Genomic DNA, 144,179 nt, shown 5'->3' with positions numbered 1-144,179 from the left:
CTAATTATATTTCCAATATATTCTTGGGCTGAAGAACATATTTCTCAGAAGATTACAATGTACTTCATTTCCGTATAGGGAAATATGCATAGTTGTACAATGTCCACGTGTCCACATCGTCTTGTATGAATACGAATCCCTGAAGTCACTTCCAGCAAATTCAGTACCCCCCTTCTAAGGAGGCGGTGTCGAGCTGCGCTGTGAGATCCATTACCCCGGCGTTTTCCTTCCCTGTCCTCTCTAGCGCTTGGTCCGTAGCTCTGTTCTGAAGAGGGCACGAAGGCTGTTTTTTTGACGTTTCTGGGCTTGCCTCCAGTATTAGACGCAAAGGAGAGGAGAGACTCGTCACTTTCCTGAGATTTCCTTCGCTCTGGAGACTAATATCATCTCTCACCTCCAGGAAGAGTAGGAGAAAACTCCGCTTTCTGGTCAAAGAAAATAGTTTGCACTCCGCGAGTTAATTTCCTGATGCATTTCGTTTGGACAGATAAACCTTGTGAGTAGACAAAAAAAAGGTTTTTGGAATGTAGTCATGATGTGACTGAAACATTTCCTGTCGATTCGACAGTGAACTCAGGAGAAAATGCAATTTCATTTGGCAAGCATGGACTGGATTTTCTACTGCCATGGATATGTGCAGATTTGTGATACTTTTTAAAAAGTGTAATACTGTTTTTAAACAGAGACTTGTTTTTAATGTATCGTGTGTCAAAGCTACAACGGCTGTTTTATTTGTGTAATTATTTACGTGCTTGAAGAACTCCGTTTTTGGAAAGTAACTGAAAACCCGCTTTTATTGTCGTTGTATAGACTAGCCATAAAGTTTCCAATTTAGATCCTCGCTGTCTGTGTCATTACTATAATTCTATGTTTGCAGCGGGTTGTCATCTTGTAAGTGGTTACAGAAGAATATTCTGCGGTAAAACCCATTCTCCTATGTTTTGAAGCGCAACATTTCGGAAGTAACGTAATCATTTATACGTGGACACTCTCCGTCTTTTTAAAGCCCAAACCTATGTTCCACGTTCAAGTTCTCATTTTTTTCTCAGTGGCTTTTTCTTTGACTGTATGTTGAAAATGAAACAGACGCTGGCGTTTGGGGTAGCACTACTCTTGCTGGCTTGGGCAGGAGATGCTGCAGAGGACGGTCCGGCCGATGCACGCGCAAAACTCAGACGGCCAGCCCTGCGTCGCGCCAGAGTAAACAAAGCGCAGTCGCATTCTGACACCCCGATTCTAAAGGAAAGCGCTGGCGTCGATTCGCTCCCTGTGCCCGCCTCTTCCACCTCAGGGAACCCTGGACGAGGCAGGGAAATGCAGCAGGATCAGAGCGAAGGGTCTGTCAGGACTGGGCAGGCAAGACGCGTGCTGGCAGGCAGGAGGCGAGCTCAGCCAAGCAGCCCGAACCAGCCTGGTATGATCCAGGATGATGGAGGCGCGCAGCCCAGGCAAGCCCGTTTGCCAGGTAGCGCCGCCTCTCCTAACCTGCTGGCGAGCTTTGCGGGGAAAAACCGTGTGCTGGTCATCACCGCCCCGCACGACTCAGAAGGCTACTACCGGCTGATGATGACCCTGCTGAAGCCGGACGTGTACTGCGAGCTGGCGGAGCGGCACGTGCAGCAGATTGTCATGTTCCACCAGGAGGGGGAGTTGGGCGGAAAGGTGCGGCGCATCACGGATGAGGGGAAGATCATCGAGGAGCCCCTGGACACGGCGGTCATCCCCAGGCTGATGAACTTCCTCAAGATGGAGAAAGGGAAGTTTGGGATGGTGCTGCTGCGGAAGACGCTGCAGGTGGAGGAGCGATACCCCTACCCTGTCCGGCTGGAGGCCGTGTACGAGGCCATCGATCAGACGCCCATGCGCAAGCTGGAGAAGACCAGGCAAAAGGGCTTTGTGCAGAAGTGCAAGGGGGCTGGGGTGGAGGGGCAGGTGGTGGAAGGAGCTGGGGCGGGCACCAGGGCAGGCACTGGGGTGGGCACCGGGGCGGGCACCAGCACAGGCACTGGGGTGGGCACCAGGGTAGGCACTGGGGTGGGCACTGGGGCAGGCACCGGCGCGGGCACTGGGGCGGGCACCAGGACAGGCATTGGGGTGGGCACTGGGGCAGGCACCGGCACGGGCACTGGGGCAGGCACCAGGACAGGCACCAGCATGGGCACCAGGGTGAACACCGGGGTGAGCATGGGCACTGGGGTGGGCACTGGTGCAGGCACCAGAGTGGGCACCGAGGCCACCATCTCAAGCCCTCAGGGGGAGACGCCCCCAGAGAGGAGGCCAGAAAGGAAAGTGATACGCAAACCCATTCGAAGACCTATCCAGACAACTCCTACCTCTACAACCACCACAACAACTAGAGCCACCACAACGACAAGGCCCACGACCACCACAACGACAAGACCCACAACTACCACAACAACAACTACAACCACCACAACTACAAGGCCTACGACCACCACCACCACCACATGGCCACCCACGACCACGCGGCCAACAACTACCACACGCAGCACAACCACCACTGCTCCTCCAACCACACCCTACTGGGTGCCCGCCCCCAAAACCACAACCAGAGGGCTGCCTTACCACTACCCTCATACTAGGGACCATCGTAAAGGCAGACACCGACTCAAAACAACCCCCCACCCTACTCCTGCCTCTGACCACCACACCAAAGACTACACTGGGAGATATGAAGAAAACCAAACAGACAAAGATGCTGAGGAAGACAAGCCAGCTGGCAGCACCCTAGCCCAACCCAAACCCACCAGAGAGAAGCCACCCAAGAAGAGTGGCGGGAAAGTTCTGAGCAACGAGTATGAGGAGAGGTACGAAGAGCCGCGCCCCACGGAGGAGACCCTGGAGGACTTCGAGGTGGAGGTCAACCCAACACGGAGGGGTAAGGGCAAGCACGACAAGACCGAGAAGAAGAAGAAGAAGTCCGAAAAGCTGGACAAGCCAGCCAAGAGGGAGAAAGCAGAGAAGAAGGTGAAAGAAGGGAAGGGAGACAGTCGTAGCAAAAAGCCTGCCAAGAAGAACCCAGAAAAAGAGGACTTCCAGGACCCCACAGAGAGCCTGCCAACCTCCAAGGGGTCTTTGGCCTCCTTTTTAGACTACTTTGAAAGTAGAAGAAGACTTCTTGTAAGTATAGTTTCCTTACATTTCTTCAGCCTAACAGGGAACATGAGAGGCCTGCAACTTTTTGTTGCAAATACATCATAACATAGTCATTGGTAGCATCTGTGAAGTTGGACATTTTACGTTGCAATGGTAATGTTATAATTTGGCCTTTGGCTATAAATATCCAGGGCAATGCATCTTTTATAGATTCGTTCACATTCTCCATCCCCCTTCTCACAGTACGTGGCGGTCACTCCAGACCCATGCCTGTCCTCACCACATACATCTTTGTTGAGTCACTCTAGACTCTTTCCAGCACGTTCATACTATGAGTCACCTCCCGATGAAGTACTCTGCAGAACACCTCTGTACATACCATTCACATATTTATACTCTCCCTTCATCTTTTATCCTGCACTGCATTACTTGCAATTTTTTTACGTTTCGTACTATGTAAGAAATGATGTTCTACAGCAACACAGGTATACTGATTGCTCGACTGAACTCCTTGTCCAGTTCTTGGATCATTTCTCAACTTGATTACTGTAATTCTCTTTTTACGCTCCACCTTATCTTCAGCCCATGCAGGCTTTTCCTTGGCTTGTCTTCTCACTTCCTCTGTATAATGATACACTTTTTGTTCACTTCTCTTTATTGGACACCTGCTGCAGATAAAGTTTATGATGAAATCTTAGTTCTGTGTTGCGGCGTTTGCTGATGTGAGACTTTTTACCTCATTTCTTCCTACAAATGATGTCACCTGAGATACCTACTGTCTCCATCACTTCCCTACTTCTTGTCAGTGTTTATTTTTTTTCTTGTATGTCAATCCCAAATTAGTTTCCCCCTTACCACAGTTCTTCATCTACATGTAGTGTTTCTCAGCTTGCATTTGGACCTGCTCCCTGGTTATGAATCAAACTAGGTATGCATGTAGGTCCTATTGTTAACATGCCGTAATTCAAATTCATTTCTTTATTTGAGACATCTACCAGCTAGCTTGTACCTTGTCTGGCCAACTATTGAAATTTGGTCATGCAACACTTCTAATATTGTGACTCTATGTATGACTTCTGCTTGTGTTGTATTCTTCCTCAAGTCGCTTTGGATCAAATGAATGTAAATGTAAATATCTTGGTATTGCAAATTCTATTGAAATTAGTGTCATGCATTTTTATTCACACAATCTTATCTTATGTATTGGTGAATAGTAATGCATCCCTTTTATTTATATGTGTGCCTGGCTGGGATTGGTAGAAACCGTATTTTCATTTTAATAATTACAAATAAAAGCCACATTTTGTCCTAAAATGATTTCAGGAGAGTCTGCAATGTTGTGCAATCTAAGCAGAGTAATACTGAGACAGGGGAGATCATGGAAAGTATGCACACAAGTAATGCACTGGAAAACATTTCTAGAGTGCGTGATAGGAGGAATGTGTGGGATGGAGTGTGAGCAGGAATCCACGCTGTTCATGGCCATGGTCATGTTAATGTTCAGTGTTGCCCTCCTCCCCCCAGCTGATCACTGCCCCTCAGGAGGAAAATGGAATGTACACCCAACAGAGGGACGAGTACCTCGAGCAGGTCTGCGAGATGGCCATCAGGAAAGTGTCCATCATCACCATCTTTGGCAGCATGACCAACAGCACCATGAAAATCGACCACTACCAGCTGGGTAAGCAAGCTCTGGCGGTTTAGTTTCTCTTTCAAGATGGTTTGTTGTTTATTTGTTTGTGCCTCCTCATACCTCATTCTGGAACCCTAGTCCTCGGCTGAACTTTGACCGGAGCAACTCAGGTAAAGAGTGTCGCTTAAGAGCCGCGTTTTGCAGGAGGTTTTAACCTTTAGCCCCCAGGTAAATAGTCTGGTGATATACAGCAGAAACACCTTGCAGCACCCTTCCAGCCCACTGGAAGATCCTCATGTCACTGTATCACCCCCTCCACTCCTCTCTGAGACACAGAAAGTCTACTGAGAGTAAATGAAGTACTATAAAAACATTACCTTCCAGCATTAAGGCCTAAATTCATAATTTGACCAAGCAGATAAATTCAAGTGTCCCCTTTTGCCATAAAAACACTATTTCTTTTCATTAATTTTGGTGACCACTGAATAGGTGTGCTGTTTACAGAAATTTCAGCCATTAACTCACAAATAAGTGATAGACATGAAAATTCACTATAGTACATCTTTGACAAAAAAAAACATTGATTTAAGTTATATTTACATGTCCTCATTTGGTAGATGCTGTTATCCAGAGTGACTTACAAAGCAAAGGTGGATGTAAGATGTAAAGTATATAAGGACACATGAACAACAGCACATACAGAAAATTTCAGACCACATCAGGAACGTGTGTCTTTCCAGCACACGGTGCTGTGATAACCACTGCCATGATGAAAGCAGACCACAGGTGGAATACACTAATAAATCATCTAATTAACGAATACAGGCCAAATGCATTGATGAATGAATTAATTGCACAATTGTATCATTACCTCCCAATGCTGTTTAACTAACCTGAGATTGCAACACATTTATTTTATTTTCCAAGACTCAGGCGTTCACCAGATTAGTAGAAGATATACAATAGAACCTGGCTGGTTTTTTTCTCTGGTTTTCTCTGGTTTTCAAATCAGCAATTTCATTATCATCCACTGATTAAAGTAAGCCTCTCTTGTGTGAAAATTGGCACAAGCCCCTGGAATTAAACCTGGTGAAAGATATACCTTGCTGCAGGTGCATTCCTAGTTCACCATCCCAGACTGAAATACTGTAGAGTAGCAGTACAGTACAGTACAATAGTACAGTACTGGTAAGGCAGGTAAAGTAGAAATTGCTCTCTGTGTGGTTGGCAGACAAAAATAGAGATACTTTGCACTCCAAACAAGGTTCATAATAAGGGCCTATTTAGGGGTGAGGGGGGTCAGAACCACAAACACAATACTCCTCTCTGAATCATAAGCGCTTTTCTTTTAACATGGAAATGCTGTTTTTATGAGGAGTCATGCCTCTCTTACACTATGTAATTAAATCCAGACATTGTTTAAAAGTATTGGAAAAGCATACTCAAGTGATGGATTTTATCGTTTTGTTGGGTCATTCATTCAAGACCCAGAATAAATCACTCTGATTATGCATAGAGATCCATATATCAAAATACCTCATGCTCTATATGAGGAATGCAGGGGAGTGTTATGAGTAGTGATAGCTGCTGAACTGCTGGCTGTACCGAAAGCGTAGACTGTTTACATTTTTCTTCCAAAGATACACACACACACACACACACACACACACATACACACACAGAGTCACACAGATTGTGAGAAGGAGAGGTTCTGCCTTGCAGTAATGGAAAGAGTGGAACTGTTTAGTCTCGGGAGACCTCACCACCCATGAGCACTGTGTGACGTGATTGGTTGAGAAATTAGCCAGAGCCTCTGGTCATCCAATGAGCACCATCTCTGGCACTCTGGCCAGTTGTGGAAGCTTAAATATGACATGTCTCGTCAGAAAGAATCCACTGCCAGAGGGGTGGCCCTTGTTTGGAATGTCAGCTTCAGATCCAGGGTAATTATTGGATAAAGATGCCTCTCCTGTCCCAGCCTCCTTTGCCTCCAATGTTCTGTGGTTTTCAGAAATTCCCCCTTCGTCTTACATCTAAATAGCTGCAAGGGATCATGGCTGCAAAGTTTGTACATTTTTTCAGCTTATCTTTGAGCTGCATGTTTTTGCAGGAGATGAGACTGATATAAATATTGTAATTTAAAGATCCAGGCAAAGCTGGATGACCCTGTCTAAGCAGTAATCCTTAAAGGTTTCCATTCACAGCTGGAGACAGCGGAAGGGGCTCTGGTATGCTGCGAGAGAGACAGTCCAGACAGACAAGCCTTCAAATTGAATTAAGAAAGGGAACGATAGTGTTGAAGTGGTCTGTTTTTCTTATTTTCTGTTTGCATCAGGAATGTACATTAGGAACTACAGTGCAACATTCCTTGAATTTTAAGGGAAGGAAAAAAAGCACTCTTCTGATTGGCTGCGGTCCCCCTACATTGACTGTAGCAGTTTAAGAAAAGCTCCACGTGAGAGAGCATTTTTAAGAATAGCCCCATGGGTCAACACCCAACGATAAACACAGCTGCAATCCACAAGAGGCGAGATAAAGGTCCCTCACGTGGCGCGAGTGCTTAGCAGAGGCCTCGACTGACGAAACGCTCTTCTCTTTGTCTCTTCCCAGAGCAAGACAAGCCAATGCAAGGGCTGAGGCAGGAGGACCTGGTGAACCAGGACCTCATGATTGAGCTGAGGAAGGAGCTCGGGATGACGTACGACGAGTTCTTCATGGTGCTGACCGACTTCGACATGAAAGTGAAGGTCGGTGGTTCCTCACTACAAGCCGTGAAAAAACGGAGACAGAAAAAACCTTCACTTTATCCAAGTGAACAGACAGCGTCTTCGTCTCATCTGAAGACTGAACTGTCCTCAGCCCCTTCGGTGTCTGTACTGTATCTTAGCCAGTAGAGATATTTTTTGAAGTGGGTGTCAAGTTGACCTGTCACTGCAAACCGACCAGACTAACAACCTGAAAATTATCTTGATTATACTGCATAACATTTTTGCAACAGCATATCTTTCACTCACAGCAAAGTTCCGTGTCATTTAATCTGTCCCAGTGTAAAGCAAAACCACATCTACAGACAGATGAGGTCAATGAAGAGGCCACTCTGTAATACGACTCTTCAGTGCAGTGGACACATACTCTGGTTGCTGTAGCTTGTGGCTACTGATCCTGGGTTGTACTGTAAATGTATACCCTTCACAGTAAAGACCTGGGTCATGACTGAGAATCAAAAAATGATATGTCCACCAAATGTTTATGTATATATGCTAGTCCCCTGAATCATACCTGTGTCTTTATGTGCTCTTCTCAGCAATACTATGAAGTGCCCATTGCCATGAAGGCTGTGTTCGACTACATCGACACATTCCCATCGCGCATCCGGGAGATGGAGCAGCAGAAGAGGGATGGTGTGTCGTGCAAGAAAGAAGACAAGCCCAGATCCCTGGAGAACTTCCTCTCGAGGTAGCGTAACACCAGATGAGGTCAGATCTGTGATGGAGTCAAATGCTTTTGTTTCATGGACGACAGTCTGACATCGCAAATCGCGAAATAGGTCGTGTCAACATCATGCATCAGACAGTCACATCAGCATGGAGGATTCCGCTCTCGTTCTGCCTTCTCATTTCTCCTTTGAAATGGAATATTTTTTAAAATTAACGCAATGTAAACAGGTTAAATTTAAATACAACGTAACACAATTAAACATACTCCTAACACTCTTAACATAAATGGTAACATTTAACACCATTTAAATGAGTGGAGTTTAAGCACCATCACAAACGGTTAATCAAGCAGTGAAATTTAAAGAGGAGTCCCTCCCAGCGGCTCTTGCGGTGTCCGACGCCGCAGCCCCGGGATTGGCCCGTTTTCCCTCGCCGGTTTCTCTGGCTCGCATCACAGTATCGCAGCAGCTGGAGACCGTAAACCGTCACCGGGCCAGAGCCAGCTGGCACCCCGGCCCCCAGCATAAATCTCAGTACAACGAGAGAGAGCGAGGAGCTTCCGGAGGTCAGCGGGAAGAGGACGGAGATGAGACAGCGCGTTGCGGGGTCAGGCGCAGCTCGCGGCGGACCAGTTTGATGTTGACGTGTATAATGCAGGGCCGTTTGACCCGGGGGGAGAGCAAAACCAGATGCTGTGGTCCATCACCGGTCAAAGAGACACCAGAGGAGAGAGCAAAACAGGGATGCACAGGATATGATCTCTGACGCTGTTCTGGCCATACTTGGGTTGCTTTCACTGGCAGATCCTAATTTGCGTTCATCAAGTGAACATGTGTAATCAGTCACCTTATCAGGCTCAGCCTCCCAGTGCTTTCTGTGGTATTAGGGCTGTATCCACATCCGAACCCACCAAGAGCACGATGACTAATACCAGACTCAGTGCACAGCTTGAATATATGACCTTTGCTTCAGAAGCAGCTCTTCTGAACATTCCTCAGAAGTAGTTCTTCTTCTAATTCTTCTGCTTGTGAGATTTCTCCAGAAGTATGGGGAGGCAGTGTAGCACAGTGGTTAAGGAACAGGACTTGTAACCAAAAGGTTGCCGGTTTGATCCCCGCTGGGACACTGCCGCTGTGCCCTTGGGCAAGGTACTTAACCCACTGGTGCCTCAGTAAATATCCAGCTGTATAAATGGATAACATTGTAAAGAACTGTAACCTATGTAAGTCGCTTTGGATAAAAGCGTCTGCTAAATGAATAAATGTAAATGTAATGTATTTGTGTATCTGAGTCATCTTACAGTATGTCTTACTTGCAAGATCTTAAATTTTATTCTCACCTGACTACTGCTGAATGCATCCAGCTAGACAGTTGCAAGCAGGTGATAACATAGCTTATGCCCACTGTGATTGGCTGTGATGGTGTGCTGCTTCTTGCTAATTGGATCATGTTATTTCAGGTTCCGCTGGAGGCGTAGGCTGTTTGTAATCTCCACCCCCAGTGATGAAGAATACGCCTACCAGCAGCAGCTCTATGCCCTGAACAGCCAGGCCTGCAATCTGGGTGAGTTCGTGTGACCATTGAAGGTACCTGTGTAATTTAACACCATCTTGCATGCTTGGAATTAAATTGACTTATGACTAATAATAAGTGATCACATTTTTATGAACTGGTAGCATTCTAAATCACTAGTTAAGTCTTCAAAGATGGATAGTGAACCTGGACACAAAATCGTGCAGCTTGCAATTGCATTCCAACTCTGTTTTGCCTAAAATGCCTTCATTTTACAAATGTGTGCATACACACACACACACACACACTATACATACACACACTGTTGATTCAAGGAGGTTGATAGAAGCAGAGAATATTGAATATTAACTAACTGCTTCCTTAGCTGAATACTGCATATTCCTCTCCAGGAGAATATAACATCAACTCTTCAGCACAGATTTACACAGTAATAGCAGCCAGTAAAGACACCTGCCAATCTTTAACCTACATCCTAGAGACAACCACAAAACCCCAGGTTTCAATGCCCTTACACAAGAAAGACTACTATTCATTTTCACAGTGCAGATAAAACTAAACTAATTTTAGAACATTACAATTAGCATAGAACTGGCACCCAATCTCTGTCGCACCCTTGCATTGAGTCAAATACATGATGTCCTCTATTCATTTCTAACCTGCAGTATCTAATTTAAAACAGTAGACAAATGCCTTTGTCCATCTGTCTTTGGCCTTCAGCGTAAGCGGGCGTTTTGCAGTGATTTCACGGCGGCCTTCGTGCAGCGCTCGCCTCTCATGTACCACAGCCGTTAGCAGCGGTTCTGGCCCCAGCTCTGACCTCCAGTGAATGCGTGCCACACCTAGGCCAGGGCCCTTGCATTCATGGCCACAGATCCGGAGCCAAGAAGAAAGGCATTCCGCAAATACTTTCCCCTTCTGTAAAGAAAGGGGGATCTCTCCAGCCAAATACCACTCCTTATACAATGCGGCTTTTGCTCCGGTTTTGTGTTTAGCTCAGGCTGTCACTGTGAAAGGGTGGAATCCCCTTCATCACAGTGCACCTCTTTCCCACAGATACTCTAAGGGATCTGTTCATTTCAGCTTGATTCATTTATTTCACAAACCATTTTAAGAGTATCGGCTCTGTTCAGTCAAGGAGTGGCGAATTGCATTGTCCAAATATTTATTCCTGTTCTTTAAAATTTATGGAGCAAACCTCGATGGAGCTGTAGTCCATACTCTGAGGCACAGCTGGACTGAAATGAGTGATGCTCTTTGTAGTCTGCTAGACTTCAGACTCATTTAAACCAACTTGCATGTTTGTTTTGATTGAGCGAGCTCACAGGGATTTGCCATGTTTGCCGTTTAGCTTTCAACAGTTAAATGTTTTCATGTAATTGCATTCCGTTTTCCTAATTAAAAACAGGTGCCTCAGCATGGGCTCAGGTATTCCACATTCTGCTCATATTATAATCAGCAGAGCTCCACTGGGGCAGTTTTAATGAGAGGAAGGAAGGGAGAAAACGTGTGATATTACATTTTTCACTGTCCTCCAGCCTGACTGGAGTATATACAGAAAACAGCAGAAAGCTGTAGAGATGGACTCACCTCACCTTAGTGGCTGTTCTGGGATCAGTCCATGCTACAGTGTCGCTGTCGTGTCACCTGCGCTAACAGCAAGCTAACGGCCTGTCTGGCTGTCCCTTAGGCCTGCGCCACGTGTCGATTCTGAAGCTGGTCGGGGTGGAAGCGGTGGACATGGGCGGCGTGCTGGAGCTGTACCCAATCAACGGTAAGCATCCTGCTGGAGCCTTGGGTTTGGTGCATCTTTGATGAAGTACGGGGGTCAATAGGGTCGTGAGCAGCTGACTCGCCCAAAGGCAGGTAGACAGCCACATTCTCACTCGACTCAGTTTGAGATTCATTTTTTTTTCAGCAAAATTGGCCAAGTGTTCAAGGAAAACACCTGGTAACAGATGCAGAAATAATATTTCACCAAAGCAGTAAAATGAAAGGAGAGTTTACATATTTCTCAAAATGCCAGAGCTACAGGCATCTTCTCTGCTTGTCCAGCTGTGGTCCATGCTTAGAAAAAAGACTTCAGCAACACTGAGGGTCGAGTATGACTATAACAGCGAGGATTCTGAGTGAATGAACAGCTATGCCGATTCTGAAGCCGAATTCTGAAGCAGAATGAGAAGTAATTTTGCTGTTTAAAAAACCTGTACTGTAGAATCCCCTATCACCTGTCTGTCATCTCTGTCGATAAGCCCTACTGTGCAGTCCTAGTTTTAAACAGCATCAAAACCCTCCACAGGATTTTAGCCTCCGTAGGATTTTAGGATTTTAGTAAAGTTCTTCCTGTGTGCCCGCTCCTCTCGCTCCCACAGGAAGCTCAACAGTGGAGCGGGAAGGCCTGTCCGCCTCCCTGGTGCGGGACATCCGGAACTACTTCCAGATCAGCCCCGAGTACTTCTCCATGCTGCTGGTGGGCAAGGATGGCAACGTCAAGTCCTGGTACCCGTCGCCCATGTGGTCCATGGCCATCATCTACGACCTGGTGGACTCCATGCAGCTGCGTAGGCAGGAGATGGCCATCCAGCAGTCGCTGGGCATGCGCTGTCCCGAGGACGAGTACGGCGGCTATGGTTACCATCACCATGGCTACCAGGAAGGCTATCACCAAGGATATGGTTACTGAGGGGCTTGGGGCAGTGTAACCTTTTGACCCCTGTGTTTTGTTCGTGTTGTAGTTGAGATGTGGACCAACCTGAAGTGCCAGAGCCCCTTCCCCCTCAGAGCCACTCTCTCTTCTGTCCCCTGTAGTAATCAGTGCTGCCTGACAGCCAAATGTTTGAACTCCTTACATGTTTTAAAGGATTATTTGTTTCATTCCTAACCCTGAAAAGTGGGTACTTTGACAGGTATGGACATTTGTATTGTAGATAAAGAGACTTGTATAGACATCTTACTTTTTTTACACTACATTTGTATTTATTGGATGGCTGCTTCTTTTGAGGCTATTTCATTTGGGAATTGCAACCAGCTTTGTCACTGGGCAGATATTGTTGGAACCAAATTTTTACATGAGAAACAGTTTCTGTTTATTTTAAGATCACTGTTTTTGCATATGTTCTTATTTATATACAGGTGCGTTATATGACAAATAAACTAAAATAAACCAAAGTCTGTTTTTGAATTCCTTAAATATGTTTACAAGCTGAATCAATATTTGTATACATAAATAAAAGGTAAGTTTATTGGAAATAAAATATACTATTCTGAGTATAGATTTCCATGATTACTATTTGTTTGAGTAATCTTGTCCAGGACAAACTCAAGCATGGCACTATGTTCTAACTCCCAAAAGTCTCTTCAGAAAGAGACTGTCTGCTCCAATGCTACAGCGCCCTCTGTTGGGAATATCATGTAACATCTAAAAGTTTCAGTTCAGCATAAAGTCAATCAGGAGCCAGCTTACTGCTAACAAATTTATGGACAGACAGTGTCCATAACGTGTTAATTTCCACCCCAATTCCATTTAAAAAAAGGGTTCACTTTGAATTCCTTAGTACCTTTCCCTGCCTGATGTGCTGTTGGCCCTCGTTTCAATCATCTCCTATAAAGGCGACAACGGACCGCAGTAAGGTGACAGAATGTGGCGGTGCTGACTCAGCTCTCAGTTAGCCTAAGGTGTCCAAGGGGATCTGAGATCTCTTGAGTGAACCGGCCTTCTTTATAAGTGAACACAGGACACCACTCTGTAAGTGCTGTTTAACCGAAAACATCTCGCTTGCTTGTAACTTTGTCATGGCACACACACACACTGTCTTCTTTTCAAGTAAGTGCATCTGTGCTCTGATCATTCAAGCATGTTAGTTAGAGAATGTTCTCTGAGCTGTCTCCTGCTGAAGCATCTAGCATGTCTTTCGGTAATGTGTCGTTTTGTAATTGCACGGTCTGCAGAGCTTCCTGGTTTCCTGGTTCCTGTTTTGACTGTGAACTTTACACTGTCTCACCCAGGCGTAGGAAGCCGTCAGCCAGAACCTTGTGAAGAACACGTTCTCCAGGGAAACCTGCCCTCACGTGTAATGTATGCATGTGCAGGTGAGTGACAGTTCACCGACTTTGTGGTTGGTTTTTGCAGAGGTGTATGTTTCCAGGGTGTCCTTTCTTCTCCTGCACCCCACATTTAAACAACACTGAAATGGGGAGCAGGAGGAGGAGCACCCACCGATCCTTATGATGTCAGCACTCAGGGAAACAGATGTCAATGTAATCCTGGGACTTTGCCCATTTTTATACCATCCATGCACTGTGGTCTGCAGAAAACAATCCATCAATGCTTGATTTAGAAGTGTGAATACACTGAAAATACAACTTGAAAGATAATACATGAAAAATAATTGCACATTAAATCAGTGATGTTTATTTTGTACATGAATGGTATTTAAAATTTCATGTATGTAAAGACTTTTGCTAGCCAAGTTTGAAACTATAGATATAAACCATATCCATCCATGAAAATCAGGACTGTAAATTTGTATACACTAGCTATAAATGAACTATTGAGTAGTATACTGATCTATAGTATCCTTACTGACTTGCCTGGTCTCTGATTGGTGAGCTTGTTGTGATGCATGAAATGGCCTTTTGATTTGATCGTGAAGATGATCACATGTTTAAATTTATAGCAAACTTCCTTTTCTGTACGACTCTATCTTTGTAAAGGCATCCTGGTTGAACTGTACACCAAGACTGATACACCAATCACAAGTATATTATAAAATACAGTTACTAAGACAGAAAAGGCATTGGAGTGTGAGAACATCTGTACATTTGAGGGGGTGGAAAAGAGGTGAATGAGTCACTGTCTGATTCATTGTGTTTGTATTGTAAATATCCCTAGCTTTTCATCATCTTAACAAAAGCCCAAGCAAAACAAATTCTTTTGACTTGAATCAGTTCTTCAGGGAAATAATCAGCCCGGGAGATGTAGTAAGATGAAAAAATAGATATTAAAATTGCTCAGTCTAAAAGTATTGTTTTTATTTAATCACATTTACAGAGATTACAATTTTTCCACAGAAAATCTCCAAAATCTTAAATGTATGTAGCTTTGCAAAACACTGCTGTAATTATTAGAAGCATTTGAATCTCACCCCATGGCATCTCTCTGATCCAAAAAAATCCACAAATTTAAAAAAAGTGAGGAAATGAAGGTAAACTATACATGTTTGCATTCTTGCCTCTGGACAAATCTGATCTGATAATGCCATTGCCTTAAAATGAATCTACAAGCTTAAATCAGAGGTTAACTCGAGAAATGGGGACTGCTATTATTCCTCACACTGTGAGGCCCTCAGGCAAAATGCTTATTGGTAATTTGCACATTTGTAATTGATTTATTTTGTCATTCCCGTCAGTACATTGAAGTGAAACATTGGTGAAATGTTTTTTAACCGGAGATTTCGGGTATGTATCTTCTAATTTTCTTGAAATGTGTTTAAGATGTTACTCACGTCACAGAATAGGACTGCACGAGGCACATCACCATGCCAACCAGCAGAGCTGTTTGACTTTGAGTCAGCATGGGTTTGGGGTTCATGTGATGCGCAGGCAGGCAGCATTAGTGATACTTCCCAGCGGTGCCCGATAGGACTCTTTTTTCTGGCATTGTGTCAGGAATATTTTCCCCTGTTAGAGGTTCTGAGAAAGGCTATGCGTGTGGGAGTTGGATTATTCTGAGGGTAGATTTACACCTGTTCCAACTCATCTCCTCACAAAGGTATCTATTTATTTTGATGAGTAATCCTTCAGCATAGGCATTCCTAACCATGTAGGGTGAATGCATTTGTGTGCTCTGTTCAATTCAAATGAGTTTTCTTTTTTAACGTACATTATGATGGTTAAACAGCCTATCTTAGCAATAATGCATACAAAATCATTTTTGGTCATTTTCAGTAATCTCTATTTTTTACTCATCTGTCTCATTTCCCCTTTCCATATAAAATCTCTACTGGAGAGTAGTCACTGTTTCATCAAAAGAACTTCTTCACTGAGCTGTTTCTGTGCATACACAGGTATACAGATTTTGGATTTTGCCAAGATAGAAACTGTTGTTTTTCAACATTCCACTCAAGCCTGTTGAAAGCACAATGCATTGTTCTCTTGATAAGTGCACCATGTTGATTCCTTTCTGTTCTCTTAATAAGTGAGGCATATCAGTTACTTTCTGCACTATTAATGAGTAAAGCATGTTGGTTCTTCTCTGGTCTCTTGATAGGTGAGGTGTGTGGGTTCCTTCCTGTTCTCTTAATAAGTGATCATTTCTTTTCTGTGTTTTCTGTCTTGTTTTTCACCAGGCTTATTTTTTCCTGTACCCTTTCACCTCTAACTATTGAGGTGATGTTGTGAAACTTATGATACACCCAGCCAATCAGTCAGGCCAAACCACAGCATGTCATGAATTAATCAAACTGACACCTAAAAGATTAAATCAACTCCAAAGAGTCTATACTATTTTATGAAAGCGTGCTTGCATAATTAGAGTGGTATGTTTCTTCTGATGCTCAGTATACAGCGAATGTACAGTAAAGTTACTATTTTTACTCATGGCTATTTATCTAAATGCCTTATTCTTATATTGTGGGACCAGGCTCCTGGTCCCAGTACCAAAGAGGTGTTTAAAAGTGAATCTCACATTGTAGCTTTCGCAAGCACACAAACTACAGACAATCTGCGATGTTTTGTGAGAATAATTTATTTTATTTCATTTTATTTTATTTTATTCATTTACTCTATTTACGTGACTAGTGTCGACTATTCTGTGAATTATTTGTTTTATTGTTAATCAAGAAGGATAAAGGGGAACAGGTTGAAAGTAATGACAGATTTGGACTTCCCCTGTTTCCAGCTCACCAGCCACCACTGATTGCTTGGCGCTAGTGGGAAAATTCAATTCAATTCAATTTTATTTGTATAGCGCTTTTTACAACACAAGTTGTCACAAAGCAGCTTTACACTGATCCCAGGCCTGAGACCCCCTGAGAGCAAGCCTAAGGCAAAGGTGGCAAGGAAAAACTCCCCAATTAACAGGAAGAAACCTTGAGCAGAACCCAGCTCAGAGGGGGAGCCTGTCTGCTTCTGGCCGGCACTGGGCAGATAGAATTAGAGAGTCTTAAAGTTGTACAATGTACTTTAAGACATTTGGGTTAGATAGACAGCAGTAATTAAACGACACGGTAATTATGAAATCTATCCTATAATGTCTGGTTCTTGGCACGCAGTTGGCTTGATGGGCAGGGCAGCGAGGTAGCAGGACTGTTTGGTTCTTAGCAAGCAGTTGGCTCGACGGGCAGGGTAGTGAGCTAGCAGGACTGGAAGTCAGGGTGTGACGCTTGAAAATGGAGACATATACAGACGTATACAGTGACATAATGACGTGGCTCTCTAGCCCATGGAAAAGCAAACCCATTCTTAGAAGGTTTGCAAGTTGAAGCCACTCTGAACCAGCACTAGCTAGCACGTAGTTCGCGTTGGTGGAAAAGGGGTATAAGAGGTCAGTGTGGGTCAACTTTATGTGTCACTTCATTGTCTGCCACCATTTCAGCAACGAGGAACCGCTGCTCCACTTCCTCCCCAGTGTTCCATCCTCCCTTCCGTCACTCTGAGACACTGCTGCCCGCAGTGATCGCAGCGCTCTTTTCAATGCTGACCGTTTGACCTCTGTGTCATTCATGGTGTCAAGACAATGTAAAGCCATGCCACCCTAACTAGAGTGTTGATTGGAAGGCACTCCATGCCTTACTCCAAATATGATCAGGATGATTTTTAAATGTATGTATGTGTGTGTGTGTGTGTGTGTGTGGTGTCCATTAAATGAGCATGAGAGGATGCACATTGTGTTTGGTTAAAACTTTGGCAGAGGTGTGTCCCTGGTGTTAGGAACAGCTGAAAATCTGCCATCAAACACAAAAAGCAATACCAAAAATCATAATTCTGCCTTCCCAAGCTAGTTTCTCTCAGGCCGCTACAAACTCATGTGTGAACCATTTGGGAACACCCTGAAAGGACCTCATGGAAAATTGTGCTAAGAGAATTCAATTATTGCTCTTCATATTTAGGCATAATTGAAAGTAGTGGTGAGTTTTACCTAACAGAAGTTCTCCTTTTAAGACCCCATATTCCTACAGTCTTCTGTAGAGAAGTCATGTAACTGCCCAGAACAAGCACATTAATATTTTCCTGAAGGTGTGTGGTGCAGGAAAGAAAAACTAATGTGTATTCATTAGGAGTTTTTTTCTGACCACGGTAATGGGCTGTTTTACTATTAAGTTGAGAGCAGTAATAAATCCAAATGTTTAAAACTGGATTACAACATTAAGACCTTTATTTCTTAATGTAGGCAATTCACAAGTTTATAAAAAAAAAAAAAACATTAAAAACTCTCTCTGGCAGTAAGGTAATGTAGAGAATTCAGTAGCTATATAAATTCACACTAAAGATACACACAAGCACAGACACATCTTATTGATGATCTGAAATACACCCCTTCATCCCCTACTGCCAGCTTCCATTCTTGTCCTGCTGCCATGAGCTAAATCATTTGTATATTAATGGAAAAGGTAAGGGAGTAGTTTGCATTTCTCCTATTCTGAAGTACACCCCTTTGATTTTTATACAGGTTCAGGGTCATGCAGACCCTCTCCAAGTTCACTTTTACTCAGTTAATTTTGTTCTGGCTTTAGTTATGAGGCTTGAAGCGACTTCCTTCTTAAATAGACATATGATTTCTTACCACGATCCCACTTACAGAATGCTATACATCTGTATATCTATATATCTATACCATACCGACATATCTATATATCTATACCATACCGACATGGATACAAGTAGTTCTCACTTGCATGTGGTATATTTACTTTATTTTTAGAAACATGAAGATACTAATATTTATTGTTTACCGTAATTCAGAGCCTCTGTTCAAGTTCCTTGTCTAACGTCCACTTGAAACAAATCTAACCGATGAGACTCTGTTTGTATGATGTTAGTCTAAAAACAAAAATCTTTCTTCCACTGTGTTGAAGAAGTATACAGAGCCTTTTCCTTTAAATAATTTGCGGGCTACAATTGTTTGCTTCCCTCTTCGTACACGACGCGCACTCATCTTTGATTGGCCTCCTTGCATACAGTTGAGAAAGTGCGCCAATCAGCCACAAGGGTGCGTTGTGAGCGAGGAAAAAAGCAATCCCCGCTCTAATACCTGATAGGCTAAAACCAGTTCACGTGACGATGGGGACGTTTACTGCGGGAATGTTTGATCTACCTTGGTGGTCCAGAGTGCTGAAACTACAACTGGCTAACTAACCAGTAACTTCTATTTTCACTTTATTAAAGCCGAGCAGTCACACACGCACATAAATGTAAAGTTAAATCATGTACGAAGCAAATAAAATTGCAATGGCCAACCCATCTCTTATAGTTGAACAAAACGATGAGTATATAAAAGTAAAGCAGTGAGCTAACGAACGCAATCTAACGCCTTGCATCAATTTCATATCTACCTCCCTCTAATGAGACAACAATCTGAAAGAGGGGGGATTTCAGAACACGCTTCGGTTGCAGTGGCCTGCGTTTGTCTTGGTACCCCAAGGCAAATCAGAGAGCTACAGCCATACCAGACCACCCACTGGCAGCGTCGTTGAGATGGGGGAACTCGCCAGTTGGGAGGGAGAACTGAGAGGGAGACGCAGTTAGAGTCGGACGCCATTGTTGCCAGGAACTGCCTGTCTTGATTTAAATCAGCTGATTAAAACAAAGAGGTTTAGGGGACGAGAATCAAAATAGGTGTGCATTCTGATATCACCAAACCGTCAAGGAATTAGCCTGCTTGTCTGAATCTTATTCTGGAGGGGATGCAAGTTCGCAACGGAACGTACGAGGTGAGAACTGGGGAAAGGGGAAGCACTGGATGGATAATGTGCGGACAAAGAAGGAAAAGTTGCAACGAGCTAGACTTACTTACCGTGAATTACGAAGGGGAACTGGGTCACTGTGGAATTAATGCAGGATAAAGTAGGATACAGAAGTATACATAAATAATTTTATTGTTTTTGCAAGCGGCATTGAACACACTCGGATTGCTTAAATAACGTGTATTTTATTGTGAAAGTCCGACGAAAACTTTATGAAGACCTTTATGTTCGTAAGAAAATTAGCCTGAAATCGGATTGAATTCATGTGTTCACAAACTAGTTCAGAGTCTAAAATGAATGCATCAAGCCTTTTTACTGCAAGCTGTTTTTTTCTGAAACGATACGTTTTTCAATTTTAAGCGGATCTAATCTAATAGTATAACTATGCATTGTTGGCTGTAAAACATTGCTCTTTGGGTTTACTTAGATACTATATTTAAGTCAATTAAGTTTATTTCCTTTTTAAACCCTTCAGTACTTACATGTGCACGAACTTATAGCTAACTTTCTGGAAAATAGACTGATTTGTATGGGGCAAGGGCAGTCCCAGTTCAGTTTATTTGTTTCTGCTGCAAGGGAAGCGGTTGGCTAGACTTCAGGAAATCCCCGGGCCATTAAAAACATGAGGCCCAGCAGTTTTTAGGGAGATCTGTTGGAGAAAATAGAGAATCGACCTCCAAATATAGCGCCTGCTAATTTTGAAAATCGTTAGTACGAGTATGGCAGTCGCGATACACCACGAATATCAACACGCGGATTCCAAAAAGAAGTGTTCTTACACTTACTTGACGCCCGGCTTTCAGCAACCGGTATGGAAATAAACGGTAACTAAAAGTAGACAGGAATCTTTGTGCAAGATTACAATATTTATATGTGTTATGAGTGGTACAAATGATTATTTTTGGAAAATCATCAGGCGAGAGACAAGAAGTAGCCTACTTAAAATGCAGGTTTTGGGCAGATACGGGCTTGTGGGGTTGCAACGAACATTTAAGAAAAAGAAAAAAAAAACGTTAAGATGATCAATTTATTGATCTTATATCTTATTATCTTATTTACTCAAATCCGGTCGATGATAGCCTGTAGTATGTCCTGTCGTCTGTAGTCTTTTAATTTCATCTAATTTGATAACTGCACTACCGCAGAAGGAATGGTCCCAACTGAAGTGATTACCATCATAATGACATTTAATTCACTAATAAAAGTAACAAGGAATGCAGTGGCCCAGTAAGGGCCCCTACACAGGGCATGCTTTTCTCCAGCCCGACCCTTGACCTCAGAGTGTGCATGACCAGGGTCAGGAGGCCTTGATAAGGTCTAAAAGCTGTGTTGTCAGCTGATTCTGTAGTCTCTGCAGCACACCCAAAGCATGATAACTTAGCCTACCTGATTTCTTGAACTGAATTCCCCGTTCTTGAATGGGCAAAATAAAACTTGAACTAGCAAAATGACTGGTAGTTCATGTTTTATTTTTTGGGGGAACTCTGTAATAGAGTGCATTAGTGTATTATTAGCAACTGGACATATACAGCACCCACAATACAACACAGAGTCACATGGCTCTACATTCGGTTTTTCTCCTGCATGTTTGTATTGCTCACAGCAGGTGGGAAGGAGCCCCCTTGCTAGGTGTAGATTGGGTGTGACCTTCTTGAGTTATAGCTTGAGTGACAGTGGGTTTGTTCTTGCTCTCACCCCGCAGCTGTCTCCCAGCATGGCCCCCCCGCGCCGACTCCCCGGTCTCCCACAATGAACGGCAGCGGCAATGGCACGGCGGCGGGGAACGCTTCGGCGGGCGGGGCGGGCGGCAGCGCGGCCGTGGTGGAGTCCGTCTTCATCGTGGCCATCGCCTTGCTCGTCTGCCTGGGCAACCTGCTGATCGTGGTGACGCTCTACAAGAAGCCCTACCTGCTGACGCCCAGCAACAAGTTCGTCTTCAGCCTCACCCTGTCCAACCTGCTGCTGTCCGTGCTGGTGCTGCCCTTCGTGGCCGCCAGCTCGGTGTGGCGCGAGTGGATGTTCGGCGTGGTGTGGTGCAACTTCACCGCCCTGCTCTACCTGCTCATCAGCTCCGCCAGCATGCTGACGCTCGGGGCCATCGCCATCGACAGGTGAGGTGCAGGCATGGCACCGCGCTGTGTCTGTCTGCCACCCCCCCCCGCCCCGCGTTCCCGCGGTGTTCACAGCAGTCACTGGCCTGCGGTAGCCTCAGAATGCTTGGGCATTAACTTGCGGGAAGACAGTTTGAATATAATTTGAACAGCGAATGTAGTGTTTGTTTTGTTTTGTTTTTACAGAGTAAAAACTTTACATTAAATACCCAGCCGAATAAATGGATAACATTGTAATTGATGTAAGTCGCTCAAGGTAAGAGCTAAATGCCAATAATGTAATGTAATGTACAGAGCATTTTTAAAAGTGCAAGTTTATTTCAAACCATTAACTGCGTCTAAACAGAGTTTTATTAAAAGGCTGTGAACAAGCACTGTTGAATTTAAGTATTCATTTACTTAAGTTTTACCTCCCTGTATTTTTTAAGAGGGCTCAAAGCAAAGCATGTTGTAAGTGAGCAAACAGAAAGCCCAGCTTTAAAAGCGTGGGTATGCCTCTCTGTGTTCAGAGTGATGGTCGTTGGTTTGGCTAGCGGTTGGCAGAGAACTCTGGTAGACCGCATGTCCCCCCCAGGAGGCTAAAGCTATCGCTAGATGGAGGGTCAGAGTGTGTCCACAGTGTGTGCCGGGTGTTAGGGGGGCTCTTGTCTCCTGCCCTAATGAACACACCGCTGACTCTGCGTTCTTAACACACAGGTAAAATGTGGCACATAATAAACATTGATTCAGTTACTGCAGCACTGTGTCGTGTCATTGGCTGTTTCTATAAACATTACTGTGGCTAATGAAGCGCCAGGTATCACTTGATAGCTTGTATAAACATTACTGCAGTTAACGGAGCACTGCATTGTATCACTCACCGGTTGTAGTTTTTAGATGGTTACTTTCTCTCTACTTCTCTCTACTTCTCTACTGTACTGTACAGTTTTACATTCATAATAAACTGTGCTTGCTTTTTTTTGTCTCACCTTAGTACTTTTTTCGTCAGATTTAGAACTTAGAACTCATGTTGAACTCAGGTGCCTTGAATGAGGCTTTTTACTTGTACACCAGACCAGTGGAAAAATAAACTCGGTGTCAGCAACTAACTGGGAGTTTCTTCCAACTGCCATGGTATAAACAGGCTTTCAGTTGTAGCTGCAGTTCTCTGTCTGTGCACTGTATTTTACAAAACGTCTGAATCGCTATCTAGCATTTTTGAAGCTCTTTCTGGGGTACTTTCAAAAGTAGCAGTGTACTCATTAAAGGAATGCACACAGGACTAGTGTCCAGGCCTGTGGGCTCTTGGCCCTAGGTCATGCAATGTGGTGTTTTGGGCAGAAAGGGAGGCCGTTTGCTCTACAAGTTGTGTAAATTTTATTTTTAGCCTGGATGTAATGATGAAAGCCCCCATTGTTTCTGCGTTTGGCAGAGAGAGGGGCCGGTAGGAGTCTAAGCACAGCCGTTTTAAAGCCCTTGCATTGGCTTTGTCCCCCGTAGGTACTATGCGGTGCTGTACCCCATGGTGTACCCCATGAAGATCACGGGCAACCGCGCAGTGGTGGCTATCGCCTACGTGTGGCTACACTCGCTGGTTGGCTGCCTGCCGCCGCTCTTCGGCTGGTCGGCCTTCGAGTTCGACCGCTTCAAGTGGACGTGCACGGCGGCCTGGCACCGCGAGCTCAGCTACACAGCCTTCTGGATCGCCTGGTGCAGCCTGCTGCCCTTCGCCGCCATGCTGGTCTGCTACGGCGTCATCTTCCGGGTGGCGCGGGTCAAGGCGCGCAAGGTGCACTGCGGCACCGTGGTGGTGGCCCAGGACGAGCCGGGGGCGGGCGCGGGGAGGGGCGGCCGGGAGGCGGGGGGCGCGGCGGCGGGGGCGCAGAGGAACGGCCGCAAGAACTCCAACACCTCCACCTCCTCCAACAGCAGCAGGAGGAGCCTGATCTACTCGGGCAGCCAGTGCAAGGCCTTCGTCACCATCCTGGTGGTGCTGGGGACCTTCCTGGTGACGTGGGGCCCCTACGTGGCCGTGATCAGCACCGAGGCGCTGTGGGGGAAGGGCAGCGTGTCCCCAGGGCTGGAGACCCTGGTCACCTGGCTGTCCTTCACCAGCGCCATCTGTCACCCGCTCATCTACGGGCTCTGGAACAAGACGGTGCGCAAGGAACTGCTGGGCATGTGCTTCGGGGACCGCTACTACAGGGAGTCCTTTGTCACCCGGCACAGGACCTCCCGCCTGTTCAGCATATCCAACCGCATCACAGGTGAGCGCTGCGCAGGAAGCCGGACACGTCTGCAGCGTGTCCTTGTGCTGCAGTTAGTGCGTCTGCATTGCGGGGGGGGGGGGGGGGGGATCTCTGCATTGTGCTTAGTTGATTCTGCATTGCAGTCAGGGTGTCCTTGCTTTGGGCTTAGTGTGTCTGTATTGCAGTGAGGGTGTCTCTGCATTGTGCTTAATGCGTCTGCACTGCAGTCAGGGTGTCTGCCTTGAGCTTAAGGTGCAGTTTTTGACTTGGAAAAAATGTTCACATCAGCAATCAAGTTGCGAATACTCAGGGAATTATCTATGCACCCTCACTTTCTCTTACGTTATAACCTTTGACATCGATGTCATCTAATGGCAAGAAATGGCAAAAAGCACACACGCTCATTTCGCATTAGAATTTATGCGCAAACATATATCTAACCATACTCCTGTTACCATGAGGTTTATGTTGCTATTTACAGACTGACTGAAATGAGTAATTTGAAAGCTAACAGACTAACTGTATCACACAAAATAGCATGGCTTGCCAGCCAGACTAACACTGATTGCAATTAACTGACAGTTATCCTTCAGTTATAAGGTAATATCTATTAATCAGCATCAGCCACAATTTACAATATCCATTTTGCTGTTCTGGGCATTCCTAACGAGTTAAAATCATGTGGCCACTTAAGTCATTAGTTGATGAGTTGTTGCTAAGATTACTCCAGTATGACGTGAATGTAGGATTAGTGGATCTGCATTGCAGTCAGGGTGTCTGTGCATTGCAGTCAAGGTATATGCATTGCAGTCAGGGTGTCTGTGCATTGCAGTCAAGGTATATGCATTGCAGTCAGGGTGTCTGTGCATTGCGTTCAGTGGGTCTGCATTGCAGTCAGGGTGTCTGTGCATTGCATTCAGTGGGTCTGCATTGCAGTCAGGGTATCTGCATTGCAGTCAGGGTGTCTGTGCATTGCGTTCAGTGGGTCTGCATTGCAGTCAGGGTATCTGCATTGCAGTCAGTGGGTCTGCATTGCAGTCAGGGTATCTGCATTGCAGTCAGGGTGTCTGTGCATTGCGTTCAGTGGGTCTGCATTGCAGTCAGGGTATCTGCATTGCAGTCAGGGTGTCTGTGCATTGCGTTCAGCGGGTCTGCATTGCAGTCAGGGTATCTGCATTGCAGTCAGGGTGTCTGTGCATTGCGTTCAGTGGGTCTGCATTGCAGTCAGGGTGTCTGTGCATTGCGTTCAGTGGGTCTGCATTGCAGTCAGGGTGTCTGTGCATTGCGTTCAGTGGGTCTGCATTGCAGTCAGGGTGTCTGTGCATTGCTTTCAGTGGGTCTGCATTGCAGTCAGGGTATCTGCATTGCAGTCAGGGTGTCTGTGCATTGCGTTCAGTGGGTCTGCATTGCAGTCAGGGTGTCTGTGCATTGCTTTCAGTGGGTCTGCATTGCAGTCAGGGTGTCTGTGCATTGCGTTCAGTGGGTCTGCATTGCAGTCAGGGTGTCTGTGCATTGCTTTCAGTGGGTCTGCATTGCAGTCAGGGTATCTGCATTGCAGTCAGGGTGTCTGTTCATTGCGTTCAGCGGGTCTGCATTGCAGTCACCTTGTGCATCACATTTAGCCTGCCTGCAGCTCTCTTAAGTGTCTCTGCAGTCAGATTTGGGTAATAATTCCAGCATGGTGCTCTGGTCATGCTCACTAAATTACCGCGGGCCGGCTTGTTTGTACATCACACAGATTTTGTGTGAAACGGTCTTGCTTCAGGCGTAATGGCTGGATAATTACAGACTGAAGGGCAGGATGAGAAGGCTCTCAGATGGGGACGTTTCTGGGCAGGCGCTAACCTAAATGCTGCAGAAGACAGTGTTCTGCTTGCTTGTCAGTCATTAGATGCTCCACCTGCAACATTAAAATACGCGCTTTGGAGAAGCTTGCGAAAGTGATGTTTGCATTTTCCTATCGACTGATTTGCAGTTTGTGACAAGGCCTTGAGGCCTTTCTTTTCAGCCTGTCATTATTCTGAAGTCACTTGGGAATCCTGTTCCTCTGAAGTCTTTGATTTCCAGGCTGGGCCACACAGGAATGTGGATGAATAGTTTTTCTGTGCCTTTGAGAACCAGTGCAGACCCAACGAATTGAAGCTCCCCAAGTGACACCCATGTAATATTCTTCAGAAAGTAATGAGACAGATCTCATCATCCCATCGTCTCATTTTTCTGGTGTGTGCGGAAAGAGCAGTTGTCAGGTCTGGAGAATCGACAGCCCTCTGCATCGGGGTGGGAACACTGCGTGTTGACCCAGTTTTCCTCATCCAGACATTCACGCGTTTAACTCCCGCCATTGTTCTGAGAGGATTTAGGCAGCTCCGCTGTTGTTCCTGAGCCCCATTGAATCGGTTTTGCTGAACGGGTTCTCTTGCTAATGCTGACAGTGTCAAATGGAGACAGGAAAAACACTCGAAAAAAAGCATTCGAAACGCGTCCGGTCATACTAAAATAACCTGTGCTGTGGGGTACGTGGGAAAATAATGTGTCTAAATGTTTTATAGTTAGTACTATATATTTTTTAATAAATGTGGAACAGAAATTAATATACACGAGCGCTGCTCCACTGCTTCCAAATGAAAGCAGTACATTGGACCCTATTGTACTTGGGAGTACAGTGAGCAGGTGTACACATTTATGTTGCAAGTTATTCTTACTAACCAGTACCTGTGAAAACCTATAGATATAATTTTCTTTTAATGACCAAACCAGACCAACACCTTTCAGCATAGCTGATGTTGTGTACTCCAGTGTGCTATAGCTGATGGGTGGTGTACTGCAGTCTACAGTAGCTGGTAGGTAGTGACAGTGCCCTCCAGCTGATATGTAATATACTGTAAATTAGTGTACTGTGGCTGAAATGTATTACACTGTGGTGTCCTGTAGCTGAAATGGGTATATTGCTATATGAATGCTTACAGGTTTGTACAGGTAGTTATGATTTTCCTGTCATATTGGCCTTTGGACATATTTTAATGTCTGATTTTAAAAATATATATGTTTTAATTATTGTTTAACCTTTTTTCAAAATAAACACAGTAGCCATCACTGTTTTCCAGTATGGTCGCTGTAGCCTGTATTGCCATATTGACAGGTGCACACAGGTAGAGCTCAGGTAATGAACGTGTGTGTGTGTGTGTGTGTGTGTGTGTGTTCCCGCAGACCTGGGCATGTCTCCACACCTGACAGCCATGCTGGCCGGGGGAGGCGCGCTGATGGGACCCAGCAGCAGTACGGGCGACACCGGCTTCAGCTTCTCACAGGACTCAGGTCAGTTCACACTCACAAACGCCTGCGGGCTTCACTGGCTTTCGTGGGTCAGGTCTGTGCAGATTCACTGATCTGTATGTCATCTGGATAGCACATTCCTCTGTCAGCCCACTGTGTCAGCCAATCCACATGCTGTACGGATCGGTATACCATAAAGAGCAGTGAATCTATGCAAACTCTACCAAGCATTCGGCCTCTGTGGTAAGTGATTGTGCGAGACAGGAGCACCTGTGAGCGCGACAGGTTTCAGCCTGTCCGATGCAACCCATCCTGACCCCTGTGTCTCAGCCTGTGGCATAGCCTACTTACTGCTGAAACAGTGCAGAGAAGAGAGAGTTACACTGGGCACTGCTCTCCTTAAACGCGCTGTTTAATCCATGTAATGCCGCTGCCAAAACCCGTGCCGCTGTGGATAAAAGCATCAGCCAAACAAACGGGATGTGACCGACCGTCCCGCGGGGCAGTACGACAGGCACAGCCGCCCGCCGTGGCGGCGTCGGACCGCATTCCTCACACGCAGCTCACGGTTGGCAGCCCGCGCGGTGTGAGAGGAGCGCGGTGCCTCATCAGTGTGGCGGAAAGACCTCTCTGTCTCCCGGCAGCGTGGCCGTGTCACGCCTCCCTCAGGGCCTCACTGTTCGTCTGTGTTCATCCGCAGGCACGGACATCATGCTGCTGGACAATTTCTCCTCGGACAGCTGCCAAACCCCCTACCACGGGGGCTCGTCCAATAAGAGGAGGAGCTCCGTCACCTTTGAGGACCAGGTGGACCAGCATTCCAAAGGTACCGAACTGCTCGGGGGATTTGTGGTTTCACTTGAATGCAACTTCCAGGCGTGCAGCATAGCCTGTTTGCTCAGTGAAAACACATGAATTTTTACTCTGTTCCTGCTATTAGTGTGGCCATATTAGTTGCACCAAAAACAAATTACGAAAACAACTGACCTGGCTTTGCTCACAATCAGCTGTGACCAAGAAGAAAGAAGCAATCAATCAACAGATTGCGCATTGTGGTTAATAACTAAAAAAAACTGGATTAGAATCCAGAAATTAACATTTAAATGTGCATTTTTTTTTGTTTGTTTGCTTCAACAGAAAATTCCAGTTCCTCTACAATCCAAGTCAAGGCCGAGATCCATAAGTCTCTGGACAGCTACGCCTCCTGCCTGGCCAGGGCCATTGAGAGTGATGCCAAGCTGCAGCTCTTCGGCGAGGACGCCCTGCCCGGGGGACTGTTCTCCGTGCGCACCGCGCTGGGTGTCGCCGCGGCGGCGCTCAGGGGCCCCCGCTACCTGGACGGTCAGAGACTGAGACTGGAGAGCATCGATGAAGGAATAGTGAACGACGACAAGGACGATGACGAAGGGGAGGATGAGGAAGAGGAGGAGATTGAAGAAATATGTGCTTAGTCTTTCCTCTCGAATTTTATTTGTCTTGATGGGACCCCCGTGGGAGATGTGACACTGCTGTAAGGTTGGACCAGCTCGGTGCGCCAGGCACAGTTCTGTGCAGTCACAGTTAATGCCCTCCATTTGTATGGAGAGGAGCTTTGGCTTGACTGCATTCAAAGTTTCAGTTGTGTATTCAGACCCAATTCCTGAGGTCTGCTGCTGGAAAATACAAGGTGGTGGAAAAGATGAAAAGGTGCTGACAGGATGAAGCAAAGCGAGAAAGAGAAAGAAGCAGCCCTTGGACTGCAGAGAGTTGGTGTTTATTGGCTTTACAGCTGGTGCTGAGCGTAAGACGGCTTTTTCTGAGCGCTACATAAGCAAAAGGAACAGGGACACGGCTTTTGCCCGCGCTCGGTGTTCTGTGTGGTTTGATTTCTCTCGGCGCAACGTAAGCACTCATTGGCTTTGCACCAGTCATAAAATCAATAAATCTAACTCTTTGGAATACAAAGGCGCCATTTTCTCTTCTCTGTTTTTTTGTTAACCGTGATCATTTGGAATCTTAAGCAGTATGTTCCATACGACACACTTACCCACTACAGAGGTGCTGGCATGGTCGAGAGATGAAACGGATTGTGAATGTTATGGTACCGGGTCGCAGGACCCAAGCTTTACACAGTCGTTCATGTTAGTGGTTGTGAAAGGTTATCCCGGTGCACATTGTATGGGTGCGCTACAGTCTGCAGAAGCCAGTTTCCGGTCTTTAATGTATCCTCGAAGAAAACGAAGACAAACGGGGCATCGATAATGCCCACTTCCACAGATGTGTTACTGTACGGGCTGGAGAATCGGTTCTCCAGATCGAAACCCATGATTGTGGACGGTGTTGGCCAAAGCAATTGCCACGTGGCCAGTTGCGGCTGTTAACTATACTTGAGTGTTATTTGCTTTTATAAGAGCATGGTACTGCATCATATATGGAGGAACATAACGGCACTGCATGTCTACAGTAAGGTAGGTAGTGGAAACTGTACTCTAATTTTGTGTTACTGCTGTTAAGAGGAAAAAAAAAGGTTTTGATGTAAGGATTTTCACTGAAACGTTTTGTATTAAAACATTTTGGGTATTGGAGGCTTCTGGTGTGTATACATTTAAGATGATGCCAATGGAAACACTTCATAAAGTAAATTACACACGCACACACTTCAAGTAAATAGGCATCTGCTCACAGTCCTCAAACACCCAGAATTATCTCTGAACACCATAAATTACAGACCAGACCAGACGAAATGCTTATAAAATCCCATTTTCTCCTTTTCTGACTGCAGTCATCAACCTGAAATCAAACTGCACTTTGTTGAAAAATTACCAGGGTCTACACCTTCTTCTGTGATAAGACATTTGATGGGTAGTATTGACAGCTTCCATACACTGTCAAATGTACCATACCAGGATGTTAACAATACTACTTAGGGAAAAGTATGTACTGTAATTTTACCCCAAAGTCCACGCCAAAGAAATTGTAGTGTCTACAGTACAGTACAGTAGTTTGATTATGTAACTTGCTTTCTGGCATGTGAAAAAGAGCATTCGTTTTTAAAATGACAACGTTGTTTACTTATAGCACAGATTGTTCTGTACGCTTACATGCATAACCGCAAGTATACAAATGTTAGTGTGCTTCGAGTTAAGCTACATAAATGAAACTCACACCTTAACACTGGTGCAGGTTCAGAAAACAATATTGCACCTTAATACCTCAAGCCTAAACCAAATATATATTTTATTATATACACTGACTTGCATTTATACATTGTCCCAGATGATGTTTACCCATGAGTAAATGGTAATTGGGTTTTTTTTTTTAAAAGCTAAAAATTGCATTAGATCCACAGATTTGGAAAATATTCTACATTTTACTTATACAAATTTCAGTGTCCAAGTGCCTCATAGCAAAACAGTAATAAAAAAAAATGGATGACTACTGCTCGTCCTCGTTTTCCTGTCCGGAACCTTCTGAGCGGTCACCTTCCAAACGGTCTGAAAAGTAAAGAGGGTAAAAGAAGGTGACCTCTGAGCTAATGGAGAACACACAGCTGAATCATTCTTACTCAATGAATGGCAAGTTACAGGGAACTGGGCTGCTTTCACATTCAGAGGATTCTCTGAGGGGTCAGCATCGGGTTGTAACATGTTGCTTGTTAACAGGGTTACTGAACCGGTAAAGCTCAGGGCTTTGAGAAGCTTACATGGCTCCAGGGCCAGCCAAAGTACACTGAATTACACTGCAACCTCTCCTTTACCTGCTGAAAAAGCACCTATTCCTTCAAATGAACTTTGGAGTAAAAGCAGCTAATTCAGACTGAGGTAAGATGACCAAAGCAAGACCCTACCTGTCAGTAGAAGAGCTGACAGCAGAAACCTTGTTTAATCCATATGAGGTGGATTTTTGTAATTTTTTATGCACTGACCCTGTGTCTTGCAGTAACTGAAAGTTTTCTGTTTTTTTCTTTAAATGGTGGTGATGTGAGGTATTACTTTTTGGGATCATTTTTTTCATTCTACAAGTAATATACATGATACAATACAATACAAAAAAGACCCTCCCACCTACCCACCCCCACTCCTTAAGTTATAACTGAAGGTAGAGGTCACCTGTTCTGATGTGATTGAGGGAGGCCAGCATCCGGAGCATGAAGGACGCGGGGACTGTGATGGTATTTCTCGTCTCCTCAAGCATTAACTCGTTACGTGTGATCACCTTCAGGGAAACCACAGAAAGACAGAGAGAGAGAGCGAGGGAGGGAGTCAGGATCTGGGTACCTGCAACGGAAGTACTCCACTGCCACATTCTAGTGATTTGCTTCAGAACCCCTTCAGGCCGAAAGCAGGTTAACTGGCATCATTTGAGCATCATGGTGGTGATCTGTGGGAAGCAGTGCGTTATAGCGCGTCCCCACAGATGCCTTCGGCAGGCAGCACGTTCCAGCGAAACGCGGCGCCCTGTCTCTTTAAACGTCTCTGGGAACAGCTTCGCATGAGAAATTCAATTGGCTCTGGCTGGCAAGAGGACACTCCTGACTTTCATTAAGAGGATTGGGCTGAATAACAAACCAGCAGAGCGAGGGCCCGGAGGGAAGGGGCGGGGCATGGCGGGAACCTGCACGGGCGACTCGGCCGTCTAAAGCGCGGACACACACCAGGGACCTCCTTATAAGGGCCCCGTTAGGTCACCGACATTGAATCGGGACTGTCATAAACCGCCCAGTCATTGACATGTTTCCAGTTTCTAAATGTCAGAACCACAGACGCCCAATCCGAGTGTCCGCTGCTCCACAGCAGGGTTAGCCCAAAGCCTATGAGTGCTAGCTAGCTCCGCGGCGGCGCAGACGTCAGCTGTCAGCTGCAGGGCACGTGGAGCTGAGCAGACGGCCACGCCCAGGCCCCTGGGGAACAGCGTTTAAGTCCGCCCCCGCCGCAGCCTTGCACACAGATGAGGGCCAGGCACACCTCACGCCTCTGCCTGTAACAGCAGGAAACATGGCCGCCGTTCGGCAGGGGCGGGGTTAACTACCCGAGCAGCGGAGAAACTGGCACGGCTTCCCAAAACCTGCAGGCTCATTTTTCTGTGTGCTTTAGTCTGGCCCGACACTCTCATAATAATTTAAGCCCTGTAAAAACAGTCTGAATAAACTGACTAATGCATTAATTTGCAAGTGTTTCCACACAGAAAAGGAACAAATATTACTGAAAAAAAAGGAAGCTTAACAGCCAAAGAACTGCTCTTGAGCATGCAGTCACCCTTATGTCTGTCAGAAAAACAAATTAAAACTCATAAAACTAGGTCAAATTCAGGAAAAAGGACACAGACCTCTTCCGCCAGCGCCCTGTTGAAGGAGAGTGACTGTTCCAGCGGAGACCAGATCTTGATATCGTAGTCTATGCCAGATGAGGCCAGAACTGGAACGGATATATAATAACATCACCGTGACAATGAAACGACACTCACTGGCACTCACATCTTCACAGTCTGATTAATAGAAAACATTCCCTTGGACAGAATCAGTAATTCTGAGGAAATTTATGGGAGGAAGAGGCCATAACCCAGTTCAGTTCAAGTTAAGTGGACCAGCTTTTTGTCAGTGTTGGGGCGAACAGCCTGAGCAGTGCATTGTGGGAGCACTCACTGGGGTCGTACGGGTGAGGCTGCAGGCAGTTGACCACGTGGTTGTCGGCCTCCAGCAGCATCAGGTGCCTGGCCGTGTGGCGGTCCCAGATGAAGATGTGGCCGCAGTCTGACCCGCTCATGACAAAATTGTTCCCCCAGAAACAGGACTCCTTGATCTGCGGCACAGAGTGTCACCACAGAGGGTCTCATTAGTCCTCCTAAAGCTCTTCTACACTTTCTAAGACCACCACAAACAGAGATGTGAAACTGACCCAGAAATTAGATGCCATGATCCAGGAACAGGGAATATGTACAGGTTCAAGGAAGCTACACTTGCTCTACTTTTGAATTCTGATACTGTCCTTAGTAAAATGCCTATCCCCAGTTATGGAGTGGCACATACCGTTGCCCCAGGTAAAATGCCTGTCACCTCTTATGGACTGGAACGTACCATTGTCCGGGAGTTGCGGTGGCCTTTGTAGACCATTTTCACAGCAGGTCTCCTGATGTTCTGCGTCTCGCTCTCCTCCATCTCCCGCCTCTCCTTCCTCCGGCGGAAGAGCTCCTGGATTCGGGCAGCTGCCGAACGCCTGTGGGCGAGGCATGGTGGAATTTAGGGCCTTCTCTCTCAGCTGGGACATCAAAAGCCTCCCAGGATCCACTGCTCAGGAGAGGTCAAATCCAACCGACTGTGAATCACTTTAAGCTCTCACAAAGGCCACAGAGACAGAGACACTGTCGCCGGAAACGGTGCGATTGCTCTGAATGCAAATAAGTTAAACGCTTCAGGGACAGTGCAGCTTGGCAAATAAATAAAACCTGAATCATGATATACTGCAGTCATGAAATTCTCAGAGCTTAAATTCAATACAAAAATATTAAAAACACACAACCCATAGCTGAAAACAGCAAATGAAACTTGACTGGTGCTCATGGACTCAAGCCGACAAAAAGGAACATGCCCACGTGGAAGCTGAGATACAGTTTGTCTGTATGGAAGTAGGCCGACCCATAAAAGGAAGCCTGAATACACACAACACACAGATCCCCATCTGCCTTCATTCTCATTAAACCTGACCACCCTGTATCGTGAGCTGATCTCATCTCCACTGCATCACACTAGCCCCATCACAGCGCAAACCTCCCTGTGTGGGCTTGCGTAAACTCTCTGCCCTTCAAAGGTACTGAAAAACGTAATGAAAAAGAACACAGCTCTAACTTAACCAGGCCTGGAAAATGTTCCTAGTCCTTTATATTTACAGTATGATCAATACTGTGAACTGCAGACCTAGGAGTTACGAGCCAGCAAACTATTTTCTGATTCAGAGCCTGAGAAACTGCACTGCATTAGGAAGATGGCGTTCTTGTAGCTAGCCTGATCCCAGCTTTGCCAATGCTGAATGTCTGGGTTCTGTATCTGCACAATATTCACTGTAACCATTCTTTTCTGAAGTTTTCGTAAGTGCTGCATCAAACCTCTGACCCATGCGCATGCCACCGTGTAAGGGCCTCTTAACGGTGCACGTGGTTAATGTCCTGCTGACATGCCAGCACAACCCACACAAACACACGCCACTCACAAAACTGCGCACCGCTCCAGCACAGGAACGGCCCTGTGCATTTACCCCAATCAAATCCAAACAAATTACTGACCTGGAGCCAGTCTGATGGGGTTAATTATTCAATTCAGAACTCAGCCCTTGCAGTTAGAATTGTTTTAGTATTAAAGAAAGCACGTTTTACCTCATCAGTCTCTCACCCACTGCCGAACCTCTGAAATGAAATCTATCGGGAGAAACACACGTACTTACTAGGCGTCAGAAGATATTTTCCATAAAAAAAAAATGACTGGGCACAGATTATGAATAACAATGGAGAAAATATGCAAAAATATTCTCTGAACAGATGGCAAAGCTATTTGTTAATGAGCGGTCAATAATGAGGGGCCCTGGAGGACAGGGAGCAGGAATGCTAAACATTTAAACTGGTCACAATCATATCGTGGGCCGCCTGGGGGCACATTCCACCGCCAACCTCGATCTTCGATGCTCGAACCATTCTCCTCCTCCTCCTTTCGTAGGAGGAAACATGAAAGCTGTTAGCTGGGACACAGGCTATTCAAAAGTCTGTTCAAATCTTTTCACATAAAATTTGCACATCACTTAGTAGCACTACTTCCACTGGTCCTCTCTGTATCTCCTTAACTACTCAACGCCTGACTTAAATGAAGTGAAACATCCTCTTCCACTGTGCACGGTCTTAGGAGACTATATAATGAGCCACAATGACAGAGATGGAATAATGATAATAGTGATAGTGATAATAATAACGCTAAATAATATTGATACAGATGGCATGAATGAATGTGATAGTCACATAAATATTAATTTTAAGGCTTTCTCAGGAATATATCAAACAGCTTCTCCTGCTGAGCTGCATGACTGGCATAAAAAGCAGTGTGAAAGTCACTCACAGATTTTCTGGAGCAAATCAGAAGCTCAGTAGTGAACTTAGTATTTTTCATCTTTTAGGGTTGCTGTTATTGGCTTTGTTACCCAGGTGCTTGTGTTGAAGAAACACTTGTTGTTGGGTTTGAAGTTATTTTTATGGCTCTGTGATGTTATCAGTGTTTTGAAATTTAAATGCCAATCAGTGATCACCTATCTCTCTACACAAAACTTCCCTGTGTCCATCTCTAATGGTAAGCCACCCAAGGCAGTGCCATGATACTTGAACCAAGCCCAGAGCAGAACAAAAGATCAAACGAGATGTGCCGGCATGCAGACAGGTGCTGATTTTTCAGGAGAGACTGAACAGCCCTCGACAGACTGTGAGCCGGCTGGAAGATTAGTGTTTACTCTGGGGAACACAACGCACGCTATGACAATCTGCACTTCAGTGGAGTCAAAAGCTGCTCATTCCCACAATTCACCTCAAACAAATTACAGAGACCTACCATGAGGACATAACCACCTCACCGTCTCTAATACTGGCTGAGCATGTCTATGTACTTATTTGAAGTATACTATTTATTTTAAAAAGCCAGCAATCGGTGCTATGTCTTGGGGATGCAGATAACAGAAGCTTTCAAAGAGAAGAAAGAGATCACTAACTACTGAGTCTTCAGAACTGACATGTATCATAGCAGTGCGTATCACAGCACTGTGTGATGGATGGACACACGCTCAGGGGTGGACAGCTGAGATTTTATCAGGTGCACTTTAGTACTCTAGATCTGCACGTCGCTCTGAACAAAAGTGTCTGCAAAATGACTAAATGTAAGCGTGAGTATGCTTTTCCTTTCAAATTGTAATCATTGGCACTATGCTTTGGCGGGGACAGGAAACAGAAGCTTTTAAAGTGGGCGATGACTTCATATCAAGACTGTAGAACTGCAGCACCTCAATCCTTGTTACTCTGATGGAGGATGAGGTCATCAATGAGGTCATCGTCTACTGAGGGCAGATGGATGGGGGTTGGGTGGTAGGACATGTCTCAGAAGGGAAGGAGCCGTGGGGCTCACCTCTGCCCCTGCCCTGCCGGATATCTCGCAGCAGGTACTAGGATGGGGTCGTCATCGCTATCGTCTGAGTCCTGGTTGCCGCGGGAGCCCTGCGCAGGGCTCCCCTCCCCTGCGGGCTCCGTGGGGGTCTCCGCCGTGTGTAGGATGGCCGAGCTGTGCTCTGCGAGAGGAGCCTCGGCTGGGATGTGGCCCGAGGAACCGGAGGGTTCTTCTGGGCTGCGGGGGGCGCTCTCTCTCCCCCCCAGCCCCACTCCCCAACCTGTTTCTGGACTAGAACCGCTCTCAGCTGGATCTCCTGGGGGACACAGGGCCAGGTTTTCAGTTTGAAATCAGCCATTTGGAACGGAACCCCACCCCACACCCCTGCACTGATATCCCCTGCATCACCCCAATAACCGCTACACTAGCGCAACATTATTGTTCCAAGTCAAAGAGACTTGGCGTGTTCCTTTTTGCTGATTTGCTAAACTGGAATTTTAAGCACAATACTAGGCCATGAGTCAGACCCTTTGGAGACTCCTTTGAATTGGCTTTGGAGTGGACAGCCTAGCATGGGTTATTTATTGTACTGGGAGGAGAAGCCCTGTTCTCTAAGAGAACAGTGCACAGTGTGAGCTATTTTTACTGTAGTTACTGGGAGGAGAAGCCCTATTCCATGACAGTACAGTGTCCTGCATGTCATGCATGTGGGGTCTCACCATGCTCTGAGCTCTCTGGTGCCGGGTCCTCTCTGTCCTGGGGCAACTGGCTGTCCTCTGCTCCACCCAGCCTGGGGACACTGCTGGTCCTGGCACTGGGGGGTCTGCCACTCCTTTCCAAGAAGAGGGAACGATCAGAGTCAGGTAAGATAGGTAAAAAAGGGACACCGTCCCTCCCCCACGTAAACATAGTAAAAAAAAAAAACTCTCTCGGACGGAGGCTGAGGTGGATTACAAGACATGTGTAAAGCAGATCTGTACCTACTGTAATTCAAAATGTAATATTTCTCTTGATGTAAAAATAAGACATGACCATGAATGGAATGCTAGTGTAGGACATTTTTCTATTGTTAAAGATTAGGTCTGACTCACTCTTTGGTTTACTCTTTAATACAGGTTTAATACAGACTTATGGTGTTACACAAACTATAGCTTCAAAGCAAAAACCACCTGTATACCCTGTGTCTTGTTGAATGAAAGATAACAGCACACTCATTAAACAGATGCACCGAAGGAGAACCTGGCGAGTGTGCTGGTGACTGTGGGATACGACACTGCGCTGTTCAGTGGCTGCTCGTGGGTGAACAGATTAGGCAGCGTGCACACAAAACAATCTGATTTTATGCAGTACTGTTCATGCAGACAGCTACACAGCATGGTTTTAAATAAGACTGAAAAAAAAAAACAAACGCAAAGTAGCAAGTGAGACTAACTGCAAGCACCTGGTCTGTGTAGCAAGCTTCTCTGTAATCTTATTGGTGTAGAATTTCTACAGCAAGCTTCTCTGTAATCTTATTGGTGTAGAATTTCTACAGCAAGCCTCTCTGTGATCTTATTAGTCGAGCCTCAGTGCGACAAGCCTCTTATCTTATTGGTGAAGCCTATATGCAGTAAAACTCTCTGCAATCTTATTGGTAGAGCCTGTGTGCAGCATGCTTCTGTGTAGTCTTATTGGTGGAGCCTCTGTCTAACAAAGGCAGAGCCTCTCGAGTTGGCCATAGTGCATCAGTGTTTACCCTTACAGCGCAGCAGGTAAATTGGCCAAAATAGGGCCTGTGTCCCTTGGCACCACTGCCCCTCACCACTCGTCTGTGAAGTCCAGTTTGATGGTGCTGGTTGTGGTGCCCTCTGAGCTATAGTGCAGGCTCAGGACCGGTTCAGCCGTCCCCGGTTGCACATCAGCCACCGGAGGACCGACACAACTTCCCGCCCCAGGCTCTGAGCTCCCTGAAACAAGCATGAGAGGTCAAGAGGTCATCTCCGCCCGGCCGTCATAACTCCACGCTTCTCACTGACCTAGGAAACAGGCCCTCCGCATTCTACCTCTTTCAGAGGAACAACAAAAAGAGGTACAATTGAAATTTAGTGTGTATATGGCAGAGCTGGAGCAGAACTGAAGTTTTAGGGTACGTGCTTGGATCAAAGTTGTTCACTTCACTCTCCATGTCCAAAAAGGAATTAAAATGCTTATAAGCCAAGTCTTTTGAATAAAAAAATCAAACTATCCCTCCAAATGTCAACTGCCATAAACTTAAAATGGAAAAATGGCTGGCCAAAGTGAATTAGGCAGACATTTAATCACTGAAGTCCCTCAGAGTGATTGGTGATTTTCAAGGAAGTACTCCATCACAGCCAAATTCCACCTAATGTAGCAATTATTCCAAGCACATAAATTTCTCATTTCTAACTCTGGGTATTTGGGAGACAATGCAGAGAAGACATAAGGAGCCAGGCCCATGATCCAGAAGGTTGCTGGTTGAGCACCATACTGAACCCAACCTGCTTCAGCAAATATCCAGCTCCACAAATGGACAATATGGAAGTCAGACAGTTAAGCTAATATGCTAATATGCCAATACGCTAATATAATGCAATTGGTTGCACAGACCTTTTCTATGGACAAAAAGTTAAATACTGTTATTCTTGCCGCACAAGAACATACAGTACAAAACTGTTTAATTACACAAAGTCACGCTGAGCGAATTTTAAAGTGAAAGACTAAACTCCTCCTCCTGACAGTGATGCTAACTTTACAACAGCAGGGTTGGCATGCTGGCCACAGCCACAACAGCACGATCACCAGAGCCCACACGCACACACAGGCAGAGACACACAAACACAGGACAGAGAGCAGGGCTTACACAACACAGTGCATTACTGTAATCTAGTGGGAATGATGCCCCTGTCTATATTCTCTACACAAGTGCAGTCTGTATACCATATCACTGCTTTTAATATACTTATTTCTGTATGGATAGGGATTCATTTATATACGGTTTAATATAAACGCCAGGGAATGTTTGGTTGTGTGACATGAGACGATTACGGTGTAGTGTGGAGCTAGGATAGACCTGAGCAGCAGTGGTTGGGTAGCGAGGCAAAGCAGAACCACAGTGAAGTGCAGTTCTGAGAGGAGGGACATGACAGAGATGTGATGGGCGTGTGTGTAGACTCACGAATGCCAGCTGTGCGCTCCACAGACACTGACTGCGAAAGAAAGCCGAGGGACAGAGGGGAGATCCCTGTGCTGGACAGGAAGAACTCCCTGAATAGAGGATAACCTATAACATAATCTAAATCCCTCCCCTAGATCACTGTATGCAAAAGAAAAAGACTCGATGAGCATGGCGATTCTGAGGCAATAACACTTCATAAAATTAGGCCATTTTGATATCGGGGGAAAAGCTAACCAACGAGCAGATCTTCACTCTGCTGTAATTTCTCAAGCTCAGAGCCGGGGGGTAGTGGACACCTCTGACGAGATAACAACGCTGGTTATTATGGGTAACCAGCCACAGACTGGAGCTGCACAGATAAGACATGAATGGGACGAGAGAAGCATGCATTGCCCTTCGCCTGGGCGGGAGGAGGCGTTCAACAAGCAACGGATAAACGATATGCTCAAACAGACAGAGGGCAGGGGAGGCAGGGACGAGAGCGCAAGGGAGCAAGCGCAAGCGTGTGCGAGACAGTGCAGGAACAAGAGTGTGTGAGACAAAGAGACAGAGTGAGCAAGATAGGTGTAAGAATGAAAGAACGTGGGGAAAAGGAGAGAGGGCAGAGTGAGAGAGCGTTATGACGAGTGCAGAGATGAGAGCGTGTAGACAGACAAACTGGGCACGGGAGACAGAGAGGGAGAGAGAGTGAGTGTAAGAAAGAGGGAGAGTGAGGGGGGAGAGAGTGAGAGAGACAGAAAGAGACAGAGGGAGAGTGAGGGAGTGAGAGCGATACAGACAGAAGGAGAGTGAGGGAGTGAGAGAGATACAGACAGAAAGAGAGTGAGAAAGGGAGGGAGAGAGACAGTGTGACGCACCCTGCCGCTCATCCAGAGTCATGGATCCGAGCTGTTTGTTTACGGCGGACGAGGGGGAGTCTGGAACAAAAACCACGCCCACTAAAAAATAAGAAATATATATGTGTGATGCATGTGTATGACAGAGGGACACAGGAAAGGGAAGGGAGGAAAGGAAGCAGAGCTGAGGGCTGCTGAGGAGGCGGGGCTACAACAATTGAGGCAGGAGTCTGATTGGGTAAATCCTACGAAAGGAGGCGGGGCCCCAATAGCATCAGTTTCTCCTCCCTGCGGATGAACAGAGACGCCGCACAGCACGTGTAAACAGCACAGGAACAGTGTAACGCCCCATAATGACATCTGTGCCCACATGTGCCTCAGGAAGATAATACCCAGGCAGCCCTGCCCTGCGGCAGCAAGCCCAGGATTCACCAGGCTGACATCCACCTGCTCTGTACCGACCACATGAGAGGGAGGCCGGTCAAACCGCCACATGACCTCAGACTGGTTTCTCTGCATTAGGGTTCCTAATGGCCAAGTCATGATGGCAGCGCAAGGTGGGCGGAGCCACCACATGCTGGTGACCTGTACTTTGTACAAGTAAATCAAAAGATGTTTCCCTTCATAGCAAAACACTGATTCAGATTAGTGCACCATTGTTAGCTCCACCCGCTCTGGGATCTACAAAGCCTCCTATCACTACAAACAAACTGCCCTGGGAATAGATTCCCCCTCCGAGGTACCACACCAACAGCTTCAAACATTTGGTTTCTTGCTTTCTTCAAATGATTCACTTGTTCACGCTGTGAAAAGATGCTAACCCAAACATCACAGCGCACCTTTGGAATCGGGGAAAGCGTTCAGGAATGTAACACGTCCCGATCAAACTTGTGCCATGTCCCAGCATGCACCGTTACATGGGAGCCAGCACTGGATACAAACGTACACGGGCTGCTATGGTGGTGTGAGTGTAGATCAGCAGCCCAGCCAGGCAGCGGTGGGACGTGCATTCAGTTAGAAACACTGGATTCATCTCAGATGGATTCTAAGATGAGCAAGGTATCAGCACTGTGCAACACTGCAGGTGTATACAAATATAAAGTTACAAATGTGGTCCTTTCCATAAAATTTAAATAGTTGGATGATCTGAAAGGACATGAGGCATTCCCCCAGTAGATGGCACTATTACCGCATGTTTGCCGTCTTTACAACCGCTCTCATCCTGCTGTTCATATCATTGAAAAGGCTTGGACCTTCACACTGCACTTCAGCAAAACAATTCAAATTCCTGCCACGTTTCAAATGATCACAAGGGCATAGTCTGTTGCGCTCACGTATAACAGATAATCAGACGAGATGGCAGAATCATTTCCTTTTAAAACGAGCCGGGGCCAGGCTGTCTCGGCTGCCGTGCTGACATTAAGAGGCACGGAGAGGCAGAGCTGCCGGGTCTTTCGTCGACAGAGTGACACGACGCAGGCAGCTGTGCTAATACAGCAGTGTTTCCCGATCCTACTCGTGGAGGCACACTGTCCTGCATAACTTCTATCTGTCCTTGCTGCTTGATTAAATCAGGTGTGCTCAGCTAATCAAAAGTGCCACTGATGAGTTCAGTCAGGTAGGCAGAGCAAGGATAGAGAGAAGATGTGCAGGACAGTGTGCCTCCAGGAGCAGGATTGGGAAACACTGTAATACAGGGTGCCTCGGAACACAGGTGTCCCTGGGCTGTCCCACAAATTAGCTGGTGGTGCAGAAGCTGTTTTTCTGTACCAATGGCGCAGTACCCCAGGAAGCCACTAGGGCTTAGTTTATCGAGAAGCACTTATGTGTGATGTGTTAAGAGGCAGGGCGGGGCTGAGATGTGGTAACTTGGGGGTGGGGCCATTTTGGCAGCAGAACAAGGAGTGATTCCCTTGGGGTGGAGCTGTGGGATGTTAGCTCATCCTCTCTCAGGAGCCCAGCCAATAGGAGCAGCTGCTGCACACGCTTATAAACTACATTTACTGGCACCCCACGAAGGCCAAGCTCTGACAGGAATGAAAAAACAGAGGAGTGAAATGAAAAAAAGAGGGAAAAAGAAAAAAGAAGGGCTAAAGAGAAGAAAGGAAGAAAGAAAGACAGGGAAAAAAGGGAGATACTATTTTAATGGTTTTCCTACAGGACACTGCTACAACATGCTCACAGAGGGATCTCCAAACTGCTGCTGCAGCACTGGCCTGACCTGTCCTCTCATTAATGGCTCTGCAGTGGGCTAGCCATTACTCAGAGGTGAGCAGTGATTGGGCGTGTGCGATAGGTGGGTGATCTTTGGGTCTTACCAGACTGCGTGGGCTCCATCTGAGGGCTGGCAGTGGGCGTGGCTACAGGAGAGTCCTGGCTTTTCTGTGCATTGTTACAGGGCAGGGAGGAGAGGGGGCTCTCTGTGGATGATGATGTGGAAGGGGGAGGGGCAGTCACTCTGGAGGAGGACCCACAGGAGGGGGAGGAGGAAGCTACTTTGAGGAGGGGCTCTGCTGGAGTCTCCACCTCCATGGGCCTTTCATTGGGTGTGGGGTCTAAGGGGGCAGGGTCTACAGAAGAGGTACCCTCTTCTGGTCGAACTTCTGCTTCTAAGAAAGGAAAGAATTCTGAATTTAGTCCGAAACTGATTTAACCATCACAAACAAGGGTTTGGGGAACTAAAGGATATCCTCGCTGGAAAACGATACTCTGCTACTAAATCTGTACAACTGGATTTTATTAAGGCTGTGACCACTTTAATTTGATGTGCTTATACATTTCACTATTGCAAAGATGGGTTGGTGATCCAATGCAGTTGTCTGTAGTTAGGAAGTGACTGTAAGAAACGGGAAGTGGCATACCTCCAGGGCCTGGCTGAGGTCGACCCCTGCTGCTCTGGGTTTCGCTGGCCTCCTCGAACCAGCGGGAGAGTATGTCCGACATCCTCTGCATCAGGGACACATTGGGGCTCTGCTCTCCTGCAGGAAACATGAGGGCTCAGAGACACAGCCCACCTGTTTAGGTATCTATAGAGGCACAGCGCTGAGCGAAAAAGGCATTACAGCTGCACCGAGACGGCTGTTACTAAGGTGCTGAACGACATTACAGCTGCACCAAGACTGTCATCACTAAGGCCCTGAAAGTTACTACAGATGCACTGACACTCCCATCGTTACCAAAATCAGAGTGATTATTCCTGTGTTCAGCCCTTTCGCTCAGAGGGGTCAGCACTGCCGTCGGAGACACACAGCAGCCCTGCCTCCCCACACACACAGAGGGACACACGGAGCGCCTTACCGTCCCTCTCCCTCTCGCTCTCCGGCCGAGCTCGGGGTCCCGTGTCGGACCAGTCTCCTCGCAGGCGGAGGCGTTTCACAGGGGGCTGCCGCAGCTGTGGGGGGGGGGGTCAAACAGCAACATCCTGCCAATCAGCCGATCACAGTGGAGCAGGAGAGAGGGGGGACACACCTACATGCAACACTAACACCAGCCCAAAGCTGCTCTGCTCTCCCCTTATACACCAGCAGCACACAGATCACTTTCACCAGCCCAAAGCCTTAGAGCTGACACTGGAACAGACTGTCCTAAACCATTCAGTAACTCCACAGCACTGCATCTGCACGCACAGAGACACTTTCCAAAGGAGACCTGCATTTCACCTGCATATATTTTACACAAAAACTCTTACCTGAATGAAATGAAACACCTCACACATCGTTTTCTGATTTAATATTAAATACACAAACATGCTGTTCACATATATATCTGACATATTTACATGAAATGATTATTTCATCTGCGAGAGAAATGTAGTTATGCTTTTATGACTACTTTATATTTCTAGTTCTGATTTGAAGTAACTTTCAGTTCCACTTTTTCCTCTTTCTCCTCCAAAGCATGAAATTAAATGCTGTCTCTTTTCTCTGAGGCAGGCCGGTTTGGGGAGCCAATGCAATATTGCTCTGCATCAGAGCAAGTGCCACTCCCCACTGCTGTCACTGATCTGAGGTCAGCCACAGGACCTCATTAACAGCTCCACGCTCCGCTGAGACTGTACAGTGCACAGTCAGAGGAGATGGAGAGGCACTGGTGAGAGTTTCACTCAGGTACTCACAGCGAAATGAGCTCAGAGACACTCACACTATTAACTCTGTTAACTCCCACTATGGCCTGGAGATACAAGGACCTGAGACAATGAAAGAACAGCATCATTGGCTGCTTATCACAACGCTGATGCTGTCTTTAGCTTAGCCTGTGTCATGTCCTAGAGGAAAATAAGTTAAATGTACAGGTATTAATGTCACCACAAGTGAAACAATGATTTTCATAAACAGCTGTTAAATCTAGTATTCACAGGAAAGTCTATAGCAATTCAACTGCTCCAATACCATTGGCATACATACACAACTATGATTATAACCTTGAAATAATGAAATGTAGCTGGATGAAACTTGTCCTGATGGTTTTGGTGTCTCCACCTGAGGGACAGAGGAGAAAAGTGCACATGTGAAGTTGAGAGGTAAGTGTCTCTCTGTCTCACGCTGTGCTGCTTGTCCTAAGCTATTTCTGTCCTCAGAGGAGCGTGTGCCTGTCTCTGCATTTGGAAAGGAATCTGAGCAGGGTCCATCAAGACACAGTTGAACACACAGCGGGATGAGAGAACGGCTGGCCGATCCATCACAGCACACCCCCACAGATACACTGAGATACAACTACCCTTCACACTCACCAACACACACAGCCAAACAGACGGACAGAGCTACACACACAGTCACTTGACATGTGTCCCCTGCAGTTGGCCAAACAAAGGCCCACACAAAGATATACCCAACAACACACGCATCCATAATTACACGTGCCCAATTCAAAGATCCAGCGAGGGTCTGAGACTCAGAGCCTCAGATGCACCTGTGGACATGCTGTAAGTGTTGAGGGAATCAGAGCCGCAGTGGAGTCTCCATTTGCCCTGGGTTATGTAAGGCCCTGTGACTCATTTCTTGAAAGGGAACACTCCCCTTTACAATGTCTGTCTGTCTCTGGCCTCTGACCTTGGACCCTAGGGTCCTGCCCTAGTCATGTTTCACCATGTTTCTTACAGATAGTCTACATTATAGTCTATATTACAGCCAGACACTTGTATTCTTCCTTCCTCTGTATTTCCTCAAGGAGGATCTGATTCCAGTCCTCTCCATGCTGTTATGACAGCTATTTTAGACCATGGCCCGTGAACAATGTTCACAATAATCATAGAGCACGTCTAGCCTCAACAATGGCAGAGACAGAATGTTCAATGTGAAGCACACAGATCTGACAATCTGAACAGCACATAAAAGAATCTTTGCTGTCCTTTCTCAGCAGGACTGCTAATCTCCACCCCAGGGGTCCTACACTTATGCAAAGCTGTCTGTCAGACTGCCTGTCAGCCCTGGAGAAATCCTGACCGGCAGATATTAAGCAATGGCAGCAGGGATTGGAAAGGGGTGACTGAGAGGGTATAGCCCTGACACAAAGCAGAGAGCAGAGCTCTGACAGAAAGCAGAGGGGATAGCTCTGGCAGGAAACAGAGCTCCTTCTGTCTGCTCTTGGTCAGACATGAATCAAACGTGAGTGGCTGCTTTAAGGCCCATTTGGCAAAGAAGAATCAGACACAGTATAAACCTACAAATCTCCATCCTCTCTTGTCCATGTTAGGCCGGTCCTCTCCCTACAACATCCAGAAAGCACTTGGCGCATTACAAAACGAGCCTGGAGTACACCGAATGAAAGAAGTTGTAAACAGCACAAGTCTGGGCAACTTCTGTAGTATTAGAAAAGAAAAGCAGTAGCTTGAGAAAAGCGATATACCCATTAGAGCATCAGAAGTCATCTCTTTATGCTCTGATATGTCACACGACAAAGAGGCAAATCCCCATTATTGTGCGTAACCCTTATTGATGTACAGCGCTAACAACCCAAAAGAGGTACAAAGACACACACAGTACAATATACACTTGCACACTGTATGCGCTCTACAGGTAGCTTTAGAGTCCTGCTTAAAGTTCTTACAGCTCTTCATGGACAGAGAAAGGATCCTACCCTATGTATTGCCATAGAATGGCAAACTAATACTGTATTACAGATGTCCTGAAAACTACTTCAGGGAGCATTAAGCCTTTACACTTGCATGTTATTGCATTGTAACTTTGCCTCGCACTTGAGAATACCAGGAAAAAAGGAAGTATTTCAAAGGAAATGAATGCTATAAAGAGTCCTAACTAGCACTTTGAACAACGTCTGAACTGTAAGAGATTTAGAACCATACACTGCAGAATGTAGTCTTCACATATCCAAAACAAAATTCTAATTCCATTTAAAGGCCTCTCCCCTGGATAAAGCCAGGAGGCCAGAAGAGACACCTGAATCGGGCGCCCAGCGGCAGTATCGCTGACAGCAGTGCCATGTGGCCGGTGCAGGCGGGTCAGCGGGCCTCACCTCCTCCCTCCTCTCCTGGGACGGCCCCTTCAGCTCGCGCGCCTGGTCGTCGTTGGGGTTGAAAAGGTAGATGTAGTCGGAGGAGTAGCTGACCAGGACCTCCCGCCCGTCACTGCTGTAGCACAGCGAGGTCACGCGGCATGGCTTGTTGGACAGGTGCGCAGGGACGAAGCGCACGCACATCCCCGTCGTCCCCCGACCCGCGTAGTTACCTGGGTCAACGTGGGGTGGCGGGAGCAGAATTTAGAGCCAGGGAGTGAGTTTCACTCAATGTAAAGTATATACCCGCTCTTTAGTCTTAAATCACCTGGTATTGGAATCTCGCAAATGAAATAAAATGTGTAAAAATTCCTCGAATCAGATTAATTTCTTCATTTTTTGGAGGAAGAGCAACAACTGTTTGCTTTCCTCTGTTTTTATGGCCGTTTTGTCCTTCGACTTGCTACAAGGCCTTCTCTCGCAGCTTCACGACACTTCTGAGTTGTGTAGGAATACCTTCAGTGCAGCGTTCACAGTTTCTGCTGCATCGACCGAACAATTACAAACACCAACAGAGCAAAGCCATGCAATGAACTGAACAGGAACAGACAGCAACCTAGGGCTGGCTATTTAAATCTATTTGAGACTGCTCCAATCAGTTATCCTTACCTTGCCTTAATTTGCTGTCAGGCTAACTTTATGCAATAGATTCTTACGACTATTCAGACCGCCAAAACCATAGCCTGAAGCCATGTCGCTTCAATCTGTATTTGTACCACAAAGAACATGGACAGGGCTGAGTTCCTCTAAAAAGTACACTACGCGTGGTTACGCATTACAGGCTGGGGAGATCAAGGAGGACAATATTTTAAAGAAAGTGTGGTTTCTGATGTCGTGCTAATGTCTGCGGTTACGTGCCGCCGGACTCCCTCTCACCTGTCGCTCTCGTTCCCAGCATCCGTCGGTCGTAGATCCTCACCGAGCTGTCCGAGCAGCCGACAGCCAGGTAATACGGCAACAGGGGGCAGATTGATATTGAGGTGGCAGCCCGTCGGCAATTGATAAGAATGTCCTTTCAGAAGACAACAAAGCACAAAGAGTCACTGAAAATTATGGTGGCGGTGATGATAGCGAGATTGAGCAAACGGGACATTTAGTTCTCAAAACCGCAGCTTTGTAGCATTGAAGAGAGGTGAGGATCTGCCTTGCTGGAGGCAACACTTCAAACTGAGAACTTATGAACATAAGGGGGACTGGGCATTGAGCACCAGCTGAAAACACACGGCAGGCAAAAAGTTGAACGGAATCAATAATGCATGTGAGGAAGGCTGAAATCTCTCATCTTTGGAGGCTCAGGGAAAGCGACGAGCGGAAAGCGTGTGGAGAGCACAGGCTGCTCTGCACCATAAGGAAGAATGCACAGTGAGAAAGGCTGGCGCTCTCTGCAGCCGCACCCAGCAGCAGATCATCCTCCAGACAGATACACTACGGCTCATAAACACTCCATAAACACAGGGGCCAGCGTGGCTGTTTACGACGCTGAGGCATCGCTGACATAACCATCCGCGAACTCCTCAGGCCTGTATGTCTTCTGGGCAGGAGAGGGAGGGAAAGTAATGAGGGAAGCTTCCTAATCTAACAGGAAGTGGAACTGCTCAGAGTGTCCAGTCATAAACTCGAGATGAGAAAAGCATCGATTCCTTGCAGTAGCAATGACGAGGGAAAACACGTCTAGGCAGAACGCCCACAATAAAATTATTGCTCTTCTTATCAGAAGCCAGTCCCTTTTTGCTTGAGCTCAGATCAGCTCTTACAAGAATACCTAGTGAAGATCTAGCTAGTACACTTCTGCTTTGAATATGTGCAATTGCATAGGCAAATTCAAGTGAAAGCATTTACAGTAGGCAAGCGTATTAAGCATGCTACAGAAATGCTCGTGAAGCACATGTCTAAAAACAGGCTTGGATTCCTTCAGCAGGTTATCAGTGGATTTTGGATCACACGGACATGCATTTTTTGTTTCGTGAGCTTGTTCTCATTGGTCCTTAATACAGTCTACTTCAAAATGCTAACACAGCCTGCGCAGCTTAAGGCACTAACACTGGATCACCTCTGTGACTTACATCTTTACAGTCTTCTTTTGTGCAGCTGGTTTTGGTTCGGACGTCAAACCACCGGACAGTGCCGTCTTCCCCGCACGACAGGAAGGTGTACGGGTCATTCGGGACTGTCGTAATCTGCCAACAGGAGAGGTACAATCAGGTCGCTTGACTCAGCACCACCTCAGGAGGACGCAGACTGCAGTGGCGCTAAAGGGTGCACGCTGAACACTTCCGCTACACACTTTCAGTTAGTTACACACAATGCAGGCTGCCCACAGCAACATCACTGTTCACACATTCAACACTCATTTCCAAACTGCTTATTCAGCTTCCTGCACATGCATTAATTCCATCCAGGTCAGACCACTGTAATGCCCTGCTAGCACAGAACTGTGCTGCTCGAGTCCTATACCTCACCACCTGATCATATTACTCCAGCGCATAGCAGTAGCTCTCAGTACACGCTTGTCTGCATTTCAAATTGTTTGCGCTGACTTTTTGAGACATCCATGGCTCTGCTCCAGGCTGTTCGACCTGACCTGGCCCTGCAGACGAGCTCGTACCCTGTGCTCCAGCAAACCTGGCTCCATAAAGCAACCTTTCTGCTACGTTCAATCTATGGGAAACAGGGCAGTATATTGTGCTGCACCTAGGCTGTAGAATGCGCTGCCATATCCCATCAGAGACTCGTTAACCCCGGTCAGGCTTAAAATATAATTGGAAACATTTATTTGCAGCTTTTAAGGAGTGTTACTAATGCTGTAATCTGTCTGATGTATATTACTGCTTCAGTTTCTTTTTACAATGTTGAGTGTTGTAAATTGTATGCTCTCCTTGTTATGTGTGTTTTGAACTGTTTTATGTGCCTTTTTATGTCCCTTCCCCTTAGAAATGTACATCAGAAATAAAATTTATTAAATATAAAACTGGAAAAAAAAAAACAGGCACACATGTAAGGCACCTGCGGTGACCACGCCAGGCTGGCGTGCAGCGGAGCCTCAGGCGTCCGCGTACCTCGTAGGCCGTGCCGTAGTGGCAGGTGAACTGGCACTGTCTGTTCACCTCCGCGCTCTTCTCCGTGTTGGTGTAGTAGATGACCCCGTCTCCCGAGCAGGACACGATCTGCTGATCGCCGGTGCAGGGCATGAACTTGGCGCTGAAGATGTTCGCCCGGTGCCCTGAGCGGATGGCTGCCTTCACCTGGGCGGGAGGGGGGGGGGGGATATGACAGGGGCAGCCTAAGAGCAGTATCCTCTGATACAGCGGTCTTTGATATGATAGCAGACGATTTACCTTTGGGATCTTTAGCGATAAAAAATGTCCAGGCCATGTAATGCAAGATGTAATGTAATGCCAGATGTCCAGGGCAGCCAGAACACAATTTGATCTGGCTGCCCTGGACATCTGATTTAAGATGCACCCATTAAAAAAAACCTTCCTACAAGATGTAAATTCCTATACAGCTTCACCTGGTGTTGAGAGCCTTAGTAAACACAAGAAAAACCCAAAACAGCAACTGGTTCCCTTTGGCCCTCCTCCACGAAAAGGGGGTATCTCTCATAAGAGTCTCTCATTATCAAAGGGTGGGGGGCAGCCTGGGAAAGGGGTTACACAGAAAACTGATAATCATACAGTTAACTGATGAAAGAGGACGAGGAGAGAAAGTGTTTCATTCACAAAACGTCCTTCCCTGGATACACATACTTCAGATTCATTGTGTATTCATTCTATATGAAATGGCATTGGAGATTTGAAACCAGCAGCACACCAAAGACACAGCAGGAAAATGAAGCGACAAAACGTCTCCTGTGTTTCTGAGCTGTCACAGAACAAAACGTGCTGACTCATAACTGCTGACAGGGCCTTTGAAGGATAACTGGCAAGAAACACCTCGCTCATGTCCTAGAGGAAAAGTAACGATTGAGTAGACATTTTTCTGTTAGACGTGTGTGCAATCAGACTCTGTGCTGCTTTGAAAGTGATTCTCTTGTGTGAAAGGTTAAGTCTGGCTGATGAAGGAACTGCATATAGATTGTCAGCTGGATCCTCACCCTTTTGTTGTTTGGGTCTGACACAACTAAATATGTGCTGAATCCTTACCTTTCTGTTGTATGGGTATGAGATGGCCTAATTTAACTGGATCCTTACCTTTTTGTTGTATAGGTTTGAGATGACTAAATTAGTGCTGGACATTTAGTTTTCTGTTGTATGAATCTGAAATGATTATGTTACTGCTGGATGCTTACCTTTCTGTTGTATGGGTTTGAAATGACTAAATTCGTATCATCAGATCCTGAGAGGATGTACTCGCCGGTATCATTCCAGCATATGGTATTTACCTATGAAGAAACAGAACAGGGATCAATACATTCACTGTGTGTGTGTGTGTGTGTGTGTGTGTGTGTGTGTGTGTCTGTGTGTGTGTGTAGACATCTATGTGCGGATTTCTGTGTGTTTGTTTACATTTTTGTTTGTATGCATGTAGGTGCATTTGTTTACATATGTGTTTGTATGCATACGTGCGGCATGTGTGTGTGTGTGTGTGTGTGTGTGCGCCTGTGTGTGTGTATGCATATGTGTGTGTGCTTTGTATTCTGTGCTTGTGGATGTCTGTGAGAGAGGGAAGAGTGAGGGAGAGACTCTTCTCCTTCATCCCAGGTTGTGTAGAATGAAACACTTGCTGTAACTGGACAAACACGCTTGTTTAAATCACTTGCTTAGTCACTTTCCAACTATTTTCATAGATATGAATGGAGCCTTTTTAAGCAGTTTCAAGGGTAAACCCAGCATACATCCACTGCTGTGATTGGAGATGTAGTAGACTGTATTTCTGTATTTATGTGCTCAGATGTACATTGACTTCTTTTAGGGCTAAAATGAATACACAGCAGCGTTTGAGTCTCAGTCTCACTACACCTTAATAAGAGTGCGGGTGACACACGAGGCTGTCCCTCCAGAACAGCGGCTTCTAACTGCCATGCTGGGAATGTCCACTTGCCACCGGAGGTTAACAGCAAATGTCACCCGACACCTCAGCCTCCATTACATCACATTTGTGAGAGATGAGGGGTGACATGGAGCGTGGGCCCAAACGGGCCCTGGAGATGGCGTTCATGGCTGGAGTTCAGGGTTCACACGCACATGAGGCTCGGAGGGAAGTCGAGATCTGGCAGATGACTAATGATACAATGATGAAGGTGCTGAACTGAGGTACAGCTGCACAATGGCAGGTGAGGCTCAAAGACCACAAGTGGCACAAACAGGCTGTAATACCAACGCGCATACAAACCACAATGCCGGATTCCGCCTTTAAACAGAAGATCAAAAACCCTGTGTGTGAGAATCTGAGATGACCAGAATAAGATGACGAAAGGATACGCTTGGGTAGAGTATGCGATTGAATAACATTTCTCTGTGCTGGAGTACACAATTGGCAAGCATTTCTCTGTTGTAGAGTATGTGACTGGCTAAGGTTTCTCTGTGGTGCAGTATGTAATTGGCAAGCATTCCTCTATGACAGACTGCGGCAGGCGTGTATCTGATCACACGTGACGGCTCTGAAAACAAAAAGGTCTCAGTGAGGCTCTGGGTTTGAGCCACTGGCAGATGGAGAGATGGGGGAGGGAGGTCTGCATCTACAGAGGAAAAAGCCACAGACAATACAGAGTACAGGCACGGGCACGTTACACACACACACACACGTGCGCACACACACACACACACACACATACATATACATACACATACACATACTACACATACACGTACACATACAGACACACACACACACACAGTGCCCACAGACAAGGCCACATTTACACACATTACCAACACACAGACATGGTCACATTCACACACATTACCAACACACAGACACACTCACATTCAAAAACATTACCAACAGACACAGACATAGTCACATTCAAAAAAATTACTGACACAGACAACCTTGAGGTTTAAACACACTGACAGTGAAACACACAGATAAAGATTATGACACCCTTATTGTGTACCCTTTTGTAGATGAAGGTCATAACTTGGAATGTTCAATAAAGCACATTTACAAATTTTACTAAAAGTTAAAAAAATATATATCTGCCTAAATGGCAAGACTTAAATGACATATGCTATAACCTTCAGCACTACAGATGAGTTAACCTAACAATTCTGCATGGTGCTGTCCTAAAAGCAAGGGGCTCAACATTGCAAAGTTTCACTTCTGCAGTCCTAGCAATCTCTATGACAGATGACTTTGAGTAAGGTAGCCTTTCTGTTGGTGGAATCACAGCTGGTGGTTTCCTTTCTATTGGTGGAATCAGAGCTGGTGGTTTCCTTCTCATCGGTGGAATCACAGCTGGTACCTTGTGCTAGTCCCACCAAACACTTCCATTTAATACTCACACAGCCATCATGTACATTCAGCGTAGCTTCAAGTTTCAGCCTTTGAACAAATTCGCTTCTTCCTGAAAGAGACATGAAAGGGTGTTTCTCGTCAAAACAGAATTACAGCTTACTAATCATATTCAGTACTCCAAAAGATTTTCGGACGGTTTCATAGCAGTTAATCATGAGATTCACACTTAATGTGACGAACATGTTTCATTATTAAAGCACACATCAGTAAGGGACATATTGACAGGCAGCTGTAAACCATTATGGCATCACCTCACAGCATAAACCCCAGCGACTGTACTAAAAACACGTTCCAATCAGCTATCAGCCCAGTCACACAAAGGCTGCAGCGCACAGAGCTGGGAATCTATCCATGATGTACTAAGCCAGCTCCAGTGCTTCTAATCTCTCTTCAGATCCCGGGGAGCTTTCTACACACAGAGCAGAGGATTGACAGTGGAAAAAGAAAGATTACAACAGGAGTGGTATCGATTTCACTCTTCTTTTCTGGGTTCTCCGATGGCCAGCATGCATGATCTTTAATGAAGAAAATCTTATCTGATTTCCATGTTGCTCTGAGCAAAGGATCCTGCTTTTGAGGAGTGAGAAAGTTTGCAACAGTTGGTTTACCACCCAGTCCTGTATCACATCACAGCGCGTGAATCATTCTTTCAGCAACTTCCCTGCGTCTGTGGTAACCACTGAAGGCAAGGGCATGGGGGAAGCTATTAGAACACAGCATCCTTTATCACAACACCGGTGTGCCCTATGGCTGAGTTCACTCAGTGATCATGTATCTCGCAGTGCCAGCTGCAACTCTTTTTTTTACTTTGCACTCATTCCTTTCAAAACTTTTAAAATTATAACCAATTACCCTTGACTGCAAAGGCACAAGCACTTATAACCATGGGATCGTTTTTTGCAGATTAATGGAAATATATTTTCAGTATATACAACTTTTTCTTGATTTATGTACCCAAAATACTTTATTCATACAGGATGCCTTCATACCGCTATTCTTACTGCAGTCACCATAATGTGCACTGGCATGGATGGATATATTGACTAATAACACTACTGCTACAACCACCACCTCCATTACTTGCCACTTCACTCTTAAAACTACTACTATTCAAAGGACATTAACGATAGATGGCACCACTTAGACAATTAGCAGTGATTTCACTGCTAACCAAAGTTGACTTTCTTCACATTCTGCTACCTCTCTGGAGCTGAGTGAGACACACTGTGCACTAAATGCAGTCAGACTGCAGAAGTGAAATCAGTCAGGGACAGTTCCTCAGGCAGCACCGGGTCATCAGTAGGGGACAGTTCCTCAGGCAGCACCGGGTCATCAGTAGGGGACAGTTCCTCAGGCAGCACCGGGTCATCAGTAGGGGACAGTTCCTCAGGCAGCACCGGGTCATCAGTAGGGGACAGTCCCTCACACTGCACCGGGTCATCAGTAGGGGACAGTCCCTCATACTGCACCGGGTCATCAGTAGGGGACAGTCCCTCATACTGCACCGGGTCATCAGTAGGGCACGGTCATTCACATTGCACTGGGTCATCAATAGGGGTCAGTTCTATACACTGCACTAGCTCGCCTTGAGGCCCGTTAACAAGTAATAATACCACAGAAATACAGAGGATTCTGCAAACACAGACAGTGTGTGTAGGGTCACGCACTATGCGGAAATCGAACCCATTCAATCAGAGGAAGACAAACAAAATACAGAGGTGGCGTACAGAAAGAGGGGTTGGTAATCCCAGAAACTGCTTTGATCAAAATCAAAAGAACATGTCTGCAGTATTGAAAATGAGATCAATAATACATAAAGCACACACACACGCACACAAACACACACATACACACACACACAGTCCGTCCAGAGCGATGAGTCCATTGCCTATACAATCCATTTCCCACCATGGCTGAAAGAGCGCTTCATCAATAACACAGAACTAGGGGCAAAAAAGAAAGGCTCTAATCAGCAGCAACAGCAGACCTGTCTACAATTCCATATCACCATTTCTCCTGAACAAGGGCCCTTACCATTACTCTTACAACAGCGACCACGCTGGGCCGCCTCTGAGATCGGCCACCCCTCTACCTACAGGCCCCATGCTGAGAACGTGTCCAGTAATATAAACTAGCACACTATAGGCCCATACAGAGGGACATCAATCGCAGCCCCAGGTCATCAGTCCAAATGTTTCCTGAACATTCATACTGGCCAAAAGGCCCTCAGGTACTAGCCACACACAGTAAAAGTTGGACACAGTTATAAGAAATGAGAAAGTGTGAACACTTATTCCCTTTAATGCCTTTGGCCTGCAAAAATGAAACTCACTGACAGTGGCAATACTGCTCCAAAGTCAATCTGTGATGTTCTGTTGCATTCCATCTTAAAGAAGCCCAGGCCATGCAGACTTCCAGAGATAACTAAATACAAAGATACATGTCGTACTGGCAGACCAGCGTGAACAGATGCCAGTCTGATGTAGATTGTCCTGATGTTGTTTGATGTGCTGCTGGTCTCTGAGGGTGTTTAGTAGTTAGCATGTGATACGCAGTGTGACACCATTAGCTTCATCAAGTCTGCAGTGCAGACCAGTGTGGGAGCACTGCAGTCAATGAGACCAAAGGCTTGCTTATCCGAACACATCTTTTATATAACAATATGGTTTCTACCAGGTAAAACACTTTGGACCATGTGCTTCCCTTTAGATTTCCATAATATCCTCTTTTACTCTTGAGCATATAATTGTTCCTTACTTCAAAATGCACTACTAATGCTTCAGCAGCAATCAGCTCACAGGAGTGGCTTTGATGTGCATATGATGTTTTAAAAAGCCCACTGAAATGAATGAACAGAAAAGGCAGAAGTGATTAAATCAAGGCTTTCCAGAATTTTTTTATGTTTCATTTAAGCAGCAAATGAATAGGTAAATTAGCCCCCCTTTGAATTTCATCCAGCCACTGGAACAAAATCAGTAAGTTCAAAATGTAGCACTCGGGCCCATAAGTGCTTGATACGTTGTCTCATAAAAAGCCTGCAGTGAGAGGCCTCATCGGAGATGCCTTGGTTTTCCACCATTTCACATATCCAATGGCTTCTCATATGTATTTTCCCCCTTTTTAACCTGCTGCCTCCAGCCGCACTGGAAATGGAACGCTCTTCAATGAGGCTCCAGTGCACCTTGCGGATCGTGTGCCACAAAGTGAAAATCAAGAGCAGGCGGGCGCACCCACCATTTAACCTTTTAAACGAGTCCATGTCGAGGGCTGTGATGAGTGCCACGGGCCCTCCTGCTCCCCTCTGATTGGAGCAGGTTTGCCCTTTGTTGGAGTTCACACACCATGACCACGGACTTTCACAAAGGCCCGGCTCTAAACTTAGACTGCCCTGCAGACCTTCTCCCCGGTCTGACAACAGGCACTTTTGTGCGTTTTCATGCTCCATTAAGGCTGACAGCCTGAATATTATTCAGCAGAGAAAAACTAAAGAGAGCTGACAGAGCTGAACACGCCGCTTGTGGACTTTTTACTGCGTTTTCAGGACTCTGACATTTCCAAGCAGGCCAGATACAGCTCTCACCAGAAACAACCTGACAGCTCTGATGAAGCCTGGGTAGCCAAAATGTGTGAGCGTTTTAATTTAAATATGTGCATCAAAATAGACAGAAGTGCAATGTAAGTAATCCATTTCTTTCATCTTTTTTTGTGGGATGTGCTACCTTGTTCCCTATTGAGCTACCACTAGACATTACAGCTTCCAAAGTCTTTCATACCAAATCACTTAAACTAAAAGTATTAACCTAAAGTTGCATCAAAGAGAAAACAGGGTGTAGGATAAGTCCTCCAGACTGAGTGTAGTCCACAGTATAGGCCTACTGGCCTTTACATTGAAAGAATGTATTAACACAAACATCCCCTCATATAAACCCACTGTAAGCTGTGGAAATCGTGATGACTTTCACCACGACAGAGACTAATAGAAGACACAGATTCTATTACCATTCAGCATCATTGCTTAATTTCATACAGTACTGAACCTCTAATAACATGACTGGTTAGAGGCATCTGTGCATCTCAAAAGTAAAATATCATTACAGACTGGAATAGTCATATTAAATTAAAAACAATTTTGTTTTTTAACTAATTTAATTCATTTTCAAAGAATGAACTGACTATAATGGATAACACATAATTTTGCCAAGTTCAGCATATACCCAACCACACAATTTAAGGCACTATAACGTGACGGACAAATGAGTGCATATCAGTGACCAGTGCTGCAGAACACTTGTCAGTCACTGCTTGTCTTTAACAGCCTTGTATCCACACACACACTGATTCACAACACCCACAGTGCACACAATGAGGAAACTGCACCAGACAAAATGTTCCAGCAGTGAAAAGCACTTGAGCACTATGAGTTTATGTGACTGTAAAAAAAACATTAAAATATAGGTGACCCCATGCTCTGGCCCTGACAGGTTTAAAGGTGTCTGCGTCTAACCCAAGACAGCTACATAATCACCTTTCTCCCGTGGCAACCTTTTTTCCCCCTACATTGCTGAATGAAGCGGCATTTTGGTGAGCGCGGCTTCAACTTAAAATCATCTCTACCGAGGCATTACATCACCAGCGGCAGACTCCTCTCTCTCCTGCTTGCTTTAAAAGCACGGTGAGCAGTCTGTAAGTCCACGCAAGAACGCAACGATTTCACAAAGACAATGGTGTACTGTTCGGTGCCCAACTTTCAGGTTGCTTTACACTCATTTACGTACAGTATTGACATCACTCGCGCCTTGACACAACAGGTCCAAGATTCTTTACACGTACACCCCCCTTCCTGACGTTGGCATACATCCGCAGTCTTTTAGATCGGGACAACACCCATCTGTAGAGGTGTGCGAGTCTCTTTAGCGGTCCATTAATCCAGTGCTTTAACGCCTTTGGTCACAGTACTACTGCCAACGTAAGCTTTCACCGTGCCACAATGCATAAACTTAACGGAGAAACTGAAATAACACCATGCATGGAGAATCAATAAAGCCCAAACCCGAGGCGTAGAAGTGGACAGAGAAGAGGAGAACATCGTGACAGTATCCACGTACATGTGTGCGGATTATGACCTCACACAGAGCCAGATGCTGCCCCAGGGGCTGTTAAATTAGTGTGTACCGGGGAGTCTAAAAATCATAATACAGGATCAAGGTCTTCCGTTTGCTGGATTAGGAATGGATGTTCTGTAACTATTTCCACAACTAAGACAGGCCCCATAATGTTATACAGGGTCAGCGCTTTATTGTGCAAACTGTTAGCTCTTTTTGTTCCATTTCTTTTACCCAAGTATCCTCCAGATTTCTTAAGCCTCTTTCAACACGCAAATGGAATGTCACGGATGATGATCAATAGCTTACTGGCTGCGGATGTGAAGTTTGTCACGCACTTTGAGATACCGGGAATTCTAGCGGGGTATTGATTGGTAATGGACAGTTACGCATTTGTCGGCCTTGTACAACACTGAAAATTAACTTGCTTAGAACAAAAAGTTGGCTGTTTCCACAAGTCAATACTAAAATATAGTGCCAACGACAGGATTCTTTTTGGTACACGAGTAACTATCTAGATGGTAACCGTTTGCTATCTACAATAGTTTGAGCATGATCCTCAGTCGTCCTCCCGAAGTGCTATCTACAGGAAAAGCACATCGGGAGCAATACTGTGGATCATTTCAGCCTGTTCTCCGCCGATTGGTATAATTTGTTTATCACATTTCAAAGAACATTCTGAGCTAAAAATCCACTATAAAATATAAATTCGTGTCACTATATGATTGTCCAATCATAGCCTTTTCTCTAATTTTGTAGTCGACGGTGGTAATAGCTTTGATCGGAAACATCTGAAGTCAGTAAACTACAGGCAGTTGTGAAAACGTAGGTAGTTAGACATTTCAGCTGCATCGTGTGGGCATGGTGGGTTAATACGGTACGTAGGACTGTCTGCTTTGAGCACCTTTCTGGTGAGATACTGACATGCCGAGCCAGCATGCAGTACCATGTAAACACTTACTCGATCAACACTGCAACTCTGCATTTGGGCTGTCCAGCCTGCAGAAGCTACGAACACGTAAACGTGTTAAACGTGTTGCTTCACAGCTAAACAGAGCAGGTGGAGAAAAAAAGTAGCTAACATTTGCTAATTACCTTCGTAGTCAGTGAAGTAACACAACATAGGTAGACTAGCGATCCATTAACTCCGAACAGTCAAGACTGAAAACCTGACACGGCCGAGCTGAAAGGTAGCCAGTTACCTTCAATCCTTATTCAAACGTGCGTAGAAACAGGCGAAGTCTTAGCGCAGTGGTGAGCTAGCTAGCCTTTACCGTAAATTACATTTTACAAATACATTTTGAGAGCAAAGTCGCGCTCTAACTCAGCCATATAAATTGCGCCCAAAAACATTTGGGGAAAAAACATGCATCGGGTAGCAGTGGCTAGTTAATGCGTAACTTCAGTAAACACCTTAACTAAACTTAACTAAACAGGTACCAAACACCTGCTAGGTGTCTGAATTTCTGGTAAACGGTCGCGAGCTAGTTTGTCGACTACATTAAACAAACTGACAGCTGTCAGTTGGAGTGTTTTTCATATCCCAAAGGAACCAGAGGACAACCTAACACTTTCAAGATATAGTTCCTTACCCAGATAATTAATCCTGACGGCACTGGGTTCATAACACCCGATTGAGCGCTTCCTTAAATCCCAGACCAGGTTACCGGAGAAGGACATGGTGGTCGGTCCCCCTTCTTTTAAGAAAGCGCATTGGGAGAAGCTAGCTAGCTGTACAGCCAACTGCTCTGCATGCGATCCCTTGCTTTTTCCACAGGTCGACGTTATTTTCTTCCTGTGTTGTTGCTGGCACTGGCTTGTGGCACACGCTTGCCAGCTAGCTATCTAAATACGCTAGGTGTTTCCTAACTGCTATATCGCTGGTATGCAATACTAGCTAGCTATTTACTTCTCCCCCTCCGTTGACCCACCATCCTTCACAGCTAATAAATTCCAAGCTCAGCTAAACGCGGTAACAATAATGTTTTCAGACTTCTTAGTGACGTAGCTGCCAGCGGAGTGGGAACAGCCTAGTTACGCCAAAAGAGTACATTCCCTAATGTACGAGCATTACAAATCCTTTGACATATCCTACATATATACGTCTTACGTAAATACTTCCGTGAATATTGCCTGTAACGTGCCCCTGACCTAACAGTCCATTCTCCTGTTTGGGATTTAAGAAGAAGATAAGACTCGTGTTTGCATTGGTTATCGCACAGAACTCTCTGCTGTTTCATTGGTTCCCATCCTGATGAGGTGGGACTTCTGTATATTCCCAAACATGGCGGCAAATCCGTGTGGGATTTAAAAGTTTTCACATGCGTATAGCCTACTCCAGTGATAAAGACACACAGACACCAGACATAGCAATAACAATAACAAGCATAAATTCAATCTTGCCATGATGTCCTGTCATGTAAGTGGTTGGCATCCTGAGCAGGTCTGTGCGCGGCTTACTGAAATACGGTAATTCCCTGACCTCTTGCCTATCCACCTGAATGCATGGCAGTACTCTGTGCCATGGTGATTTGTTCTTATCCAAATCTTTCTGGTTTCTCCCGCCTTATATCAACTTATAGATAATTCTAGACATATGATACCGAAGACACATATCTTTCATAACACCTGGATCCTCAGGCAAGCAGAGACATGCGCAATTATCTAACACAGGCAGGTAGGCTATAGTAGCCTGCAGCACATACTCACCAAAATCAATACAGTGCTAGTTTAGCATCACACCACACGCAGTCTGTAACAATGTGTGTGTATGTGGCTATGATACCAAAAAAGGGTGTCCATATCCATAACTCTCCTACCTCCCACTGATGTCTTTCAAGGATTGCAAGGACTGTCAAAGTGTTAGGAATTAAAACATAAAACTTTCATTCCATGTACCTTTGTGTCCTTCAGTATTCCACCCTACAGTAAGCTAGTACAGAAAATTTCACTTCGAAGAGAAGCTCTGTTTTGTCAAGGTCTTAACCACAGATTATTGTCTGTAACAATAAGGATAAATTGTTCATTTCACAACACTTTTTAACAGACAGAGTGTGTGTGTAAGACGTGGCCTTGGAGCAGCACAGACATTCCAGTTGTTCTTAATGGGATGCGTCATCTGTATTTTATTCAAGAACAGCTTTCGTCTATATCTTTCATCTCGTTCGAATGTGGTTTCTTCTTCAGCAGCAGGCAAACATTAAAGCGCTTTTTGTTTGGTCCTTGTCATGACGAAGGATGACCAATGAAAACTCCAGATATTGTTGTAGAAAGACCAATTAAAACGCGAGTTTCTGTCTCTTCAGTCGCGACCCATTGCCGTGTCCAAATGAGTCTAGCGACTGAGCCTATGCCCTGTGCAGGAAATATAACCACACAATAATTAAGATCAACAGAATAACGTGTTATGTCTGAGGGTTAGACATAGGAAACGTCTTCTGTCTGTCCATGCAAGGGCATATTTTGCATTTTTCATCACAGCTGTTGACCAAAGAGTATATGCGAAATAGTCATCAGCATTGTCAGTGTTTGTAGCAATATTTGTCAATTAGCTGACAGACATGGCTTCGATGGGACTGAGAGCTTCGTATCACAGGATACTGGATAAAATCGAACGTATGCTGCCGGCTAAAATGAGACCTTTTTACAACCACCCAGCAGGTAATATAAATATCTAACTGACTGCAAATCATCTGCCACTAAAATGACGATAGGCGGCTGGGTAGCCACGTATGTTTTGTAATAGTAGCAGTGGACTCAGGATAACCAGTCTGCTATTACTGTGTGTGCATTGATATGAAGGCAGAGTTATGATCACAGTGTATTTTCGAAGAGTATTTTCATTGCTAGTAAGCATTGTGTGGAATATGTAGTGATCATTAACACAATAAACCGGGTTGGGATGGGAAAACGGGTGAAAATTAAAGTGGATAGCGAATTCACATGGCGGTGGGCGACTAGACAAAAACTAGACAAACCACTTCTTTGTTCACAAAATATATGATTGGCGAGCAAGCCTGTATTGGTACTTGGATGCTGCGGGTGATTTAACCAGCTTTAACTCTGATGTGCAAACATCTAGAGTTAACGTATGTACTGTGTGACTGTGATATCTACAAAAAAGACTACCACTGAAATTTATGAAAAACAGAATTCATTCTTCCATTTTGAGCGCATTCCATTTCCAGCGTGCGGTGTTGTTGCGGTTGGTTACACTCTACATGATTTATTTGTTATTCCTCTCTGAAACATATACTATCTTGCCAGTTGGCAAAAATCCGGCATCATTGCGATGATTTCTAAATGCGTTCTCTTGTAGGGCAACCAGATTTGATTACTGACAGACAGCGGACAGCAAAATATGGTGCTATGCACAAACACATTTTCCTAGCTCCTGACTCGGCCGGCGCAATGGAATACATTCACAAAGATGTTGTTCTAGAAGTCGAGATGTTGCCGTTAAAACGTAATATTGTTTGCTTGGACTACTTGGCAAGTATAATCTAATAACTCTGACATAATGTAATTATAAACTGAATTTATTTCTTTGAGCTAATGTGGATTATTACTAAACATGAAGCAGTCATCACATTCGAGACTCATGCAGAGCTCCAATAAATTGTCTGTTTGGGGAAACCAATATGAACAGTTAACCAAAAGCTAGTCATGACCACATTGTCTAAGAGTTATTGCTAAAACACTGTTTAAAATACAGTTCAAAGTGAGTTTTCCCTATGTGTGGGGCATGAATGTTTGACTGAATATCGACGTGATGCGTGATGTGACCTGTGGTGACAGGGCCAAACAGCCTCCTGCATGCTGGTTGGCTGACAGCCTTGCAAAGAGGCCTCATTCTCCTTTTCAGAAATAATCTCATTAAGGGAACTACCCCAAACCAAAGAGCATGGGCAACCAGCAGCCAGCCCCCAGTTTCCAGCAATTCTATACAGTGCAGAAATTCATTGTGTGAAGTAATCATATATAGACCTATAGTGAAATACCATTAGAGCAGAGAGAGCTTTTATTTCCTGTGGGAAGGAAGCAGGTGTAACAGGACCCATTCTGAAATTCTAGAAGGTAGGGTTAATCCATAATAGTAAGTATTGCAACCATTGTATGTAGCATTGGAAGCCTCTCAATAATTCATACCACTGCATGTAACTGGAAATGCAAGGGGCAAATGGTATGTAAATGATTTTTTAAAGGAAGAAATATACTGTATTTGGAACATGAGCAGGCAGGAGTATTTGTACAGTGATGACACTGTAGGATAAATGTCAAAGGCAGCAGTAAAAAGCACATAACTCTCATTACATTCAGAGACCCACAGTAAAAAAAAAAAAAATTCTCAAAGGTATTTACATTTATCATGACCACATTTCCTGGATTATCAAGTATGCTAAGACTTTGGATGGGGGGATCCCACCAAAGCATCACTATCTGTGAATTTGGCTATTTTATTATGAGCTCAGGTCAGAAGAGAGTGATCTCTTAGGGATATTTAGTTTGATCTCTTTGTTAACTGTGCTCGTCGTTTGTCTTTCTCGGTAGGTCCAAAGACGGTTTTCTTCTGGGCACCGATATTTAAGTGGGTAAGTGTTGCAATGTCACATTCCAATGTAGCATCGATGTGAACTTGTGGAGTTTTTATTTTGGAGGTGAAGTCTTCGATTAGGTAAGGATTTACATGTCATGTTAAAGTGGGTAAGGGTTTACACGTCTTGTTTCTGTGTTTCAGGGTGTAAGGTTTGCCATATTTGCTAGTGTTTAAGTGTATTAGGGTTGCCGTATCGTACTGTGTAAGTAGGAAAGGGCTGTCAGGTCATATTTCGGTGTTTAAGTAGGTGAGGGCTCCCAGGTCATCAGGTCATGTTCCTGTGTTAAAGTGGGTGAGGTTGCCAGGTTATGTTCCAGTGTTTCAGTAGCTCCATGTGAGATGAGATAATGGTATGAAAGTCTGAGGCTGTTCTGTTCATGGGCCCATGCCAGGGTGTATAATGATTTATCATGGTATATGTATCTACAGCAGTGTCTGTGTAGGCCAGTTGACAGGGTTGTGGCTCTGAGATAGCCCACTCTCCCTTTGCACACCCACAGGGCCTCGTAATGGCAGGTCTGGCAGACATGACCCGACCCGCAGAAAAGCTCAGCACTTCCCAGTCCGCAGTCCTGATGGCCACAGGTAAGCTGTCTATTGAGAAACTGGGTCATTACAAGCAAGATTTGCAAGACTGGTAGCCTGCCAGTCTTCGATATGAATAAAAATTAATTAGGGTTTTTCACGTGATGAGTTAATGGAATCCCAGTCTTTAATTTAGATAAAAAAATTCTCCATCCAAAAGTGAAATACTGACTTTGACTAGAGAAATCATGCTTGGCTCAATTTTATGGTACCTTAGCAGTCCCCAACTCAAATTTAAAAAGCATTTCTGAGGGCAGTATGTTTCTAACCCAAATGCATTTGGGAGGGCTGTGTGGTTCTGACCCAAATGCATTTCTGAGGGCAGTATGTTTCTAGCCCATATGTATTTCTGAGGGCAGTATGTTTCAAACCGAAACATATATCTGAGCGCAGTATGTTCCTAACACAGATCCATTTGGAGGGTTATGTGTTTCTATTGTCATTTCACAGGGGTAGCTGAAAGTCAGCTTTGGGAAACTTCTAAATTTCATAATCTCACAGGGCGTAGTGTGCTGAAATGATCTTGGCATGCATCCAGACACTGTTCTGTCACTCCCTGCTTGTCTCTGATGTTCACTATTATGCAAATGCACAGTGTATGCAGTTTTAAAGTGCGAGGGGTCTTCTCTCTGCAGCTGTTACCTGCTGGATGTACAGTGGGATGGTCTTTGGTCTGGATCATGGGGACCCAGTACTGGTGTTTGAGGTCTCCTGGCCTGGAGGGTCATGGTGCTTAGTACCAACCCAGTCTTACGGATATTTATGTTAATGAACCAATACAGCTGCCTGTCACAGTTCTTGCAGTATTGAGGCTGATATATATACTGAACACACATTAATTTGGTATAGTAAGCAACCAATGTAGAGGCTGGCAGTCATTAATCAGTGCTGTTCATACAAAAAGAACTTCAGCTTTCAAATGAAACTGAAGGACCTCCTTAAATAACAAAACTTTTCAACTTTACAGTTGGAAATCAGAAAAGTTCCACTGCCACCTAATGGAATGTTTGGTACTGCACCTACTATTCATATACAGCTGGACTATAATTACTCACTTACTGACACACTCAATCACCCACAAACTGGGTTAATGTCTCTCTCAAAGTAAAGTCTATACCTTTACTTTTCTAATAATACATGACACACCAACAAGGGAAATAATAAATACATTCGTTTCAGCCTCCGAATGGTGCATGGTGTTACATCTAAGTTGGTAGCAAATCTAATTTGGAATTTGGAAGTTGGACAGAAGGTAAATTCTGTCCACATAGACCTATTACCTTTTACCAACAGGTCCTCTATTGGGACTATGGGGTTGATCTTGAATGAAGAAATCATGGCTACATCCATTCATTATTAAATAGTAGATCAAGACACCTGTGATTACCACCAGTTCCTAGATGCCAAGCATTACACTTCTGTTCTGTTCAAACAATGTTTTTGCATTGTATTGTAAAACACTTTCACATGGGGCTTTCAAACCAGTCCACTAACCCCTGATCATTATCACCTAGCCAAACACTGGCCATTTTTTTCTGAAAACAAACACAGAGTGAAATTATGGACTTGGTGAAATGAATGCCTCAGTACACTGGTATGGCTTCCGCTTCCGCTTTTGCGATAGTCCAGTTTCACTCAGAGAGGATCATTGGTAGCCCGCATGTTCTTTACATCTACGACTGGCTCGAGGATGCCGGATGAGCCTGCAGGACTCTACATTAGAATCTTGGTGAGATGGATTGCATCATATCCTGCTCACTTCTTACCACCCTATTATGATGACCAGAGGCATCCCATTCTCCCGGACATCAAGGGCTGTTGGCTTGGAGCACTGGAACCCTCACCAGCACAGGCTGGATCCAGGTTATCATTTGACATCACCGCCAATGAAACTCTAATATGGGTTTCCAGTAGCTGATCTCGGGTCAGCGTGTCTGTGAAAACAGTGTCGCCATTCTGCTGCAGCGCTATGGAACAGCACAAATGAGAACACGTGTCTGATTAAATACACTCAGTTGTTAATTAGCGGAGATAATACAAAAGAGAAGGATGCCAGATGTGGAAATGGATCTGACTTTTTTGTGGTCGTTGCCACGGCTTGTCACTCTGGTTAGATCGACAGCCTTCTGCCTGTCAGTGCCTCCTCACATTCATTGCTACAGGTTAGGTTATGTGTTTGTAAGCACAGTTGTGCGCTGTCTGCTAAGCAGTTCGCTCTGTCTGTGTTGTGTGTGTATGAGGTAGGTGTTTTCAGTGCAAGGCCCACTGAAGCAGGTGCAGACCAAAGCATTTCTGTTATCTCTGGGTCAGTTTAAGCTCTGATTCTGATGGGTGCTGCAGTAGAGTGGAGGCACAGTTCTGGCTGTCCATGGACAGCAAGCTGGCTGCATCTCTTCGTGCTGGAGAGGGCTCTACTCCATCACTCCATCACTTCCTGAAGGGGGTATGGCGGTGGGAGGGGGCTGGGAAATGCAGTTTGAGGTTTTATTGCAATGTGTGGAAATGCAGGAATAATGTTTTTTTTTTTTTTTTGCTTTGGCATCTGCTTCGTCCAGGGCTGATTTGGTCCAGGTACTCCTTGGTGATCACCCCCAGGAACATGAACCTCTTTGCTGTCAACTTCTTTTTGGGCACTGCAGGTGGTACCCAGCTCTTCAGAATCTGGAGGTGTGTATGTGGATCTGTGTGTATGCCTGTGTGTGTGCCTGTGTTTGTGTGTGTGTGTGTGTGTGTGTCTGTGTGCCTGTGTATGCTTGTTTGTATTTGTCTGCTGAGACGTCATTGTTGGAATTATGCTAACTTCCACAGTCATTAAGCTGATTGATTTTAATTAAATGTGTCTGAGTTAACCAAGGTTGCAGGTCATCTCACCATTACATAACTATAGTCATTACAGCAGAAGGGTGTGCATATGGCAGAGATTGTGTTGAAATCATGACTTGCCAGCCCAGTAAAAATTAAACTGCAGTAATCTTTCTTTACACAGTGTGCAAAGTATAAATGTGATGTTCAGTGGTGATTTTCCACTTGAAAAAATAGTTTAAAAAATGTCAGAATAATGAAATGATTGATTAATTAGGACCATTTAGTGTTTGAACCCATACTCAGCATTCACGTTTACCCTTAGGAGTCCCACACCATTGGCCAGGCCATGTGTCACTCACAGATGTCAATCACTCTGCAGGTACAATCAGGAGCAGAAGGAGAAGGCAGCACAGTCATAAGCCATGCCCTTGCCAGTCCAGTCCCATGGGTACAGAGTGGGCCCCCACCCCCACCCCACCAGGCATCACACCCCTACCGCCCACCCTCTTAGCGAAATCTGGAAAAAGTACTGTGTTTTTAGAGAATCCGCCATTGTCAATGGTGCAAACCCAAGGATGGTACAGCCACAGACGCACAAAGGTGTTTAAGTGTCATTTTACATGACCCATACTGTTTATTGATTGTACATTTTTCAGTGGGTGAATAATAATTAGTAACATTAATAACAATAACAATAACATTTAATACGTAATTTATTTAAGCTGTCCATTGTTATGGCTTGTTAGCAGGAATGTTGCAATCCCATTTTCCGCCCTAAGAGTTCCTCATTTAGTATATTTAGGAGTGAAATGCCTGATGCCTGCCTTTGGCTTGATCACCCAGCACTTCTTACAGAGGTTTTGATTAGATTAGGTTTAGATTGAGATTATGAAGGTTGTTTGTTAATGTGTTGATTGTTTTTTGAATGATGGCAGTAGATGTATAGAGTGCATTCCTACACAGGAAGATGAAGAGTTTAGCATAAACAATGATCTTTCCTCAGATTTACTTTGTTTTATTGGCCTGTTTATCTTAAAAGTAGTTAAGAATATAGTTCAATATTAGTTAAGAGTTTCTGTGGTTAACAGGGTGTTGGGGCTAATGTGGTAATGCATTAGCGAGACAATAAGATGAATTTCAAAAGTTTTAGAATACCTAGATGTATCAGAATATTTACGGTACTTTTTATGTCTGTTGCTTTCTTAAATTAGTTATGTATTGATTTTTACAGTGGAATGCAGTCACTTTCTTACCAAAAAGGTAATCAGACAACCAGAATAGTAATTCAGGGTTATTATCTTTAGTGTAATTATTCAGGGTTATAATGTACTACCTCATTTATTTATCCACGTATGCATTTTCTAACTGTTGCATGAAAATCATGACTAATATTACTATATAATAGTGACATTTGCATAGAAAATAATGTAGGATAGAACCAAATAACATTTTTTCTAACACTATAAATAGGTCCTCAAAATAGACAGATTTTTACTCAATTTTACCACTCTTGTACTTTATGATACATAGTGCTGTATATTAGAATGTAAATGTGCTCAGAAAAAAAGAAAGTAAGCATACTCAGAAAGAAATGAGTATTGTATTTTTGGAGTAAGTCTTCCATCAGGAACATCTTGGTTCTAAGCAATAGAATGGCTTTCTATGTTGCAGTGTTATTGAGTTTGTGCTTTGATACTAATTTACCTAGTGTATGCAGTCCTGGACGCTCACATGTAATAATAACAATGAAACTAAGATAAACGAAAAACTCATGAAGGCATTTACCTCCATGCAATTTGCACAATGCTTTTGTGGGATCATCAAATGCAATTGCAATTCCATGCAATCACATGCAATTTCATGCAATCATGAATTAACCCAGGCAAAGTTCTGGTACCTTCTGCCAATATATGCGGCCAAGGAGATGCATGTATCATAAGCCATTAATTTAAAGCAGGGTACACTCATTTTAAGCTGGAAGTACAATAACATTCATGCAAGTCTGATAGCAATAAGACCAACTGGACATTTTGTTCGTGTCCTTTGAGTCCTTCTGTAACATTGGTCACATTCGTGAAGTGTAGGTGCTTCAGGTGTTTCTCTTGCTCAAGGGCCATTGAGGTCCTGAAAGGGGCTATATTAATGCAATCCATCGCCATCATCATGAGCATCGTGATCATGATCATGATGATGATCATCATCAATGTTATCAACTCTACATGCAGTCATTTATTAGGTTTTGTATAAGTTTCTTATTTAAGAGAAATATATGCACATGTGCTTGGATCTTGCTAAACTAGAACACAATTGTATTACAACAATATACATGATTATTAAATAAATCTTAAGTACAAACAAGCTGTCCCCAGTGTCCTTTTGTTTTGTTTTTTTCATATGGAGTTCATTTTCATTCATAGTGACATACAAAGCAAAGTTTTACACAGTAAGGACATCGACTAAAGCCACATGAACAACAGTACACATGGAAAACATTATCCTGCGTTTTCACAAATGGCTGTATGTCGCACCGATTCCATATTGAAAAACAAATGCAGTACAATCCACATGCAGTAATTAAATCTTCTTGCACAACACCAGCTAGTATCACAGCTGGAAAAGACACTCAAAATTCATCAAATTGAAGCTCTTCTCTCTGAATTTCAAAGCAGGATGCCACCTTAAAGAGACCTCAGAGAAAAACACAGCTCTGAGGGGCAAGCAGGTAGACTGTATCGACCACTAGGTGGCAGAATATCTCCACCAGACTGAAGGACAAGAATCAGTGAATCTCCGTAGTCAAGGTTAAGGAACTGGCTGTACAGTTTTTCACATGGGATGGTCCTCTGTTAATTAGGAGGGGAGTATTGCACTGGTTATTTGGTCTCAAATATTAATATCAGATGTAATTCGATGAAAGATGAATAATTTGTTACACACAATACCTATCACTGCCAAGGCTTAGGGGCTGGTGTAATGATCTGATAAGATTAGATGTTATGTGCGACATTGAGAAAATGACAAGCGATTGCAGTCGTGAATATTATGAGTGAGAATCGCCTGGCTGCTTTCCACAAAATTACATGTACTTTGTAAAGCCATCTAGAATAAAAATCTGCCATATTTCCAAAATGGAGAGCAGTTTGAAACAGGTTGAGTGGTCAATAGAAGGGTAAATCTGCACCAGTAGCTGAAGAAGACCAAGCGCTTTGTGTACACCTGAATGAAGGTGACGTTACTGTACAAGCCAAGTCACTATGCCCTCCTGTCATCTTTGCGTCAAATTTAAAGTTCAACAAATGTCCGCTCTGCAATTCCGCAGTAGTTGTGTTCTTTTTTTTCGTTTACTTTGCCTTTTGAGCACCTGTCTTTTCTTCTCCATCACCTTATACATTCTGACAGAACAACATTCGGGGTAAAGAAAAGTAGAAAGAAAGGCCTTGTGTTTTGTGATTAGGATGACCTCCTCTGTTCGGCAGAATGTTTGGCTGAGATTGAAAAGAGTGCCTCTGGCCTCTCACGTCCTGAAAGAACAATAACACAAAACAAGCAGTAATCTGTGTGGCTCCGCCAGAGCACTGTGTCCAGCCTACACTGCTTAGAGAAACCCGTGAGAGACAGGAGCATTGCAGAGACTTTGTATTATTCTGCTCTGTCAGAGCACACGTAGAACCCTGACTCTGAAGACAAAAAGCCATCAACAGCAATGCAGTTTGAGATATTAGCCTCTTCATTATGCTTGCTGAGATTCATTTTAAGTAGGACATAGTGTCTGGAACAACTTAAGATCACAAACACAAAACAATCTTGTGCATTCAAGCTGAAAGGAAGTACTCATTATATGTCATAGAAAGAGTCACTGGATCTATCTGTTTATTGTTAAAAGATTTTAGGTACATGTGAACTTTATTGAAAATGGAGTGGTTAAGGTCATAACTCACAATCCAAATCATAATCAAATCATACCTCCAATAAATATTATTGCTATTGAAGAGTGTGAGAATAAAAGGATTTGCTCTCGTACAAAGCCTGGGGTATTATATTTATTTAATGCTCATTAAAGATGCTCATTCTCATTAAATGAATCCATCACAAACATCATATTGGGGATACTGAATGGGAAAGCTTATTTCACTCAGCAGAAGATTAAATACAGCCAAACTCTTTTATTGATTTCTTTTGCAGCATATGCCATTTTTCAAAGTAGCTTGTGTGAATGTAAGAATTCATTAAGTGTCCATTCAAAGCAAATTAACACTGGACAGGGACGCCTTAATGAAAGGTTTCAGGCAACAGCTCTCCTTCTGTGTTACTTCTTCTGTGTAACCATATATTCTCATTTGCGTTTGTATCATGCCATTAATTTTCATGGATATTACCCAGCCAGCTAAATTATTCCATGAGACTGATTGATCCTTTTTTGCCGTAAACACATTGCTAAAGAGACACTTGTAATGTGAGTTGTGCTGAGTAAAACTAAAAACTAAAAATATCCATCCAAACACTAAGTCTGCAAAATGGCTGTTGAAGGTAGTGTATTCTCTGTGTTTTCTCCTCTGGGTAAGGGGAGGGATGGGGAGTGGGGTGGGGGGGTATTGCCTGACAGGGGTAATTGAACAGCCAAACCTCCTGTGGCGGTTGCCCAGGCAACAGGGATGACTCATCACAAGTTGCACCATGAAGGCTGGTATGTAGCAGCCTCGCTGCTCCTGCCTCTGTGACATCATCACTGTCAGATTCTTTCCTCTTAGCCACAGATTCTGCATTCACACCGGCATATGCATATACGGGAAATCTGTTAGAGTTATACGCTGTATTTTCACTGGCAAGTGCATTAGGATTATAGTCTACCAGAGCTATAAATCAGGTTCTCATCCAGCAGGAGTGCCTGGGCCATGGGGCTCTCTCCCCACAGGAATGCATGTTTACACTGCACTCTCTGATTAATGGAGTGCAGACAGGATCCACAGAAATAGACTGAAGAGCACAGGGTTTCATCAGAGCCAGGGCATGATGTCACATCCATCACACCTGCGGGAGTGTGACTGCTGTGGTGCTGCTGCGTTCTCTCCTCTCCCCCCCACCCCATGCCCGCAGCCTCTTACTGATGCTGTTCCTTTCCATGGCGTGTGCCAGGGCTGCCTCGGATGTGGCATTACAGGCAGCTGAGATTACATCATCACTTCCAGCCACAAACTCCCGAGGACTCTTTTACTGTCACACGGCCGGGCTCCGAGTTCTCGGCAAGCGACTGTTATCTGAGCCAGGTGACAGTGACAGACCTGAGGTCCCTGGCCTCCTTAAACTGAATTCTCCTAGCCTTCAGTGCCAGGGCACTGACTAAAAAGAAGAACATTTGAATGGACACACGCATCAGGCTTGCTGTCACTTCACTGCAGGACAGTTCCGCTGTCTGTATTACGGCTTTTAACCTCTGTTAGCCTTCAGAACCTCTCAGTGTAGAAATTTCAGTGGATCCCCAGCAGAAAGGTAACTGGTTAAGGCTCCTGTGGGTGGGCAGTCTGTTTGAGTTCTGTTGAGGTACTGTACATGTATCAGAGGATGAAGCTGAATCAGCACAATAGAGAAGGTAGACCAGAACTGTATGCAATGTAGTGCCCGGTATAGTCTCTTACACAGCATATGACTATACAAATTAATATTTACATGTAAAGTTTCTCAATATTTATCTAAATGAGAGTGACCATTGCAGCCTCACACTTTGTCTCAGGCTTGGGGTATTCTGAAAGTTTCCTTTCATTTTACTATGAGCTAACTACTTTTTCTGAGAGAATTATTACACAGATGTTCTGAACAGCATCCCAACACTGACCTGACCAGTACCATCTCCATCAAACACAGTGGTCACAAAGCTGCTTCCAGTTAGTTGCCTCACAGACAGTTAGAACCACTTGCATCTTGTCAAGTGCTTCTAGACTGCCGGAGCCTACAGACAGTGATTAATAATGAGGAGGTGTTAACATAAGTCTGCCACTTTTGGCTTGAGGTTGTTTCAGACTTTTTAGATGTTGTTTTTCTCACCCACACAACACCCTGATGGAAGCATATGAGTATCTGTCATAAAGGGAGGGCCTAAGGACCATGACTGCAGCTAATCACAGATGATTCTGGTGAAAATACTGCAGGAAGGATCTGTGCATATTTAAAGACAGTGAGTAGATAAGCGTGAAAGTAACATGGAATGGGCTGGTAAACTAACTGCCCAGATAACATACAAGTACAATATCTCTCTGTATCTCTCAGTATCTCTCTGTGGAGAAAGACTGTGCTGTGTAAGTTCCGTGGGTTAGAGCAGACTGGTTTTTCAGTGTTTTTTCTAGTGCTCACAAACTACTACTGGCATTTCCAGGTACATTAACAATGCTGCATGTACCATTAAATTAAGACATTGTGTTAATGAGAAAGATTTAAACAGACTTAAAAAACTAATTAGGCACAGAGGGAGCTGTTAACCAATGTTACCTTTCTGGTGCAAACATTTCCATTTGTTGATCGATGCATTTTTATTCACACAAAGAAGCCAAGGTTTGTCTGACTCTGGCGGTCATTGAGTGAGCCAGTGTTGGAGGGAGCAAAGCAGTTTAAGAAATATGTGGTGGGGTGTGAGGGTTACTTTACTTCAGTTATCTGCAGTGAACTGGAGTAATAATGGTGTGTAAATGTGTCGTGTTTAAAATGGAAGCTCTGTGAGTTTCTCGAATGGGAGAGGCTGCTGAGCAAAAGGTGTCTGTGCAAGAGGAGTGTGTGTGAGCGTGAGAGGAAAGGGTTTGGCTCCAATACGGGGGAGGGGTGCTATGACCTCTAACAAGGCTTCAGCCTGTTCGTGGGTCTTGCAAATAAGAAGCTCTCTCTAGGCAAGGTGGTTCTGATTTCCAGATCTGTGTCAATAATTCAATGTAATGTCTGATGTCGAACGGGATGGGGTGTCCAACGGAAGGAACACTGCCTTGTTCTTCTCAGGGGAGTGGAAGGTGTGCGCAGGTGTGTGGAGGGGTCCCCAACCTGTTTCTGTGTTGTGAATTGAGGATGCTCTCCCTACAGGCCAGGCACCGCGGTCCTCTACGGAAGCTGAAAAGGGCCTCAAATCCTCCCATCACATGAGAGATAACACGACATGAATCAATGATTTAGTGCTCTGTGAATGTGTTATATGATAGCCACCCATAAAGGAAAGATACAAGCCTCTTTCCACCACACTTCAGAACACCCCGTAGCAAATTTTTTAATCAGGGCCTAGATGTATCCTGCTTGCTTGAATTGCACTCCTATTGCATGGAGAAAAAAAACACATTATTAGCGTATTATTAGAGTGAATATTACCTACCAGTGTGCTACGCTAGTGAATGTAAAAATTTATGCAAGTAATGAATAAATGTGTGTGTGTGTGTATGTGTGTGTGTGTGTGTGTGTATGTGTGTGTGTGTGTATGTGTGTGTGTGTGTGTGTGTGTGCGTGTGTGTGTGTGTGTATGTGTGTGTGTGTGTGTGCATGTATTAACACCCACATCTTATTCCACTAACATGGCTTTCGTTCCTACATGACTTCTCTTCAAAGCCCAGGTGATCAATTATGCCCAAGCCAGAGGGTGCTGCTCTCCCCCTCCTTTGTGCTGGTACAAACCCCATTAGGGCAGAACAATCTGAATTAATGGAGCCCTTCCTGCACACCACACTCGCTTATCAGTCCCCCTTCTGAACACGAGAGTCTTAAAGGCAGAGTCTTTGTCTGTTTAAGACACAAAGAAAAGAGGAACGAGGGATACACTCAGTGCGGAATGTTATGACTGGCTTCCCTGGCTCAAAATCAAATGCTGCAAAATGGCTGTAATCAGGAATAGCTAACATAACCTAATTGTGTGTTGTGTCTGAGTGTATGGGAAACAAACAAACAAACCTAAAAGTAGCACAGGGAGAAACAAACAGAGCCAAAGGTGAACTCACTGACTCTTTGGATCTTCTCTTGGGCCAGTTCTGTCTTGTAGGGTCCACAGCTACCAGAGCCTCAGTGGTGGTTGTTCAGTTTAGTTTAATTTTATTCAATGATGACACAAAGGCAGTAGTCCAGCTCTGGGCTTCAAGTAACCAACAGTAAACAGGTGACTAATAAAATGTGCAGTCTTGCAAGTCCTGGCTACACCGAATAGCACAAGGAACGACTCTATGGCTGTGGTTGGCCCCCAACAAACCCTGTACACCAGCATTCCATCTTAAACAAACCGCGTTTGTGAACTCAAATCATCAGTCCCCAAACACAAAATGTTGACTCTGGTCTCCCCATCCAACTTGTATCGATGTCTTCATCAAGTTTGAAGATAGCTGCCAAATTTTTCTCTCCTCTTCCAGTAAGTGGTTCACCGGTATGCTTACAAGGAAGGGAGGCGGCCTGCAGCTGCATGACTATGTTGCAGCGCATGGCAGATAAAAAATTATGTGCATGTGATGCATTGTGACTAATTTGTAAAAAAGGAGCTAAGCCCTCTTTACTGGGAAAGACCAGGCCATAACTGCTGTAGGCTGACCTTGACTCGCAGCTAAGGACAAATTACAGATCTGAAAACACATATCTAAAAAACTCAATAATAATGTAATTTTATTTATGTCATTTATAGGGACATTTTTGACAAATTCAATTTTCACCATTCAGTGTTGTGCAGCTGTTTATCAGATTGACCTTGCTCCACTGCATTTGTGTCTGGAGATTCTTTTCATGGATTTCAGATCGTCATATTGCTTATTCGGTATTCATAGAACTTTTCTGGGGACATGCGCAGCCACTATGAAGTAAAGGCACAGTTATCAACTCTTATTTTGATACAGATATCAGCCACTAGTTTAGCATAGATGTCATCAATTTGTTGGATACAGATATGGAGTTTTAGATAAATACAGACATCAAGTAGTAGACATCAGTAGGTTAATACAGATGACAGCCACTAGTCAAATAAAGATTCAAACCTAGTTTGATACAAATATCATATTACTTGGAAACAGTAATAAACTCCACTAGTTGGATAGAGATATAAACCATTGGTTTGATATGGGTATCACTCTGTTTAAATGAAGGGATGTACTTTTTTTGGTCAGATGAAAAGATTTTCAGCTGGTGAGATACAAAGAAGAACCATTAACCTTGCAGGAAACAAGATGACAACTATTTATGATTTAATGTAGTTTTTGAAAATCTTCAATACCGTAAGTAAAAGTGCAAACACACAATATAAATTTCAGTTGTGCTAACATTGTGAATCATCTGTCTCTACATGATTTTGGTAGTTTGCAACACACTACAGAGAACCTGTTTCCTTCTGACTCTCTTATGGGAAGGAGTGATTTGACTAGAATAGGAAATGATAGATCAAGCAGATGGTAATTCAGTTTGATTAAAATGCTTATCAGCTTAATTGCATATAAACTTGGTTTATTACCAAAATGAATTACGTGTCACATTAACACCAGAGAAATAAAACAAAAAATAACTGACTAGAAGTGTTAAAAGGAACATCATGCATGCTGTTCTCATCAGATTCACATAGTAAAAACACTGTAGCAAAATTGGTGTTCTCATGCATGTTTAAAAATAGTTACATGATGTCTGTGGAGAAATACAGTTTTTGACAAGCGAGGGCAACAGTGTCCTTTGCATGCATAAAACTCCCAGCAGAAAATTGAGTCCGGGTGGCACTTTGTTGGTGGTGCCATCTGTGCACCTTGTCACTGGGGACTGGCTGTGACCAGTGTCATTTCTATCTGTGATATGGGAATGAATTGCAGAGGGAGCTGCTCAGCATTTTGAAGGACAAAATATGAAGTGCTCACACTAAAAAAGGATCTACAGTGTTAGTGTTTTCTTACATGCGTCAAAGTTTGCTTCAAAGCCCGTCAAAGTTATGATGCATGTATCCTGACAGGAAAAAAAGCAATAATTAAATTCTGTATCATCTTGTCAAGTGAAAATTTAAATCAGAAACAAACAGAACGCTTCAGTGGAGTGGACAGACTATCCAATGGGTGTCCAACGGGTGAATCACTCTGCTAGCTATAAAGCAGTCACAGGTCACAAGATACTCTGTGTCACAGTGGCAGGTCTGCTGTAGTTTTAAACTGTGACAACACTTCAAGAGAAAAGACCACATAACCAAGCCAAAGACCCAGGACCCTGGTAAACCGAATTAATCATACTCTTTTCTGGACTTGGGGGCATTGACTGTAGCTTAATCAAGTTCCTCTGTGCTGTGTTACATCTCGCTCAATTTAATTTGACATTGAGACATGTTGGACATTCAGTGAATTTAGATGCTAACTCATTTCTCTGGGGGGGGGTTGTATCAGGGGCTGATTGACGCTCATGGGTCTGAAATTTGATTTTGCGACTGTTAGGAATTATGAATATAACACTTTGTGATTGGGGACATTAATGACACTTGGATCTTTGACAGTGATAACCATGTGACAAAACAGCTATAAAAAGCATGCTTCTCAGTCGATGCCTTTCCTGGAGAGGACTCATCAGGTGTTTGCAGACAGAGTTATTTTCAATAATGCCATCATCCTCGAGGTCCCATTTATTTTGATGAGAAGGCCGTGAAATGGGCCTAGGCTGTGTGAAGGACAAGTGAAATATATGAGAGTGAGTGGACTGCCATGTGAGTGGCCGAGATGAAAGTGTCTGCTCTAATGAAAACGAATGAAGGCGCATCAGCTCTCTGTTTACGGAGAGCGTTTTAATGATCCACAGGCTGATTCACTGAACCTCAGCTTAGAGACCAAGCCCTGGCTACCTTTAAAAGCCATCTTTCTTTAGCCTTACAAGATGAAATCCAGACTGCTCAAATACTTGATAATTTAAATAATAAATTTCATTAATAATTGATCAATATAATTGAAATTATTTTTAACAGAGTTCAGATTGTTTAATTTAGTTTAAATATTTACTGATCTCATGCATCTGCTAACCATATAGACATAGATATAGTTGTATTCTAAAGCTAACATTGTGGCAGTTCAGCAAAGTCTATTATAGAAGCCCATAGTTGTGGAGCTTGGCCCTCTTAGCACATTGGCAAAATGGCCATGAAGTTAATTCACCAATCCTAATGTCACCCTCAGCCAAAGGCACTGTCACTGTATTTGCAAATGTTACCCTCATTAGTCAGGGGTCAACAGTCTGGACTCCTTACAGGAAATCAGTATCCTGCAGAAATACTTGTAATGCTGATTGAAAATTGCTGCTGAAACCAAGCACACAAGCTTACCTGTGATTTTTTTACAGTCACTGTTTCAACATTGGGTTGTGGAGAACACGTGAGATTATTCACTCTCTTGGTCGTCACGGTGACATTTCCCCCAGATGCTCGGCTGTGAGGACGTGTCCCGGTCACCAACATGTGCGCAGCATTGCTCCCAGTTGGAGGGAAGCTCCCTGTGACAGGTCGTCCATCACCACCATCACAGTGCCGGGGAGGACCAGAGCAGCAGGCAGCACATCTGCTGTGGACAGCTCAGGGTGCCAAGGCGTCCCAGACACGTCTCCCGGTCCACAGTTCATTTACGGTCTTCGCATTCTGTCCATACTATAATCAGGCTGTGCAAGCAATTCTGTGGGTGGGGCTGTGCCCTGGATCTGTCAAACAGCTGATGTCTACTGATAGAAGTCAGAAAGAAATGAAACCCACCTGAGTGCCTTAGCAGAACCAACTGACAGCGTGGCAACAGCTGGACCAGTGAGGGACACTATTGACTGTAGTGGAATGTGTCTTAATTCTTTTCAAACCCAGGGAAAATGGCCGGTTGGTGTGGAAGACATGTAAGATAGCCAGGGCCACAGAGCAGCTCCTCACAGCTTGTGCAATCCCGCACTGAATGAGGTGCATGCAGACATCCTTCAGGATTTCACACATGGATGGGCTTTCCACTTGGCCTGCTCCATGGATGTTCTTTCATCTCTTGTACCACAATCCACTGGGGATGGTATTCAATTTTTTCCTACCATTGTGTAGTCTGTGAACCTTTTAACAGCGTCATTACAGACTCCATAGCACGACTTGCCGCCGGTTACTATTGTTGACAAATGTTCTGGAAATTTAAGAGTTTCAGCTGAAAGCAGACAGAATGGACTATGATCTGTGGAGAGAATGGCTAGAGAATGATACTGAGACACAGCATGTCACAGTTTCATCCACTGTGCAAAAATAGGGTGAAATACAAAAAATACTATAAATACATACCATAAATTTTGTCATTGTAGTCTGTATACAAAAACAAGCCCTGTCTGTCTGGTCCTCAATCCCCACTGCAATCATCACTACAGTGACAAAAGGTGGGGTGGGGTGGAGTCTTTGTTTAGTATTCAGCGAGGGTGCACAGTCACTGGCTCTCATGCAGAGAGCGGTGATCAAAGGAAACCAGGTACATTTCACAGTTCATCACCGTGCTGTGGATGAGTCACTTGCTTAAATGAACATCTGTTTCATGAGCACATTTCCCAGCAACACCAGGAAATATATGAATGCTCTTTCCCAGTGTGTTGACTGCAGAACTATATGCAGCTGTATCATCCGTAGAGGCTGACATCTTTGGTGTTTTAAAGTGTCAAAGAACTTATGTCGATGCGAATTTCTATGTGATTTCTCATCAGTGAAGAAAGCATTAGTGTGAGCTGTTGAAAAAAATCTGAAAAAAATAATAAAAAGTGTTATCCTGGTGAGTATTAAAACAGCACAGTGTTTAAACAGAGCACTAGCAGACATGACAGGGGGAAGCAGAGACATGAGGTTCAGTTTTTCAGCCATGTAACAGATTGTGTACGGTTGGGCTTTTGAGCGGGCAGGGTCGTCCTTGGAGGAGTGCTGATCCACAGCAGAGTTCATCATTCTCTCTGAACCACCGTGATGTTCATGATAGCACCACCCTCACGTGCAGAATCTCACCCCCCCCCCCCCCCCCCACCCCAATCCCTCACCCCCTCCATCAGCAGTGTGGCTCCACTCCTTCAGCCTCTGAATGGACCACAGGCTATCACCCCATGGAGTCTCTGTCTGCTCTGGGCTTCTGGGACGTCTGCCACTGCAACAACACCACGTGTTCTAGGGTAACACAGCAAAGGGAAAAGGCACACTGGGTACTGAAGGTGTATTAGCTAATCAAAATTGGAAAAGAATGTCTGAGGCTGGCCAGAAATGAAAACACAACAATATTCCAATATCAGTACTTTAAATTTTATTCATAAATAGCATATCTAGCCATAGTGTAAATATTTCTTTGAACATTCTCTGAATATTCATATTGAAGTATAAAGGTGTCAGTCAACAAAAGAACCACTAATGTTATGGCATCCACTTCAGTATTCACTAGTTGGGTGCATATACCAAGCTATGTAACATTAATACACCAGCATATCACTGCTGGGTGTTTACAGGTTTGGTGTTAATTCTCTTGTTTCTTTAGCTCATGCTGTGTAAAGACACTGAGTAGCCTGCAGTGTGCAATTGGCCTATACAATGGCAACATATTTTAACTGTGAGGAAATTAATCCTGCTAAAAATTATGACATCCTTTCCATGTGGCTTTGATGTATCAAATCCAGTGCTGGCCACATGTGCTAAATGTATCAAGAGGAAATAGCATGCACACCATATCACCACAATATATATTTCCTCACTGAATTTTAGCATTCTTTGAATCTCAAGGTTAATAAAATGGAAATGTTATGATAGTAGTAGCTGCCGTAATGCCATGATCTAATCGGTCTCTGATGTCCGGTTGACAATGCATTTCACTTACGGTGCGCATGTTGCTGTGTAAATTTGGCTGTGGCATCCCCTCTAGTAAGCTATGCAGTGTGGCTAGTGCAATACCATGCCCTCCTTGGTCATGTGCTCTTAAAAATCCCCAACAACTTACCATGGCAGAGGTCTCAGATGGCTTTGCACTCAAAAGCAGTGTGACCACACTAGCCGGTAAATAGCTGAGGCAGCCATTTTGTGGTGGAGCTGATCATCATGCAGCCAGTTTTGCTGGGGAAAAACACACAGATACTGATGGTTTCACAGGGAATCTCCCAAGTGAAACAGAGGCTCGTTTTAGCTGTAATGACTCATTCAGATGGCACACTGATGGACCCTGAATTGCCCCGGTTTTGTAAGGACAAAAAAAAAACTGACGAAATAAATGCCTTTTTTGTGTACAGTACACTGCAATGTTCCTTATGTTAGCATGATAAGCCATATCCCCATCCTTGTTGTGGTTATTTATACTTACTGCATATGTAGGCTTAGTGCAGGTCATTCTTTGAATAGTCATAGTTAAGCCAGTCATTGCAGTGAAGCACTAGACTGCATACTGCAAGAATCCTTATCTGAGGTTATGCCTCTGAATCAATATTAGATAAATCCCAGACCAGCCTCAAAAACTCTCTGATGTGACCTTTCCGTCACATCGTCCTGACCTTGGTGCATCACTGCTTGTTATCCATACTGTAGATTCTCCCAAGCCTAAGCAAGACTGATGGGGCTGAATGGGACAGAGAGATAGATGGAGGCACAGTGAGATACAGTGAGGGATGTGAGATTCGACTTTCATATTTATACTTTATTTTAAGAATATAGATCAAAAACAGAAAACAAGTATACAAAAAAGATATATACAGAAAGGAAACAAAAGAAGGAAAACCACATCCTTAAGTCAGGACAGCCAACAGCAAAAAAGGAATCGAAATGACCATTGTGTATGAGAACATCTGTAAGAAACATGTACACACACACACACACACACACACACAAACAAGCAAACCTTCAAGCAAGCAAACCTTCATAACCTTAAGTATTTATTTGGTGAGTAAATATTCCTCAGTTTCTTTGAAATCCTCATATAAGTTTAATTCTAAAAATGATAATGAGAAGAAATCTTGATTGTCTGTGTAGATTTATTATTTATACAAAAGGTGTCATTACAGAGCCATGAGACAACCGTTCTCGTTAATGCCCATACAGGGCATTTATTTTGACTGTTGCAATGGCCAAAATCTTTACACCTGTTGCTTTGTCTGGTTTCTTTAGTTTGACTGCTCCTCGATGCGGACGGGGGGGGGTGAAATATAAGGGAGTCCATTACAATTCTTTCCCCATAGCAACCGTGCATAGCAACAGGTCCCCCTCCTCGCCGCACGTACTGGAGCCGCATGCTCGGCATGCACGCTGCACAGTGCGTTATCTGCCTGCTTCTCTCTGCGCTGCAGCACCACCACGCACCCTGCTCTTATCTGCCCAGACAGGTCCGCGCATAGCCGGGTCCAGCCTCCTCGGAAAACACTTCACCTGTGCAAGACAAACGTCCCAAACCTATCGGTCCATCCCCTCCCCCCGACACAAAAGCCTCCTACCGAGCCATTTTTGATCTCTCAGCCCGAAGCACTAAATTCATCTCCTTTGCCCATGATGAAAACGAGCCGAGAGACAAGGACACCCTGGGCTTGATCAATCATTCTGACAGACAGGCAGCAGAGATCGGAGCCAAATGAGTCTGATAAGTTTTTATAGGAGCACGGAATAGGAGACTCACAGAGATGTGAAACCCTTTTTCTGTGGAATTCATTTTGCCATTTGTGGATGTGACATGAATTATTGCAAAGTGCAGCATTGCTACGTGCTCGGAACGTAGATGACATTTTCACACTGAGCGCCTGTATTTTTGAGAACTCAAGCCAGCCTGCAACCTTACAGGCAAATGTTGATATGTAAATGTTGCCGCTGGGAACACTATGGCGCACATGCAGAGGTGTGCAGTGATTGTCGTGGTGTGCGCGGATAGCCAGGCCCTTATTAACAGGCTGTGCTAGCGTATGTTTGGTGTGCCATCACTCGCCGCCGGCTTGCATGGGTCAGCGCTGTTGACAGTCAACACTGCTGTTCCAATGGCCACAGTACACAAGGGCTCATGGAGAGACCTCCCAGTATCACCGCAGAGGTCATCGAAGGCCACAAATACAGAGTAGGGTGATTGGGGAAGAAAAGGGAATGTTTGTGACCCCCCCCAAACCTCTGACACCTACACAGTGATGTCCCACAGTGGTCACATCATCAGGACAGACTGATGATTGGTTTCATTAGATGTTTTGCATGGAATTTCACTGGGGATTTTTTTCTTTTTACACAATCATTTCCCTGTACCTGTCTTTGGTGGACCCACTTGGTGGGCCCACTGCAGAAGGTGCGTGTAGCAAAGGGCGAGAGCAGTCACCCCACCTGGCCTCGAACCCGGGTCTGCGGGGTACCAAACTGCAGCTTTGACCGCAACGCCAAAGAGCCAGGCTCATTGGTATGGCAGTCAGAGCGCATACCTAACCATAGTGACAGCACTCTGTCACAGTGTGACACATAGAGAGAGAGCCACGCCCCATTTCCACCAGTGTGCTGAGCTGTAACCACACAATTTCATAGTGGCGGGAAACACAAAAGCACCCCCAACTTTCTTTCAAAAGTTTTTAGAGGCATACCCCTATTCCACTAGAATGTAATGTTGTACTTAGACTTAAATGGAGTGAACAGGAACTGGGAAAAGCCTCCATATTTATCATGTCATAAATCCCCATAGGACTGAGAATGTGGGAAAGGTTGCTAAATGTATTAGTACTGCACTGAGCAGAGTAACCAGCTTTGAAGCAATTTGTATATCACATTCATATATATTGTGTATTCATGCATTCATATATTACTGAAATTTCACTGAGTTGCATAGGGGGACATGTAAAACAAAATTCACAGCACACCTTCAAGTGTTAGGAAGTTAGTGCTGGCTTTTATTACAGGCGAGTACATAAACTTTCCCATTTCTGACAATTTAAGCATCGAGGTGTGGGAGTGGTCAGGGTTTTCAGCAAACCGGTGATTACAGGGATGGTTTTCTTCTGTGCAGTTCAGTAACTTCAGAAGAGGGGAGATGCAAAATTACCTCAGCATGCTTCCAGCAATTGTACACAGTGTCATTAGACAATGGCTACTTCAGGCTCTGCTCTTGCTATCTCTACCCATGGTTTTGCTCTCAGTAAACTAGTACCAAATAAGTTACAGGGCCAGAAATTTCACAGTTGGTTCTTGCTCAGTAGAACTGCCCTATTATGGAGAAACAAGGAACCTGAGAGGTACAGTATGCTGACGGAAAAAGTGCTGTTTGGGTAAAAGTCATAAACTGTTAACAGAGTGGACATAGCACACTGATGAGGTGGGTTCCTGAGCTTGGATTTTTCCTCTCTCTGTCTCTTGCTCAGGGCAGTCTGTCTCTCACCGCTTATACGATGACGCTGTTTGAACACATTAAAATTCTGACGTGCTTCCATTGCTTCCATGATGGGAGCAGAGACCTTTGGATTGTTAAAGACCAGGTTTGACTGAGTGCTAGTCGCACCCTATGCTTCAGGCAGAATGATTTGTCCATCTGGCCTGAATGACCTCTTCTTGTCATCTCCTGTGCTCTTACGTACGTAATGTATTTGTCCTCTCATGCCCTGTGTTAGCCATAAAATGATGACCAACTGAATTTGAACTTGGAAGACTTAAACCATCAGTTTGACTCAAAAAGGGTTTGCTCTTTTTCATGTCTTCTCCACAGTTTCAACCACCATAACAGTGGGGTTCAGAACTCTCCCCACTGGGCCTTGCATGGCCTTTGGTCTGAGCGCTATCGTGCAGTGATAACTGGCCCCCTGCTGTCAAAAACCTTCCCACTGCAACACGGCTCACAGAGATCCTTCACCAGCCAGCTGCTGTTGCCAAGCATGTGAGGGTCAGGTTTCCGTTGACCGCCCTGTTTTGTTGGGGATAAGAGAGATGAGCCCCTCGGCACAGGGAACGCACAGGTACGGGGTGACAGGTGACGGGTGAGAGGACACAAGTGACAGTTTGAACGGGGAGGAAGAGGTCTGTGTCAGTGTTTTAGATCTGCTACATCCTGGCCACATGGAAAGGAGTTTCTGTCTTGGTCTTGAATGCTTTAACCTTCAAATGAAAAGGTTTTTTTTTTCTTAAAAAGCTCCTGTGGGCAGGCTACAGCCAGATCACACGTTTCTACGAATTCTCCAGCAACCTTCACATACAAAGTGCCCATAGCCTTTGGCTACTTGGCTGCGTGTTTATGCCAGGGTATGTACCATACAGAGTGGCCTTGACCTTTGTTTACTCAGCCACGTGCTTACAGTACACACTCCATTTAGAGCAGACAGTGACTTTTACAGAGACATGACATTTTAATTGCACTTAATTTAAGGAGCTTAATATTGCTTCTGTAACAGTGATTGTGACTGGTGGATTTCCAAATGCTAGCTGACATACAGATTAAACTGGTTTTCTCCTGAATGAAAATGAACACAAAGATCGTTTGGAGCTGAGCAAGTTTTCCCTTACATACTGCTAGTTTTACATATAAAAGCTTTTCAAAATTAAACTAAATTGGTGAGAGCATAATGAACACAGTCTCCCAGTTTGAAATATTTATGAATACAACTAAATCTATGTGATAACATAAAATATTATCCTGATTTTCTACTTACTTAGTAGTTTTTTAACCATTGGCAGCTTTGCTATTTTATGAAAAAAGGACTGAGTTGTTTCTGCAAAGGCAGCTATTTCATGCTGTTTCAAGTTAGCAAACATAAAGGTGCACCGTTCTACTAATATTGCACCAGAGTCTCACCATCCTGCACCAAATTCAGACCAATCCTTTTTAATGGACATTCCACAGGATACAATGAGGATGGCCAAGGCAATAATGTGTGTTCCCTCATAATCCACCAGAATTGGTTCATTAAAGATGTTTTTTTCACAGGATGCTGGATAATTTTGTAAGGGTAAAAGTCTGTCCACAAAATAGAATGTTAGAGAACATTACATTATTGTCGTTTAGCAGTTGCTCTTATACTGAGCAATTTAAAACATTTTATCCATTTATACAATTGGATATTTACTGAGGCAACTGTGAGTTAAGTACTTTGCCCAGTACAGCAGCAGTGCACCAGCAGGGAATCAAACCAGTGCCCTTTTGGTTTTGAGCCCTGCTCTTCAACACTATGCTACGCTGCATGTACAAAACTGTACATGCCTCTTTAACAATATATTTCACCTTCCATAGTCCTCTATGTGGTTCTACTACTTCCTGTAGCAATGACATGTGACTTGCAGTACCTTGCCTGTGAGTTAATGGCTTGTAGTTGCATCATATGTTCAGAAGGGGGCAGTCTCACCCCTGTACCAGGCCTCTGCCCCTTGCCAGTTCCATTTGACTGCAATCCACTCAAACTTCCCAGCATGCGCTGCTCTGTTCATTGATGGCTGTACACTCAAGAACTAGTTTTAGGCGCCCAGAATGGTTCCATGAAAAACACGGCACAACCCAGTGCAAGTTTTGGCAGCTGTAATCTGTTATGATTCAGCCGCCTGAGGCCCATGAGACCTGGTGTGTGTCTTGTACATTCAGAAAAATGTCACCCTGAGGTCAATTTTCAGATACTCATTCAAACGCTTATTCTTTTATGACAGCAATATCCAAGATCCAATTATATATATAGTTATGTTGTAAGTAAACATTGTGAGGTAATAAGTTTAGGCAAATGTTTAGAGAGAAGCCACATGTGAGTTTTAAGAGGTGATGATAAGAGCCATAAATGCACCAGCTTGGTCCTCGACTGCTTTATGTGAATGTGGAATTACAGAATCCTCTTCTACATTTAAACATCTCACTTACAACCAAAAGAAACTGTAGCTACGGGAGAACTGTCCATTCATCGAGAGAGTCCAGCAAGATTACACTGAATTGGGTTAGTGACACGCCATTAATCGCTCTGTGAGTGTGATTTAGCCCCGTCCGACAGAGGACGAAGGGGACGTTTATTGTGGCGTGAAGCCCCGCCGTCGCTCTCCGTGAGGGGGGCCGGAGTCTAAATCTCTGGGCGACAAAGGTCTGGGAACAGCGTCTGCACCAGCCCAGTGCTCATGCCGCCTCAGAGAGATGAATGACTGCATCTGTGTGAAGGGCGTACAAAGCCGAGGAAGCTGAAGGAGAGGAGATTGGCTAATTATTTTTTTTTTACTTTTCCTCTCCTGCTCCTGCTTCTGGTCAGCGATGTGGAGAGGAGCCAGACCGCCCTGCCCCTGGACGCTGTGCTGGTTTTCCAGTGCTTGGGTCTAGCGGATCGCCCCTGTTTACAAACACCATCCATTGGTCCCGAGCAGAGCTCCCTCTCCCACCCCCGTGTCCGTGTGCTGGGCACGGAGACAGAACAGCAGGGATAGAATTACAGGTTAAATGACAGAGGAGGGCTGGGTCAGCAAAGCACTGGGGAAATCCCTAATTTGGAACCAACAGGGTAAGAGAAGGCAGGGAAGACCCGAGAACAGCTGGAACAGATCAGCGGAGACAGAGCTGGAGGGCTCCACTGGAAGGAGATGGAGAAAACAGCCCTAAATAGAGTTCACTTTGGGCAATGGTGAACCATGTTCTAGCAGTGTAAGAGTTTATCGTGCCATAACAGATCATGTGACCATTTCCCCTCTTGGAAATGCTGCCTCTGGCTGCGCACTCCATTCAAAAGGGCAGCCATTAAACATGTCATCATCGCCTTGTGAGGTGAAACCTTTAGTGACTGTGTCTTAATTATATTTACTTCCCTCTTTTCACCTAGAGCTGCAGGGTCATTGAAAGGGCAGAGGATCAGCCAATCAGCTGTGAGATGGGAGGGGCAGCAAATGACATCTATTGAGTGGTGCCTCGTGATGCAGGATCATTGTGATCCCTGAGCGGGGCCTTTTGATCGTTGTGATCCCTGTGGGAGGTGATCAGTGCCTCCCCTCCTAAAGTGTATTGTGTGGGGCTGGCAGAGCCAAAGTGCTCATCAGATTGCAGCCCATCTCACCGCACCTCAAGGAGCGGACAAAGGCCACGACAAGGGCTGCCCTGTTTCTACAGAGCGCGGCAGTGGCAAGGTGACATTGGAGCTGGACAGCTTCCAGTAGCAGCTTCCAGTGAAATTACCAGCGTAAAAGGTGCCCTTGAACAGAGGTTTGTAAGCAGCAGTCACCCAGCACGGAAACAGTGAAGTGAATTGTTCATCCCTGTTCATCTACGCTCGCTGTACAACAACATACTCAAAGATGACCTGTGATCTATCGCTCGATACACCGCTGGCAGGATTGTTCTTCCCCATGATTTAATGTCTGAACCCCAGCAGATTGGGAAGGGGTGCTCAGGGTAACGTGAGCCAGAGCTGGGAGGGTGGGAAGACTTTCCCCCGGCCAGTTCTAGGAACAATGAGGCTGTTTTGAGTAAACCTGGGCCGGTGGAAGCTCCTGTTCTTTTTAGCGCCTGGGATTTTGGCCAGGGCACGGAGTAATCACCTTGTCATCTCGCGGAAGAGAGCTGTTTGGCCTGTCATATTCCTCACATCCATAAAGCACACAATAACAATTTCAGCAGGATGACAAGCCCAATAGCAGGGTGAAGTGAGACCTCTTGCATTGTTTGTAAGCAGGGGAGGGCCCACAAGCTGTAAATACACCCCGTGGTGTCTTAGCCATGATTTGTACTGCCACGTCCACATCCAAGATCCCACCCTGTTCCTGCCATTCTCTACCTTACAATCACTGTGCGTTTTTATATTGAGAAATTGTGCCCTGTCTCTTTGACCATTGTGCCCTTTAATATGGCCCTTTCTCTTTGTATTGGCAATCTTATTAGATTCAAATCTTTATTAGAAATCTGATTAGAAAGAGAAAAAGAGGGATTTTCATTTTCTCAGCTGCTCTGTATGTAGAGCTCAGTGGACATCTGCTTGCTTTCACAGAGCGTTTGACAGGTTCACCACATGCATCTTTGTAGATTTAAGAGGGAACTTTACAAGAGTTTAGAAGCAAGGAGCCTGAAGAGGGCTTGCCTTATTCATTCCTTCCGGTAACTTGTGGAAGCCTTGAGGTGCGTCACAGAGGTGAGGGGGACTTCTGCTCACTCTGCCACAGTTCAATGATGTCGTGAAAACACCAGCAACCTCCTCACCATCCCCCGATCAATCACAGCAAGCCAACAACAGGGCGAGTCTGTATTCAGCTGTCAGTGTCTTGGGCCGTAAAGGAAAATTGTGGACTCCGGATTAATTCCACCTGACTTGACTACCCATGAGGTCAGCCGTGCACAATGAGGCAGTGATAATGGTGTTTTTGTCCGCGCTACACTCCCTTACCCATCCCTATCAGTGGCCGTAGCTGGGAACCAGCACCTCGCAGGTTATCCACGGAGCTCGCAGACACTGAGAGCACCACTTGAGTCCCTCTCCTCTCTCCTGTTCCCACAATGCATTGGCTCCTGTCCAAAACTCCCATGAACATCCAGATCACGTGGTACTTCTGGGCTGGGAAAGGTGAAGGAGGGCCCAACACTCACAATGAAAAGTACTTACCGGAAACACCAGCCTTCGATTACAGAGATGGGTGGAACTGCTTTACAAGGCACCAGCAGAATTAGGATGAAAGAAAGGCCTGAACTGTGGAATCACCATCTGTCAGACCAAGGTTCACTTAGTGTGTCCTACTGCACAGCACCATACAGTGTGCTGTAGAGAGATTCAGAAAAGACTCTGCCAACATGCAGGATGAAACTAATTGCACAACTGAGCACAGATTCCCTTCCATATTTTATTCTTCTATTTCTTCTATTGTTATTATTATTGTCAGTATTATTTTTATTGTTATTACTGATTTGCTAGGTGGATAGGCATATCCAGGGTGATTTGCATAGCACTGGATATTTGTGGAAACAGTACAGGTTAAGTGTCCTCTGCTCAGGGGCACAATAAACCCTTTATCCACAGCTTCAGAAAGAACAGTTTGTTTACTGAACACTTTGTTTACTGGAAGAGAAGACAGGCACAGGTCAAGGTGGATTTACTTTATCTGTGCGAAAGTGTGTGTGTGTGTGTGTGATGCCTCTTACATGAAGGCAGTGCAGTACCAAACTCCTCTGTTCACACTCATACTGTCTCAAACTGTACTCACTAGAATTAACTCTCTTTCTCAAGGTCACTTGCAAGTATTAGTCTCATATTCAGTCTATTGTGGGGTGGGACTTCAAAGAAATGACCACTTTCTGCACCCTTGATTGCACTTGGCAGCCTGGCTGCTAAGAAAACCCTAAGAGCTCCCAAGAATCCACACAAAAGCAGGCACAAAAGAGAGGCAATTAGGATTGGCCAGCTGCCTAGTCCAGGCATTGTGACACGTTTACTGCAGATTCCCCATTGGCTGGCAGTTCAGTGGCTACTGTGACATATAGACAGGCATGTGCTTGCACTGGCTGTGCATGCAAAATCAGTGCTCTGAATTGTACTGACTCTGAACGGTGGGAGGAGCTGAGCGCCATGCATCATTCTAGACCAGGGTGACATCTTTGTGAAGGAGAAAGCTTGTACTCACTAATGCATGGGTATGCATCAGCCCAGGAGGGGTCTATGGACTACCTCACCAGGGAAGATTCTGTCAGCTGCCTAGCTATCTGCTCCACGGGGGAAGAGAGGGGTGCAGACGTGTATGTGGGGACACCCGCATCATGTGTATGTCCAGTACGTCCTGGAACATCACCTCTGAAGTGCATAGAGCCGTGTTGCCCAAACAGAGCAGGCTTACCGTACACACAGTCGAGCGTCGTCAGACCACTAGCATAGGGGTACAGGCTGCAGTGTTTCAGTAGCATTCCAGCGTTTATGACTGAAACGTCAGCCTGCAGAGCTGAGTGACCGCGGAGTATCCTTCACAAGCTTTCCGGGCCCTCATGTACATTTAGGATTCCAGTTGTGCTTGCAGAGTATTTGTGTGAAAGGCCATCTCTTCGAGGGATTTCATTCAATCAAATATAAAAAATTTAATGTATTCCAATCACTGAAACAGAAGTACATAAAATAATTGACAGAAATGTATGCTTATGTAAAAGGCTCAATAAGACCATTGTCAAAGTAACTTTTTCCTAATGCCAGCTGCATCTCATGTTTGTGAAATTTTGCACATTTTTACACATTGATTCAGTTAGCAAAACTCACAAAGCAGCCCCACACAAAGCAACCCCACAGTAATATTATCCACATTCCTTACCGGGCAAAGAGGATGTGAGTATTTACCCTGACCCATACCCTATAGGGGCTTGGGAGGGTTGTCTTTTCCTTTGAATCATTCAGCTGTCCTGTGCTGCAGAGGTAATAGTAGTGGAATGAGTGAAACACAACATGCATGCACGCATACACACACACACACACACACACACACACACACACACACACACACACGGCCTTCTCCTCACCTGAAGCCAGACTTCAGCCGCAAAGTGAAAGGTCCAAAGGCACCAGTCCATCCGTGCTCCTTCGAAAGGGTCACCCCCACGCAGGACACGGGCCACTGTTTACCCAGCTGCTGCACTGAGCGTGCTCAGAATGCACTGGGTGGGGTCACCCTCTGCTCCAGGCATTCCCTTGTTTCTTACATTTAACATCCTTTTCTTTACGAGGGCAAGGCCCCTCTGGAAAAATATTATCCATACCGTCTAAAAATAACAAATGCACCTGCTTAAACTCTGATTTCTTGTAGGTGTTTAAAGCAGATTTATTTACAGAGTAGCTCTGTTTCTCATCCAACTCATATGTAAATGAGACATCCCGCAGTCTCAAAACAACAATCACCGCTGTGGCTGAAGCTTCCCTCTGTGCACTCAGACAAGGCCCCACATCACCTGCTTTGGTTACATAAAGATTTCCCTCAAAGTCTCATCATTTGCAGTCATAGATAAGTGGACCACCAACACCCCCTGTTTTTCTCACAAAAACATAAGCCATTCAGAGAGAACAAGTGCACACGTGCCTTCATACATCTGATTATCCTATGTTACTTTCCATTAAACAAACGCAGCCCTCGACGTGCATGTTGGCTCTTGTCGTGATTGCATTTTGAGCCATGTTATTGCCCAATTTGGCATGCAGACACACAATGGGACACCCCCCGCCCATCACCCCAGCAACAGAAGCAATGACTCAGCAACATCTGTGGAAGTGAGAGACAGGTTCAACTAGCTGATCACCCACTCTAAATTACTCAGCTAGTATTTCCGGGGGTCTTAAATAGATAAGCACTAATATGACATCTGTGATCCATTTTGTTTGCCTGTTGAAGGGCAGCTTGGCAGACCCTAAATCAAACAAATGGAACTGTGGGTATTGAGATGCCAGTCTTAGCATAGCACTGAGCGCAGGGTTAGTTTCTAGTTGCTTGCTTCTCCTGCTGAAATCCATTTGGCAGCCTGTAAATTTGCTACAGTTTATATACTACAGACATGATGTCAACCTTCGGAAGCCAGCTTGGCTCAGGTAAAAAATACTATGGTTTCAAATCCATGAATGTCTCTAAAGATGAATTGCTTTATGGAAGTTTAGGTTCTTAGTCACAAACCACAACATTAATTTCTAAATCTCCTGTTTGTGTCACTTACAGCTCAGTCAGAAATTTCCTCTCTGTCAACCTCAGTTTTTCATTTTAGTTTGATTAAAACCCTCTCAGAAGGTCATACAACACCTCCATTTTCTGCTAACTATTGCAACTAGCATAGAGCAAGTGACTGTTTTTCACCTTTACTGGTTTGAAGGAAAAAAACATGATTGAATGAAATGAATGTTGAACAATCACAACTCCGGTCTCTGTGCAGCTTCCTCCAAAAACGCTTACTGTTTTTAGCTTCTGCAATTGTCTGGAGCTGTCATGTATAATTGCTGTTATATAAGAAGCTCACTGCAAATATAGCAAATATGTGATTAGCGCTTGTAAAAGTTTTATTGGTTGCTGTTTGCTCGTCTGTCCCCATGGACATGCCTGGCATGGTGACACTTGGTCTTTGTTGTCGCTGTAATGCCATTTCCAGTCGACGTCCCTTTGGTCCATTTCAAAGCCTTGACCACCAGCAGCTGTTTTGGTGGTTGAACGCAGACAATATGATGTTTGTTCCATATGCGAGGCTCCTTTTTTGTTCCTCCAGCGCGCAGCCTTTACCTAAAAACATATTTATCCCTTGATTATACACCAGGGGTGACTCCATGCTTCGGCAGAAATGGCAATTAACATAGCATTGCTGTTCCACAGCGCTCGAAGTAAACCGTAATTACAGCCATCGGAATTCGGGCACGGACAGAGCTTTCTCCAGCCCCGTATAATTAGAGCAGGCAGAGAGAAAGTGGGGGATTGGAGTAGCCGACTGCCCGAGAGGGAAGTGTGTCAGTGGATGTCCAGGCTGTCCGGGCCCCCCCACTGCGTCACTCTCTATTCAGGGAGCCCGACGGGCTCACCGGCTCGCTGAAAGGACGGCCCTCTCCCCTTTCGCAGAGGGCCTTGGAGACCACTACGCCGCGCAGCGATGCCTGGCCCTGTGCCGCAAGACGACAGCCGCCATAAATAAACAGTGGTGAGAGGCAGCTGGCGCGGGCCCAACGGAGCGAGTCAGAACCGGAACGGAAACCCCCGCTTCCGACAGCGCGGGGGGCGAGTGTGTCGGGGGTGGGGGGCGTCAGGGACAGGCAGAGGCCACAGCTGCATGTGCAAGCCGATCCCCCTGGGACCCCCACCCCAACAATCGGCTAAGTCTGTGTCATCCGTGGGGCCACGCGGTCGTCCGTCTGTCAGTGTCGTATTCTTTGGCCTGAGATTATGTCACACAGTCTGCTCACTACAGGAGGAGGCAGGGTGTCTGTCAATCTTCTGTTTTACAATTTTACAAAAGCCTGATTTGTAGCGTGCACAGCAGCTACAGCACGCATTCTGACCATTTCCGCACTTGTGCAATGACGTCCGTGTAGCGTCAGACCAAAAATGCACAAAATCACGTGCCATTTTTAAAAAATATATCGACAGTCATATCTTTGGACATTTCACATGGAATGACCCATCATCATAATTCAGGTTTGTCAATATGCAAATGTTTTGTTTTATTTATTTATTTTTTTTTTAACAGGGACACCTGTTTTACCTGGATACACCTGCACCACCTGTTGTAAAAGTTAAAGAACTAGCCTTCTGAAGTACTGCAGCTGCTGTCTGAGTGCAGTTGCATTTGTTGAGAGGAAGAGGTACCTCCAGCAAAAGAGGCCCTGTGAGGTCAGATACGAAGTAAACTGAGGTCACTGGAATAAAGCAAGGCTGGAAGACTCGCAGCATGAATAAATCATGGTTACTTAAAGGTTTATAGCAGGGCCACCGCTGCTAAATTGAATTTTGGACCCCAAATGTACTTCAATATGGGTTTGTGTCATATAACCAGTGGGTTTGTGGGTTGAAATAACCTTTCTGGCCTACGTGGTGATGGTTTGGGCAGTTCAGTTACTGGAAGCTTGGTGACAAAGAACAGACAAACAGAGATAAAATGACATCGTAAATTTCTTTAAGATTGAAACATGTCTTTGGCTCATATTCATGCAGATGAACTGCTTTTGTTGAGCTTTTGTCACTAGCAACTGAAATTCATGAAGTCCATTCCTTATTACATTCTGAGTCCATAAATTAGTTAGTATAGCACAAATTACAGTATTCTGCTAGAAGATGTTGATGGACATACTTCTTTGTTACAAACTTTCACGACTACTGACTATTTGCTGACATTTAGGCTTACATGTGATTGCAGTCATCCCAGTCACCATTATTCCAAGGGATTGGTATTCATCACTCCTATGAAACTGTACTGTAGTACTTAGCTGTCCTCTCATGGTTGCCTGGCTATACAAGTTAAATTACAGTTGCAGAAATTTGGGCTTTAATGGTCTTAATGTTTGCCAGAAGTGTATTGCAGCAGATGTTAGGAGCTCATCTGAAATTAAGACTGCCTTGGTCCAGTCCAAGAGAGCTTTTTACACAAAAAAGACAAAATATGTTTTGTTCTGTTAGCATACCTTCCCCTTGAACATAATACAGTAAACATCAAAATGACAATTTAGTTTGTTTATTAAATCTGGTCCCTCTTTTTTGGCAAATGTAAAGTTTATTGAAAAATCTAAACTTGCAGTGTAACATAATTTTTATTACATACTGATGATGAGAAGATGTTTCTGAAACTACAGATGAAGTTAGAAAATTAGAAAAAAAATGTTAAAAAAGATTGCAATATACAATCTGACGGTGAACGACTCAACGGTTAGTCATTTTTATGTTTTAAAATGACTGTGCTGAGAAAACAGAAACAAACAAAAAAATAAAGGTATAAAAAATTAAGAGTTAAGAGTTATGAACACCCCCTCCCCCAAATCCACTCCTTTTTCCTTTCCACTGTTAATATGAACAACAATGTTTAATTCAAGAAGAGGATAAAGAATTGATACATCCGAAGATATAATTCACTGCACATGGGTGGGTGGTGTGGGGTGAGGGGGGGGTTCCGGCCATCTTACTGTGGTTAGCAGAGTGGCAGGGGAGTTTAACCACAAGATTGCTCCTGGTTGGTGTTCCAAACACATCCTCCAACCTTTAGAAATTCTCAAACTCACAGTCAAAGTCGGTCATTCTGCACAAAATGTACTTCCACTGTCGGTCTCTGTAACAGAACAGAAGGAAGCAAAAGAATCTCATCAAAAGGAACCGACACAGATGAATAGTGTAGCCCTGTGGTCATAGTCATTCGCTGGCATTGTTGCATTTCTTACTTTTGAAGCAAGTAGGAAATTGACAATAGTCATGTAATCATTTGCCACTTTTGCAAATCATTGTATTGGGGCAGGCAGGATGTGGAGTACTCAGGGAATGTAAAGTTTGATGGTAAATTCTTCCTAAACACTATCAAAGCACAAACCAACTCTGTAATAGAATACCCTGTTTAAAGCAAAAAAATACTATGCTCTGCTCTTGTGAAAGAACATAATGTCAGTGTGAGTTCACTACTGATGGTGATGTCACCCACTTGAGTCAGGGTAAGAGCTTGATCGGTTTATTCTGGGTCAAAAACTAATTACAGTGTCTTCCACTCCTGTGGGGTTGCAAAGGTTTACACGGGTTACACTCCTGCTTAAAATCCATTAAGCAATCCCAAAATTATTACAACAAAGTTAGTAAAGATGTGATGTCATTGCATGAAAACTTTGTCGGGTATCCACATTCCGGTGTGGTTCACCCAGGGAATCATACTATTGGCGGGCAGCCAAGGGAGGACGCTAGGCTATCAGCTGACCTGAGAATTCCACTGAACGTTGTTTGCGCCCCCCTGATGAAGTAGCCATAGCTTGGGATGACCATCTCCCCTTCTTCTCTGTAGTATTCTGGGATCTCATTGGTCTTCCTGCAGCAGAGACAGGCATCAGCATAGCTTCTAATAGGTCGATCCAGGTGCGGCGCTAATGGAGGGACCGAAACTTACCAGCAGGAGTAGGGACACCTTCGGCTGTACCTGCAGCAGTAGAACTGCCACTCTCGGTCCAGCACTGCTCCAAAGTACTGGCTCTGAACCCCCGCCACCAGGCCATTGTTAGAACACGTGGAGGTCCTTCGGAAAGAGTACCACGGTTAAACAAGGTGAACTGTCTGTGACACCATAATGCATCTGAAATAGCATCCTGTCCACCTCCAAAAAACCTTGGCGTGATCTCATCACTCACTGCATGAATGACCCCCTCGGTCCCAGGTACAGTATTGTAGGAAATCCCTACTTAAGGAATATACATACTTGAGCATTTTTATCCTTTCTTTTGGATGAGACATTAAACAAAGCTTAAGACTTACTGTTATGGTCATTAAAGATCCAAAGACAATTTTATAAGAGCAGGGGGTTCCCACATGTCCCAGCCAATTAGACTCTTTCTTTATGGCCTCTAAACAGCCCCCAGTTTAGGTGGCTTAATACTTCCCTCCCTCTCCAACTGACCTGTAGCGACTGTTCTGGCACAAAATGGCTGTCATGAATCACCCATGTGGGTGCTACTTATTGACAAAAGTTGAACTGAGTCACTACAAAAGGCTTTAAGATCCTTCAAAACTGTCTGCTTCAGCTGGATTCCACTCTGTCACTCTGTCACTCTCAATATTGAGCAGACACCCTGAGGATGTCCAGAGAAAGAACTGATCTGTTGATTGTGGTAATTAAGTGCAGGTAATTAAAATCAGCCGGTATTGATTGAGACTGTCAATACCGCTGGCATTTTGCAGGTTTGAATCTGTGCCCGGTTCCTGGAGAGGGACTGTCGGCACGTCTGCCGGACCAGCGCTGAGCTTCATGTGGCGAGGGGGTGCCCTGCCACTAGGCCGTCCTGAACTATTGCGTAAGCATGTTGTTGACAGAGCATATGCAATTGATTGTGTCAGATGAGAACTTGATCCCTTCAGACGTCAAGCACTTAGTAATCAGTCTTCATCATGGCAACAGAGTCTCTACGTTTAGCAAAGCCCCATTTTGCAGACTAGAATAGTACTGATGATGAGTTCAAGGGGAATGCTTCTTCTCATGAAAGTGTAAGCTGAAATTGATAACGGGATGCTTGTCTCTACACAGGTGAAATTTTTCTTCTCCCTATGTGAGTGCAGAGGCGATTTTATTTAAACCAACCTGCCTCAGTGTGCTCAAAAGGCAGCTCTTGTTTCCTCTGACTTGTAGGACGTTAAGGTCAAACAACACGGCTCGCCGGCTACAGTTTCTCCTCTGTGTCCGCCGCAAAAGTACGACCCCACCACATACTGTGTTACGCCTTTCAACGCCCAGCAATTCTTGCTCAAACTTTAACCTTTTTTTTTTTTCCCCTGCTCCTTTGTGGCTGTGACCTTTCTGAGGGCTCTGTTCCCTGCCACGAGTGCGGGCTGGAGCAGCAGCAAAGACCACCGGACTAGCCCCTGCGGATTAAATTAAGTAGCATGAGAAAAACTGAGTGAGAAGAGGGAGGGAGGTGGGGGATCTGGGTCAGACAGAGCTCGGCACTGGGAAAACATCCAGAGGAGAGTTGATTTCATCTGATTTTCACCTGGATAAGAGGGATCCATGCAGAGCTTAATTAGCGCAGTGGAAAATCCCATGCTGATCCGCACTGGCTGAGGGAAACCGCAGCCCAGGAGCCCATAGTGCTGCTGCTCCAAGTCAAACGTATTGGCTAAATTACTCGCTTTTATTTCAGCACGCCATACCTGAGGTAACACTTCGCTGTGATTGGCCCCCTTTGGGGAGGAGGAAGAGGGATACAGTAAGATATAACCACTGATATTCTATATTATGAGCAGATATTCAGCTTCTGAGTTCCTTTGGTCCTCTGCAATTCCTTTCACAGGAGGTTCTGGTGCTCTCTGCGTTGATAGTCTACCTATGGATGATTTGATTTAGACCACACCCCCTTGAGAATGTTCTTAACAAGCAAATAACAAGTATACAGCTTCAACCATGGCCTAGATAATACTTTCAAAGTGAAGCATGCGGAGTTGACTATATTGACAAGGTGTGAAACATCTGTGGTATAACCCTGTCTTGTCCTTTCAAAAAGCACAGAATACAGGGAGCACTTGTTCCAAGTCAAACAGGGAAGCTCTGTCAGGAAAGCCTTTCCACCTGACAGCACAAAGATGAAGGACTACACTTCCAGGGTGGGGAAGAGAAGGGGCGAAAATAAAGCAGACCCAGAAACCATGTGCCTTCCCTTCCGCCCTCCGAGTTCATTCCAGGACACCGTAACCCAGATGGGCCGGTTCTGGAGCAGCAAGGGTCAGCTTCTTCACAAAATCAGGTGAAGTCTCCCACACACCATTCTGAAAAAAATAATTCTCTGTAAGGTTTGTATTCCTCTTGCGATGGGATGATGACCCTCAAGAGAGACAAAACAAAACTTTCAAGAAAGGGACACTCATCCCTCCAAGCATGGGGGCCTCCACATTCATACCAGTTGATTCCATCCTCGTTATTTCACCCGCTGCTTGTGACTGCAAGTCGTCTTTCAACCCAAATTAAACTTTTTGAAGTGCACCTTAACTTGCAGCAGGTCAGCCCGAAGCCATGGCAGAGGAAGAAAGGACCAGCGGTATGTCAATTAAAAGGGAAGTAATGCGGCTTGAAACGCAATGTGCGGCTGCTGGCTCACGCCAGGTGTTCGGTGGGGGACTAATTAATACCGTTAAGCACCTTGTCGGGACTTACATACCTGCTGGATCTGTCCTTTGATGGCTGCCTCATGCGGTGTCAGAGGGAAAAATAATCAGAGCGATATCCATATATTCAAATTCACACAGCGACACCGCAAGTGGCCGCAAAAGCTTGGTATGGCATTAGCAGGTGCACGAGTAGACTGCCGTCATAACTGCAGGATTACAAAGTGCAAGTCTCAGACAGGCACATGATGCAGCATTGTTTAGTCTGACTTGGTCTGGTAGTTTGCTGTGTATTGCTGACATTCCAGACTCCGCACAGGTGAGGATTAGTGCACTTCAGCACATTTTCTGGTGCTTTCTGGGAAGCAACCATATTTCCTCAAAACGGGCACGTGATTCTTCAAAATGCACACGGCTCTTTGCAAACTTAATGTTCTATATATAAATAAGCAGTCAGCTCCCTCCCCATGCTTGCAGCCACCACCACCTTTGCATGGCAAATGAGCTCTTGTGGAAATGGCTCGTTTGAGCCTGAGGGAATCCAGGCTCTTAGGGGTTTGTCTGTGTAAACAGGAAAACAGCTAACCTGTATGCACCTTGCACAGAGCCTGTGTTATGTGCTAATAGTGACCTTTTACAGAACTACACACATTGTGATTCTACAGTTTGTAGATAATGCAATGTATAGCGTCCATACAAACTAGCTAATTTGTCTGCTTCTTTACTAATATTGGTGGTTCCTTGGGAAAAATAACAACCAGCAAACTCATTAAACGGCTGTGTCAAAACAAGGAGTGACTTTTTACTGAGCATGTGCAAAGGGCAATGGCACATAGAGCAGCAATGCAGTGATTTGGGTTTCTTTTGTGGCTGTGGCTACCCTGACTGAACAGAAAGCATACTTCTCGATATTTCAGTTAGAAGTCGTCTGTAAAGTAAGCAAAGTCTTCTGAGGCTGTCAAAGGAGCTCAGACATTATGTGGTTATGGCAAAGGCTGTGTGGGTTTCTCACTGAAAGGAAGTCTAACTTTTTTCTCAGAATTACTTTGAATGCAGAACAAAGGCTGTCTGTATAATGAGCAATCTAGAGCCTCTTTTCTATATTTTTTTTTTCAATAATCGAATCCAGGAGCCACGTGAATGTTCCACCTCTATGACCGGGTGAACACTGTCCAATTCAATGTTTAAACTGAAATGATTACAATTCAACTCAAGCATTCCGCAACTGAGATGAAATCTGTTTCTGATTTCCATGCCACATTAATTTTCCAGCGGCAATATTATGAGAAATGCGTTATTAATTTAAAACCTTGAGTCCAAGTACTACTGAAGGTGAAGAGTGCCGGGACAAAAGGGACTCTTCACAGCTTCCACTGACAGAGGAATTTATGCCTCTTTCCTGAAAGGGAATGGCAATCACCAATGGCATATCAGCCATTTTTTACCACGTATAAATACTTCTGTATCTATACGTATTCTGATTTACCACTGAAAAAATGTACGATTTTTTCGGAAGAGTTTGAATTCGTACTTGCACCATACTTGTTCCATATTACATAACACAATAAACCATGCAGAAAGGTTTGGTGTGTTGCACAACATGGTAATCTCAATCAGCACTATAAGTGACTTCTTTTAACTTTTTCTCTTTACTTGTCGAAGTCACCACACGGCACTTCTGCAGCTTCACAGTTGTATCAGTGTCACTGACTGCTGTTGTATCGGCATCATTTCTTATTGATGATCTACATAATTCCAGCCTGTCAGACTACATTCAGCTATCAGACAGAGAGCTGACCACTGCAATATTATGGTTCTGTATGCTCTGTAACAGGATCTGTCACCAACCTACTGGACATCAACTTTGGACAACACACAAAGTTAATTTATGTTATATTTTTTGTGAGATTTGTTTGAAACGCAACAATGTTGTTTCCCATCTAGCAAAGCCAGAAGCATTTGTGGACCTTGTGGTCCACCTGTCAGGTGAGTGACCATTTGTAAACCCCTGTCTGGCAAATGTGCCCCCAGTAAAAAGGCTCCCCATTCCATCAGAGTGAACCTTAAGTGACTGGGTGTCTTGCTTTAGGTACATGAAGACTATTTACCATATAATCTCAATGTCTTTAAATATTCTTGCAAGTTAAACTGGTTTTCAGACAATGGCATCCAGGGTCTCAGGACAACCATCTGGTATGTGCATTAGTGTAAGAGTCATCACTATTTTGGTGAGGTTATGTTTATTCATCTCTTTGGTCTTAAACTATGGCTGGACCATGGTGGGTCCCATAAAGTATAAACTCATAAACTGTAACATTTCTTGGCATTTACCCTGCCTTTGTAGTAGCTGTTATACTTGTATATCGCTATCATCATTTATTATCTTTAATATACCACACTAGAATAGAACCTGTCTGACCTCTGAGATGTTTCACAAGCAGGTGCCATGCTAAGCTGTCAAGAGTCACTGTAGTATTTCCTATGTTTTAGACACAGTTGCTCCACTCCTGCGGAGTGTATTTTTTAAATTACCCTTTCCTTCTAGAAAATGAAAGAAAATAAAGCCATCAAACTAAAAACAAGTACAGAAAAATGCCTGTTGGACAACACAGCTGCCTGAAATATGGTTAGATGTATATCTGTGAGAGGAAGTAGTGTCAGCTGTGGCAACAAGCATCAAAGGCTGACTAGTGATAAAATCCTGAGAACTCTAAACTGAGATATTGGATGTTAAGGGTCAGGCATATAATCTGCATGCTCAATGCCCATCCAGTGTTGACAAGGTACTCTTCTGGTATGCACTTTGGAACAAGTGTCAGAAACACATCTTTATTTTCTGAGAGAACAACTGCATTGTATACTATTGCCACATTTGCAATTACATTATTTATGTGAGTGCTGACAGTTACGTATAACATCTGTAATTTGCTCTCTGAAATAACGTATAATAAGGCATTTTGATTCATATGTCTCTGCTGTCTTCAGAATCCAACAGCACTAAATCAAAACTAAATGAGCTCTCTGTGCACAGCATGAGACTACTTTTTTAGTATTATTATTAAAAATCCAGTCATAACCTGAGCAAGGCCAGAGAAAGTGGCCAAAATATGTGTCTGGGTACACTCTGCCTGAATGGGAACATACTGCATTTGTCAGGCTGTCTTGGCTACTTTCGTGGATCTAATTCACAGCTCTAATATTTCACGTAGCAGTCAGCTAAGGACATGCCCAGTGAACTTTCAGTGAAAGCTAAACCCAGTCTTTCCAAACTATAGCTTCAAATAAATGCAATTCTTCATACCTCACTTTTCAAAGTGTTCTGTGTTATTCTTTAGATAACCTTCTCATTGTTGTAGCATTTGATCTACATAAACTGTTTCCCTTGCTCTTGCAAAAAAATTCCCTTTTAAGGGTGAATAAAGGAACTATCTGCTGAACTATCTATCTCTCTATCGATCTAACTTGAAAGAAAAAAAAAAACATTCTTCAGGAAATACTGAGAAGCAAGCAATAATTAAGCAATAAAACATTTTAAAATGGTCTAATTAAGTCCTGTATAATTAAAAAAAAAATAAGGAGGGAAAACAGTCAGTAAATCATTGCAAACACATTCAGCTTAGTCTTACAGGACCTTTCATTGGCTGCAACAGGCTAAGTCTACCAGGCAGCAGCCACCAAGGATGCGCTCTCACTCAGCTCAATGTGTGTGCTTTCTGTTCACCCTAATTGCCAGTTCCAGCAGCAAACTAGTGATGGAAGGCCATGTGTGAGTATTCTGCACTGTGCTGTCTGAGGGACCCCCCATTCCTGCCATGTATTAATGGAAGCTCAACAGAGACTTGGAGAATAGAGACGTGATGCCCTACCACTCCATCCCAGCACGGTTAATGTCGTCCCACCAGCACTCAGTGGGCTCCCCAAGGCCCTGCGGCGTTGGCTGGCACTCGAAAGTCCAGAGGCGGTCGGAGCCCTCCTCCTCGCTGAAGTAGCTCCGGATAGCCACCAGAACCTCGCCGTGGCGGCACTGGAAGTTGAAGCCCTGCCGGTACACGTTGACCCAGGGCTCGTCAGGGATGTAGTTGGGCTGGCCCGACACGGCTGTCAGCAGGGGAAGAGCCCAAAGCAGCAGGAGCATGGAGGAAGGCTTCATCCTGGAGGACTGCAGCTGAACCCACCGTCTGGCCTCTCTGATCCGCACTGACACTGTTCAACCTTCACCTCCCAGATGTTTTATATTGCAGTCCCGAGCCAGTATGTAATTTGCAGCCATGAAGACAGTTACGGGTTTGAAACTGTTTACAGCTTTGTTAAGGTGGAACCCCTAACGTGCCATGGTGATGAAGTGCAGGACATTTGTTGGGATCCCTTAAAAATGGATGGCTGCTGAAGCTCGTGCCGCTAACGTATGAAAGACAATGACTCACAGACAGCTGCTTCACATAAGTCAGTTGATTGTTTCATGTATAAAGGGCTCATTTCCTTGTCATTGTTCTTCTGCTTTGATGGCTTGGTGGTGAGAGAAACAGCTGGAGGGATGGGTTTCCATGAAATGCTGCTCTTTGAGAATGTGGTGGATTGGACCAAGCACCTTTCCTGGACATTTCCCTGGAGATGTCATTGTCTTTGACTTGAGCTTTACTGTTGTACAATCCATTTTTTCAGACTTCTGTTTTTGTTAATTATTTATTTTTTAGGTTCCTATGTTGAACTCCTCTCCATACTCATTTATGCTTAGGAAATTAAATGGAATGAACCTGCAAATGAAAATGCATTTATCAATGTTGAATTGACAGATGTTTATACAAATGGATTTTCATTTCAAGGTATTTAAGAAATGAAGTACAAATGTGAAAGTATGCCAATGTCTTTAATAAACTTTACAGCCTATTATGACTTTGGCTCACGTGATGGACAATAAAATATGTTCTTGGGCAAGAACCATTGGAAAAATGTCAATGGTTTGCATTGCACTTTATTGTAGTACACATTTATGATAGCATGTTATCACAGTGCTGTGTGAGTGTTTGGCAAGGGTTCAGATGTGTACGATTCTATTCGGTATGTGCTTTTGTTCCTGTGACATGTGTTAGATGCACTTTTATACTCTTACTTTTATTAAGTCCTTCTGGATACTGACAAAATGTAAGTTTAAAGGTAACACAGTAACTCCACTTCATTCCAGGTGTGGATGGAGAAGCTAATCTGAGTCACTGCCACTAACAACACATGAGTCTGCCACCAGAAAACATTGGTCACATGATCTCTGATAGACAAATCAAGGGATACTAACCTTTTTCCAAGTATATTGGATGATGAAGGTACTTGTGGAAATTATAAATTCAAAATATTGAATCAAATTGAATGAGGCTGTTATTTCATGGTTTTAAGACGATATAAATCTGGACATCTCTTCACTTCTGACAGACAACGAACTCTGTGAAATATAGAGATGTCACACTTTCTGTGTCAGAATGAAACAACCAAAACACCTCATGTTATGCCGGTGTAACAATTACAAGAGCATTTATGGCTTTCTGCCTTTTTTTGTAATATTGATACATCTTATCAATCAAGCTGTAACCTTTGTACTGAAAGTTCCTGCAGTTCTCGGTCTGTGGTGCTTTCTTTTATGGCCGCAGTAAACACTGGCAATATATATGTCAGCAATGTCAGTATAAGGCTGTCAAACAGTTTACAGCTTCTTTTGCTAGGAGAACTGGTACTATGTTCTTTCCCCAAGACAAAAGAGGCTGTGAAGGAAAACTCAACCTGAGTTACACACAGCGAAATTTCACTAAGGAGAGTAGAAACTTGTCCCCTTGTGTCTGGCTCCACGACCTGGAAAAAGAGTGTAAGAAGTTCGCTCAGGACAAAGTTCGAGGACACTATCCTGTGCCGTGGTAAAGAAACTTTCAAACACATGAGGAGAGTGGAGTCCTCCCTTTCTCCATCTGTACTGTACTGTAATTTAGTGCTTTATTAGCAGGTTACAGATAACACTGCAGTGAGCCATTGTCAATGGCTTCCTCTTTCCCTCAGTGGCCCTCAGTACCTCAATATATGCACTATGCACACATGGGTTTGAAACTTTACACTTGCAAGTATACATATACATACATATATATGTATGCATACCTGTCTGGTTTGCCTGTCCAGTCTCCTGGTTTAATGACCTTGAGAAGTGTTTCCCCCAAGACAGACTGGCTCTCTTTAGTACAGCAATATGGTCTTTAATGACGCAGGTTTGCAGGTTTGAAAGACAACACCGAAGCTGACTGTAAGCCATCTGATTTAACAGTTACCCTGGAAATCTGAGTTTCTGTCACTGACTTCATCATATTCATAAGCCTCTATGGTCTAATTTTTCATTTCACCTCTCTGAACTAAATGGCAAGCAAACAGGAGAAAACTGCAAGATTTTGTGCTAGATCAAAAGCTACTGCTCAAAGACTACCTTCTACTGAGCTCAAATTAGCAGATAAAAAAACCTGCATAATTTTGCCTGTTTTAATCCGTTACAGCGACGTTGATTTCACTGGAGAAGTGCCACTTTCAAAAGGACTAAATATATAATAACAGTGCTTGTCCAAAAATAGTGCATGAGTCACAGTATGAGGACTCCTGTAGAAAGGGAGGAATTGAGTATTGGAAATATTATATTTAGACTGAGATTTCTATTTTAAAAGCACCCCAACAGAGGGGTTACTCTATTTATTTTTGGAAGGAATAGATGGTGTTCCAAATGTATTCCTGAGATGAGGAGATCTGAGCTTCGGAAACATTTCTTACATCTGGAATTAGTGGAGACACACATCTAAGGGGATCTGTATGTTTCCTGAGGACAACTTCACAGGTTTCTCTCTTTTATGGTTTTTATAGGTGGTGTGGTAAAAACATGGAAATTTCTACTCTTTTTCAGTATTGGAAGTTTCTTCATCAAAAGTGGATTATACACTTACTTATGTGTCTAGGTAAAAAATGCAGGGGTATTAATAAAGCATTTGTGTTCATATTGTGGAGAGCAGGGGTTTTGGGATATGAACTAAATCAATGGCATTGGCAATTGAACTGTGATCTCCATACAGGTGATATTATAACTCTGCTGAGCAGTCCGCATGTAGGAGTACACAAGCTGACCTACCATCCATTTTATACAGCCGGGTATGTTGATGAAGAAATTCAGGTTAAGCACATCACTCAAGTGTAAAACAGCAGTGAATTTGACTGGCAACATTTGGGCTAGAATTCCTGCCTCTAAACCATTACACCACACTGCTGCACAGTCACTCTTCTAAGAATATCTTTGATTAATACAGCTAAAACTGAAATAAAGTGCTTTTTACCTGTCATTTCAGTCGAACGGTGCATATGCAGCAGACATTTTCAGTTCTAAATAGTCGATTCTAGGTTTAAAGCGAAACCTTAAAAATAAATGAAGCCCTGGAATGAGGGAAACTAAAATTAATTGCAGACGAGCGTTAGTCATGTTTGGTTAATGTGGCAGAGCCAGATTGAGGTCAGATGTTTTTTTTTTTTCCTGTTTGCTAAATTAATAGAAACCATAATATGGTTCAGGCCTGCTTGATTTTTAAGGGGGTAATTCATTGTAGATTAATACACGTGGGACCTGAAGCTCCATAAGAGGTGATTGCCCTTTGACACTGGTGCAGGGGAGGAGATGGTAAATCAGTTGTTTTGTCCAGTCCACCCTTTGGGAAAGATATGAATAGTGAATTATCTGCAGTTTGTCCCATAGCAGATGTTCATCCAGAGTGACTTTCAAATAAAGCGCATCTGCCAAAGTTACAGGCACGACAGTAAACATGACACGCAGCAGACCACATCTGAAGACGTGCCAGCCCGTCACAATGCTGAAATATCTACTGCGTCCAACCTGGATGTACTGTGACTGTCGTTTTGAAATGGAGACGGGTGGAGGGACTGTCGCTGCGTGTAAACCATGTCGGTGCTCAACGAGAGCCGGACGAGCCCTTCGCTGGTAACCGTCTTGTTCCTGTGAATCTTTCATGAGTGCAGCATTTATCCCTCCTCGCCTGGTAAACAGATCCCGGCTTGGCTCATTTTATTCCTGACGGTGACTCACCTGCAGCATTGCCAGCGCTGTGTGTTCAACTCGGCCTCAGCTGTGCTCCGTATTACAGCACGCACACCACATACTTAGAGCGTGAGCTAAAGCACCGACACCTTGATTATCTGCAACAGGCGGTTAAATGGTATCTTATGGTTTCCTTGTGGTTACTTCCTGTAATGGGTTATTTTGAGTCATGGCTTGGCTTTGGCTGCTCCGGGAGTAAACAGCAGGAAAATGTCTCTCTGTATTTCAGAGTGCCAGCGGCAGTCAGTTGAATTAATGCTCCTGGATGGTGTCTCTGTTAAATCGTTTTTTTTCAGTGCAGGACACAACACAGCCATCAAAGAGGCTCCTATATCCTATTTAAGTCTTGTGGTACACTCATCCAGCATTGGCTTCTTGTGTTGAGGCTTCACAAGTTTACCGTCGCCGTTAATGGTGGAAACTTCCTAAAACGACATCCTGCCAAGTACTCGCTCCGCTGCCGTGGTCTGCTGTTTATGGAAAGACTGGAAAACTGTGTCGTAACTCTGGGTTCAGCTTCAGAGCTGGGAGTGGGGTATGTTATGACAGCCACAGGAAGAGCAGAAATTGTGTTACATTCGATTGCACTGTAAGCCTCGGGAAGCTGTCTGGAAGATGGCAGCGGAGAGCATTTTTCATTTGCTCCTGACCGAGCGGACGTGTCGTTTGTCTGTCGCTGGAGAGCAGGATGACTACAGGTGAGCCCTTTTGGTGGGGGTGCTTAATTAACGAAGAGCAGGGTGATGGGTCTGTGATGGATGGACTCTGCTCTACTGCAACAGGGCTTGGCGTGTCTGGTGCATGAGCAGGCCGTGGAGGCGGAAGTCACACCCTGCACCCGGATAAATGCTCAATTCATACTATGTGCTATGCAGTGCTATACACTGTGCTATGCACCTGAGACCCGGGTTCAATCAGCATTCACAGATAAGTGTCACTTATTTCATTACAAACACTACCCTCACCCAAACTATGCTCAGTGGAAAAAAACACTTTTACACTGATGGATGGAAAGAGCTTGGCATTAAGGGAGTGCATTGGCAATCAATGTAATAACAAACCCTGCTCTGAGGCAAAGGAGAGGTAATGTTAATCAACACTACGTGACACCAGCACTTTAATTTCAACCCCTGCCAATTTGCTTTGTAAGGGTAATGTTTTTTAGCACAATTATGTGACAGCCATTTTGCACGCTGTAGTAACACACACAGACATACACACACAGACACACACACACACACACACACACATACAAGACCATAAAGGCGTAACATTTGACACTAATGCACGCTGCCAGACAGACACAACATCCAAACTTTAAGTGGTGAATTCACACCCAGATGATTTCCCATCTATGTACCTAAAGCTGACTGACCTTATTTCAGAGGTGGTAAAAGCACTCCCACGGTGCTGAGCTGACCTCCAGCTGCCTCAGTTGTGCATACATATTCACCATTACAATAATAATGAATTTTGTTTCATTTGGTATCTCAAAGCACTTCACAAAGGTGGAGAACAGCATAAGCAGAATAAAGTCCTGAAAAAGAAAACAAAATAGAACATTTCATGTAAATGTAAAAACACATCAAATGCTAAACTGAAATGAAAAAAAAAAAACATCTAAATATACGCAGAAGGAAGCTTCTAAAACCCACACAGCCAATGTAAGAGTGAAACAGATTAACAATCAGTGAGAAGTAATCTGACACACACGGGGAAGGATTCCAGTGAGCGTGCTCATTAACAGAGAGCCTGCATTTGCACTGTGCTGCTGCCTTGTATTACTGCCACTCTGCCGTTTCCCTGTTTTCAATAAACCATGCAGCAGAGCCAAAGTAAATTAGAAAAATGGACAAAGCCTTTTTCCGGTCCGTTTTTAAAATGCCTCATTTCACAGAAATCCAATAACAACTTGATTATCATAAAACTATCAGCCTGTGGAACTGACCCAGAAAGCGGTTTCTTCCACGTTGCTTAGCGCTGCTCTTCGGTGAGAAAAGCGCATGGAAAAGAAATGCAGATATAAGGGCGGACCCAATCAATGTGTGCAGGGAGAGGAGGCTACTCTAATGCTCCCACTGCAAGATATTATGTCCATATTGTGAAAAGGCTTGTGTGCCTTCTTGTTCAAGTATGGTTGATTTGATGTTGGAATTGTTGCCTGGGTTATTCTGTTTAGATGCTTTAAAATGGTATGATAACCTTTAAAAACCTAGGATTCAGTTTTACAATACAAAGGAGGCCATCAATACAGAGAGACTTTGAGTGACAGACCTACTTTTATGAATGTGTATGAACTACATGTGACTGGTAATAGTGAGTAACTAACCATTTTTTGTACACTATCATTTTAGAAGAAAAGGAGGTCGCCCATACAGAAAAGTGGTTAAGCAGTTGTCTACTTCACCCTCCAAATATATGACGCAAATTAGGCCACTCTCAATTTAACCACTTGCTATCACAGACCTGAGGATGTTCTGTCTTAAATGTGCTGTCTAAAGCCATTGAGTTTTATATTTTTTACATTTATAGTTTTCCACAATTTCACAAATGCATTGGGGTGACAGCAGAGGGGTTAGAGGCAAAGACTGGGGCAAAGACTCACTCAAGGAGGCAGATACCTGATCATTCATGACGTAAAATAAATAAACAATTTAAAATAAACTGTTTGAGAAGCTTTGAAAACTAACACAAGTGAAATTACAATTGTAATAGAACAACATTGAAACATTGCGTGATTAGTTACTTGCTAGCCAGCCAGCTAGTCAGATGACTGTCAAAGCATTAGAAGCTAAGTATCTATTGCTAAACATATGAGTGAAAAAGCTTTGTGCTTTTTTTCCCCTTACCCTTGCTGGATTGTAAATGTAATGCATTTCCAACAGAATGTCAGAACTTAGCCAATTTACTCAGATGAGTTGTTGAAAGGTATGAGATAAGCCTGTGACTCATGGTTTGTCACATGACTTAGTGAAATTGTTGTTGTAAGAGATCGTAAATGTCATTGGCTAGCTTAACATTCAAATAGTTACAGCTGCACATATTCTGGCTCACTAGTTTCAGACCTATTTCAGGCTGAATACATGCAGTCTCGCTTGTATATTTTTGCAAAAAATGGTTTTTGCTAAGTTGATATAAGTTGGATTTCATCTCCATCATTGAGGGATGAGGGAAATATAAGAGTCCTCCTCAAAACAGGTGTTTTGTTTATTGTTCATTGTTTCTTTTAGCCACATCTATTCCTTTCAGGGTTTATCCGGATGTCATAACTCATTCTGGACTGTGGGGTACAGAGAGGGTGGGGGGTGTGACATTCCAGCTCCCTGCCATCCTCCTTTGAGCTATCTGGACTGTGTACTAATGGCAAGTGAGGTAAGAGTTAGCACCCTGAAGGTCACGGATGGGTCTCTGAAGGGGTGCATCTTGGACCATCATCAGGAACCGTTTATATTTTGGTGGTAAAGCTTTCTGATGATTTCTGATGGTGTAATTTTTTAAAGATACTTTTAAAAGCAAAAATAATTTGCAGGCAGTAATGCACTTACACCAGTACTTTGTCTATTATGTTAATTTCAGTTCTGTTACGCAATTTTTATTATCGTTATTACAGCAACAGATTGCTTATTTTGGACCTTGACAGCTTTTCCATTTACCTTCTCCTAATGTACTTCTTAAAACCTTTTTAATTATATTCATGTTAAATGCTTGTGATAATTGTAGACCAGTGCATCCTTAACAATTAACATATAGCATTCAGCAGGCTGTTATTGGTCATTGTGTTAAAGCAGACAGAGTCTGCAAGTATGCACAGAGCTCAGACTGAAGAATATTCACCAGACTTCTCAGTGTTGGCATCTTTGGTTGGTTAAGTCATCCTTCTATTTTGATAGAAGGATGGCAATGTTTGGTGTTCTGTATTTATTCAGCTGAGCGTGAACTCTGGCATTTTACCCACTGATGTCGTGAGAGACTCATTGTGATGTGTGAGGACATCTATCACTCAGCTTTTTCTATTAGCCAAGCTGTCATCCAGTTATCCACCACTCACAGCTCTCAGGATGTGAATGCTACCTGGCTCACCAGTCCTGGCTGTAACTCTGCCTCTGTGAGGCCAAGCCAACAATGGGCGGAAATAAACCGGGGGACGGTGGGTTGTTGTGTAAGGACTCTGGATAAAACACAAAAACTACTCTCTGCGAGCCTAACCTGCGAAACAAGGACGTTTAACAACACTTCACTGATGAAATTAAGCACTGAGCCAAAAGGCCACCATTGCTCAAGGCTACGACCTCATTAGAGCAATGCATCGTGGTCCTTTCAGGATATCTGTGAGATTGTCACAGGGCCAGCAGACAGGGCCACAAAGATGAGAACTGACACGGATGCTCATCGGTGAGGAAAAACAATAGGCCTGGAAAATAACCACTCCTGAGCGTCTCATGTGCTCCTTTTAATTTATTTATTTCTCCTTTCTCTTCTTCATCAGCCCCAGTCACTTAATGCTGCATTAGGAAAATCTATTGATGTTCTTTCCTATCAGTGAGAAATAGATTGTGTCTAAAAATAGACCTGGGTGATATTGTTCGAACCGACTAGCAGAACATCAAATTATTTGCAATTTTTGGTTTGAACTGCACGAGCCGTGATGGATTCTCATGTAATAGTCTTGATTGGACACACAGGGAAAATACGCATGTTCAATTTACCCCCGTTGCCAGGGAGCTCGAGCTGAACTCATCTGGTCTTGTCACAGTAATGGAACGGTTGGCTTTTGGAAAATGTGGATTTTCCACAGCCGTATCCCTCATTGGCCTCGGTGTGGTTCTGACACGAAGACATGTGTGTTCCCTCAGAGTCGGGCATTGGCCTGAATCCAACAGGAAATTTGAAAAGAATGTGGTATAGCGCGTCCATGTCGTCGATTTTGTGATCCAGTGAGTTTACATTAATCGTGGAAAAAGGTCCTGGTGACAGTTAGTTTAAATGTTACCTGCCCACTCCAAAGGCCAGACAGCACACTCATCGCTTAGTGGTGTTCGTCTGGCACTTCGCCTGTTCTCGCAGAAACACAACACCACGCGACACAAAGAGGTGTCCCCTTCAATCAAATCAAAATGTCTCTGTTTTTTTATACAACAAAATGTTTGCCTCTGGACACAAGGTGTTGTGCGAATCTTCACACAAGTCCCTTCGTGTGTTAACACCAGAAGATGGAGGATGGGTGTTTCCAAGAACAATCCGTCGAAGTGCCGTTATCTGTGGAGCAACGTGGCACAGACTGTCGGACGTCACACCAGAAGTAAACCTGGCTGCATTTTTGTGGCAGGGGCAGTCATACCCCAGCCAGCGTGCTGAAGGCTGAATGCTGTTTTGTCTGGATGTTCTGTTGTTTTGCAAATCCCTGCTGCTCAGTAATTAATCCACTCATCAGGGCATAAATCCATGATGTTTAATTAAACGAGTTTGGTTCCAGCATCTCAGGAGCATCTAATCACTGAAGATTTGATATTCTGTGCTCTCTTGCATACTGTGTGTAATCATGCATGTTCACTGCAGATTCATGCGTTCATATCTTGTTTTATAACTTAGAGAGGTAGCGTTCCATCTCATGCATTCATCACATCAAATTGGTTACCAATCTAATTGATTTGTATGTCCTTTAAGTGTCAGGGGAAAGTACAACAAGATACAAGATAGTGGGTTGAATCAATATTTTTTAGAAGCTATTTTTAAGCAGTTTCTGCTTCTACATAAGCAGTTAGGTGCACCTCTGGCCAAAAAAACTTTTATTTAGTTTTCAAAGAAGTTGTTCGGATATCTCATTTCATAAAATATTTCCCACATGATACCCAGAACCTCGGGAAAGTCAGCCGATGTGTTCAATTGTAATCTGTTTTTTTGTGCCTGTGTCCACTGACAATGCAAAGGAGGGCTTCAGGTTAAAATGTAACTATTTCGGCCAGGATGGTTACCTCACAACGAAATGCCAGCCATTCTTTCTCCATGGTTATTTTGTCAGTGTGCCGAATCATAGCTTCTGTGTCATGGCTGCCATTTCGGTTCTGGCAATTGTTCAATTTACAATGATATATATATTTTCGTGGGGCTCTCTGCACAGGCCTGGGGCCTCTTCTGGCAGTCAGCTCCCCACTCCCCTACAGCCAGCTCACAATGCAAGTGCCAAACGGTGAGTTCAGCCTGGCCTTGGCAACCATTGTTATCTGGCAGGTTAATGATAAGTCTGAAGGTCAGAGTGGAAACACTCCTCTACAGAGCCCTGTGGATGGGTTCCAGCAATGGACAGAGGGCCCTGGGAAACAGCGCGCAGACCCTGCCAGGACAGTGAGAGCTCAGGAAGACCAGGAGAGTTGGAGCCAACTGGGGAGAGGAAGGCCGTCATGGTGGTGACATCATCAGATGTGCTGATACATTGGCGCCGCTCTGTTGCTACCTAAATAATTCTCTCTTGGTCTTCTCTGGGTGTTCCTTCAAAGATAGTGTCACGTTAACCTAAGAGGAATGTAGCATTTCCCCTCACTAGCTTCTACAGTGTGGCAGGTTCATCCGAAGTAAAGTCAAACGTACACCTGCAATGCACAGGGCAAAAATGTTTAACTTTATAGGTGATTTTTGCATACTACTCTTGCCATTTAAAAACATCTTGGGTACAATGCATAGCATAGGAGGCAAAGCACAGCTCTGTAGTTCTGGTCTAAAAGTAAAGAACTGGTCAGGCAACACTGACTGTTGTTCTCCTTTTAAGAGTGGGGGCTGGAATTTTACTGGTCTGATGCTAGACCACTTGTAGAGACACAGAGGTCAGAACAGCTCTGAACCCTGTCTGACGTGGCTGTCTGTCTGCTTCATGCTCTAGTTTGTCTCCATCTCATCATAGTTTGCTTCTTATGTACGTACATAACATTTTGACCTTGAGCTGACATAAAGACACAGTTATCACATTATCATGGTGAGGCCTTTACCAGAACTGACAACTATGGCCCCATGTTTTCTTCTGCCAGACCAATTCATAAGAATCTGCAGTTTTGATCTACACCACAAGAAAATCAAACATAACCATGTTTTCAGCATGCCATGAAGGGCATTCCTGGAGCTGAACCACTTTCTGACATATTTTGAGTCCAAGACTGAGGGAGGCAATAGCATCATTGCATTAGGGCTCTAGAACAGACATTCCTGTATTTAGGGCACCAGGTTTTCAAACCTGGGTCTGGAAATGGAACTGAGTCTCTGCTCACCAGCAACCAAATCATGATGATTCTAGTTCATGGTGTCCTCAGCAGGGAGCTTGCTGATAGTTTGAGCCAACTCAAAAATAAATTTACCGCAAACATTTCCCTGTCAATATGTACTGACATACTCCCTGTGATAGAAATACATTGCAGTGTAATATAGCTATAGCCAATATATTCTTACGCACACTCACACACACACGCACACGCACACGCACACACACACACACACACACACACACACACACACACACACTCTTACTCTCCATGATAGAAATGAATTTAGCACATATAGCCCATATAGTCTAACATACTGTCTGTGATAGAAAATGCTACTTTACATGGCCATAAGAAATATGCAGCCTAAATAAGGGAAAACGCTTAAAGTATTGCTTTGTGAATGTGCAGATGATACAGAAATGTAACACTGCTGGGAGAGAACAGCTAGTAGGCATGGCGGCCAGGTTTGAACTTCTCTTAAAGAGACTGTCAAAGTGAATGAATTCTGCTGGATGAAGGATGAAGCAGAAAAGGAGAGAGCTATTCAAAAGTAATGAAGGCATATGCTTTTAGTGACAAAACACAGAACAGGACAGTGCTCTTGCGTGGCTTCTTACAGAAACTTCCATGTGGGAATAAATGGAAGCTAAATCTTACCTACAATGTTTCTGGATTTCCTTGTATTTGTTTTTTGATTGTATCTGTGACTGAGGAGCATTCAACCCAGTCTCCAGCAGACTGGGTTGGCAAGGCAGAGTACATTTTCGTACCGTTCTAGCAAATTTTTGAGTCCTGGATATTTGTATCGTAGCGACAGAATTGCCTGGAGGCTGAGTTGGGAGTGCTCCATCGTTTGTGTTTCTCATTCCTGCAATGGCTGAGTAGCATATTAAGGAGAGCTTTGGGGACAGATTTATAAAGATATTTTACCACTGCAGGCTCCAGGTCACGGCCCCAACCATCCACACGCCACATTAAGAGGACTAGCAAAAGGGACTTTTTGAAGATCTAAGGAGTGGTGTCACCTTCTCTGATGGACACTCATGCGCTCAGCTCTGCTGAACACCCCATATACACCCCTCCAGCAGCCTCAGCCAACTGATAGGCAGCAGACTGCAAGTCACAAGGACCAGACTCTCAGGGTACAGAGGGACCGTGGTCTTCCCTCACAGCAAATCAAGCCACAGTTACCTTACATATACATATACATAACATATATTCACAGATAGCTTACTGAAGTGATCTACACAATCATAACATACAAACACGAGCTTTTTCTTCACTGCCAAGTCCTCAAGTTAAATATTCCCCTCCAAATCCCAGATATTTATTGGTGGGATTGATATGTCATATACGTGCTCATGCATTGTCCCGCTGCCACATGTGTGGCGACCTGTGGAGCCAGGGCTGGAGCAGAGCAGAGCCACAAGGAGCAGAGCGGAGGGCAAATGGTCATGATGGCCTTTAACCCCCACCTTTTTGTTTTCTTTTTTCCCTCACTCTCTGTCCTGCCGTGGCTTCCAGCTTTTACCATGCATTTCAGCCCTGCTTTGGAAGCTCGTTATGGAACACTGGACTAAACAGGAGCGGCAGCTCTCCATATCGGAGAGCAAGTGTTCTCCAGAGGGTCAGGCTCTAGGGGCGATTTCCCTGCGTCCATGCACACAAATGACTGAATGATCCCCCGTCTCTACCCCTCAGAGCCATTGAAACTACTATGTAATGGTTCAGGAGTTGAACTGATTGCAGACTTGAGGTGAAAGGTACTTGGTGCTCTGCTCAAAAAGTTGACATGGCAGCCTGAATCACATTATGTGATGCTCTGTTTCATTGCCCTATCCTGTGAATGGAACTGGGCTCTGAACTGGACAAATCATTGGCTCCAACACTGACTGAACATTCACCACTCATGTTGTGACTTAATTGCTGGATTCACTTTTAAAGCCTTTTTTTAGAGCCTATAAAGCGATCCTGCAAAGGAATTAAACTGATTTGTTCTCTGTCACAGTGGTGCTTCAGTGATAAAAAGCAGCCAGTTCCACCCAATTCCATATTTCAGCTGGGCTTATTTCAGTCGACTCACGCATGTGCTCAGAAGACACGCACAGAACAGCTTCAGAGGAAATGGCACAGCAGCAGATTGTATCAGGCGTGCAAACAAACTATGACGTGGAGATTCAGGAACCCAGGGGCAAAGGGGTTTATTGGAAAATATTCCTCTTCTGATTGTTTTCTGATGCATTTTTGTAACAGGGTTGTCAGAGTATCTGGTCAGGAATGCAGCCAGGGTTTGAAGTGAAGCTGGGGGGATGCTTAGAGCGACAGGTGGTGGCGTAGTGCCCTTTACCTGGTCCCTCACAGAGGTGAGAAAACGGCCCGTGGAGGCAGGTAATTTGGACGGGAGAGTCGTGACTCACGACACACCGAAGCGGGCCGTCTCATGGAAAAAAGGGAACATCGGCGCCAAAGCCAGCTGCACCTGTGACAGTAAAGAGCTTCCTCCTGAGGAATCCTCACACCGACTGCAAACGCAGAAATCATTCATCACATTCATTAACTGCAATAACCGCGCTGGTGTGTCTGCAGCATTGTTCAGAATAACAAGCCCAGCACAGGCACTGGACCCTCGGAGGTAGACTGATCACACTGTTCATAATACGGACGGATCACGCTGTTAATAATCTGCATTTTCTGCTGTATCATCTATACCCTTGAAATCATCAGCAGTTGTGTTACAAAGCCAGTTGCGTTATTAAGCTATGTCTGTAACAACATACCCCTCTCTTTAAGGCAAATATGACAGCATTACGAAACAAAGCAAGAGCCCTGAGCACCCCTGAAAGCTTTGTTATGAGCTCTTAAGGTTTTCTAAATAACCCCCTCCGCAGCGAGATAAGGATCCAGAGCTACGCTACTTGAACGTGGCTGTGCACAGGGGCAATGGAGCATGAGAGATGAAGTGAATTTGCATTAATGGGGCATGAATACGAGTCGCTGCTCGGACGTGGGGGAAAGGGATGGGGCCGTGACAGTCTCTCCGCATCGTGGCTGGAGGATGCGGAGACCACCGAGGCGTATGAGCCTGTTAGATTCAGCCCCAACCAGTCAATCCGGCTCAGAGATACTAGGTATCTCCTGCTGTCACAAACACGAGCACACGCATACATGCACACACACACACACACACGCACACTTACACTCACATACACATGCACACATATGCACACATGCACACACACATACAAACAAAGAGGAGATGTTAGGGATAAAGTGTTTCTAAGACCAGTAAGAAGTAAAGCATCTGGGAAATACATTAGAACACACATTGTACAATAATTGTAACGATGTATAGCTCTTGCACACATACACATACATACACACACATACACAATGTTAAATTTAATAAGGGTTTCAGATGGGCCTCCAGGTAAATTTAGCCTGGGGTCCATATGGAAACGAGAGTGTCCAGCTAAGATAGAATTAAATTTTTTTCTTCTATTTAATTGATTCTTGATGTAGAATGTGGGGTGAATGTAAAATAAACAGTCACATTTTACAGGGTTAACAGTACTTAGGTCAATACTTCTGTTGTGTGGATGTGGTGCATGCAATGTTTTTTTCCACTGATAGAGTATAGAACAACATTATGCATATCAAAAATAAAAATGGTATATGGGAATCTCAATTCATGTGTACTTCATTGGTAATTCCAAAGTCGTGATTAAAAAAGAGGGAAAGCATTCAAAAAATGTACAACTAATGTTTCTGCTTGGTTTATCACTAAAATATTTGCCCTCAAGCAAGCACACACAATAATATAACAATAATAACAATAAATGTGTGTGCAAAGTTGATATGAAAGTGTAAATTACCTTTTGGATGGCACTTTTACCTGGAAGCAGACTGTCCACATTCCATTTTAAAGCAAATAGCTGCTGTTCGCAGGTGCAACAGAGCTCAAAGACGAAATATCAATCGAAGTACTGAAACAAATGTGCAGGTAAATGTAAACTCACTGGTCACAGCAGCCATCTTAGTTCACTGAGCTGCAGTTACTTTTGGAATCTTGTGACTCTTTGTAATTTATTTCCTTCAAAATGTAATATCTAAAATAATCAACTTGAGCTACTGGGCTACGTGAGACATAGACTTCATGGAGGTTGTGGCCTTTGCACTGTGAAATAAAGAAGATACATCACAGACCCTACCCACAATCAGATTCAACTGTGTTCAAAAGAATCATTCAAAGATACAAAAGCAAGGTGCCACCATTGCCTTCAAATACAATGATAAACACAAACTTGAATTGCGTGAATTGTGTATGTGAACTTGCCCTGAATGACGTCAAACTCAACCAGTTAGTTCTGGTCACATTAATATAAAACACAAGGCAGATATTTACTCTCTTAAATAGGGAAAGTTACATCTGGAATGGCGCTCCATTCAGCTGGATTTTGGAATAGAGGGGAATGTGTTATGGTAACCAGCCGAGACATGTTTGGGTTTAATGACCCCGTCTGACCCCAGCTCTTCAGCAGGTAGCGGTAATGGGTCGTTACGCAATTTTCACTCTCTTCTCTGCCGAAATAACGCTTACTTTTGACAGGCAACAGACTTATTTCTTTTTGGCTGCAAGTCACCCCCTTGACTTGTTAGAGAGTACATAAATAGCGCCCACAGTTCAACATGTTGTCCCCATCAGCCAATTCATGTCTGATGACTTTTCCTTGCTTTAACATTTACCTTTGAATGCGGCACTCTAACCAACGGCGGTGCAGGACCGATAATGTCATGCAGAGGCAAGTTTAACAAGTGTTGAATGGCGTGGTTTCAAGCCTGTGTCGTAACATGCCGCAATGGCACCACAGCGATTGGAGGAGCTCAAACTGGAGAGAGCTCTGATATCTTTTGGCCAAATAGATTTGATCTGCAGACCTCTTACACACATGGACAGCCCCCCCAAGGGTGAAGCCCCATGCCTGGGCGTAATAAGGCGTGCACTCGGTCAGAAGATATAATGAAGCGCAGGCAACTGAGGGTCTATCCCTCAGTGAAACGCCCCAGTCCGGTTTCACACTTGCCTCGGCCTGTCACTCCAGTGTCTTTCTCACGACAACTGGCAACGGCTGAAAACAACCGTGGAATGTGTCTGCGGAGTGTTCCTGGCTGTTGTTTAGCCATGGGATTTTCACCCGCCAACCAAGCAGATTAGACATGAACCAGTTTTGGTTCCTTAAAGGGAGTTCATGTTCACATGCAAATGGAATGTGAGGAAAGGGTCCAGATGTATGAAATGACTGCCAAGGTTAAGTAAAGTGAATAAAATAGCATAACAACAACAATAATAATTACAACATCACTATTTGCATAACAAGCTGTTCTGTGGAAGAACTTTCAAAATGCATCAGCAGGAAGGTAATTAGCCAATCAAACAGAGGCATGATTGGTTGGCCAGAATGAAGCAGCCTGATTAGGGAATTGGCACAGGGTAATAGATACCCCATACTCTTTGGAACAAATGGCATTACTACTGATCACAGAGTCAAGAGAGAGTCAAGACCTCAGTTTTATGCTTCATCCCAATGGTGGCATCTGCTACAGCACAGTGTCCCTATCACTGCACTGATCTCCTCTTTGGTCTACAGGGAGGTCTGCCCCCCCTAATGGGCCACCAATGCCAATTCTAACAGCAACAGGCTTTTCCTAGGAGGTCTCGCAGCCAAGTACTAACCAAGCCCAGGCCTGTTTAGGTGTAGCTATCAGGCAGGCAAGAGTTGCAAAGTGATACAGCTGCCGAAATAGAAAGGGAAGTCCACCCCTTGGTGGGCTGTTCTCTGAAATCAGAGGTAAAAGATCAAATCTACCAGTCATAGCCAGACACTTGGTTGCAATGTGAACATAACATGGCAGTGGTTTCATGTTCATCCAGGCCTCATGGTCTGCCCAGTCATGCATCACCAGCCAACAGAAACATCAGGAGCCAGGCAGTGCATATCCTCACTTTGACCTGAGATCTGAGGTCACAGGCAGCACTTATCACATCCTGGCCTGGTTTCAATCACTCCCTGGCAGGCATCTGCAGGAGTCCTTCTCATCCCTGCTGCAACGTTCAATTAATGTTAGCATAGCAACTGGCGAAGCAAACCCGTCACAGTTTAACTGATTTCCAGTACTGACTTTCAAGCTTTGATCCTGGCTGTAATACCCAAAAGCAATGCAGGACCCAAAATGATTCATTAGTTCACAGTCATGCTTGTTTTGTAATAAACATATTTTAAAAATAACAACGTTCTAAAGCTGTAACAGCTATCTGCTAGTTAGTTAAGAGCTGATACACATTACAGCCACTTAAACTGCTTGCACAGTACTGTATACACATGCAGCACTCATTGAAGGACAGGAGATTTGCCTTTAGATGAGGGGAATGTGTTGGCAGTTAGGGCTTCTATGCTGTATGAATGTATCTCAGGGAACACCAGAACTAACCAGAGTAGATGGTATGGAGCATTACTGATCTGCTACAAAGATTCAGACCTATAGTTTGACTGCTTTGGTCCGCAGCAGGGAATAAATTGTCACAATGTTGCATAATGACATAGGTTCCGTTTGGTTTCACATGGCATTATTTCTAAACGGACCAAAAAGCAGACTTCTCCTTCATTGGTCAATTTGGTGTTTATGTTCTGGAAATAGATTAATGCGCCACTTTCCAATTTCACAATGGAGGGAGAACTACAGTATGTGGGTTGATCTTGGCCCTGGTCATCATTTATTACATCGTCTGCATTTATCACTTTAAGCAAATGATACAGTTTGAAAATGAGGTGCGGCTGCGGCTGGAAAATAATGTGTTGATGCACTGGAGTCGCCGAAGGCATATAGCATGACAGTTCAGGAGGAGGTGCACATTAATCCTCCTGAACTGTGACATGCTCATCAGCTGAAAATATTTCCAAAGATCAGGTATGCCCGTGGTCTTCAACACAGCCTACACCTGTTTAGCACTCATGTGAATGGAGAGGGCAAGTATAGGCTCTTTTTTTAGTGTAGCCGAAGTAATGCTGTCTGGTGAAATTTTGAGGTTAAGTTCTGCAGTTATAGGCTGAGTTTCCCCAACACATTAGCATGAAATGACAAAATTGTAAAATTACAAAAAGGCAATTAATTGTTAGCTATGAATCTCTTTTTGTGGGTAGCAAGAAGAGGAGAGACCTATGTTTCTGCTTCCTAGTCATTAAACAGTTTTATATCTGTCCAAATTACATTTATGTTTATGTTAGGGTATTTAGTACTTTAACCAAAGTGACAAATCTTATTAAAAATGTAGATCCTTAACAATAGCAAAGATGACATTAGCCTAATTCATTTAACAATATTAATGATAGCAGATTCATAGCTATTCGATAGTTTTGGTCCTGGTTGGTTTGGGTTTGTCACCAGTAGGACTGCACCAGAGTTTGCCAGATTAGACCACCTCTCAATTATTTTGGCGCGGAACTGAGTGTGATTACTGTGTTCTGACCTATGCAAACGAACCGAACCAAGGAGTCAAACGCACTGCAGTTCGATTCAAACAGACTAAAGGCTGCAGGTGTAAAAGCACCCTTAGAACTAGATTTCAGCATTTGGAACCACACACAGAAGGACAAAGGAGTCTGATCATAATTTTCATTCATTAAGATGTGATAATCTATCAATATGGAAACATGATGGGTGAACGGGGTGGGAGTATGACATGAATTTTGACCCCTTTTTTGGAAACTTAAGAAAAGTGTCTTTGGCATTCAGCCATTGCAGGCCTTAAGTGAAAAGGTATTCTTGTGAAAGCATTTTTCTCCATATGTGTGAATTAGGTGAGTACAATAGCGTGTGTCTCACTACACTGTGCTGGAGTATGCGCTTTGAGTATATAAAAAAATCACTGAAATGTCAAAACTTCATTTTCTGCTTTGGAAAAACAGGGGAAAAAAAGACAATAGTATCATATATCATCATTATAGTTTATAGATTATGGATTTAAGTGGTGCTTTTCAGCATAAGGAAACAGTCCAGCCCATGTGCTGAATACGCTTACATGCCCTGTAAAGTGACAACTGAGTTGTAAAGTGCACTATACCCTTTTGTTCTTCATTTCAGAAAAGTGACTCTAAAATGATTTCATTTCTTGTATTACTTGAAATTTGTATAATAATTTTATTGTTGTGTTAATTCATTTAAAATGTGGCGCTTGTCTGACGTGCACAAATGAAGCTGTTAGGCTGCAGCTTCATTGTCTGAAAGATTCTTTTCAAATAAAATTTACTATTGTTATGATAATTATCTTGCATATTAGGCATAAGCTTAGATTGTGAATGTGAGTCATGAGGTATGGCTGAGTGAAGATTACTTGTGTGCTATTCTATGGAGTGGAAGGTGTGTTAAAAATGGACATCTCAGTTACGCATACTTCTGGGCTTCTGTCAGTGAAAATAATTGGAAATCCAATTAGAGAGTCATGTTTCATGCATAATCATGTTTATGACACATCAGATTGCTCAGAAACAGCTACACTGTAGGAAACGTCATTGCAGAGATAATCGAGAGAGCAGCTTAACCTTTTCCTGCGTGCTATCTATTGCACAGCAATCACAAGAACAGCAACCCTGAATACCCCTCACCCTGTCATTGGATTCCACCATTCAAGCATTTCGCACAGAATTAAAACTCATGAAAAATAAACACATCTTTTATTGTAGAACAAAGAGGAAGGACTGTTTTGACAAGGAAAGGAAAGGTGACCCACAATAACTTAAAATAGTCTAGGGTTTGAAAACCTAACAACAATGTTTTCAGCTGTGTTGTTTAGTGATAATGCATTTGTTATGGCTGTGGCAGACAAACTATATTCCTTCTTCTCTCTCTCTGTTTCTCTCTATTATGGCAGAACCATAGAAATTCAGAAATGCCAAAGCAATGGATTTAGAATTAACTTAAACCACAACAACAACACTGTCCCCAACATTGTAACACCGCTCTTCACCAGAGGCTAATATTCATTTTCTCTCTCTGCCTCCCTCTGTCCCTCTCTCTCTGGCTGATCAGTGATTTGTTTTGAAATGAGATGAAATGTGAGTGTTTACTCAGTACTGGGGGGTGATGGGAATGTGCAGGGGTCGTCTGGGATTCCCTGTCCAGGAAAGGTGTCATCTTTCTGCGCCACTGCGTAGGTATGCCATTGTTGGCGCGCTGGGGAGCAGCAGTCGCAAGGCATTCCAAATTCCATCCACAGCATGTAATGGAATGCAACAACTCCCACTGGATTTGGCAGCCCATTGATCTAAGTAAACAGGCAGCATCAGTCCTGCATGTTAGACTTCTAAACACAGTACAAAGTGGACACGAAGCTGTATGTGGCCCTCTTCTGAGTGGTCAGTATTACCCAGGAACAAGTGTATAACTGACATTCTGAAATAAGCTTAATGGTCAAGCTTCCCTTCACTTTGACTCACAGTGTAATTCAAGTATTACCCCTCTTATTTTACAAATGCAGTTTGGCGAGTTGAGCGAATACCAAATTTAAAAGAAAAACTGTGTGTCAAAAAAGTAAAACTTCAAAAAGTAAGCAACACATTTAACTGTGAGTCAAAGACAAGGACAGGCCTCAGTTTGTTGTGTATCGTTAGCCAATATCTTTATAATTATCATCAGAAAAATGTTAATGTTTTCAAATGTATGTTTATGGGGTCAGGGGTCTGACATATGCATCAATGGTTTTGGTAGATGGTCTGAATTTTATAAAAACTATGCAGCCATTACAAACACATATATACAGTGCATAGACAAAATAATGGAAACACAAAACAATATACCAATACGTATTAACTAATAGGAAATTGGGCTGCCCTTTGCCATAACAACTTCAGCTTTCTTAGAATGTTATTATGCAAGTTTTGAATTGTTTGTAGTGGGACATTAGAGTGTTTTGAAAAGGAAAGCCTCCAGTTCTTGAGGGATTAAGGAGTGGGAATTATGCTCTGCAGAAGCCTCAATGGTGGTTAGATGTGGTAACTGTAGGGGCCATGTAAGGTGTTTGACTTCATTCTGGTGTTCGTGAAACCACTCTTGAATCCGTTTAACAGTTTGTATGGGAATGTTCCTGTCTTGGAATATGGGCACTTCTTGATGAAACAATGTTTGCACCATAAGGTACACCTGTTTGTCTAAGATGGCTTTGCATTCTTTAGAAGTAGTTCTGCCATGCAGAGTAACAGCTGAACTTAGTGACTCCCACAAGATGGCTGCCCATACCATAACAGACCCACCAATGTGTTTTACCGTCGGGAGAACACTGTGGGTTGAAGGCTTCCTTTGGCTTTCTCCAAACATACACTCATCCAGATGGATGTAAGAAAGAAAAGATGACTCATGAGACCATATTACTCTCTTCCACTGCTCGGAAGTCCAGGTTTGTGCTCATTACATCAGGTAATGTATTGTTGCACATTGGCCTTAGCTACAATCTGTTTGCAAGTGACAGCCCTACCATAAATATTAGCTTTGTGAAGCTCATGAGGTCGCAGTTATTATTGAGGCTGGATCACAGAGGTTCAGTTCAGCGGTAATTTTTGAGGCTGTTGTTGGTCTTTAGTGACAACTCTATATCTGTCAGTGAGTGAGCTTTGACTAGCAACTGCTTCCTGGTGCTGTTTGTCCTTGTTTGGCATATGCCATAATGATTCTTGACACATTAAATAATTTTGCCATTTCTGTGAATGACGCACAGGTCTGCAATGCAGGCACCAACTATCTGACCTCTTTCAACATCTGTTAGACCTCTCATGCTGCTTTAAAAATGCCTTTTACAGTAGAAACATATTTGTAAATAGTAGTGACATTAATAATAAATATGTGTAGACTCCTTTTTAATTTGTGATTTAGTTCCTTCAAAATAAATCACAATTAATTTTTCATTTGGTGTTTCCATTATTTTGTCTATTGTTTTGTCACTTTGATGTGAATGTAATTAATGTAAATAATATCTAATATAATATTTATGTGTATTACATTTGCTATTGACCATCTCAAGGGACAACTGTCCTAAGAAAATTAATTTATTTTGCAGCTGGAGTTCCAATCACATTTTATCCTGGTGTCTTCATCTGTGTTTTTGCTCTGAGCAGGATTATAAATGGCCCCCATTTTACTGCCAGAGCCTTGTATTGTGCACCACTGTGAAGGGGAGTGCCGCACTTAGACAGAATGATATAGGAACCCTTTTCCAGTGGAGGCCTTTAGCTGAATGAGTGTGATGCAGGCTAGTTTACGTCAGTGAGGCTGTGCTGTGTGTAGCACACGCACACAAACAGGAAGGGACAAGTGGGATTTCACTACCTATCCTATCTGCATTACCTGTCATTCAGGTACACCTGCCCAGGTGAGGAGCATGGAGACCCACTGAGTTCAGGTGGAGGTGCAGACAAGCATAACGACATTTGTTCCCAGGTGCTTTTTTTTTTTAAGGTTTTTGAAACTGTTCCGAATCTGATACAGGTTTGTTCTGGCACACCCTGAAAAAGGAGATCGAATAGATTAGGTCCACCAGCGCCTGCATGCTACCTTTCACAATGAGTGAACCGGTCAGATTAACATATAGAGAATAAAAAACGGGTACAAATGCACACGGATTTATTCAGCCCTAAAAGCTGGTTGCTTTCCGACGTCGTTGTTTTGAATGACAATCGCTCTTGAGCAATAGCCTCCTTGAATTACTTGCTGAAGTCCGGAGACACGCCCTGGACTCGCGGTGCTTGTCACGTGATAATAAAGGGCTCTGTATAACGCGCAGATCCGTCCGCTAGTTCAGGCGTAAAAGTGTACGCTTTGTATTTCACCTTCCTGCACGTGTTGATCTTGGAAAAAAAACAACCAATTACCGTTCCTATCATGTAAAAGGGGAAAATGACAGCAACTGAAATCGATATTAATTGAAATATGCCATGAATTAGCTTGAAATGCTAGTTTGGTGTAACAGAATGCAGCCTACTAAAACATTGAATGAAGCCTCACGCTTATTTTTTTCCCCTCTCCATCCGGCTATTGTGCGAAAAGCAAAACATTGCTTTTTTTAAGTTTGCACAATATTTTAGGTGGTTTGAATGTTTTGTTTTGTTTTGTTTTTAGGGGGGGGGCGTTTTTATCAGGTATACTTTAAAGAATTTGCAAAATTACATCTTCTGTTATGAGAGCAAATTGCGTCCTTGCATTTTGAGGTTATTGTAAAATGGATCAAAAATGTTGAATTAATTCCGTTCCAACCATTGAATTGGGTATGGTTAGACGACTCCGAGTTACCACAGCCCGGCCGACGCGGGCGGAGCGTTCTTTTTTCCTACTACACACGAATGCGTTACGCAAAAGAATACGTGTTTGTGATTTGTCAGTTTCGGTCCTCCCACATTGAAAGGTAACTTATTAAAACAGTTTGCGGGCGGAGTCCTGTTCGGAGGGGGATATATTGTGTGGGGTACGTTCCAGCAAGCCGGGTACAATACTGTCCTTTTTAAATTTGGAGCAAAAAGGGCTTGCTCTCAACATTGTACCTGAGGCCACTTAAACCAGGAACAAACTCTACTGAAAAGGGAACTAAAACATACACGAAAATGCCCGCTGCAAATAAAGATGGTGATGGTGGTTGGAAGAAGTTTCTTTGGAATTCGGAAAAGAAAGAATTGTTAGGACGTACCGGAGGCAGTTGGTGTAAGTATACTCTTTGTCCATAATAGTGATCCAATTTAACTGCCCATTTGCTTAGCAGCGTTTGCGACTTACATGGGTAACACGATTCTGTGGTTGTCTTTCGGTAAAGACGAGAGATCATTGTATTTCCTGTCCTCGTTTCCTGGCGAGGAAATACAGCACCTGTTTGATCAGGCAGCAGTTTTCTTTCTTTTTTCGAGCAAATTAAATCGCACATATTGAGTTGTTAAAATATATTCCCGTAACTTTATCGCTTAGCATTTATTAAAAACGTGCGAAAATAATATGAAGTTATGAAAATGGGCTGCAGGCCATAAGTGATGACAAACTACCTATGAAATGCATGGTAATATGAGATTAGCACGATAAAATAATACAGGCTACTGTTGCTAGACACTTAAAGCTGCAGTTGTAACTGGTCGAATGCAATTTTTCAGCCCTGTGTGCAACTGTTTGGATTGGCGTTTTGTGTGAAAGAGGTCATTTTGAAGGACATTGGTTGTGATCAGTGGCTGTCGTGTATTTTTTTTTTTTTTTTTTGGGGGGGGGGGGGGGGGTCGCTGAAGATTTCCTTACACAGTCCGGCTTGGCCGGTTTTACCCTCATTTTGCGTACAGAACGCAGAGGATGTGAAAAGGACTGAGTTGATGTTGGGTTGGTTGTGTTACCAGAATAAAATGCTAAAACGGTGAACTGTGGATAGTTAATGTTGATCGTTGAGACTGGCTCCCACTCTAAAAGTAAAGGGTTAAAAATGCATCACAGTCCAAGGTGAGTCAAGGTGATTTGGCCTGTTCATTTGGATCCACGAGAGGACATTGTACATACCAGTCTATGACTGTTGAAAGGGATCTGGTGTAAATGTAGCCGGTCAATGGGAATTGATTAACCGGCGTTTCTCTCCCTGTATCCAAGGATAACCAGGCACATCATCTTTCTTCAATGTCACCTTGATTGTATTTGTGCATTTTTGTCGCCCCAGATCAGCTGCATTTATAGTTTCTCTGAGCATTTTTTACAAGCTAACTGGCTACCCCTTGCTACAGACGAGGACGAGCCTTATGTTCGGTCTGTCTCTCTGGCCTACCTTGAATAAAGTTTACTCTAGCGCTTTGTAGACGTTATCTGGACGTGTACAGTTATCCTGGATTGCATAAAGACAACACGATCTCAGTCGTAATTGATAGGCGCTGTCGGATTCTTGGATTGTGAAATTGTAAGGTTAAAATAAATTGCTGGTAAGACACTTGGCAGTGCTGATGTCACGCGTCGATTGCAGAAGCTTGGCAAATGTGGTTTGGAACAACGCACTCGTCGTTTAACAGGTCTTTTAAAACGCCCACTTGATGCCACTTTACCACTTATTACTTCTTTCGTAAACACGTAAAGGAGCACATTAGATCAAACGCATGCCGTTTTGAGTACCCGTAAGTCACGTTTTGGGCTTTCAGTGTGAAAGTGAAACCGGATCTGCTACGCGAAGAATTCGGCCGATTCGTCTGGTTTGCGAGCGCTCAGATGTATCGTGCTTTAGTTCGAGTTCTACATGTTGCATTAGCACGTGGTATGGCATACTACGTACGCGATTTCAGTTCAGATGAGATACAAGGGTCTCTTTTAGACTCCGATCTGTGCTGTTGATCAATAGCTTGTAGTTTTTTTTCACCTGATTTTTAAGGTGACCTTCCGGCAATACGAATGTAATATCGGGAAAAGGGATTACCTGCCGTTGCGTTTACATTTAGGACGACATATACTAAAGCAGTCTCGAGCGTGAACCTCAGCTACGACTGGATACCTAGCCTCCAAGATAAAGTTCACAAAAATGTACCTGTGACTATTCCTCGTTGCGTTATGTACATTTGCTGTACCCACACGGAACCTGCCATAAAATGTGTGCCTTTTTCCCTAAAAACAACGGCAGTGGTTGGTTTACAACCATCAGTCCGCCAGAGCCGTCGCTCATCTCCTGTTATGTAATGGGGAGGAGCTCCGGCCGCGATGGAAGGAAGGGGGGAGCGTGGAGTGACACACGACAATAGTCTCTGATTGGCCAATTACAGGCCGAGAATTTCAATTGTTGGTTTTGGCTTATGCCTGTGTTGGAAAACTGATTTTAATTGGCATTGATCTGTTTTTGTAGTATTCTACAAATACCAGAAATGACCGGGGAAGAAGAACATGTCAGTGCTGGTCAGAATAAAATGCAAATTCGTCCCCCATATTTCTTTCAGCTTCTTATTTGATCAAAATTGAGTATTACCAGTATCGCAGATGTTAAATATTTGGATGCATTTGAGTTGATTCCTGAAGTGAAGTGAACAAGGAAAGTAAGTCAATATTTAATGCATTGTCACATAAATACACTGGTTCGTGACTGACCAAAAGCATACCCCCCGCCCCACACACACATGAAAACGCACACACACCATCCCCTTCCCCCAGAAGGAAACACTAGAAACAGTGGCAGTATCTGGAAACAGATTCATAGCAATGTTTGTCATAAACTTTACAGTGCGTTTAGTCTCACCCAGACTAGGGATGTGCATCTCCATCACTGAGGCCAATGCGATACACATCGCAATGCATTGCCAACAATCCGATACATTAAAGATGCATATGAAGCAACTACTAATGCGATACGATATGATTCACTCCTTTCGTGATGCAGTGCGATTCGACACGATTTGACTCAACGCGATACGAGGCTGCAATTCAGTATGGTACAGATAGTTTGATTTTATTTCTTTGGTTCATCTTAAGCGGATACCAAATTATAAATTAACTAAAAACGTGCCATTAAAATCCGAAGTATCGCCAAACATTTGATTTATAGCAATTCGGTGGAACGTGTAGCTCCTCCTCCTCCATGATAAACCGTGACTCGCCCGGATATGCCTCCAACTCGTGCGAGTCTTGGCCGAGAGACTTGACGAGAATTGGCCACTGACAGCAGTGGAGATGAGAGTGAGCGCTTGAGAAACAGTTTAGAGAGGAGGAATCGATCTAAATATAAAATTATTGGACACAAATTATTGGTCACATTTCTAAATGGTAAAGGCATAGGGCCCCTACTAATAATTATATATAAATAAATCGGATTTTATCGATGCAAAGATGTTAGCGGTTAGTGGTACCACGCCTGGCCAACCTTTGGAACTTTGTCATGCAGTACTTCTAATATTGTGACTCTGTGTGGTTTTTCGTTTGTGTTGTGTTGTGCCTCACTTGTAAGTCGCTTTGGAGAAAAGCGTCTCCCAGATGAATAAATGTAATGTAAATGTTACAAACGATCCGTCCCGAGTTCATCCCAAATTGTATCCGGTACACTTCGGGGCAATCGCATCATCGGGGCAATCGCATCGTGAACTTTTATGCCGGTGCACCGATGCGAATCGGTGAATCTTACCATCCCTAACTCAGACATTGTATTTAGGCTTACTTGTTAATACCTTCAGACACTTAAATACAATTACTCTTCCTGCTATCATATCACAAACACTTTAAGTTCTCATCTGAGTCTATTAACAGCACATTGGACCAAGGTACTTCTTGGTAGATGAACACATCTGAAAGTGGATTACTGTGTGTGCCCTCTCCCACACAACCCTCCCCATTGTTTAGAAGTACCTTTGGGGGTATTGGGGGACAACACAGTGTTAACTTTAAAGCAGTCTGTAGGAAGTAAGGATGTGGAAGAAAAACAATGAAAAAAAGATGATGGTACTTTTGAAGTAAAACATTACCATAAGGTAAAACTCCCGCTACTGTTAATTTACAATTTTCCACTTTTAGCAATGTGACAGTTTAAATGCTATTTGATTGAAGTCAGTGTAGATTGTATGTTGTAGGAGAAGGTAGTCACTGTAAATCTGGCGTTGTGTTGGTTTTCTAGTGCTATACAAATTGTCCCTGACAACCAGATATCAAAGTGATTCTGATTAGTTTGAGCCTTGAAATCCAGCCGCAAATCTGTTTGTCGCAATTTATTTCTTATAATTAAAATGCACTTGGGTCACTCTTCCCAATAACCACTCTCTCGATTAAACATTAGAAATGTTCATTCATGCAGTGAACCCTGTACAAATCTATGGTAAATGTTTAAAAATGGGAGTTTTTGAGTACTTCTGCAGTTGAATTTTATGAGTTTATAACCACAGACGAGGTGTCGTGCACCCAGTGGTATGCAGTGAAAGCACTCCTGGAATATCAGATCAACGTGAAGGGTACATGGACTTGCATGCCGTCAAAGGGGACTACCAAGAGCGAGTACAAGTCACTTTCCCAGATTGGGACACCCTCAACCTCTTGTCTCGGTGCCATTTTGAAGGGAATTGCTTAGGATGTGAGCAAAGAATTTTGTTTGTGAGGCTGCATTCTGCATGTGAGTTAAGCACTAGGACTGTGGCTCTGACAGGCCATCCTATTGCAGCTACAGTAACGCTGAACCATTGCTGTAGTATCCCACACTGCAATGGTGGGATACATTTACTACACACGTTTGTGGGGCAGATTAGTGTACATTTCTTTGGGGCTGGTTGTGTTAACTGAGGGGAAGGTGGGAAAGACCAGCGTAATGGCTTGCTTCCATCAGTCAAGTTGGAGAGCATCCATGTTAAAAGGGCTTATGGCCAGCTGTAGGTGAGGTAGGGTTCAGAGTGGGTTGGAGCAGGTGAGCAGGTTGGCTGCCTAGCGCTTTGTATTTCCAGGACTACGTTTTGCACAGGTTGGCTTGTTTATGGAACCAGCAAAGTAGGGAGCTGTCTAGCCCTGGGGAAAGTAAATTGTGTCATCTCTCGCCAATAGAAAATGCATTAGAGTAAACGAAGGGTATTTTCTTGCCAGATGGTGGCATTATTCAGTATTTCGAAAGAGGAAGAACAACCTTTGCAAGCATTTTATTTACACGGAAGACTGCTCTGCCCACATGCTTGCTTCAAATGAATGAACATGGTAAAACGCAGGAAGAGAACTACTTTCTGTCTAAAGCTACTATGCAGGAGAATATTAAAATGGCATTTTTTCCACTTGGCTAGCCATCTGCTAACATGTGATCAGGACCTAGGTTGATGGCTTGCTTGTTAGCAGTTGTACTGTTTGTTTGGTATTGGTTCTTTATCTCTGAGAGGGATGGTTTGGAAGATTTAGACACCTGATATCCCACACAGCTAACATGGTAAAGTAAGGAGGCGCAGCTTATTTTTTGACAGATCCCTGTCCACAGGGGCCATTGAGAAGAGTTGCTAACAGCAACCCAATTCCACCATTGTCTTAGCCAAGTGCGCTGCATTCCGATGTGGCCAAGCGAAAAGGTTTGTATCACAACCAACCGAGTCTCACCCTCCTGTGTTTGTTTTATGCCCCGGAGCATCTTTGGAGTGAAACCTGCTGTGCTGCATGCATCTCATTTGTTTGTAAGCAAATGAGCCAGACTGCGTGGCACATCTGTGAGGTCGATCACTAATATCTGGAGGGATGAATTCAAAGTTTCGGCTTTTGATGCCCCAACAGTCAGACTGCAGTGAGTGGCATGTGGAGCTTCAGAAAGATGAATCCCGGGGCGTGATTTAAAAACGATACAATTTCGGGAGACCAGAGAACAATGCTGCAGCTTAGTCGGAAGTAATTTGAATAGGGCCTTGTGGCTATAGGATTTTGCACAGGGTGAACACACCTACCGCCTACCTCCTGGGATCAGTCTAACCTGTTGTCTTTTGACATGCCGTCAGACTTTACCATTCATTTTGAGCTCCTCCAGCTCGCTACAGGTGCTGATGAAAGGCAGTCAAAGCGAGTTGGTAGAACTGCAGCATGTGTGTCAGCTTGGACCTGGAGGTTGGGGCAGCCAGTGGAGTTGGAGCCCAGGGTGCGGGGACCTTTTGCCAGCTCGATCGATGCGGTTGCAGGGGTCGGATTTTATGACGACACCGCTGATAGAAATGTACACCGTGACTCCACCCCCTCCCCTGTAACATGAAGGTTGGTGAAGGGAGACAAAGTTGGCTTTAAGCCAGTGTAGACATGCCTTTATATTGACAGGATTTTTTTTTTTTACTTACACTGAGAGCAGAGTGAGATGACACTTGGTATACAGCAGGGTACTACAGACAGAAGTCTTTATTTTGAAAGCTGGCCAACTTGTGCCCCTCTTGTTTGCTTTTGTTGTAATCAATGTGTGAAAGTGCACCCCATGTCTCATGAGATGTGATAATTGATAAGTTTTACTGTGCTTTACAGCAATTTTACTGTGTTGTCATAGGTATAGGGCACTTGCAAATATTTTGTTTATATTTATCAGTTTAGAAGGTAGGTTTGAGGGTTGTTACTGTAAACTTGGATGCGCATGTTAAGTGGGGTGTTTTGAAAACCAAATTAGTTGTGGATGCCAAGACCTAGAATACCAGTGAATGTGTAAGCCATCAGTGGCAGGAACATTGTTGTGTTGCCTAACTGGAAACCAGGGCCTTTTTCTATTCTACAGTTGACATTACGAGTCTGACCGGTAGCTCAAGCCACCTGCATCAAACACCTTTTGGGGGCCCCGTTTTCATATCTTATTAGTTATCCAATAACTGAAGGCTCGCTTCCTGAAAGAGACTCTAATGGTGAACATCTGGAGAATCTCAGAATGACTGAGAATGGCAGGTTTTCTGCTTCATAATATACTGTGTCTATTTTGCCCTGATTATAGCTCTGTGCTAAGTATGAAACAAACGGTTTTGAATGTAACCCAGTTGTCAGCATTGAAGCCCGCCTAAAGACCGAGATGAAAACGCACACCTGAGGGCAGGAACATATCGAGGTGGTGTTCTGTAGGGTGTGGTTGTTTTTTTTTGTTCCATTGTTGGGTACTGAGTAAGCACTCCTAAGCTTGGCAGCAGCTGTAAAATTGATAAATGTTCAATTTTCAATTCTTACTACAGTTCAAAGTTGCCCCCTTTCTCTCTTGACTTTGGGTAGGTTCCCATGTTGTATTTGTTTGCCTGTTTCAGTGGGATGAATCAGTTGGCCATGTGCAACACTCCCATTTGTCCCCAACTGTAAGTGGATTTATTGGGTTTTCTGAGTTCAGGAGGGGGAGGGAAATTTCCACAAAAAAGGCCTCAGTGTGTCTGACTGGCAGGAAATGTGACACCGTTGTGCTCTTTACACCCCCCTCCCCCCCCAAACATGACCTCCTTTTACTACATGATGGCACATTTACTGCACAGTGGTTGAACAACATGGCCGCCAGCAGCTGTGTAATCGAGCCCTGTTCCTTCCTCCCTCTGCAGTGAAGATCCTCCTGTTCTACGTGATCTTCTACGGCTGCCTGGCTGGGATTTTCATCGGCACCATCCAGGCCATGCTGCTCACCCTCAGCAACTATAAACCCACGTACCAGGACAGAGTGGCCCCTCCAGGTAAGGACACGCTGCTGAGTGCTCCGCGGCACATGCCAGGGGCTGTGTGTGTGTCTGTGTGTGTGTCTGTGTGTGTGTCTGTGTGTGGGGAGGGTGAGAGGGAGCACAGGGATATGGTAGTTTCTGGTCTGAAGTTTTCCCTCTTCACCTTTTTATAGTGGTAGAGTGTGTGAATTATAACACAAGCTATTTACAGGGATCTTTGCAAGGCTGTAATAAACTTGTAGGTAGCTGAATGGCATGCTTCCAGCTGTGGGCACAGGAATTCTATTTGTACTGACTGGTACAGAGCAGTCGCATGGTCGCATTCAGAAGGTTCTATTGATGTATTCTTAAAGCCCATGATGGGTACATCACCCAGGGTTTCCTCATCTCATTCCTCCTGCCTGCGAGTTGCTCAGATGACGTCAGCGGAGTTGCACCAGTCCTCCATTTGGTGCCTACTGCACTGTGGTGCACTGTGCGACTTGAAAAAGATGGCTGCGTATGAGTGTATCGGAGGATTGCCTTCACCTTAGTTCAGTGCTTCTGTGGAAGAGGTGAAAGGAGCCTGATGTAGGATTTATTCCAAATTGGGTCGCATAAAGGAGAGTAATAATACATCTTGGATCTTGGTCCAGTAAGCTGCTACTACACAGCAAGTTCCTCATTGGCTTAACATATTTAGCTATCTGCTCATCCTTCTGAAGGAGGTCACCCTTCAGCCATTTCATTAGTTTAATTTAGAATGACACTGCTGTCAAGTCCTGCATTGCTTGTCCTGGCCTTTGTTGGGAAGGGTGTTTATACTGATGGATCATATACCGATGTCAAAATCATTGAACTTGGGACATTTGTTAGTGGTCAAACCCATGAAGCCTTTAATCAAACCAGTCCAACCCACTCCCAACCAACCAATTTGAATTTTATTGATACATGCTGATGTTTCCCACTGGTCTGTGAGTAGTTCAGACTGGTTGTACCTACTGGTTGGACCTTCAAGTCTCCTGTATTGTGTGGACAAGGTCAAGCATAACATCAAACAAGTGTCAACTCTGTGTTGTGATTTCATTGCTGTTGTACAGCTGAATTTGTTGAATGGAATCTGATGTCACAGATGTTGCTCATGCACGTTGTGTACAACATAAACATCTTTCCATCATGACTCATTCTCTTAGACTTTAGAGAGAAGTGACCTGAGATGTACAGTACATGGCTTGACCATCAGTTTCCACATTCAGTTAAATTACTTTTTCATTTCCTAATATGTGCATTCATTTGGGAAACGTTATTGCTAAAGTTTAGCTACACTTACCATGAAAAATGTACACATTTAGAGTGAATTGACTATGAGAATGTTGCACACATTTTGAGATTGGCCCATTGTTTAGTTTGTGTGGATTCACAGGAATGGTCTCTCCTTTTAGCGAAGGCCTTAGCTAAAATGGCATATTTGTGTCATTGTAAAGTTTGTCTCATGCCAAAAAAATGTTTAAGTTAAAAACAGGTGCGGTAGGGCCAGGTCTGCACACTGCACACATGAATCCAATTCATGTAAGAACGTCTGGCTTAATTTGCTAATGTGAGTCGCTACATCATTGTGAGTTGACGTCAATTTATTCAGTCATGAACATGATTCACTAAATGCATGCCAACATAGGCATTCCTCCCAATACAAAATGAAAGTGCAGTTTGTTGGAATTGCAGTGGTGTGTGTACGTGGTGTGACATTGATTCGGGTTATAAAATGGACCCAAAGTGACCCCAAATTAGGACTCAGCAGTGGTATTGAATGTGGATGTGGATTTTATCTAAGCTAGCTAGGTAGCTAAAATTACCCTTTACTGTTCACTATTGATTGAACAGTTGAGAATGGTTACCTCTAGGTTCATTTGATTTTTCTTGTTTTAACTTTGTATGCGGTGCCTTTCCAAATGTAAACTCAGTTGTAGGCATTAGCTAAACTGAGCATAAATATCTTGTTGGTGTGTTGATTATTGTTACAGTACATAGTAGTTGGAGATCATGTCTTCTGCTTTTATTTACTTCTTATGAGGTAGATAATAAAATACTGCAGGGTAGTAACCAAAAGCTAATGTCAGTCAGCTACATTTGGAGAATGGCAGAGGCACCAAGGCTGTATTTTCTTTTTGACAAATGCAGTGTTGTTTTTACATTGCTGAATGTTGAGTGCATGTATCTTATTATCCAACTCCTTCGTGTCTGTTTACACATACGGTGTGGCAGTCCACTCACAGCTGTTGGATCTCTGTGACTGTTCCCGTGCATGACTCTGGTTTGAAAGCAATTTTTACAGAGGTTTTCCTCTCCTCTTCAATGACCAAATTGTTTCATTATAGCTGATGAGTACATTTCTAAATTTGCATACATCTGTGTGGTTTTTATTTTGCCACCTTAATCTTATTTTTTATGCGTCTACCAGTGGCAGAGTGTAACCCCTCTGACCTGTGTGTGAAGGGCCTGCTCTGGCCATGTGCTGTGAAGCCCTGTAAAGGTAGGCCGTCGCCTGCCTGCCTGCCTGTCTGCCTGCTACCGGGGAAACCATGCGGGCAGCTGCTGTGGAGAGAACTGTGCTGAAGAGCTGTTTCCATTGGTGGCTTTAATAAAGGAAGGAACTGGCACGTGCTCCAAGCCCCGCCTCTCACACTCTCTGTTAAAAGTTTCCACTGTTTGGGGGGGGAACATGAGCCATGGGAGTTTCACAAGCCCAGACTGGCACTATATCAGTCAAATACTGTGGGAGCCTCTACCTAAAATAATAATAATAGTAAAAAAAAAAAACCCTCACTGAAACATTACCAAAATGTTTGTCTTCAAACCTGATTTGTGGGTTTGCATTCTGTTTCAGTGTTAGAGAAAACAAAATGAAACACAAGTTTTTATTCAAGAGAAAGCTGAATAGGAGTGAAATTGTGTGTGTGTGTGTGTGTGTGTGTGTGTGTGTGTGTGTGTGCGCGCGTGTGTAAGAGAGACAAAGGGAACAGTCATTTTTTTCCCCTGCCTTTCCCCTCCTACAAGCTATGTCACAATGAAATGTCTCCGCCCCCCACCCCACGCCCCCCCCAGTCCTCCCTGCTCGTGACCTTCATATGTCACTTGGCTCAGTCCTATCCGCATGCTGTTGTGTCTGTGGAAAATTACTGCCACTTTGAATACACAAGGTGGTTTGCAGAAGCAAACCTCCATGGCACTGCTTTTGCCATAGGTGATTAGTGTTTTCCCACATGTCTAGCTGCATGGAGAACTGCCAGATGTTGTGGTTGTGTCAGGATGAGAACAAACTGGCATTTCCCTATAGTTTTATGAGATTTTTATCTTAACTCTGAGTGGATAGAATGGATTCATTTCGAGAATGTTTATTCATTTGAGCCATGTTGCTCCTAAACCTGTCCCCCCTCCTCAGGTAAGGAAAGAAGTTTTTGCCAGCATCTAAAGTCACACATTATTCATGTTTCCAGCAAAACTGCAGTTATAAGATGGCTAACAACAGAAACTTCAACAGTGTAGTATTTGTGTTCCTGTGTAAATTTATTTATTTATTTTTGTAATTACAAACCCTCCCTTGTTCTCAGGTTTATCCCACACCCCCCGCTCGGAAAAATCAGAGATGGCCTTCAACAAGAATGACGCTAATTCTTTCTCGAAGTACACCAAAGCCATGAGCGACTTCCTGGAAATGTACAACGACAGTAAGCAGGAGGACCCAACAAAGTACGAGGAATGTGGAGGTGAGTTGCCTTTGCCCTCCTTTGACGGTACTGGGGTGTTGGTGTTTGTGAAGGGGTGCATGTCGAGTGCATCGTCTATCAGGAGAAGGCGGAGTCTGCCTTGCTGCCTGAGCGTTAGGGTTTCACACTGCTCTTTGTCCAATAGCCTGTGGGCTCTGTGTTACAGCAGGGCTGGGTCTTCAGAAGTGCATAAGAGAATTATAATGACAAGAACAGTCCATCCAGTCCGTCTCAGCCCCTCGTTTTGCCTGCGTCTGAATTGATGATGAAACTTTTTCATTAATGTATTGCTCGTCAGTGCTCGTCATGCATGAAAGTGATAAAATGCAAGGGCAATAAAAGTAGCTACAGAAAAATAATGAACTGTCCATTTGTGCCGTAGTCATGCCACACTTGGAGGTGTTACAAAACAGCGCAGGTCCCAGAATGCACTGTTGAATTCCACTCCTTGTTTTTGTTTGGGGAACCGTGCCTGGTCCTCACTCATTCCTTCAGGCCACAGTCCAAATACCAGAAATCCTGTTAGTAAGCATGCTGTGGCAATTCTGTCAAGCTGGCTGCTTTAAATTAAGCGTTGCAGTCTTTTCTTATTGTATTGGATATCAGTATTTTCCGATTTAACAATGTTTTGGTTGCCTAATCTTTGATGCGTTTGCCTGCACTTACTTCTGCTGTTCCTGTTTTTATTTTTATGCTCAAAGGCACTTTTTCAAAAAAAAAGTTTGGTGAAAATAACACTGAACTCTTGTATTCAGTTAAAAGATTGTATTTAATTAAAAGTGGTGGTGCTAAGTGCTGATCCTTCATCAAAGTTGTGTTGTATCATGGCATTTAAATGAATATTAGTTGTTGCTGTTGTTTTGATTATTACAACAGGCTGTGGGGCAGTAGTAGTAGTAAGAGTCGCTTTGAGCCTATTGGGGCCACTATTTTGGCATTACATAACTAGTTAACATACCAAAGCAGTCTTTCCTAGCCCCTTTTTAAAAGTTTCGTCCTTAGCTGTAAAGAAGAAAAATTTGCATTGCTTTTCAAAATGTGAATGCAAACAAGTTGATACTGATGACCTAAGGACTGAATCTGTTGTGGGGTCCCACATCGGGGGGAGACTGTGGTCACTGATGCTCATTAAAGACCCGTATGTGTGTGTGTGTTCCTGCATTCGTCAGAAACCCCTGGGGAGTACATAAACAGGGGAGACTTGGACAGCGGTGATGTGGGAGTCAGGATGGCCTGCCGCTTCAAGAGGGCTTGGCTGGAAGCCTGCTCAGGCCTGGACGACCCATTCTTTGGCTTCAAGGAAGGGAAGCCCTGCTTGATCGTCAAGCTCAACAGGATCGTCAACTTCAGACCACGGGTAAGGCTGCTCTAGCCCGAGCATCTCCACATCGTGGAATTGTAGCGATGAGACATTAACGAGAAAACGCAAAGTCTACGCTGTACATGACTGTCGCATGTGACGCAGAATTCCCATAAATTGCTCTCACCGTGTCCCAGACTTCCCAGCATGCTCCAGTTGTGAGCATGTGGCATAGGGAGCCTGATAGATCCCCTGATATATTCTACCGTGCCCAGTCTTTACCATCTGCAATCCAGGAAAAAAAAGCTGGCTTGTTCTAAGCATGCAACAGTTGTGTTCACTGTCTCAAAATTTGTCTCTAGCCTCCTGCCTCCAATGAAACCCTGCCAGAAGAAGCCAGGTCCAAAGACATCACCAACGTGATGCCCATATACTGCACTAACAAGGTACGATGGAATGGCTCAGCCTTAACCTCCAACCACATTCTGTGGATGAACTCTGTCTAGTCATTTTGTTACAAACACAACAAAATCATTTGGAGTACTACATAAAGATACTGTGTATACTATTTTTTTCTAGCTTTTAATTGAATTTGTTGCCTGAATGTGTCTGCATGGGGGGAAGTGTGGTGAGAATCCATGGTCTTAAATTTCCTAAACCTTGCACAGAGAGAAGAGGATGCTGGGAAGGTCGGAGAAGTGAGGTACTATGGCATCGGCCAGGGCTTCCCCCTGCAGTACTACCCCTATTATGGCAAACTGCTCCAGCCACAGTACCTGCAGCCCCTGGTGGCTGTCCAGTTTGTCAACCTCACAGTGAACACCGAACTCCGTATTGAGTGCAAAGTCTTTGGACAGAACATTCAGTACAGCGACAAGGACCGTTACCAGGGACGCTTCGACATCAAAATCACTGTCAAGGACTCATGACCTCAGCTATGGAAATAGCACTTTCTCTGTCCCTCCCCTCTACCCCACCTACCCACCCACCAACCACAAGCCACCCTTCCATTTCAAAAGAAACAGAAAAAAAATACTTCAGACAAAGAGAAATTGAGTAATGCGCAGCTCATCTTGAACAAAAATTCTCATGACATGCGGGACCTACACTTAACCTGTACGCTTCACACTAGCTTTCCAGGCATATATCTAGGGTTAGAATGTAAATGATGGAAAGAGTAGCAATAGCATAATGTATTTATTCTGCTGTAATTGAGAATACTCCATGAGCCATGGGACATGTTCATTTACTACTGTAAGTTATAATTCCACTACTGACATGTAGCGAGCAGTGTTTCTGTCCCCTAAGTATTGCTGCCTTGTGTGGTTTTATATATATTTTTGGAGTGTACAGTACAGTAGTCGCATACAATGGTCCTTTTCAAGCCATGTTGTAATTTTTCTGTTTTCTTATGTGAGCAAGCTTTAGCGGTCCAAGGTGTATATATGTATTCTTACTAACTGAAAATACTGGCATGGTACGCTCTTTATTATCCCCAGACCCCCCCCCTCCCCTCCCCCACCTGCACCTGCACCTCCACCCCCACCCCCACCCAGGTCCTTGTGTGGAAAATTATGGCTGCACTCCGTGGAAGTCTTTACCGTACTTGTGTGTCTTTTTATGTCTGATTGTGGGGAGTATCGATTTTTACATCCCTTTTTTTAAATCACTTTTAAATGTGAGAAGGGGTTTATTACTCTTTTTTTTTGTTTGTTTGTTTTTGTTTTTTTGTTTTTTTTTTTTTGTTTTTTTGAGGCTTTTGCTTCCTTTTATGCTTCAGTATAATGTAGAATTTTTTGTGTTCAGCCTGGAAGACAGTTACCTCCCTGGTAATCGTGCTAACTCAGTGCTTTTTAAATACAGTTGTTTTGCTGGAGGCATCACATGATGTGATGTAACTTTCTAATGAATGTTTTAGCCATTTTCATGGTGAAAAAATTTTATATTTATGCAGTCGTACATTTTTTTTTTTTGTCTGCAGGAAAAAGTGTAATGTATAAATACAATACCAAAGTCACCGGTCAAAGGTTGGTAGAATCTTATCAAAAGCAATTCAGTACCCCATGTAATAGGATATTTTGTTGGTGTTGAAAGTGCAAAAGTCAATGTTGAACATCAGTAAACTTATCAGGAGTCCGCCTACTAGTCATCTTAATCCGGGTAAGACTTAAACGAAAATAAAATTGAGAACCTACCCAGCATTGTCCGTCATTTTATTTGCATATGTATTAAAATGAACACCTGTAATTTTAAAATTATGAGGAGGCCACTCGAAGCATCCGCTCTCGTTTGCTGTACGCACAATATGTTCAAATAGAACATAATTGAAATGTTATGAACAGTTTGTTTTAACCCCCCCCCCCAGCATCATGGTGGCAGATCAGATGGTTTATGAATGAGCTCCTTGCAGACACCAGTTTAATTTCCTTACAGTGTAAGGAAAATGGGGGGTCCTTTGGTGTAACCGCTTTGCTAGAAAAGCGTTGCATGTCCTCATACGTGCTGCTGGAACACCATGGCACTTTACATATCATTTTGTTCCTCAAGGTTTTCAATGCCTATTCATGTATGCACAGGTCCTTCCCTAAGGACCTCTAATCTTTACTTTGAGGCTTGACATCTGACATTTATTGCAGCCCATATTCTCTTGACTGAATTTCTCAATGGATTGTGCATTAAAATTATTACCAAAGTTGCAAATTTCTTTGGATCTTCAAATGTATAGTCAATGTAATTATGCTTTGGGGAAGAGTGTATTGTTGCTATCAAATAAATGTTTAAAGCAAATTTTAGGAAGTTTAATCTAACATTAGTGCAAAGAGAATCTTACATCAGCAGTGAACTAACTGATAAATGAATATTAGGTAGGCAATAGGTTTCAAATTGATTCTGTGTAGTATGTTAGCATTGTAATTCTTGGATTTTTTTTTCCAAATCTGAACAGCTAATTGTGAATATTTGCAAAGATGAATGTCATCAACTGTTCATTTGATGCATTCATTTAAATCTACTATAGAAATAGAAAAGAGATGATGAACCCTTGGTTGCCTGACTATATTGTGTTTTGGTTGTCCTGCCATGATCCTTAAGTGTTTTAAATAAATGTTTGTTTGAATTACATTCCACTGGCATTACCGTAATGCTGCATGCAGGGTTTGCAGCTCTGCAGGTTTGTGTCCTGCCTGTGATTGTCACATAAATTGCATAGCTTGCGTAATGTTCCAGATACACATTGTGAAAGTGAGGTACTATCAGTGCAACACAATCAAGTTATTGTTAAACTTGTGCTTCTCCTGGGGGTTAATGTCCTTATCCAGACTGTCGCATGTGATCTCACACAGTATGTGTGATAATAAACTGCTAGCCAGCACACTTATTTTCTTTCCCGATTCATGACCCACACAAGGCAAGCTAGCCAGTTGGCTGTCGACCATGGGTGACATTATGATCTGAGTGTCTGAAGAACTGTGCTCCACAGTGGACTGTGACTGTGTCTCCTAGACGCCCAAGTTGCCACACAATGGGGATAGCTGGGCCTGTGTTATTTTGGTAATGGATATGTTGTTTTCTTAGCACCTGAATGAGTACTCCACCCTAATTCACCCCCCCACTCCCAACGATTATGTGGAGGGGAAAAAAATGACCTCAATCAAAACACCCACATGGACTTTTCTGTCTGGCCCCAGTTCTGTAGCAGCAAGGAATTGCATTCAACAACTTGGAAGGGAGCTGAATTTTGAGTACTGGCAGGAGCAGTGGAAGTATTATTTGGTTGTTTTAATGAAATGCCAAATGTGGTTGAGAAATGCTGGTAATGTCAATGGAAGTGTAGAATGGAAAAATGATTTCTGGGCATGTAAAGAGTCTGTGCTTTAACTCTTTAGCTGTTGTGAGAAGATGTGAAATTTGACTGATGTAGCTGAATTGACATAATATTCTGTTGGGTGGGTGTATGACACATTTAGTCTTCAATTGATCACATTTTGCCATTTATAACATATAATGTATCTTTAAAAGGATTGTGAGTGGCCAGTCCTAACCCAAACTATGGCCAGGCCTGCCTTTAGTGTGGTATTTA

General features: G+C 44.0%; 6 protein-coding genes across 6 annotated transcripts; 4 read left to right on the top strand and 2 right to left on the bottom strand.

Annotated features, from left to right (window-relative positions):
• The first annotated feature begins 731 nt into the window (after positions 1-731).
• Positions 732-12,513, top strand: LOC118789405 (coiled-coil domain-containing protein 80-like). Its single transcript, XM_036545815.1, has 8 exons — positions 732-1,966; positions 2,270-3,141; positions 4,642-4,798; positions 7,361-7,497; positions 8,055-8,206; positions 9,647-9,750; positions 11,408-11,491; positions 12,090-12,513. The coding sequence occupies exons 1-8, from the start codon at positions 1,069-1,071 to the stop codon at positions 12,398-12,400; spliced, it is 2,715 nt and encodes a 904-aa protein (XP_036401708.1). The 5' UTR covers positions 732-1,068; the 3' UTR covers positions 12,401-12,513.
• A 6,945-nt stretch (positions 12,514-19,458) lies between these two features.
• Positions 19,459-29,453, top strand: gpr161a (G protein-coupled receptor 161a). The gene is made up of 6 exons (XM_036545892.1): positions 19,459-19,646; positions 21,382-21,790; positions 23,270-24,036; positions 27,226-27,333; positions 27,992-28,117; positions 28,429-29,453. Exons 2-6 carry the CDS (start codon positions 21,429-21,431, stop codon positions 28,740-28,742), a joined length of 1,677 nt encoding a protein of 558 aa, XP_036401785.1. The 5' UTR covers positions 19,459-19,646; positions 21,382-21,428; the 3' UTR covers positions 28,743-29,453.
• A 1,094-nt stretch (positions 29,454-30,547) lies between these two features.
• LOC118789196 (DDB1- and CUL4-associated factor 6-like) lies at positions 30,548-60,574 on the bottom strand. Its single transcript, XM_036545529.1, has 20 exons — positions 60,066-60,574; positions 53,359-53,420; positions 51,204-51,296; positions 49,972-50,157; positions 48,979-49,092; positions 47,792-47,927; positions 46,877-47,088; positions 43,703-43,796; positions 43,267-43,383; positions 42,724-43,014; positions 40,427-40,507; positions 38,196-38,340; positions 37,114-37,226; positions 36,416-36,710; positions 34,636-34,677; positions 33,344-33,482; positions 32,912-33,068; positions 32,596-32,684; positions 31,380-31,485; positions 30,548-30,764 (listed from the first exon to the last, which is right to left on the bottom strand). Exons 1-20 carry the CDS (start codon positions 60,151-60,153, stop codon positions 30,706-30,708), a joined length of 2,619 nt encoding a protein of 872 aa, XP_036401422.1. The 5' UTR covers positions 60,154-60,574; the 3' UTR covers positions 30,548-30,705.
• Positions 60,575-61,822: 1,248 nt separating this feature from the next.
• On the top strand, positions 61,823-68,692 carry LOC118789322 (mitochondrial pyruvate carrier 2-like). The gene is made up of 5 exons (XM_036545689.1): positions 61,823-62,133; positions 64,024-64,064; positions 64,570-64,654; positions 67,210-67,321; positions 67,839-68,692. Exons 1-5 carry the CDS (start codon positions 62,034-62,036, stop codon positions 67,876-67,878), a joined length of 378 nt encoding a protein of 125 aa, XP_036401582.1. The 5' UTR covers positions 61,823-62,033; the 3' UTR covers positions 67,879-68,692.
• Positions 68,693-95,987: 27,295 nt separating this feature from the next.
• Positions 95,988-103,719, bottom strand: LOC118789195 (dermatopontin-like). The gene is made up of 4 exons (XM_036545528.1): positions 103,436-103,719; positions 96,871-96,996; positions 96,685-96,792; positions 95,988-96,054 (listed from the first exon to the last, which is right to left on the bottom strand). Exons 1-4 carry the CDS (start codon positions 103,717-103,719, stop codon positions 95,988-95,990), a joined length of 585 nt encoding a protein of 194 aa, XP_036401421.1.
• A 23,689-nt stretch (positions 103,720-127,408) lies between these two features.
• LOC118788853 (sodium/potassium-transporting ATPase subunit beta-1-like) lies at positions 127,409-141,635 on the top strand. Its single transcript, XM_036545006.1, has 6 exons — positions 127,409-127,670; positions 134,945-135,073; positions 138,646-138,801; positions 139,971-140,158; positions 140,464-140,547; positions 140,770-141,635. The coding sequence occupies exons 1-6, from the start codon at positions 127,574-127,576 to the stop codon at positions 141,028-141,030; spliced, it is 915 nt and encodes a 304-aa protein (XP_036400899.1). The 5' UTR covers positions 127,409-127,573; the 3' UTR covers positions 141,031-141,635.
• Positions 141,636-144,179: the final 2,544 nt, after the last annotated feature.

Source organism: Megalops cyprinoides, chromosome 14 (assembly GCF_013368585.1).
Source record: "Megalops cyprinoides isolate fMegCyp1 chromosome 14, fMegCyp1.pri, whole genome shotgun sequence".
NCBI classification, from domain to species: Eukaryota; Metazoa; Chordata; class Actinopteri; order Elopiformes; family Megalopidae; genus Megalops; species Megalops cyprinoides.
This window is presented reverse-complemented; position numbering and strand designations above follow the sequence as displayed.

Coding starts and splice junctions, on each gene's coding strand:
- LOC118789405 (XM_036545815.1), top strand. CDS start 1,069: ATGTTGAAAATGAAACAGACGCTGGCGTTTGGGGTAGCACTACTCTTG. Junction 7,498..8,054: donor ACTTCGACATGAAAGTGAAG/GTCGGTGGTTCC, acceptor TGCTCTTCTCAG/CAATACTATGAAGTGCCCAT. Junction 9,751..11,407: donor CAGCCAGGCCTGCAATCTGG/GTGAGTTCGTGT, acceptor GCTGTCCCTTAG/GCCTGCGCCACGTGTCGATT.
- gpr161a (XM_036545892.1), top strand. CDS start 21,429: ATGAACGGCAGCGGCAATGGCACGGCGGCGGGGAACGCTTCGGCGGGC. Junction 24,037..27,225: donor CATATCCAACCGCATCACAG/GTGAGCGCTGCG, acceptor GTGTTCCCGCAG/ACCTGGGCATGTCTCCACAC. Junction 27,334..27,991: donor CAGCTTCTCACAGGACTCAG/GTCAGTTCACAC, acceptor GTTCATCCGCAG/GCACGGACATCATGCTGCTG.
- LOC118789196 (XM_036545529.1), bottom strand. CDS start 60,153: ATGTCCTTCTCCGGTAACCTGGTCTGGGATTTAAGGAAGCGCTCAATC. Junction 51,297..53,358: donor TGAATGTACATGATGGCTGT/GTGAGTATTAAA, acceptor GTTTCTTCATAG/GTAAATACCATATGCTGGAA. Junction 36,711..37,113: donor ACCAGAGAGCTCAGAGCATG/GTGAGACCCCAC, acceptor TGTGTCCCCCAG/GAGATCCAGCTGAGAGCGGT.
- LOC118789322 (XM_036545689.1), top strand. CDS start 62,034: ATGGCTTCGATGGGACTGAGAGCTTCGTATCACAGGATACTGGATAAA. Junction 62,134..64,023: donor TTTTTACAACCACCCAGCAG/GTAATATAAATA, acceptor CTTTCTCGGTAG/GTCCAAAGACGGTTTTCTTC. Junction 64,655..67,209: donor CGCAGTCCTGATGGCCACAG/GTAAGCTGTCTA, acceptor TGCTTCGTCCAG/GGCTGATTTGGTCCAGGTAC.
- LOC118789195 (XM_036545528.1), bottom strand. CDS start 103,719: ATGAAGCCTTCCTCCATGCTCCTGCTGCTTTGGGCTCTTCCCCTGCTG. Junction 96,793..96,870: donor AGGTGTCCCTACTCCTGCTG/GTAAGTTTCGGT, acceptor TCTCTGCTGCAG/GAAGACCAATGAGATCCCAG. Junction 96,055..96,684: donor ACGTTCAGTGGAATTCTCAG/GTCAGCTGATAG, acceptor GTTCTGTTACAG/AGACCGACAGTGGAAGTACA.
- LOC118788853 (XM_036545006.1), top strand. CDS start 127,574: ATGCCCGCTGCAAATAAAGATGGTGATGGTGGTTGGAAGAAGTTTCTT. Junction 140,159..140,463: donor TCGTCAACTTCAGACCACGG/GTAAGGCTGCTC, acceptor ATTTGTCTCTAG/CCTCCTGCCTCCAATGAAAC. Junction 140,548..140,769: donor CCATATACTGCACTAACAAG/GTACGATGGAAT, acceptor AACCTTGCACAG/AGAGAAGAGGATGCTGGGAA.